This window comes from Psammomys obesus, unplaced genomic scaffold, assembly GCF_907164565.1.
Source record: "Psammomys obesus unplaced genomic scaffold, mPsaObe1.curated_primary_1811, whole genome shotgun sequence".
NCBI lineage: Eukaryota > Metazoa > Chordata > Mammalia > Rodentia > Muridae > Psammomys > Psammomys obesus.
The window spans coordinates 2,094,089-2,237,165 of NW_026591086.1; the positions used below are offsets into that span (position 1 = coordinate 2,094,089).

Below are 143,077 nucleotides of genomic sequence, written 5' to 3' on the forward strand. Positions count from 1 at the left end.
TAAATAAAAGCATGGTGCTTTCTCATGGACAGATTGTGTCACTGGAAATTGCAAGACTCTGCCCTTTCGCAAATGTACCCAAGTCACGTCACTCTGGGGCCAATTTCTCTTTCTGTGCCATGAGAATATTGCTTACCTACCTCACAGGGGTGTTGTGAGGATGAAGCAGTTTAAGGTCTGGTTAAAGCACTTTGAGGATAACAGTGTTATGATTATCAAGTTTGCTTTCTATTTAACGCCGTTTTTCAGCACTAATTGAGCACTGACCGGATACGAGGTGCCATGCTATCTGCAGGAGGAAGGATCACAGGCTAATTCCTTATCCTCTTTCATTTAAGAATATTTTAAAATGATGTGGAGAATCAAATTATGGAGTTGTCTCAATGTGGGGCTATAATATTGTCCTGCTCCCAGAAAGGCCACTCTCCTTTCAGAGGATCTGAAGATCAGGCCTTTCCATCCTGGCTTCTGTCAGAGAATGTGCTCCTGAGCTCTCTTCCCTTTGTGGGAGGATGAAGGCAGGTATGAACTCAGTGCATCCTGGGACCAGCATTAATTGCTTTGGTTCTGTTATTTCAATTATTCCTCCTAGGCTCAGTGTAGCACACACCCCCCCAAACCCCCCCCCCCCCCCCCCCCCCCCCCCCACACACACACACCGCCACACTCTTTAGATCTAAAGAGTGAGTCTCTTTGGCCGTCCTGGAATAGCTTGGTACTTTTTGGTTTGTTTGTTTCCTTGGAAAGTCTGGTACTCTGTTTGCTGGAAAGGGTTGGCTTCCAAAGTTGAGGATCTTTGCCAGAAAACAAAACGTGTGACTGTCTTGTTTTCTTTTGTAATTTGGTGGTGGGGGAGGGGAGGGAGGAGATTTTCAAATCTCACACAAAACAAAGCCTTGTTTAAATTTCTCACTTGCTTTTTCATGTGCATTGAGCTCTTCCTTTCCCAGCACATGTTCTGGGCCAACTGTGTCCTCTAACAAATAGCACATCTCAAGTTGTTCAGGGGGTAATGCGCCACAGCTTCACTCCTTTCTATAGAGAGCCAACTTCTGAGCTGAGCAAGTAGAGATTACAGCCACAAATCCAGGCTTCCTGGAAACACTCCCTGGCCTAACTTTGGAAGTGCCAGTGTCTGCATGGCTGTGTCCCAGAGTCCCTAAAAACTCTCCTGCCATGATAGAGCCTCCCCAGAACCCAGTGGGAACATCCTCTTTGTTTTTCGAACCTATTATTTTGAAATTCAAAGAATTGTTGGGTTTTCCTTAGAGAAAGAGAAAGGGAAGATTATTTGTCTTGCATAAGGACCAGAGAGGTCTGGAGTGGTTTTCCCTAGGCACTCACAGAGTACTAGAAGACATGTCTTGATGCTTACAGTCCTGAGTCCTTGGCAAGAGTGGTTTCCATGTTGAGCCTGCTGAAGTTCCAGCTGTTTCACTGTCCTTTCCCAGAGTGCAAGAGCACTTCCTACCCCATGCTACTGATTCTGAAAGACATTCCTCCTGTGCTGCCAGTCCTTATGTGTGCCTCCTTCCAGCCATCTCTCTTCCTTTCCTCACCCTTGTCTTCATAACCCCCGAGTCACATGGGACTTATTACATCCAAGTGTAGTCCATCTTTGGGCCCTGGAAACATTGGGAGGACTTTTGTTGCCAACTCCAACTTTGAGTAATATTTCCATTATCTTTTTGCATCCACACAGTATTTTCTGGAACAAGAAACTTTCAAGAAAACCTCTTTGCTATTAGTATCCTAGAAAAGCTGCTCCTTGGGGTGTGAGGACAGAAATTTGGAGGTGGGTCACAAAAGATGAGAGCTCAGCCCCAGAGAGGCAGCAGGAACTGCTCTTCCCACTCAAACTTGTACTTTGGCTGTCACAAATGTGATAGACTTGATACAGAAAATATTATATTAAGAAAAGGAAGGAAAGGAGGAAGAAAGAAAAGAGGGAGGGAGGGAAGGGGAAAGAGAGGGAAGGTAAGGGGAGAATGGGAAAGAAGAAAAGACAGAGGAAACCGAGGCAGGGAGAAACAGGAAATGACCACACGTGGGTCTCCCTGTTATCTCTTGGTGTCATCAGGTTGTTGCAGAGGTTTTTTTTTTCCTTCAAAGCAAATACTTATCTCACACTTGCCCCAAGTTCCAGCATTTCCTAGCTCAGTGACTTCCCTATAGCAAGCTCTGGTACGGGCTCCCAGCCTCTCTGACCCCCTCTGTTATGCTTTGGCTTTTCTTGAGCCATCTGAACTCAACCCCTCCACCAGAAGACTAGAGTCTAGTTTCCTCAGAATGATGGCAAGCTGGGGTCATTTTCTAATATTTGTGCAAGCTTTTGTTTTGGAGGCTTTTCGTTCAGCTGACCTCATTTCAACCCAATAGTGGTCGAGGTACTGCTAGCTGGTTCTTTACAGAGCTTAAAGAAGTCAGACGTCTCAGTTTGGAGACTTGAGTGTGTACCATTTGTAATTTTCGTGAAGGGCTAACCTCAATGAATCCTGCCACACTGACCTCACGTCCACTATGGGCACTAGTGGTTTGAGAAGTTGGTTATAGTCATGGTCTTGGGTTTCAACGAAACAAAGTTGTAATTAATCTTGAGATTCCACGGGGTTTACCCCACAGCCCAACGAGCAGGCATCTTCCATCCACAAAGGGTGAAGGCCCAGAACTTGGCGTTTCCAAGCTGATTATATGAGGCCAGAGGCTTCCCCCTAGGCATCAACACCCCATATGTCCGCAGGGATTCTCTCCTCTCCCCTGTTCTTCCCTATCCCTGGTCATGGTCAGTTCTTCCCTAAGAGAGGAGGAGAGTGAGTGGACTGTAGCACCTTGAGCCCAGTCTATTTTTCCCTTACCCTTGACCCTGCCTTCATTAACCACTATCTTCAGGGAGCAGAGACAGGCTGCTGAGCTTTTCAAACACTGAACTTCACAGCCACCTCCCGATGATGAAACCCTGCACCAGAGACGTATAGAGGAGCCAGTTTCTAGCTCCCAATTTCAATGAAGCGTGCCAGCATAGAAGTAGCTTGGCCTAAGCATCAGGAAGGGTTTCGCAGTAGTCCTGCCTTTGGTCACATGGTTCCTGCATACATGTTGCTCATGTGTACCTTGAGAGGGGCTGGGGAGAGGCACATCCAGTGACTTGCATTATGAAATTAATTACTTCCTTTGGAGGGAGACTAATGAAGCCATTATTTGTTGATGTTAGTGCCAAACACAGCCCTGGCATGTGGTTAAAGCAGAGGGAGAGGGAAGATATCAAATGATAGTCCAGGCCTAGAGTCTGGAAATGAATTGTCACCATAGGCCAGCATACAGACTCCCAGTGGGAAATCATTAAATGTGAGCTCTGTGACCTTGGGCCAATTACTTAGCCTTCTTACTCATCAATTTTCTTGCTTCCAAAGAGGCTTGTTTCAATTTTAAAATACTCAAGATGCCTGACTTGGACACTGAACGTCCTGTAGAGCAAGGTGGAATCTGGTAATCATACAGAAGCATGGGCAGACTCTGGCCAATTCTGCCAGAAAGAGCACGTGACCTTGGAAAGACTTAGGAGGCAGCTTCCCAGCTGAGCCTGCCACTGCTTCCCATCCCAGTACCCTGGCCTACAGCCCCTCAGAGCCATGGATTCTGCCTTCCACCTAGTGTCATTTGGGGACCGTAATGATAGCTAAATTGGATTCCTCTTTCTTGATGCCATTTCCAGTGGCCAGGAGCAGTAGCAACAGCAGAGACAGTGCAGATACAAGCCTTCAAACATCCACTGCCATAATCGGGAGCACCTGGTGTTGTAAAGCACTGGAGCAGCAAGGGGCTGTGCTTGAGGCCAGTGTCCACCCATAAGGAAGTTCTAGAAACTTAGGGAGGCGAAAGGGCCCAGAGATCAGGTTCCTACACTAGTGGCAGACAGGCAGATATCCAGACAGCCACGGCTCTAGGGGAGGAGGCAAAAGATGTCAGAGGAGGCCCAGATGAAGAGTGAGCAGGTGGCTTCTCCCCACCTCCCACCCCCACCCCCAGGAGGCTATTGAAGGTTTCTCTTGCAAATGGAGGACCTCAGCTGCAGAAGCTTTGTTCTCCTTTGCTGCTCCTGCCCCAAGGTAGGTTTGGATACACAGAGAAAGTGGTAGCAACCGTTTACTTAACACCTACAGGAAAGAAATTGCCACTTGAGGCTCAGCTAAGCATTAGCATTTGCTAAACTAGCATCCTGAGGAAGCAGAAAGGAAACCAAGAATCAATCACATTTACATCAGCGACAGAGACAGGCTGTCTTGTCACACTCCCACTATCCACACTCCCAGCCAGCTGAGAGGCCCCTCTGCCAAGAGCCAGCACAATTTTGGTCCCAGGTCTCTCTCCCTTGTCACCATGGGCTTAGATGCTAGAGAAAAGGGCTTGATGCCCGAAGGACCCGCCCGCACTGTTAGTGGACACTTCTGTTCTACCCTAGACTTAGAACCAGGCAAAGACAGTCATTACTGAAGGCCCTGCATTCTGTCCCCACATCCACTTTCCTGGTACAATGCATTCATGCCAACCAGGGGTGTTGCTTCCACCTGGGGTCAGAAACAGAAGGGATTTTCAGGGCCAGCAAATATATTGAGAGAAATTAAAAGGCCACCGTGTCCACTCAGCAACACCCTCCTGGTTTTCCAGTGGCCTATGGAATCCTTGGTGTTCCGGCTGGGCAGTGATTTTCATTTTCTTAGCCAAACTCCCAGGATGGAGTAATGTGGATTCTATGTCAACACACATGGCCCTTAGTTGTATGGACATGTGTGTACATCTGTCTTTCTTCAGTAATCTCCATTTGGTGCTATTTGTGGCTAGCTGGATGTGGATGTAATGGGTCCTCCCTTCCCCTTTGCTTCCTTCCTTCTTTTCTTTTTCTTTCTTAATTCATTAAAACCAAGTAACCATGACACAAAGATTTCCTTGCTCTCCCTTTAGGCAGGGCTTGGCTTCCAGTGTCTGAGAACTTCTCATTCTTAAAGTTTAGAATCAGAAATGTTTTTTCCTAGTCACCGAAAAGGACAATGTCAGGCTCCTAGCTCCTCACTCCCACTGAGCTGGGATTGGCAGATGTACATGGGATGAGCTCTTTTGACTCAAAGGCTTTAAGGTCCTCGGTAAATTTGAACGACCTGTCTGTGCCCCCACCACGTTAAGGTCAGAGCCGTAACAACACAAGATTTAAACTTCTTGAAACCTGTGGTGCCTTTTCTCGTGGTGCTTTTCCGTCATGTAACTCCACTCAAGGTGGCCACTTTCAGCAAACAACAGTGCCAGGACTTCTCCCAAGTTTTCGGTGCCAGTGCAGTCAGAGATGTACACAACGCAGTCAACGTGGGTACAGATGTACCAACTGTGGTTCTGTAATTACATAACAGGTTCTGATGCAGCTTTGGTTGGAGTTGATCATTCCTCTACAAAACTAGAGTGCTCCACGAGACCTACTGGCTCTCTGGAGACTAACAACCCTGAGAATGGACACCAGCAGGCAAGATGAGCTGCCTGTCTTCCAATCCTTGGGACGAGCTCTCTTCTTCATTTGTGAAAGTTGCAGTCTCCATAACATGGAATGCTTGGTAAAGGAGCATAAAGCAGCTTCTTTTAAACTTCTTTTGGTGCTGATATTAAAAAAATAAAAATAAAAATCTTTGCTTATTTTGCTTCCTTGCTCATGGCCAGAAGTTGCTTTTCCAAAAAAGAAAAAGAAAAATCTCAACTCACCAATCAAAGTTGACAAAGGATGATTTGGAAGTAAAAAGATGAGAGGCTGGACATTCTTGCTTTGTGTCCAAACTCAAGACAGTTTCCTCTGTAACCTACTTAGGTCTCTCGGACTCAGTTTCCCCATCTAAAATGGTTTCCATACTATGTCTGTATCTCATGGGGAAGGTTTCTCATAGGATTGGCTGTTCTGGGCATAGTCAATATTTTAATAGTTTGGAGACAGCTGCTTGACCTGATTTTGAGATTCTGTGGGTATGTCACTGAGACTTGCACCCTGAGGTTTGGTTTGCTCCCTCTCTGCCTTTGCCATCATTATCTCATTTCCTCCCTCAAGTAATACCTTTGGATGTTGGGCAACTGACAGAGATTCTTTAGGGCGTTAGGGAGTGCTAATTTCTCCCAAGGGAACATCGCTAATGCTGTTTAAGGTGCTAGAATCAAACCTCATTTTATACACTTTGGTTCTTAGAGAAAAAATGTGCAGAATTCTTTCTGTGAGGCCTTATAATAGATTGGTATAGATGGTTGTTATCTAAAAAGCGAGAGGGAACAGAAAACACAAAGAAGACACAGAGATTCTGCATAAACCTTAACTGAAAGACCTTTGTTATTTCCTATATTAATGTAAACTACCATATATGTATACACACATGTATGTGTATGTATATGTCTGTATATGCTGAAGGCATATGGCAGGAGTGGAAACATGTACAGAATTCTAAGCTCTATTTTCAGTTTTCTCTTGGTTTGTAACTTTTGGTACATGTGTGTGCAAGAGAGTCCGGTGACGGTTGAATGACAGGTACCGAATGTGAAACAGGAAATCCTTCATCTTTTGTTCTGATCCATACCTTTTTAGAAGGCAGGCTGAATGAGGGGTAAGACACGTAAAGCAAGATATAAATATGCTTTCTCATGTTCTGCACATGGATATTACACTTGGGCGTTGTTTCTTCCCTATTTGTATTGATGGCTGCCTAAGATGTTCACACGTAACATTTACCTCAAGAAAGCTTTAAAAAAAAAAAAGGCAGTTTTTCCTCTTGTTTCTTAAAAAGTAGTGACTCTCCCCTAACCATAATGTGAGGCATTGCCACAGAGAGATCAATAAGAGAATCAAACCATTTCTGGTGCTTTTCTTCATGCCTCGTCCCTCATCCCCTCTTTTAACTGCTACTGTAAGCAAAAATCTGAGATATTACTTGGGAAAAGAAGTGGTGTGGGGATTCAGGCACGGTGTACTGGTGAATCCAAACTTTGCTGGAACAGGCAGCAAGAGGGGGTCTTTCAAAGGTTGGCTTGTGTGGTTTTGGTCTTAGTGCTGGTGCGTGTGTATGTGCGTGTGCGTGTGTGTGCGCGCATGTGCGTGTATGTGTGTGTACTGTATATATGTTTCTGTGTATGATGTGTCTGATGGACAGAGAACAAAATACTGCAAACAGAAATGAACAGAAAATAAAATCAATCTATCAGATGCTATTTCTCAGATGATGTACTCGTTCACCTTGGTGAGAAGCCACTGTCTCACAGCTATGCAATCTTCCAGTTTCCCTCCACCCCTTCACCTCAGAGTCCAAGCTGTTTTCCATATCCCACACAGATTGTTTTTTCCTTTATCCAAGAACCACAATGACCAATCTCTGGTTCAAGGTGAGCATGCTACAGTGATTCTTTGCCTAAATTGAAGAGCTAACAACCACAAGAAAAGTTTTATTTGCTTCTATTTGAAATGATTCGATGTACTAATCCTGCTTGGTTCTGTAAGTGATCTGATGTGTATTTTGTGTTTTTGTGTTTACAGTTGTTTTCATCCTCTTTTTGGTTTGAAATGTTTGTTTTCTTTGATAGTCTATTTTTCATGGTATATGTTTCGGGGATATGTTGACTTACTGAAAAAATTTGGCTTAAGTGGAGCAATGAGCCTGTGATCTCTTGAGGCTGGGGGTAGGGTGGGGCTAGCATGCACCTGTAGCTGTTATTGTAGCCTTTCCAACCTGATCCTGAACCAGACTGCAGCTCTGTGCTGGTGTGTTCTGGGGAAGATCTGACCTGTTGGAGATTTTTCTCTCTTTACTTGTGGTCATCCATATGGAGTAACCTGTCCCCAGAGGACCAAGTTGAGCCTTCCACCTTAGCTTTTGGCCAGTTCCATTCTTCCCAGATGGCCCCCAGTCTACACTTCATACCCAGTGACAAGCTTCACTTTCTATCCTTTCCAATATGCCATCCCCTACCAACGAGGACGTCAACTTGGCTCTGTTTTCCCTTTGAAGCTAATGTAAGTACAAGGGATCTCTTCAAGGGCTCAGAAAGCCAGCCCTTGACCTGCAGGCTGTGTGCAGAGTGTGGTGTATGGTGGAGTGACATGAGTATGGCGGCTTCCAGCTCGTTGACAATGCCCCATGAGGTTAATTCAAGTGAACTGGCACAGCTTTGCAAGGTCTTGAGAAGTAGTTATGGGGAAGAAGAGAAGTCCTGGGGTTCTATAAAGCACAAACTAGGCAGGGAAAACCCTGCAGGCAGAAGGCAGCTCCTCCCCCTTTTAGGCTGAGAATGCACAAGTCTGAGTTTTGTTCGTGGTTTACAAATCTCGCACAAGGTGGCTGAGCCATCCAAGACAGTTTTTAACAAACAAATTCAGACACTGCCTAACTGCTGTAGCACAAGCTGCTCCCTCTCCCTGGCTGACGGGAGATGGAATTCCTCTGAGGTAAAGAAGATCATTGCCTCCATGAGAGCAGCGGAGTCTTTAGCACCTCCTCCACCCCCAGTCTCCCTCTTCTCTTAGCTATCTGGAGATGTTTGAGACCTGTACTAAAAAGGTCTTCCTCTTTCTTTCTCCTTAAAGCAGTCCCCCTTTAGAGGTTGTGTTCTGTAGACCTGGAGGCCTTCCTATATAAGCACCCCTCCCAGAAATCTTTACCAGAATCTAAGCCATCTACAAGGTTCAGAAAATCCCAGCAGCATCAGTTCAAAACATACAAAATTCCTCTAAGCTTTCTGTAAGAAGCAATTAAGGAGCTGGGGCTCTGTCTCCAGTTGCTGAGGTCCTGTCCTATGACCCCTTCCACTATGGACCTATCTATCTATGTTCAGGCCCAGATATGGCTGCTTAGATCCACTGGTCAGGGGACAGCCAAGTTCTCAACTTCCCTATGGGTCCAGGAATCACCTTAGGGTGGTGTTAGCCAATTGTAGCATGGCCCTTTAAGAAGAGCAAGGAACTCCCATCCATGGGGTGTTGACTTGACTAAGAGCAAGCAAAACAGGGGACTTTATGCTGCCCCTAACCCAGCTTAGTCCAACAAAAGTTTTCAAGGCTAGAAAACCCACTCTATTTTATAGAAACAGGGTCTCATAATACCTTGTGCAGAGGTCTGTGGTCAGTCAGAGGTAGAGCTGAGGGTCTAGATAGTTGGTTCTGGTCTGCCTCAGGGGTTCACTTCTTTTCAGGCTCTGTCCATATAACTTCTTTTTGCCAAAGCTCACAATGATCAGGTGGCTTATGGAGACTGGCAGAGATCCATCCAATAAACACAGCGGGAGGGACCCAGCCAAGAATCTGAGAAGTTGATAGCCAGAGGTTGAGGGTGGGCATAGGGCTGGGAACCATGTCTCCTCCTGTTCCTACATTTCTAGGCAGATTACTTGCCTCCTGTGAGCATCTGTTTTCTCATCTCTAGCATGCAGAGGTGGGGCTGCAGCCTTTTGTGAGCCACGCAACCAGAAAACACTAGGCAGCGAGATGGGTAAGTGCAGGGATGGAGAGTCTCACATAATGAACTGATATGTTCAGATCTGGGAAGGTCAACCATGCTTCAAACTTGAACCACGGAAGGGAAGGCACAAAAACAAGAAGGGAAGATGGAGTCACAGCTTCCAGCACTGGAGGCAGGAAGAACTCAGGGAGTGGAGAGGGAGCGAGAGAACTGGGCATATGGAGCAGATGAGAGAGGTTTACAAGTGGAGAAGATGAGGCAGATGCACTCTGCTAACCCTATCAGCCCCTTCCTTCGTATGTTTGTAACAGCAGCTCTCCCAGCTTATTGCCTACTAGTACTCCGACACAGTGCACTTGCATGGACACATCGTCCTAACTCTGCAGTGATCACAGAAGTCCATCATGAAAGGTCTTCCATCCCATGTGCAGAGCTGGGTATCATTGGACAGGGCACAACAGGATCTCGGGCTGTGAAGAAGACAGTGTCTCTCAGTTTTGCTCATTTCCTCTGTCACAGGTGTCAAAAGACGGGACGTCATATCTCCTTTGTTTCCCATAGATACCATGAAATCAGATGGGCTCCCTTCAGAATTGTCCTAATGTTGCCTACTAAAGTCCCAGCTGCTTTCCTTGCTTTGAGTCTCCCAAGGGACAGAGATTCAGTATTTGGGACCCTTGGAAGTACCCTTGCTCTTGCTGGTCCAGGAACTCCTGAAGACGGCAATGGGAATCCCAGACTCACCTGGCCATAATCTCTGAGAATCAAGTGATCTGACAGAAAGTCTCATACCCACAGCCAGGCTGGAAAATTTGTCTGACCTTATGGTGGCTTCTGCTTATGGATGAATTGATTTTAGTTCCTCTATTATCTATTCTGATGTTTGATGCTCAAAGTTGAAAGGTGAGTGTTCCCTGGTATGGGCCCAGAAAGGCAGGAGAAGCCCTGTGTGTCCCACCTAAATATAGATATTCATATCATCTCCAAAGCTTTGAGAACCTTGAGGTCTTCCCTTCTGCCTCAAACCAGTCCTCTTGTTGCACTTTCTCAACACCCAGCTCAACCTGCACTACACTGTCCAGGACCAAGGGTTGTACTTTGGAGAGACAAAAAGGGTTCCCTGGACTGCTTACAATCCCCGAGGCAATGAAGCACAAACACGAGGGCCAAACCAGTCAAACACTGGCCTCTCACCCTCACACTTCTTCGAAGTCCTCTCTGAACCTATCGGGTGGCCTTCAATCCCTCTTCCATTGTCATCCCCCTCCCCTAAAAAAAAAGTGGGTATTCTACAAGGTCCTCTCAGCTTTCTCTCTGGCCCAAGGCTGTCTGAGCCTGCAGCTGTCTCGTGTTTCTCAGTAGAGCAAACTCCATCCAAAGCAGGATATAGTCACAATTAGATCCTATAGAAACCATCTATTGAAGTCTGGCTCGATGTGAACCCTATAGACAGATTGGAGCTCCAGTTCCCTGGGCACCTTTTGTTCCAAGTCTGTAGAGCTTTCTGATCACATACACCAAGGACAACAGTGTCTTTGCTCTCTGCATAGGTCTGAGCTGGCCTTCCCTGTGAGCTGTTTTTATGATTCACCCAGGCGGGGGTCTTCCTCTCTTGCTCCTTCCTCCTTCCCATGCTCCTGTCATTCAGGACATGAGGACTCAGAGGAATTGGTCTCTGAAGAAGTCGCCACCACCCCAGACATGCATACTGTCAAGGTTGATACGACCTTCTGGGTAGCCCATTAGCCTTCCCATTGGAAGGATTATTAATGGAAACGATAAGGGGAAAGGGATGTCTTGGGATGCCAGCTGGCAGGCCCCTTTTGCCTTTGAGAGCCATAGGTTCACTACAGTTGCTGGATTAAGGGGCCCAAAGTCCAGCAGCCCCCTTATTATGAGCTACCAGAGCAAAGATGCTCTAGGGAATTAAAACCCCATGACACGCTCACCACTGACTCCTAACTGGTGAACTCCTCGGACCCCCAGGCCCCACTTGGCAAGACGACACAGAATAATGCTGCAGGACAGGTTACTCCTGGTTAGATAAGTTAAAACTCCTTCCAGGGTGAGGGTAGACAGTGTAAAAGCAAAATAACAACAACAAAAAGCAAACCTTTTCCCTTTAATTTTACCAGGGTTTGCAATTAAACACATCTGCTACCCTGATGTAAAAAAAAAAAAAAAAAAAGTTATTTTTTCATCTTGAAGCAGGTGTTTTTACTCGGACTTATTTTAGGGTCAGAGATCACTGGGCTTCTGCTGGCCTGGTGAAAAGGCAGACATTGGTGGCCACAGTATTAAGCCAAATTTAAAATCTTTAGTCGCCTCCATCTGTAAGTGTTCTGTATCTACCTCATTATGATTCTTTTGGTTTTCTGTGCTTTCGTGTTGTGTACAATGTCAGAGGTGAAATGTAGATAAAAATATATATATATAAAATATATATTTTTTGCTTTGCAATAAAGTTCAAAGCTATAACACAGAATATTCATGAAATGTCATAGCCTTTTCTTGTACTCTATCCTCTTGGTTGTGAACTGTCCTTGGGAGCCCTTTTGCCTATTCACTAGAGTCAATATTGTTATGTTGGCCATTTGATAAGTTATTCTACTTATTTTCATTGTACTTTTTTGACACATTGAATAAGACACTAGGATTCTTGAACAACTCTTGGTTTCAAAGGTGCTTTATTTCTGTGGATGCAAGTGACCAAATGGAAATGTCTCTACAGACTAAATCTTCTACATAACAGGATTGATCTTGATGCCATTGTTCTTTGGGCTTAGAACTAATGGTTTGTGCATAGGGGGGGGAAAGGAAACATTGGTTTGGCTTTGTTTTTTTGTTTGTTTGTTTGTTTTGTTTTGTTTTTTGAAGACGTTTCTGTTTATGTCCCACACAGTTTCCTTTTGTGATCTCAACTTTGTGGCCTGGAGGGCAGCATGCACCGACTTGCTGGCTGTGCTGTCTGACAAGGCTGCCCTCCTTGTTGGCTCTTATCTCTAGGTTGATATCATGTTGTACTCTCTGGAGGTGAACTACTGTACCCAGCCTCCACCTCTTCTCTAAACCTTCTGGAACTTTCTTCCGTACCAATGTGTTATGTGGAATGGTGCTTTGGAACCGTTCACAGTATACAAGCTGGTAGTACCTAAAAACTCACGTTTCCCAGGAGAGTCCAGGTGGATAACAGGACAGGTTCATGGGATCCTGCATAGAAGGTGGACTGCCTTCAATTTACCTGTTTATCTATGTGTTTGGACAAAATTACCTTCATCTCACTAAGCACATCTATGTTGCAAGCCCTGTATAATTTGTACGCTTCAATGATCCTTTTTTTTTTTTTTTCCTGTGTCTTGGGCTAAAAAAAAAAAAGTATGTTTTTTCTCAAAGTAATTCAATGTGAATTAAAATGGGATAAAGAAAGGTTTCAAAATTAGGTTAAAAATATCCTTATAAATGACACTTCTGTAGACTTGTCCTATTATCTTCCAGCTCTGAGGAGCTAGTCGATGGAAAAAGTAGTTTAATGGGTGTAAATGGTGGCTTCCTTATAAATACATATGATGCTATAAGGAAATGAAAACACCTATGATTCAATTTCATATTAGGTTGTGTTTCTATCTCTTTTTTCTTCTAATGATTATTAAGAATTGCTTGCTATGTATCAATGGTTGACATTTTTCAACTTGTATTTGATGGAAGTTTGTTTTATTCTAATCTGGGCTGGCATTGAAAACAACCATGGTTTGTCCCTGGCTGTTTCTCTTTTTACAGTATAATGGTCTGTCCATGAGTTGAAATGCAGATAAAGTGTACACTGAAGGTAGAACACACTGGTATTGATTTGGAGGGAAATCATAATGATAAATATATTTATATTTATATATGTGTGTGTGTGTGTGTAATTAGATAAGTGGAATATCGCACACACACAAACACATACATACGCATGAGTACAATAGCCATGCGCTTCTAAAGTTGGTTTTCAATTCTGAGGAATTTGCCACCTCACTGAGCTTTCTATAAGATTTCATTGTAAAATAATTAAATGATTGAAAAATGTATGCTTACAAAAATTCTCCCCTTCCTTTTTCCCTCCCTTCTTTTCTCCCTTCTTCTTTCCTTCCTTCCTTTAGCACTAGAAAGCACAATTCCTATTATTACTCATCCTTTTGGTTCCACAGCTACATTATAGTCCAAGGAGGAAAGTGGAATTTGTTCTTTGTTCTGCCACCTACCTTTCATTTCACCCCAAACCAAGAGAAAGCAGAGCTGCCTGCCCATGCCTATATCTGCATATGCCTCTGTTTCCCAAGTTTTTCCATGGGTAGGCCTCCATTCCTAGAGAATTTTCCAGACTTTGAATATCAGGCTCCCTTTTGTTTCCATGCAGGTTTGGGCCATGCCCACCCAGATGCTTCTACACATTGCACCAGGGCACAGACAGCAGGAAGTCAGGGCCACCAGAAGGGCTCTCCTGCATCAGATAGAGACAGCACATGTCTTAGTAGCAAAGAGCACAAGGTTCAGAACGCATTTTTTAGAGGAAGGTCCAATGGGCTTACATGACTCTAATGGTCAACCAAGGAGAGGACATGGGTGGGGCTCCTGAACAGATGAGCCAGCTTTGCCCATGCAGTGACCTCTCTGCCTCCTCGTGGGCATGCTTCTTGGAAAGAGAGATGAAGGCAAGTCATGGGAGGAAGAATGGCCAGCTTCAGCTCACTGGGAAAGGCCTCTGTAGTCTAGACAGCTCCCTTCTGCAGGATGGGCCAGTCCTCCTCTGCTCTCTGCACTGTTAGTTATGTTTGTGAGGGGTTGTTTCTGGTGATATTTTCTCATTATTTCTAATTTGGATGCTCATTGCTCCTTCGGAAGGGAGGAGACACTGTCCCAAAAAAGAAAGCATTCCAAAAAGAGAGGCTCTTCATCCTAGCTGTTAGTTGTTCTTGATAGCCCCCTCTATAACTCACTCCCAGTGCCCCCATACATTGCTGACTTCTGTGTGCCCTATTTCTGCATAAGAAAAATGTCTAGGCCTGAGGGACTTGTAGGTCACTGAACCATGAGCAGCAGGTACATCTCAATGGTAATGACAAACCATGCCAGTGTTTCTTTACCCCGAATTCAAGGTTCTGTACAGTCACAGTAGAACTTACTTAGGCCACTGTGTCTGCCATGCTCTGACCTTCCTGCGAAGGCAGGTTGTCAGAAAATAAATCTATTTTATACCTAAAAGGACTTTCCTGCAAAAATAATATTCCCATTGAAAATTCAGCCAATTGACTATCAAGAGCATTTTTTTTATACCATGCTCAGAGCTAAAACCATAGGGGAGCAAAATTTGAAACATATTTCAAGGCATTTAATAGGAGTAAGAACTACACATAAAACCCTACAACACCGTAGGAAACAGGGCACAAGAAAAGTGTAGGGTACAGTGGGCATCCGCAGAATGACACAGTATTTCCAAGCAGAAGTATAAGCAAAGGCTTTGAAAATGCTAGCATCTGGATCAGATTCTGAAGGGTTTATAGGATGCATGCAGATAATCCACTAGGGTTAGATATGACCTCAGTCATGTATCATTTGTTTACTTAGGATATTGTTTCCTTTCTGGTGAGAAAGAAAGATCATCTCTAGCATGCACAAGGTGTGCTCTCTTCCTGGAAATAGTATTGACAATTCCAAGGGTAGCCTTGAGGATAGACCTCAGCCTGAGTATAGCCTATGAGGTGCAGAGGGTGGCACTTCTAGCATGTGAACTGGAACAACAGTCATAGAATTTCCTCCATTTCCCTTAGTCTTGTTTCTAATTGCCAGCCTATCTTTAATCTTCCTACAATAACAACTGTCAGCAATCCACGATCCAGGTTTTGTTTTGTTTTGTTTTGTTTTGTTTTGTTTTGTTTTTTCAGCAGATAAGAATCCAGCCCTGTCAGCCTAGCATCTATCTAGAAAGGAAAGACTGCAACTTCATACATGCGTTTTGAGCCCGGAGATTTAGGATATTAAAGTTGAGCATCCCCTTCACTTTGCACCTGCTAAGTGAAATTAGACCCTTGCTTCCTCCCACAAACATCATACCTCATACACATGTCCTCTGTTCAGTGTGTGGCCCAAAGTGTCCCTCACTCAGTTCTCACTTGTGTTGATTGGGACTTTGCTTCCCTTTGGTTTGCTAAGTTTGCCTCTATTTTTTTTTCTTAGTGAACACAACTCTTTTCTTCAGATTAACCTTAGTACCTAATGGTATAAGCCACAGCTTTATTTCACAGAGGAAAATGAGGTGGGGTGGTGAAATAGCCATCCCTGCTTCCCTCACTTAGTAAGAGAGAAAACCATGCCATGGGTTAGATGTCTTGGGCAAAACCCCTCATATTTCCCACCTCACCTATGATCACACACCTTCTTGTTGATTGATGGAATCATCCAACTTTCTGTTTCCTTCTGTTGTCTAAATGAACTGTGAAAGTTAACCCCTACAGAGATATATTTTATCTGGATTTTCAGATAAATATGCCTGCAACAGCCTCAATGGTTTCACTGATAGAATATTGAGATGGCCAAGAGAAGAGGTCCTAAAACATTTGTTTGGGCCTGACAGATGGCAACAAACTTATTTCCCCCACCTCCAAGGATTTTTCTTCTGATAGTGCTTAACACAGATTCTATGAGAAACTACTTCATTGATCAGCTTCTTTTCAGACCTCTCCCAGGAGGCCAGTTTCGAAGGATCACTCCAAACAGCAGAGAAGGAAGGAATCAGAGCATTAAGTGACACCATTGCTTTGGGGGATCCAAACTGCTCAACAGAAACTGAGCAGCCTCTGCTGGGTGAAAGGCCAGGCTCTTGCTTTGCTTCAGGCACAGCTGCCTGTCACAATGCTTCTTGTCAGAACCTAGAGCAATTTCTTTTGAGGCTAAAGGAAGATTTCTTTTCCTGAGGATAAGGGCTCCACCAGATTCCTAAGTCCCTAAACAGTTAACTCATCCTATTTCCAACTCAGTCTCACCACTCTCTAACACCTGGCAGACATCCCAAGCACTTGACTAGATCTACCCCAAGTCATTCACAACTTGTGGGGGGCAGGGGGAAACCCAGTTCAAAAAGATTGATGGAGCAGTGCTCTCTGGGGTTCAGAGGACAGGAAGATATCGATATTGCTGAACTCAGAAACAGAGGTGGTGACGTTGCATTTCATGAGCTCTACGGTTCCCCTGTCTGATGATCATTCCTCCCGGGTTGTGGTATATCCTGGATTTAGGAATTATGGACGTTGATGAGGAAACAAACATGATGTGCCTCATCCTCTTCTCCCCCTCCAATCCCTGAAAGTCCCCTCTACTGAACACCAATGTTTGTCTCTGTAGACCGTTTGTAGAGGACTTGCAAGGGCTCTTTATGAGCCCTTCAACAAAGCAAGGCTCACCTAGAAAAAATGGGCTCAGCCAGGAAAAGACACAAAGAGAGTGGAGAGTGAGATAGCATGCTCCTCTTTCTCTGAACTAGATTCTCTGAGATAGAAGATGGTTGCTTGCACCCATATCATGCTAAGATTGATCTTGAGAGGGAAGGCTGAGCCTCTCTGTTGCCTTACCTCCAGAAGAAAGGAGACTGTCATTATGCCTTGTTAGCTATCATTCTTGACCATCATGTCTTCATGTCCACAGACTATAGGCTTCTATCCAAAGCAGGGGTCCTGTGAACCTATATTCTATAAACAGGTTTATGGGTTACTGAGAATAAGGGAGACGAACATTTTCTTAGGATTAGATAGAGAATGCAGCCTTGAACTACGCAGCCAACTTTCAAAAGCTTCCTGTGAGATCAGAAGCCACAGGCTAGTCCCCCAGCACTCTTTTGGGCCCACACTGATTGTCACTGATTCCTCCTAAAAGTTGTCTTTGCTTTGCCACTGTTCCACTCTATTGTCATGGCAAATTCTGAGATCTCTGCTGGAATACTTTATAAAAGTGTTCTGAAGTCAGTGTGTGCCATCATCGTTACATTTGTCATTTACCAGATGCCTCTTTCCGAAATAATATGTATTCATCTCCTACTGAGTCCATCACGTCAGCTGCAGGTGGTATTTTAAACGCCTTCACTGTTTAACAGTGATGAGACATAGCATTGTTCTTTCTTGAAACCTTCAAGAAACAGTTACTGTTTCCACCTAAACTTCCTGGTTTGACTTGGCAAACAGGAGCATACAAGCCAGTGGATTTTTTTTTTTTCTGAGTGGGTTGAGAATAACTTCTATAAAGAGAAATCTGGAATTAAGAAGTTATGCTGGGTCATCCTAGGCATAGCTCCTGTCAAAGCAGAATCCAGCCTCGCCACCATCCAGCCACGGCAGATGGAGCTCTAGGTTCAACATCAGCCTGGTGCGCTAGCCATGGCACAATTTCCTCTTCAGCAAATTCAGACAACACTCTTTAATGCCCCTTGCTGGCCCAGAATCCTGTTGTATGCACATCCACTCGCCTGACAAAGCAACAGAGCTCAGTTTCCCTTTCCTAACTCACCCTAATGTTTATAATTGTAAGAATCCCAGGCTATAGTAGTAGTGTACGCAGAGAGACCCTGTCTCAAAACTAAACAAAACAAAGATAAATCTCTTAACTCAATCTTATTTTTCTTGATTTAAGAGAAAAAAAATGAGGCCAACTGCTCATTGCTCTGATAAACATGACCAAAACATTTGTTTTGCTTACCTCCCCTCCTAAATGAGAAATAAACAAACAAACAAAACCCACCTTTGCCCTTCCCGATCCTCATTTTGTTGATGATGTCAAACATTTTAAGTGTGAAAGGAGGAAACCTGAGTGTCCTAAGCTGGGAGCTAGCCATATTAGATGTTCAGAAATTAATGAGCAAAGCAAGTAATGCCAAGCACAAAACAACCCCACAAATCCTATTGTCTTTTTAAAAGCCACTTGGAGCAGATGAAAATGTCCCTACACAAGTGCTTTGAATAAAGCCTTAAAGCTTCATTGAATGGGAGAGGAGATGTGTTTAAGAGAAACAAATGAGGCTGGTCATGGCATTTCCAGGATGCCTGCTGTGTGCTTTGCCTCCAGTACCTATGCATTAAGTGGTTTTACACCCAGCATGAGGAGGCTAGCGGTCAGAGAAGCTGACCCGCCTGAGATTGTGCAACTGCAATGAAGTAAGAAACCACCCTAGCCCCCAGTGTCAGTTTGGTGATATGGAAACCATGCCAAGAGTTAGAAATGCAGAAGCTACCTTGCCATGATGCCAGCGCCAACAGTGTCGATTCTTGGAGCATTGTTCATGGGAATATCTTTCAGACAAGGGCAGCTCCATAATGGTACCAAATAATCCAAGGTACCGAGAATGACCCATACGGACTTATCCTGGGGTATGATTTCTACCTTTTAGATTGCTTTCTCTGTCATCCCAGCCCCTAATTTCCTTCTGTCCCTTTCTTCCTGGGGACGCATCTGTGGTCATAAATTCTTAAGGGATGCATCATTTGGAGAGAGGAGGCCTAGCTATCTGTGCCCAACCCTGGGGATTTATCTGAAGATTATAGATAGCATCTGTAGAGGCTATTAAGGCAAACCAGCTTTTTAAAGTCCTCCATTGGCAGGAAGAGCCATGGTCAGCAAAGCCTGTTGACATCAGCTGTCTAGAAGGGGCCATCCACTTTAGAGATGCCTAGAGGAATGTGTGAAGACCGCACTGGGCTGCCCTGTGAGTCAGACTAGGCTGCAATCACAGAATATTTCCAAGATGGTTACTTTAGCAGAGAGGACTGTGTCCTGGTGACTAACTCTGGAGAAGCTTAGTCAGATGGGGTCTCTTCTGGCCAAAGGGGGAAACAGAAGCCCCTTTTTGCCAAAATCAAGGAGTGTACTACCTTTCAGAGGCAGCCCATGCTTCCCCCAATGGCCAAATTTTAGCCAAATCACGGAGTACTTCCTGGACTCACACCACCATTTCCCATTCAGTGTCAAAGGTAGGGAGACTTCCTGATGGTGCAGAGGAGTTGGCGTTCCTTTCGTTCCTTGGCTGTAGGTGTGAGTAGAGACTGCTCACTTACACAGGTCAGCCAGAGGAAGCCGACGGATCATGCTACCAGCCACAACTCAGAGACGGGACAGTACTTTCCACATCCTGCACAGGCCTAGCTAATCCTGCTCCCAAAGCAATTCTTGTGCTAAAATGGCCTCCTTTAGATTCAGCCCCAAGGTTCACCATCAAATAAGGCAGAGTGTGGCTTTCTGGGATTAGGACTCCAGAGGGCTACATGAAGAAGGCCAATGACCAATAGGCAGGGTTCATGTCTCCTGCAAGCTTCTAGCCTGCTGCTGTCTGTGCCCAGTGCCAAATGTCTGCCCCTCCTCTTGGGAACAGAGAGGGTGACCCAGTGACTCATGAACCTCCTAACACACCCCGTACACACACCTGGTACTGCAAATCTCAAGAGGCAAGTCTTCCACGGGCCTCATTTCTCCTCACGGTCCACCTGTGGGCCTGTTTTCTTTTGTTTTGTTTTTCCGGTTTTGTTTTGTTTTGTTTTTAGTCAGCTTCCTCTTCTCCAGCCTCTTGCCTCACGGTGAGGCTCAGGAGGTGGGCCACCCATTCTTAGATGTTCTTCTAGATTCTTGGTTTCCTTTTTTCCTTCCAGTACGCGAAACTCTGAGAGGCACGGTCACCTTGGCAATGGCCACCCATTGCAATGGCCACCTCCCTGCTTGCTTCTGTTGTTTTCTTTCTGCCCCGTAGGTGGCGCCACCTTCCCTCCCAACAACCTCAAACAGTGACTGAAGCACAATGCGTTGTGGCCAGGAGATTCAGGCATTGCTTTCCGAGTGTAATGGAGAAAGCTCAGTGACGCGGGGACTCCCTTAGATTCCTCCAATCTTCAGCCCCAGTTTTCTAGTTATTTTCCTGTTGAAATTGCTACCGGTTTTGAAGGAGTAGACACCTTGTGCTGACGAACTGTGCGAAACACCGCCCTCTTTCGTTCCTAGCGTCGGAAGGCTGGACTGCCTAAGCGCCCTGTGCGTTAAGACCGCCATCTGTTTTTCCGAGTTGATTTCGACTGGTGCATTCTCACTTATCAGGGACCTCTGATTCTAAAACAAAATCAGCTACTTATTCTAGTTACTGTAAGCAGACACATAACTTTTACTGTAATTTGAAAACCCTTGCACTGTAATGGTATTTAAACAACAAAAAGCAAATCCTATTGAAACTGGTTTTGTATTTTTGATTACATCTGGATTTTCACATTTTTGTATGTAACCATAACCACAGCAGAGCTTCCATAGCTTGTGTTCAAGGCCTTGTTTTCTTTCCAGGTTGAAGTCTTAAGATTGTGTTGTCGCCAACAGTTTAAGGGGGCAGGATTGGGGCCTGACTGGTGGCAATTGTCACGGAGGTGTCCCTGCTCTGGCGCCAGGGAGACCTTGCCTAGAAGAGCAAGCCGTGTCGCATACCATTGTGTGAGTTCCCACAACAGCTCACATCTCCAACAAATCCAAGGCCAACGGTTTGGGCCCAACCTTTGCCAGGGACTGTCTCGACTGAGCAGCCCCCACCCCTACACTGCCCAGAGGCCTGGGCAAGGGAGGACATTTTTTACGATAAGAAACTTTTGGAATTGATTTCTGATTATGATTTCTTTCCCTTCCCGCTGGAAACGTGCTGGGCAAAAGACAGCATGGTGTTATCGCCCCTCTGCTTCTCCAAACCGACACACCTGTTGTGCTCCCTCGTTTCTTAGAGAAGAACATTCTAGGCACAGATCTAAGTACGAACTCTTTGCCTCCTGGATCTCCGCTTAGCAGCTCTCCCTGTGTGTTTCTAACTGTTGATGCGTTTTCCTTCTTAGCATTGCTTTTCATATTTCACTTTATTTTTTTACTGAAACAGCAACAAATCCACAAAGGAACAAATTATCTCTTTTCCTCTCTCTCTCTCTCCTTCTCTCTCCTCTCTCTCTCTGATGTGTAATGTTGTGTTGTCCAGATTCTGTATAAAGATATGTATATGATGTATCTGATATCTGGCAGCCTCTGGCTGTTACTTTAACCAATATAATTAACAAAAATGCATAATGTTGGTGTTTGATTTTTTTTTTTTACAAAAAAAAACCAACCTAGTTAAGATGTTGTGTATTTTTGCATGGTTAAAATGTACTTAGTGCATTAAGCAGTGTCGTGGAGGTGCACCGTGAACAGGCCAGTTTACTTTTTATTCCCAATGGTGACTGGTTGTTAACCAGACTTAGTCCCAATGATGTCTGTCTGCTTTCCTTTAGCATAATTCTATTTATAACTTGTGTTTAGTACTCAAGGTTCAACATAGCATATCTATCTATCTCTATTGTATTTACTGTTCCTTAGAACCAGGTTGTGGAAGTCCACCCATCAGGTACAGGTGTCTCCATTGCTGATTTTCATTGAATTATGCTCCAATAAACAACTGAACAGTCCAGCTCTAAAGCACCAGGCCCTAGAGACAAGGGCGGGCATCTCTGCTTCCACTGATCTCTCCCTCTGAGCAGTACTGTGTTTTTCCCCTTGTCTTGGAACATTAGTTTTTCAGTCCTAGTTATATAAAGGAAAAGAAAGGATAAGAAGTGAAGTGGGAGTCTAAGAATTATTTATATTTTATACACAAGAGTACATATAATATATTGTAGATAGAGAGACAGACAGTAAATGTTGAGCTAGGCAGACAATGGGAGATGTTGAAGGAGTCAGAAAAAGAGATGAGGAGCTTTCCTGCCTGGAGTGACACCAGATCCACATGAAAGATTATGTAAAATTGGTGGCCTTATTGTGCCTCAGCTGTCTCAAATGTGAGATCAGGAAGGGTGGTGACAGAAAGGGAGACCGTTACCTTCTCCTGGGTCTTCAGTGCACTTAAAGCAAAAATGGATCCTGAGCTACCTGTGAGACTGAACTGCTGTTTGGAGACAGAGCTTGCAACCTCTCCCCTCCTCCCTAGGACACTAGACTTGCTAAGGGGAAGACATATGTTAAAGAGACTATTATGTGTCAGGATTTTCACAGGAAGTCTCTTCAGCAAGATGGTTCCTACACAGATCGGATGACGTGGAATAGCCTGCAGTATCTCTGATCAAGGGAGTTGGGTCCTTGCCCTAGAATATTTTCTCTTTGCCAAGTCTGCATCTGTGGGCTTGTTTGCTCCCTGGGGGTAAGCAGTTTGCCATTCCATCTTTCCCTACCCTAGACTCTGACGGACAACCCCTCCCCTTGCTGGGACCCAACACGTACAGTTGATATTAACAGCTTTGTGGTGTCTGTTTCCAGGATTGGTGTTCCTCGGACACTAACTTGTCTTGGAACATAATGCTTCACCCCTCTGCAAACAGGCTGCTTCCCCTTTCTGAAGCTGAGGTCAGAGTTAGGTTCCCAAGGTCCTGGTACAGAAAACCATCTGTCCAATGGCCAGCTGAATCAGAACAAGTTCTTGACTGTCTATCTTTCTCTTCAGAGTTAAGGACTAAACATACAATTCACAGACATCTTCCTCATGGGTACTCAGGTCCTTGGTTTTGTACCCAGTGGTCCTCAGTGGTGTGAGTGTTTGTCACATTCCTGTCAGCTGCTGGTGGGCATTTTCCAGAATGTATTGGGTACTCTTCCTCTTTTCCTTCAAAGTCAAGGCTGGCTACAGAGAAACAGGGTGGCACTGTTCTTCTGCAGGCTTTCTGTGGCCAGAGTTCAGGGACAGCAGAGCCAGTATGCTGATGTTGGTCTCCAGTCTCTTGGAGGCTGTGAGGACATGGACTTACTATTTCCCAGAAGCAAGCATACTCTATAGGTACAGGGCTGTAGAAATCAGCCCTTGCCCTCCTCTGTTTCAGCTGACAGCACCTGGAACCTCAGACCTGAATGCCAGAAAAGCCCCTGAGAGCCTGAGGACCTGGGTTCTCCTTTCACAGATGAGGCAAGTCACGTCCAGAAAGAAGAAATAGTGAGCAAGGGAACTTAGCAGAACTGATGGAGCTACTTTGTCCCTCTCTGATGTATAACCACCAGCTCACAGAGCTCCTTTAAGTTTATGAAATCTGGGTGGAATAGCCCCAACCACCATGCTCCACATTCCTAAATCTCTTCATGACCATGGGTGATAGGAACATACAGGTCATAGTCCACTTTTCCAGCCTGCATGAGGCAAGTTAGGTTAGTGTTAGGCAAGGAAGGTTAGTGTGTGGGAAAAGGACTGAGCCCATTTCCTACGTACCTGTGCTTTTGAGAGGCACTGAATAGCAATGAGAACAATGGTAGATTCTCCACTTCTGTTCTGCCCTTCCAGCTCTCCTACTGGATGGGTTTTGGGTTTTCCTTGATGATCACAGCAGTTTAACTATCCAAATATCTTCCCATCCCTGAGACCTGGCCCCTTTCCTCAATGTCTTCCTTCAAGGTTATCTCTATTCCAGAGGCCCCAGTCATTCCAGGAAGAACATTCTATAGCTTTTTAAACGATCTTTCTCAGAAAGCCATGATTTTTGGTTCAAGCATGTCTTCATGTTTACTTTAAAATTTCCCTGTTTCTTTATTGCAACTCTCTCCATCAGCTTTTATCTCCCCGGAGCCACCGGAAGCCATTAAGTATTTCCATCATGCAAAATGGAAGTTTCAAGGACTTCCATGGGTGTCATTTTACCTCCTTGCTTTCCTCTTTCAAGGAGCTTGGCAGCCCCATTCTTATGTGGCCATTTTTTATTTTTTATTTATTTTTTGCTCTGGGGACCCTTGAGATTTGTCCCTAAAGCTTACAAAGATCTCATCTAGAATGTGCTTTTGTGTGAATTTTTGGAACATAGTTCACTGCTGAGGCACCTTGATTTTTACTGTATCATCATGGATAAGGGCCATGCCTCTTTGGCCCCAGCCTCCAGGTCTTAAAAAAGTCTTTTTGTTTTGTTTTGTTTTGTTTTTGTTTGCTTTTTATACTGCATAGAGAAATGTTTTTGATTCCAGTTAGACTGGGGGCTGTTTCTTGAAAGAGATCAAATTCCTGAGTTGGAGATTTTTAAAGGGTTTTATACCTTCAAAGAACTGCTGCCTTAGCCCTTTAAAGCCTGCTTCCAAGAGGCCACTTCCTATCCCCGAGTCTTCCTCCCACCCCCAGTGAGCTGAATAGATGCCTGTGCCTTAGCCAGAGGCCCAGAAATGACCCCAGACATCTTTGGTACTTGTTCTCTGAGATGTGCCCCAAGCCCCTGCAAAGTGTGAGTCAAATGTTAAGGTTAAAGATTCTTCCTTGAATTCTATGGCCTCTTATGGCCCTGTGAGAGAAAGGTGAATCTATATGGCCAGTAAGCCACATATCCAACTTGTTCCATCGAGAAAAGGAGCTGCCACCACTCAAAATTAGGACCATAAGCCCTGAAATTAATATGATTGATATTGATATGACAATTACCATTATTTCTCTTAAAAAAAAAACTAGGAAACAATCAAATTTGTAAACATTCTTTCACAATCTCCCTATCCTAAAAATGACTCCTCCCTATATCCCATCAGGGTTATTGTAAGCTTTTGTCATCTTTGTGTATGTACACTCTCTGCATTCATAGAAAGCCTTCCATTCTGTCTGTTACAATTTGCTTTCTGAACTGTTAGAGTAGATCTTTTGTTCCTGTATTCTTAAACTCTTCCAAGAATAGGCAGGGCTGGTGAGCAAGCATACTGTGCACAGTAACACTCCAGCCCAGAGTTGCTGCCCCACCCCTACCCCCAAGATGGCTCCTCAGAAGGATGCCTGCAAGGCTAGCAAAGCAACAAGGGTCTTGCCATGAATACTATGTTCCTATGGCTCGCTGGCAGACGTTCTGAAGAGTGTTGCCTGCTTCTCAGTGTGGTAAGAGCAGAGCTGGAGAACAGGCACTGGTTAAAAACTATGACGGTGACTGCCCTGTCCTGGTGGCTGTAGAACAATGGCTGTATTCTAGTTTTTCCTCTATAGCCCCTTCCCAAGTGGCTTTGAAAGGAAAGAGGATTTGTTTTGTACTGTGTATCACTTAGAAGACAGGTTTAATCATGAGCTAAAGAAGGACTAGTCAAGGAAGTCATCCACCTGTCTTCTTTAGCTTGGTCACTAAACTTGCTGCCAATCTTGTTTTGTCCATATCCCCCACAGCATGCTTGCCACATGTTTTTGTCACTGGCTTATTACTAAAATTCTTGCAGTCCTGTTGCTCACTTTTCTTAGGGTCCAAATAAGACAGCATCCACCACAGAGGGACCAGACATGGATCTAGTCCCAAATAGCTGGTCATTACAGTATTTTTCTCCTGCAAGTGTCTCATCTCCACCAAGGTCCGTTAGGGGCTCCCAAATAATTTGAGTCTAGCATCTCCAAGCTGCTATACCTGCAGGCTCCAGGCATCCCATAAAGAGCCTTTTTCTGGCCTGCTGTCTCATGCTGGAGGATGGGAGAGTTCTATCTGCTTTATCCAGGTCATACTTGGTTAGTATGCAAGGGTAGGTAGTTGTACATTTTGTCAGAAACTGTCCCAGATCCCCTTTCCTACTACAGAGCCTTATCAGTCAGACCACCCAGCTTCTTACCAGAGGTTAGCCCAGAAAAACAGATAGCTCTTGGAGGTCACCCCTCCCATAGCATTGTAGGTTCATCTCCTTTGTCTGGAGCATAGAGAAAGAAAATAGTTCTGCTCTCCTTTATCTTCTGCATGTCCCTTTCTGAGTAGATTCAAGTCACGAGAGCTTTTGTCCGCTCCCCAGAGGCCATGTGGGACCCCATAGTTGCACAGCCCTTATAGATAGCCTTGCATCTGCTCAGGGGAGGGTGCCCACTCTCCAGCTGAGTGGAGGTCCTATGGTGCAGGCGAGCATCTAGCCTGGTTTTCCAGGATGCATGGCGTTCAAGACCACTGAGATAGACCAGCAAGGTGAGAGCTGGGGTCTTGACCTAACTTTGGCATAAACCTTGGTGCTTCCACCTGCCACTCACCAGAAAGTGACCACAGGAAGCAGTCTGGACAGTTGCCCCAAGTTTTGGATGAGCCTTCTTTCCGTGGAGCCTCCCAAAGGGCAAGCCCTCTGCTATTGTGTACTGTAAATCTGTGCTCCAGGAGCTGAAGCTTGCTGAGCTTGGGGAAAGTAGCTGAAGAGAAAGGGCCCCCTTCTCACCTTTTGTTTACCTTTGATCTGGCTAAATTTAGCTGCCCTTAACTTCTAGTTTGCTAAAATCCTTATTGCCTTAATGACCACCCACCAAACAGTCAGAACCAGGCGAGAAGTCCCTCCCATGGCATCCCTTGGAAGCCTGCCTGTCTCCCCCATGCTGCTGTGCCTGAAAGGAGATCACACTCCCTCTCCAAAGTCCAGGGCCCACATCTCACTGACAGAGCAGTGTTCCAGGCTGAGGACAAACCCAGGACTGCTTAGGCTGAGAGATCCCCATTGCCCACGGCGGCCACCGCCAACCCTATTCCATCTTTCGGTCTCCACTGCTTCAGAACTGGACTCCTCCCTGTCCTCCACCTCCACCTCTCACCCAGAGACCCTTCATCCCATCATGCTCAGTGCTGTTCCTGAAGACCATCTAGACTTTTCTGTTCTCTGGAACATTCTACTCACCTTCAGCTGCAGCGTATCCCTTCAGCCTCTCCACCAAGCTCTTTAAGTGTAAGGCAGCGGCTGTCTTCCCTTGGACAATAATGAATGTATCTACTGTAAGTGCAGACCGTGTAGAGAAGTGGCTGGGTTCAGAAAAAAAAAAAAAAAGAGGGTTTTTGTAAAGCCTGTTTATTTTTTTAAGTCAGTTTTGAGCATTTCTATTTTATCACCCTTCACGTGGTTTTGGGGAACCCAAATTGTATCAAGGTCTCATGCCAAAACAAGCCAACAATTGTTTTCTTTACTTTTTTCCTCCATGCACCATGATTTCAAAGATTGTTTTGGTGTCATTTTAAATGTTTTATTGTGACATGTACTGACGATAAAAGTCATCTTGACAAAAAAAAAAAAGATTTATACATGAATCAGAAAGTATTTATTTCAATTTTGTACCTTTCCATTTTAATACATTATAATGTATTGACTCAACTGAGATAATATAAACAGTTCATTTTAATAACATGTGTGTGTGCCTTTTCCTTTATGTATAGTTGGGGTGGGATAAGCATTCCTGGGGTGGAGAAAAATGAGTGTTCACTGGCCTCAGTGTGAGCAGAGGGAGACCTCCCCTGCACCAAAGGCTTCTGGGCTCTGCTTGGAAGCAGCCAACTGGTACGTCTGCGAGAAGAGACATGGTGAAGCAAGGAAAAGAAGAATGGAGGTAAGTGGTGGCCTGCTGGACAATGTTGATCCCTACTCTACATTGTATGTCCCTTCCCACTGGCAAGGCAAGCCAAGACCACAATGGCCCTCTCACTCCAGCCCCATTTGTGTGTGTGTGTATGTGTGTGTGTGTATGGGGGGGGGGTGTACGCATGCCCATATCTACTGACTCTGGGAGAATAACCTTGGCTGTTCCTCAGATGACAACCTCAGTGTGTTGTGCCTCTGGTGCTTTCTGCCTTTTGTTTGAGGGAGAGTCTATCACTGATACAGAACCTCACCAACTGTGCTAAGCGAGTGGCTAGAAAACTCTAGCGATCTGGCTGTCTCCACCTTCCATCTTGTTATGGATGGATTACAAGCATGAGCAACTACACCCACCTTTTTTATGTGGTTCTGGAGATCTGAACTCAGATCCTCAAACTTCCAAGGCAAATACTTTGCCCACAGAGCCATCTCCCAATCCCGAATCTCACATTTCATTCTGACGTTAGGGAAAACACAAAATGTAATAGGTGATTTGCTGAAAGGTGGACTGAAGATGGGTAGAATAAGCAAAGAGGCAGGACAGGGGTAAGAGGAGAGACATGTCCATAGGGTTGCAACAGTTTTTAAAGCATATGCAGCAAACAGGTGGCAACAGGAATTATGGACATAATCCTCTTCTCTCCCTTGCTTGTATGGACATAGTTCATTTTCAAACTGTGCAGTTTGCAGAGAAAGTGGGAAACATATGATTTCAGAGAAATCCACATCAATGTCCTCCTTGGTGCAAGGGACTCCATGGAGAAGAGTGAGAGTGAGCAAGTGACGGAAAGAGGTGCAGAAAGAGGCTTTGATCCGATTCAGGAGTCCAGGACTCTGAGGAAGGTACATAAGTCTCAACAATTGGTCCATGTCCCTTGATGTCCTATTTCCTCAGGCCCCCACAACTTCCCACATGTATAACCTTTAAAAAAAAAAAAACAACTTTATTTTTATTAAATTAAGGGGGCGGTACGTGAATTTGAGTGCAAATGCTTACAGAAGTCAGGAGAGGGTGCTGGAGTCTCTGAAGCCGGAGTTACAGGCAATTGTGAACAACCTTACATGAGCGCTGGGAATTGAACGTGGGTCCTGTGCAGGAGCAACAATTGTTCTTAACTACTGAGCCAGTTCTGGACCTGCCCTTATATCCTCCTGTGCTCCCCTTCCCTCATATCCTATCTTTCTTTTCCAGGAGCAACACTGAAAGAAAGAACCTGCCTTTGCTTTTGAATCTCCTACCCATCTTCAATCTTTTCTTCCAAAAACATGTGACCCTGGTACAGGGGGCTGATGACTAGATTGTTCCAAGGTTCCAAGTCAGTATTATAGAAATGAATCAGTTGCCAATAATATAAGTATCAGTCCTATAGAGGGGGGAAATTTGAAGACACGTGCACCAGGAAAAACACAGGAATTCCCTCTGATACACTCATCCCTAGATACCTTTTTTAAAATTCTTGTGAAGTGATGGAAATTTTGGTCTTATAAGTTTCCAGCTGTTTAAAGAAGGGCCGGGTTCTGAAAGAGATGTAGGAGGCTTGTGCTGGTGTTCTTCAACTAAAATTCTTCCTACAAGTATGAGTGTATTCGCCCGCCTAAATACTTGCATCAAAGGAATTATGGGAGACCCTTCCCTGGGTCTCCCATATGCTCTTTCAACATATGGGTCTGGAATTTAAGATTATTACTCCGTGCCAATGTGTAATTTTGTCTATTTGGGCCAATTGAGCTGCTGTAACAAAAAAACTTAAAGCAGCTTATAAATAAGCTGAGTCTAAAGTCAAATGGCTGGCAATTCTGGTTTCTGTGAGGGCTGATTCCTGGTTACCAGATGCTGTTGTGGTGTGCTATATTCTCAGAGCATGTGAGAGAGGAGGAAAGCTGGTTCTCTTTCCAAAAGGTGTTAATCCCATCAGGAGGCTCCTCCTTCATGATCCTAAACCCACCAAAGGTCCCACCTCCTCATGCCACTTCCTTGGAGTGGGGAGTGGGGGGGAGGGTTCAGCACATAAATTAATCTCATTATAGTGGGCCTGCTTTTCTCTCTGGTGTATAAGAGAAATTTGAACTTTTTTGACTTTGCCAGTTGAGGTTGTGGGAGGGACTATTGCCAGCAACTTCTGCACTTGCCAGGGTAAACTGCCTGCCCCTCACCCCTAGGAGGTCACAGAGCTTTCCCAGCCTCTGACCATCTTGCACAGTGAAGAGGCAAGTATGAGCATACTTTTCTGATGACAAGACAAGTAGCAACTGAGCCATTCCTATTTCTGCCCTCCCCTTCCATTCATCTTTCTTTTCCTGTTTTGAAGTGTGACATCTTTACTTTTTACCTCTGATGTCTGAAAAATCACCTTGATTTAGGAATTCCACTCAGCAAGGTCTTCCTCCCTGGGAACAGTACTCTAAGGCTAGTTAGAGGAAAGCATATAGCAACCCCTTGTTCAGGTCTAGTTCAAGCTACACATGGATGAGCTCTGATGCCCATCAACCAACATTAATAATGGAAGAGGAATGACTATGTAAGGCACAAATGAATCATGGCAACATGCTCTCTTCCTGGAGAATCGATCAGGATTTAGCTGAGAGCAGGAATTTTGCTCTTATAGCTACAGAATATTTTTATAATGCACGCTAAACTTCACACAGATAATCTCAGGAACTTTCCCAGTTGCCCCTTATTTCTACAGTGAAAATTTATCAGCTTACTTTTTTTTTTTTAATCAGTAAGACTATAGTTTCTGCTCTAGGCAAAATCATGACAGAAGCAAGTTCCCTGTGATGTCCTGATCAACTTGCTTAAGACTCCAGACCTGCATTAATTGCATACTTTCTTCTCTGTTCTCTCCAAACTTGCTCCTCAAATTTTTCAAAAACTGGAGTAAATGGCCAATAGAAGTTTACAGTGCTCCCTAAACATGTTTTCAAACAGAACACAAAGGCTTCCAAATGTAGCTGATGCTGTGATCCAAGAACTCTCACTGGAAATGCTCTTCATTGGCAAGTCCTCCGCTTCCTGTAAAGGCCCTAAAGAGAGGGGTGAGAAGCCATACATCAAAGCCTGTATCCTCTCTGTGTGAGGAAATGCTTCCGTGTGCCCTCCTGCTTTAAATCCCACCATTTACCTGGTTTTGGGCTTGGTGATACAGATCAGGAACCCTGGCCCAGGGAAAAGGCGAGCTGGAAAGAATTTGGGTCACAGCCCAAGGTGTTCTAAGGGGGGTGATTTGGTCATACCCAGCCTCACAGTCACACCATGATCGATATTTACTGCCTCTTCGTGTTTATAATTCATATTCAAGCACAAGATCCTTCTTGGCTCGGTACTATCACTCTCATCAAAGAAGTGACAGTCGCGCCTGATTCTCAGGTCTGTCGACTCCCAGTCCTGAGCTCTTCCCCAGCACAGCCATCAGATAACACCACTTTGTTTCATCAGCACAATGGATCTTAAAAGTGCTGCACTGACTGCAATGGGGTCTACATGGAACCTTGCTGGGTCTGATGAAAAGTGGATGTGACCTTCCTGAAAAGACAAAACAAGGAAGAAGAGCCCCTGAGAAGGACAGGGCACTGGCCCGTGCTGAAGGCATGCCCACAAAGAAGGTGTGAGAAAAGTTAAGGTCTAGACTGGAGGCTGAAGCCTTGACAAAAAAAAAAAAAAGGGGGGGGGGGGGGCGTGGAGGAAATCATAGGGAAAGCTTGGGGAATAGCTGAGGTCACACATCTGGAGGCGAAAGGGCAGCAAAAAGAGGGCGGGTCAGAATGTGACAGGATGCATTCAGCAAACGCCAGGTATGGCAAACTGAGCAATGGAATTGGGAAAGGGGGGATTTAAGTCTGTCACAAGCAAAGACCATGGAAGAGTTAACATTTCTCCGCCACTGAGCACAAAAACAGTGTTCCGTTTGACTTTGTCGGCTAGATGCCTCTGCCTTCTCTCCCTCCCTCCGTCCTCTCTTAGCATCCACACTGGGCAGAGGTACAGCGTGAGGAACGTGGGCCCCGTTCCATAATGCCAATACCTTACTCTTCAGCCGTCTCTCCAGCTCTTTAAGGGTCCGCATGGTTCACAGAACCACGAACAGCTCTAAGGTTGCTTGCATACCCCCTTCCAGAGTTAAACTGTAAAGTGCTTGAGTCCCACAAGCTCTGCCCTAGCCTACGGTAAATCTGCCAGTCCAGCAAGGCAGTCCCGCCCCTCGTCTTTACGCGGTCCGTAGCAAGTCGCACATGGTGACGTCAGTAGCCTGCGCCCCATTGCAGCCTTCCGCCCGGCGTGCTCGCCTAGCCGGCATCTACCTTAACCTCACTTCAGACTCCTCGTAATCACTGGGCACCGGGCTAGAAGCTGTGCTTGGCAGACTTGCGACAATGTCGATGCTGGCGGAGCGTGAGTGTCGGACGAGCCGAACGAGCGGGTGATGGGATGACGGGGGCGCGGGTGTCCGGAGCCGAGTGGGGGCGGCAGTAACTGCCGGGCCTGCGAAGGATAAAACAGCAAAGTCCCTCAGACTCTGTTCCTGGTACAAGAGGGTCGCGTCGCTTGCGCACGCGTAGGCGTGCATTCCGAGATTCAGGACACCGGAACTCAGACTGTCCCTTGCGCTGGCCGTCGTGGCCACCTGGGCGGATTCTTTTACTTCTACGGGCTCAAAACAAGTGTTTTGGGTTCCAAAAAGACAGGTCCCGTAACATCGCTTCAGGCCCTGAAATCCGACTTTCCAGGATGTATTGGACCCAGAGAAGAAAAGCAGAAGGATCACAAGTGTCAGACACTGATTAGCCCCTGGTGGGAGTGCAGGCTGATGAACCGTTCTAAACTGGGCGAGGTAGCCCTGGTTAGAGGCGACACTGCCTCTTTGCCTTTTAACACTTACCACTACTCTGAAGTCCGCTAATTCCCCTTCCCAGAGGCTTCTAAATGAGACATGTAGCTATGGATTCTTGCCACCAGTTGGCAGTCGTGCGATGGTCTTGAAGATGGGCTTTTTAACTTTTCCTGGAAGTTGTGTAGTTTTAAAAGGTGTCATTATGGCGTTTTAGAACGGAGCGTGTGTTAGTGGAGCACCCTGCACATCCTGCAGGCAGCTCAACAGTTTGGACTGGAGAGTGTCCTTGCTAGGTAGATCAGTTGCTTTGAGCCCCTTTCAGATAGGTCAGCTGGTCTCTACTTCTTCCATCAAATTGAACTAGTCTCTGCCTCATCCAGGCTTAAAAATTTTAGTGAGGTGACTGCATGAATATAGTTTGGAGTGTCAGTGGTATACGGGGAAGAACAATGGGGAAGAACAATTGGCCTGGCAGCCAGTTCCATATGTAGCATGGCAGCGCATCTTACGTAAGAATGTAACAGGGATGCATTTCTTGTTGGAAAGGTGGGCTCCTTACAAGTCTTAGTCAGTGGCCCCTGGCAGGCATTCTGCAGACATGGATCTGACATGCAGAATACTGGTTATCATGCTGTCATGGTCGTGTTCATGAGCAAGACAGTGTTGTGCTGAGTATATACCAGGTTGTTGAGCTAGGTGGAACAAGGTTTTGGGTCAGCTTTTTTCCCCCAGGCGTATATCACTGCGACTCAGGGTCCAGCTCAGTTTGTTTTGTGGTGGGTTTTGTTTTGCTCTGTTCCTGCCTGCATGCTTATAAAGGGTTTCTTGGTTTTTCTGAGGTCTGTATAGGTACGGATGCCCATTGTTTCACGTGCAGCACAGTGAGCCCCTCTGACTAGAGGCTGTGTTATTTTTCAGTTAGGAGGTGTTGATCATAGTGTGCTTAGATAAATGCGGTTTGGTGGAGCAGTACTGACATTCAGATTCCTTCCTTGGCCACAACTTTAGGGATTCAGACTCTTGTTCTGTTGACCTAATGGGTTCTTTTTCTGCCATAGTTTTCCCTCCAATTTGTAACAGTGAAACCATGTATGGTGGCTCATATCCATAATCTCCAGAGGATTGCCGTCAACTCTAGGCCACTCTAGGCTACACAGCTAGACTGTCTCAGACAAACAAACAATAAAACTGCATTGATAAACTTGAGTTCTTAGTGGTCGGTTATTTTTATTAATTTCAAACTTCTATGACACCCAATGCTGTTTCCTTCTTTCAGCTATTTATTTCTTTCTTTCTTCATTGCTTCTCCTTTCTCATTTCTTCATATATTCATACATTTTTATCAGGTGTCAGCTATAGACTAAGTGCTTTTTATCTTCCTCCTTGCAATGAAGCTAAGGATGAAGGATTGACTATGACACTTAAGGGATATAGAGTAACAGGATCCAGGAAAGATGGGTATAAATACCAGAGTGCAGTGGAATGTGAAATATCACAGATTATTCTGGAGGCTAAATGAATACATTATGGTACTTCATGAAAAGGGAGGTACCATTCTGTTAATCATGATGTACTGTTGTCTCTCTCTAAGATCATAATAACTTGTGTATTGTGAATTAAGACTGTAAGTTGATCTGGGCAGGATAGTACACACCCATAGTGCCAGTACTTGGGAGGCAGGGGCATTAGGATCAGAAGTTCAAGGTCATCCTCAGCTTCAAAACAAATTTAAGGCTAGGCTGGCTACTACATGAGTCTCTGTCTTACTAGTGCTTCAAATAGTAAGTTTTGAAATCTGTAGGACCTTGGTTTGTATAAAAGGTTTGTGTTTTACTTGGGGACATTAGGCATATTTTATTCTTCTAGATCCAGGTTTTTTTATTTGGAAGGTAAAAGATAATAGCTCCCTTCTTTGAGAGACTGTGAACATTGAATCTAATATGTGTGTAGTATTTGGCCTAAAACAGGCAGCAGTGAGCGCCATAGTGACTATACCTGCTGCTGTGAAGGTGTTGGCAAGAGGGGCCTTGGCTACTGCTGGTGACTGGACAGGGAATGCTCAAATAGTCTATCAGGCATTTATTTTGCTTTGTCTCTTGGAGAGAATAGTTTACTTTGAATTTTACAAGGCCAGTTTATATGTCAGAAATGTGTGGTTACTCGGAATACCAGGGGAAAGGTTCTGTCTGTTAGCCCCGTGGACACTCAGTGTGTCCTGTTGTATGAAGCATGTGCTGATTTGCATGTGCTCTTCCAGGTGAAGACGGGCCGCTGATGATACCTTTCCATTTGCAGGTCGGCGGAAGCAGAAATGGACTGTGGATCCCAGAAATACTGCGTGGAGTAATGATGACTCCAAGTTTGGCCAGAGGATGCTTGAGAAGATGGGGTGGTCTAAAGGAAAGGTATTGAGTCAAAAGTGTAAAGTGTCTCCACCATGCCAGGGGACGAGGAGTCAGAAGACATTCCTGTCAGAGTCCGGGAGAATGCTGTGTTTTAGATTAGTGATTGATTTTAGAGAAGTAAGTTGTGACCAGGTGGTAAAATTAGACTTGAACATAAATGCTAGGTCCTCTGATCTATCAGTTAAACTGCTGTGACTAGTATCTTTCTTAGTTATCTTTAATTCATTACACATGAAATCATTCTTAAGCTTCAGAGTTTTCCAAGAGTAGAATTTAATTTTCCTTTGTAGTAGACACAAGCTTTCTTGAATCTCTTCTGTTCTGCTCATTCCTACCTACAGTGGAGCTTCTGCTGTGAAACTATGCATCTGCTTCTGTCAGGGTTGCAGGGTTCTTGTGTTCGAATCCAGTGGACGTATGGTATCCTTAAATTACCTTACCCTTTAGCAGTGTTCTGATCAGTGGCTTTTGAACTCTGTTGTAGTAGCATTACTGCCTTTTTCCTTGCCTTATTCTTTATCTCATCAACCACCTCTAAATCACAACCATCATTTTGGTCTAGACCAGTGGTTCTCCACCTGTAGGTCGAAACCCCTTTGGGATCAAATGACCCTTTCACAGGGGTCATCTAAGATCAGTAAACACAAATATTTATATTATGATTCATAACAGTAGCAAAATTATAGTTATAAAGTAGCAACAAAATAATTTTGTGGTGGGGATCACCACAATCTGAGGAACTGTGGTAAAGGGTCACTGTGAAGCCACTTTACATACTCCGCTCAGGTCATCTGGGGCATTGGATTGCACCTCCTAGCTGTGACATTTGAGTGGCCATCTCAAGATTGTTTTTATTATAAACCTCTGGCCCCTCAGATCTTCTTCTTTCCAATTTTTCCTGATTTTCAAAACTGGTGCTGTCTGTTTCTGCTGTTAAACAGTGCTGCCTCCCATTTCCCTTTTTTTCCTACCTCTGTCCATTTCACAACAGCCAGAGGGGCCTTTCAAACTGAACTTCAGCTCATATTGCTCTCTTGCTGAAGAATGTTCCCAAGGATTAAAATTTACCTCTTTGCTCGAACTTTCAAGGTCCTGTGAGGGTTAGCCCCTGTTTTTTGGATTCTCTTCCCATTCACCTAGTTGAAGCCTCCCTAGAGGTCTTCAGGTCCTCTGGCCCATCAAGGTCTTTCTCACATTCTTTCAGCACTTACTGTTGGTATGACTTATGACCTTAGGAGTAAGAACTAAGTGAGGCCTGGGACCTGGAGTGCTCCTCCACCTTCTTTCTTCGTGTCATGGTGCAGTATTACGTAACAGAGACAGCCATGTGCTCCACATGCTCTATGGGCTTTTGCCACTGGCTGTGCCCTGCTCTCGAACGTGCACAAGATGTGTGCTCTACACAGTGTCTTCATGGACCCTGTTGGTTCATGGGTTCAAAAATCAGCATTCACGTTTAAGAGTACATTCTTGGTGCTGCAGACATTATCATCCAGAGCCCACTGGATCAGTGGTTCTCAACCTTCCTGCTGCTGTGACCCTTTAACACATACAGCCCCCACCACCACAACATTATTTTCATTGCTTATTCATAACTAATTTTGCTACTCTTATGAATCATGATGGAAATATCTGCTATGCAGTATATCCGATATGCAACCCTTGAAATGGTTATTTGACACCCCCCCCCCCCCGAGGGGTCACAACTCGCAGGTCAAGAACTGCTGCTCTTGTCTGTCCTTTGAAATAGATGGTGAGGAAAGACAATTTCTTTTTATAGCTGATAGATCTGCATTTCATTTCTTTCTGTTTAATCTCCACAGGGCTTGGGGGCTCAGGAACAAGGAGCCACAGAACATATTAAAGTTAAAGTTAAAAATAACCACCTTGGACTTGGAGCTACAAACAATAACGAAGTGAGCAGCTTCTTGGTGTCTTTTTTGCAGTATTGAGTGTGTCAACATAAATTTTGGAATTCGTACAAGTAGATGGGGTAGTTTTCAGTCAAGAGTATGGTACCTGCTTTGGGTGAAGAAAGACACAAGAGCACATGGCTTAGCTGGTCCTCTTCCTGTGACAAGCATCCACCACCTCACCTTGTCCTCCTGGCTCCTTTACTTAGTTATGGCCTAGAGAGACTTGGTCATTTCAGGACAGAACCAATTTTCTCTTTCCCTGCATCCGCATCCGCGTTTGTCTCATTAGTGTGGGCGACTTTGAGAGTGGGAGGTGGTGTAAGGAAGCTGTCTTGTCCCTGACACTTGGGGTTCCACACCTACTTACATGTCCTCTGCATTGAACAGACTGCGCTTGCGAGTCAGCGGCTGCCAGACGGTTCAGCACCAACTGTTTGTTTTCACTCAGAGTCAGCCCTTGAAGCTTTGCTCCTGAACTCCTGTAGCTAACAGAATCCCGTTAAAAACTGGGAGACATACTTTATGTATATTGAATTGCTTAGAGTAAGGCTGTCTTTTACTGGAACAGCTAAAGTCTTCTGGAATAACAGCTAAAATTTTAGCCACAAAAGAAAGAGCTTCCTTTCTGTTGACTGTGAATGCTGTTTTGAGAAACACAAAAGATGCTGTATTTATGTTCTTAGGAGAAGCATTGTGTTCTGTACACCTGTGTGTACACCTTAACTCTTAAGCTTTCTTAATAACAAATGCTTGTGTAAAGTATATGGGGCAAATTTGTGCTCAGAACCCTGCTGCCCACTGGATCATATTGTTTGGAAGTCTTTATTAGTGAACACCTTACAAATGAATCTTACCGACTCGAAGACTTAGGGTCTCCTTCCACAGAGTTCTGTAAAGTTGCTGCTGACGTAAGAAGTTAGAATTCAGCAGAATGGTCCAAGTTCTATTGAGCAAAGAGGACTATGCTGTCAGTGCTCTTGTCTTTAGTATGTGCATAGTGTGTGCCCCCACCTCCAAGGCTTAATTTATGTGTATGGGTATTTTACCTGTGCATATGTGTCAGTACCACATGCTTGCAGTACCCATAGGTGCCAGAAGAGGGTGTGGGATCACCTGGGACTGGAGTTGCAGACAGATGTGAGCCACGGTGCGGATGCTAGGGATTGAACCTGTGTCCTCTGTAAGAGCAGCCAGTGCTCTTATCTGCTGAGTCATATCTCCAGCCCCCAATAGTCTCTCTGTGTGAGAAAACACTAATTTTTATATTGCTCTAGTGTGAGACTTAGCAGATATTGCCCATTGCTTTGTTTTTGCTCTGACTTAGCTGTTGGTGAGTCATCTCCATTTGAAACACAGGTTTGAGCTACCAAGCAGCATCCTCTAAATATATATGTTTATTTTGTTGACTTCTTGGTGCTGGGAGTCAAACCTGGGCCTTACACATGCTCAACAGTGACTCCAATACTGAGCTTTGCCCAAGATGCTCCCCCTTTGATGTGGATCTACTTAAATCTCATTTCAAGTTTATACTATTTTGTGAATCCAGTTAAATTTATTAAATAAAATGTTAATGAAGCATGTACAATTTCCTATTTCTGTTATCTGTCTATATCAGCAGTATAGTAAGCTTCGGGTTTGCCTCTCATACTCTTTGGTGCTTCCAGGACAACTGGATTGCTCACCAGGATGACTTCAACCAGCTTTTGGCGGCACTCAACACTTGCCACGGTCAGGAAACAGCCGGTGAGGACACCAGCACTGCCGCTGCTCCCATCAGAATCTCACTTCTGCTGCAGGCCTTTCACCTGAGTCGGTGATGGAAGCGATACTCAGTTCTTTTTATGTTTAAATTAATGGTCCTGGCACTGAATGAGCTGTGGCTCCCTGATCCATCTTGCTGATTCTAGAGACATTTTCAATTGTCATAACTGTGGGCATGTTACTGGTATCTGGTAATGCTAGAACCGTGGCTAAATGTCTTGCAGCATAGACAGCTGTGTCCCACAGCAAAGAGTACTCACTTTCTGGAAGGAAACTGGGGTGTATTAAGGGACACATGGATGCTTCTAGATACTGGTAATGCTGGTGGTCTAACCCTGGATGAAGGAGCTCACTTTATAATTCTTCAACTGTGCAGGTTTTAAATATATCTATATGATACACACATGTTGTAATGAAAAGAATTATAAGCTTTACTTGAGTCTGGTAGACTTAAAGTAAATAAAATACAGCATATGCAAGTAATGCTATGTGAAGACTGAAATGAAAGTTAGCTAAAGAGTGACAGATACAGCCTTCCACCAGAAATTCCACCTTAGTAAGTACTTGTAACATCTAAGTGTCATGACTAGGACATGACTCAGGCATGAGATGCCTTTGCCACCAGTGTCCTCATGGACCTCTGAACCTGGGATCCTTTCTTCAGAGTTGCCCACACTTGATTAGTTCCTAATCAGGGAAAACTGTTTGTACTGAGCTTGGCATTGTTACTGTTAGTGCTTGGTCCCTCAGAGAGTGTTCCTGACTTTCAGGCCACAGAATTACCACAAAGATCCCACAAAGAAGGGAGACCTGGGATGGGTTGTGTGGCTAGAGAAGCAGTGGCCTGGTTTTGAGATTTGCAGTGGATATCTTGAAAGTTCCATTTTCCTCAGTCTGATGGTGTTGTGATCACTGTTTTCTAGGTGAGAGGTGCCATTTCAGTTTGGGACTCTCTCACTCAGGACAGGCCCTCCCTTGTCCCACACTGATGGCTAAGGCTGGCAGGGATACTGCAACAGCCCTTCCTGGAGTGTCTAGGCAAGGGCAGACAGTGGGTGTTCTGAAGGACCCATGGAACTGAACTGCTTGTCAGGAGGCCTCTGATTGACTTCACAAATAACAACTGGCTTTCTTCCTCCTCCTCCAGGGTTAGTCTGCATGGGTTTTGTTTTCTGTGGTGCCCAAACCAGGTAGTATTTTAAATGATGCCAAAGCTTCATGCAGCTACCAACCTGTAGATAATTCCTGTCCAGACCACTAGAGGGGGCCAGTAGCTCTGCAAGCTTGATCATGCATTTAGAGAAGTTTGTCTGTGGCTCCAGTGCTACCTGGACTGGAAGGTGGCCTTCAGAAAATTCGTTTTAGGGAAAGCCTGTTCCCAGCACAGACCTGGAGAGCTAACAGGTTGTCTTCCTGCTGTGCCATTTTTTTTTTTAATGCAGTGTCTTCATCCACACAAGTTTGTTTTTTTGTTTTTTATTACAATCATGTATTGCTTGTATTCAATGGTAGACAATATAGGAACCTAGCATTCTTGTCTGTTGTTAAGCTCCTTTAGTAAACTCAAACCATTTGCTTTCTCACTAAGCAGACCTTTTGTGTTGTCCTCTTGTTGAGCATAAGAATCAGAGTGCTCTCTTAAACTTTATTTTTAAAAGTTCTGTTGTTTCACACACTTGGGTGTGGTAGTGTGTTTTTCCTAGCACTTGGGAAGAAGAGGTAGGAGGATCAGGAGTTCAGCATTCGCCTCATGTCAGTCGTCAGTTCATAGCCAGCCCGTGTTACACAGACAGAAGAGGGCAGGGGCTAGAGAGGTGGCGGTCAGTGAAGTGTAGCAAGATGGAGAAAGACACCCAGCATCCACCCCTGGCCTCCCCACACATGTGCACACTTTCACACACATCCATGCAGACATCTGCGTGAGCAAGGTTGTAACCCCGCCTGCACCCACGGGTGCATGTACACACAGGAAAAGCTCTTCTGGCTTTTCTCACTTAAGCAAGCCCTGACAGCTTCACATTAGCATCTTAATGACACTTTCTCCAGCCGTAGTGACCTCCTATTAATCTTCTGATATTTTAACACTCGTTATTGTAAGTATTTTGGGATGGGAAGTGGGGTGCTGAGCCCGCTCTGCTTCATGCTCTGTTTTGAAATTACTAGGTACACTAGTCACATCTTAGGTGGCTCGGTGGCCATATTGTAATCCACCTATCACCCTTTACTGCAGGTGATTAAGTGATATTCCAGTATCAGGCTCTGTCAGAGTAAGCTCAGCCATTTTGAAAGACTTTTGGGTTACTTAAGTACTGTATTGCTGGCCATGAATATTCATGTGTAGATTTTGGTATGAAGACATACATTTTCATTTCCCTTCTTTAAGGGTGTTATAGGCTAGAGATCAGGCTTTCCCTCATCTACACTTATAAAAACAAAACAATCCTTTGGTAACAGTTCAATAATAAGTGATGACACCCCTATAAAAGCTTGTCTAAGTAACAGCTTCCATGAATAGAATGAGTTACATGATGCTTAATGTTTTTCTTCTTTTTAAAGATTCCTCAGATAACAAAGAAAAGAAATCTTTTAGCCTTGAAGAAAAATCCAGAATCTCCAAAAACCGGGTTCATTATATGAAATTCACAAAAGGTGAGAGTGGGTGTTCACTTGTTGGAGAGTGTATGTTGGCCCTGGGTCTCCTGAGGCACTGGGATCTTGTTGAGCACTGCAGCTCTGGCTGCTCGTTTGCAGTTCTGAATAGGGAGGTCTGGGCCACCACCCTGGGTGGCAAGGGCACAGTGTGGTAGAAAGTTCCCCATGCTGACTTGCCAGCGATCTTACTAAGGTGCCGATTGTGGTGTAGTGGTGCCAAGAGCAGTCCAGGGGAGGCGTCAGACTGGCTAGTTTCTGTGTGGGCTGAGAACGGAAGTCAGCGTTCTGTTTAGAGGAAATGGGAGTCCTACGTAGCTACATCAGAAAAATCATTTTAATTTGCTGTTCTTCATTTTTCCAGCTTTTACCCTTTTTTCAGGGCTTCATGGTCATAGAGGATAGTTCCTGATATTTGGCATTTGGAGCATTAATTATATCAAAATCTACACTATAATGACTCATAGACCCAAAGCGGCCCTTGTAATTGTTTCCACAAGCTCTCCATCTCATGGAGTATCACTATAGGCATCCCATGGCCGTGGCCAGGGTGGTGTTGATAAATGGCAGTGGTTGGAAATTGGGCAGCAAAAGCTGCAGTGCCATCACCACCGTTCTAGGCCACCTTCCACCTTCCCCATGTCATTCATTTGTAGGTGCAGCTATTCTCTGTAGCCATTAGGTGGCAGTCGTGTATAGATGAGAAGCCTTTGCCTGTTCTAAACAAATCTCAAATGTTTCTGTAGAATGGCCACAAACTCTCTGCCACATGCTGTACTTCATGTATGCTAGGTGTAATGGTTACAGTTGGTCACTGTTTGATTGTTCTTTGGGAAATTGGATGTCTGTCTCTGTCTTTGTACCAGGAAAACCTTATCTTTCTGCCTTGGTCTCGTCATGCTGGTGGTTGCTTAACTCCCACAACCTGTCTGAGTAGCAGTGGGGGACAAAGTCTGACTGAAAACTATTGATAGTAGCTCTCCCTCAGGGCCAGGACCCCAAAACGTAGAACTGGAAAAAGCGAAAGGCATGGCAGAGCCTGGGGTTTAGAAACAGAGTGAATTCCAAGTTCTGTGGGAGGAAGTAAGGTGTTTCCTTCCTTCCCCATGTGTTGTTTGAAGGGCTCCTGTATCCTATCCCTTTCTTTTTTACAGGCAAACCCTTTTTCTGGAAGCTCATAAGGTTTCTAACCAGGACTTATCTCCATCACACAATAACCTATTATTATCAGACAGAAAACTACTTTGCTTCTTCTAGACCTTTGGAGATGAGGAATGGTAACTTCTTAGTCCCCAGTCCCTTAAACAGCACTTCTTTCTTCCTTTCACACTATAGGAAGACTAGAAACACTGCAGAAGGGTATTGCAGAGCACACAAATGGAAGTCACATTTGGATGACATGCAGCCTTTCCCCTTCCCTCTGATATACGTAGTCTCGTGATGGTCCTTTAGTGCCTGACTGCATGCCTGATTTCATCTGAAGCATTTGCTAAACTTAGGATAAAGCTCTCTAAGCTGCTTTAATCTGTTGGATACTGGCCGTGTCTGCCTTCTCTTTCTATCTAGTTCAGCCACTCCCTTGCCGGGGACCCTGCCAAACTGCTTGATGTGTTCTATCTTCTTTCTCTCTCGCAGTGAGGTTTGCATACTTATCAGCCTTCCTCATGAAAAAAGTAGGCCTTGGTGTACAGAGAAGAAAGAGCTGGAGGTGTATTGTGCTAGAGGGAAAGGAGGTGTCAGGAAATAGAAGACCCAAAGGCTGGGAATAGGAAAGGAAGAGGAAAAAGAAGTGGAAATCCAGGTAGTACAGGAAACAGCAGACAACCACCATCTGCATCATCCAGTAAAACTTGGAGTTACAGTTTTGTTTTGTTTTTAATTTCCTAAAAGCTGTTTCTTTTTACTTGGTCTTATCTCTCAGTGTGAATGATATTCATGAACTGTGAGGTTGTCCTAAAGGAGCCTGTCTGGGTCAGAGGAAACTGGCTTCTGGCTGGTGCTTTCCCAGACACATTCTGAACCATTTTTCTTCCTTCAAACACCATTTCCTCTTCTGTAACAGAGGAGGTATTTGCAAGTTGTCATGAAGCTTAGCTAGGCTCTGTGGTTTATGAGACATGGACCTTCTTATGGAACTTATACATTCCCAGCCTTGTGGAAATAGGGACTTTAATGTTCACAATGAAAGTACCTAATTCCCTTTGCTAAGTGAGGATGAATCACATTGTAAGCCCCTATGTGGTCCAGAAAAATAAAATGTAGGTGGTATTCTATAGAGCCTTCTGAAGACCTTCCCAGAGCAAGGGCCAGCCATTGTGGTGTCAAGCACCTTTATTCCCAGCACTGGGGAGAGGCATGCAGATCTTTGCATCCAAGGCCAGCCTCATCTACATAGTGAGTTCCAGGCTAGCCAGGAACTGTAGGGTTATATAGTAAGATCCTGTCTCAAATAAAAATTACAGAACAACTAGCGGAGCAAATGATTCCATAATATCTGCTACTACCTAAATTCCAACTACATCACTTAAGTCCTGATGTATAATTTACTTCTTTTTATAGCTTCTACTTGATGGTTTTGATTTGAAATAATCAGTTATATAATTTTAAGCTACTGTCATCTATGTTTGTTTAAAATCAAGCTCCTCCCACAATATGACCCCTAAGGGGCATTGCTTTTATATTTAGTTTATTCTTCTTAACTTGAATCATGTACATGTATTTTGAAGGAAGCCAGATAAACCTTTTTTTTTTTCTTTTTTTTTTTAATTTTACAAATGTATTTACTAATTCAACACTTCTTTAGGGCTAGGGCTATAGCTATACCTCATTGATCTTATATCTGTGTTATAGTCCCTTTGCTTCCCAGATGCTAGACTGGAGGGTGCAGTTGGCATTTGTTGACTCTGGGAGTCACACTCTTCCTCTCAGTATCCGTGATTATCTGGAAAACCTGATCACCATGATTGATAGCCAGACAGGCAAGGCTGTCCTCAGTGCAGCATTCCTCAGTGAAATCCTATACCCAGCCTCGAATGGCTTTCCTTATGTCTGGTTAGCTCCTGGAAGCCTTTTTTCCTGATTCTCCAGATGCAGTTGTAGCTGAGCAAGAACAGCCACAATTAGATAGATGGTGTTTATTTTCTGCCTTCTTCAGTTTCTCTGTTTGCCATTTTGTCAGAGAGCTAAGTTTGTCAGCAGCCTTTGTTGTGATTTTACCATAGTTCAGAACTGAAGCTACTGTGTTTTTAAACTTAACTTGTATTATGTGTATTTTAGCCAGGGGTGACCATGATTTTATGGCATACATAAATTATTGAATCAAGACCATTAGTTGACTGCTAATTTCAAGATCACACCCATCTTTCCATTTAATTCACTTGTAGGTTTCTTCTCTAATGGACTCTGACTCTCATTTCTTTTCTGTGTTCTTGTTTTTCAGATTAAATCCAGAGCAAGTCCTGTACAGCCCTGGTTTCTACATTTATTTAAGTGAACTTTGCTAGAGGATAGAACTTTCTGACCCAAGAAACTCTAGAAATCCTAGCACCTCCATTGAACATTATTGGCTACTGGCTTGACAGCTTCCCTTTGAATCTGACACTTGTTTTGAATCTCAGTGTCTTTATTTTTTCACATACTAATTGTGAATTGTGGCCCCATAGTTTTTGTTTTTGTTTCTAATCTTTTGCTTTTAGTGAAATTGTTATAAAAGAGGTATGAATTTATGTTTCTTTTGGGATAGCTCCTCTTTTTAGGGTCTGGGTTAAGGGACAGTGTTCTTTGGTTTGAGGGTTCCTGTTTGTTTTTGAGTTGGGGTTCCTTTCACTGTCTGACACACTGGGTTAGAACAGCAGATCCTCTTGCCTCTGCTTATGGAGTGCTTGGATTACAGCGTGCATCATCATGCTTGGTTTCTGATGCTCATTCTGAACCAAGTTAAGCTGACTCTCTTTTCTGAGATACTTACCACAGTGAATGCACTTTGCATTAGGAAATGGGTTGCACTGGTGACAGCTGAGGATAGATCTCTACCTCCCATGAAGCTGTCCACTTCTCACTGCTGCAACCAGAGGTTGTCTGTGCTACCTCTCTGGTTGTATGTCCTGTGCTACTGTTTGTAATGAGCATCACTCAGTTCTCACATGTATTCTCCTTAGATTTATTGAATAGGGGTTCTTTTGAATCTGGGGTGCTAGCATTGGCCTCTGGTGGGAGGAAAACAACACTGGGAACCATCTCATCCCTCAGGAACAGGTTGTACCAACTGTACCATCTATTCCAGTACCACTGCCTCTGAAACTGGTTCTGGCACCTGGTTTTGCATCAAATTGAAGGGTGTTTTGTTTTTTCAATTTCATGGAGTCACTGAGCAGTGTTATATTTGAATGCCCCGGTGCTGATCAGTGAACCAGAACCTTCTGGGTCATGACATTACTTTGTCAAGTCAGTTTGCTGCAGAAAACCAAGACCATTGAGCTGGTGACTGTGGAACTTGGCTTCCAGCTCGAAACCCAGATTGCTGTGTGTGACTTGACCTCCCTTCCCCAGGTTAGCAGGCTTCACATGGAGAGTTAAGCTCTCAGGTGTACTTTCCTTGAAGTTGATGGATGGCAGTGGATTTGGCTGACTGCTCACAGGGTACTGTTCAATAGAAGTAGAAATTCCAGAGTGAATTTTAAATTAGCGGTTTGTGGGTTTGGAATTGAGTTAGTTTAGTTTTTAAAACAGGAATCACAGATTCTTTGGACACTGCTCTTACCAGAGCCATTTATTTCCCTGTAGTCACCATGTAGCCGTATATTTAACTGGTAAAGCTGTTACAAGTAAGAGCATTTTAAAAAGAAAAATTGACCTTTGATTTGCTTTTATTCTTTTAAAATTTCACATAGTTATTTTTGAGAACTTGTGTATCAAAACAAAAAAACATGTATTTAAAAGATTTGAGGTTGTGCGCCAATCTGAATTGTCAATTCTGTGTTTTGTAACCATCAGTAAATTACTGTGTCTCTGTGAAGGGAATGAGATTGTTTTGCAGATAGTGAACCGAGAGGCCGGTAAGTCCCACTTTGAAGCCATGGCAAGCAGGAGGGCCACTTGAAAATGGATCTTTCTGTGTAGTCTTTGTGCCAGTTTTTTTTTTTTTTTTTTTTGTTTTTGTTTTTTTTTGCAGTTTGGAGGAGACTGGACAGTTCTGATCCTAAGACAGTCCCTGAATCTTTGATTGTAGTCTGTGTTACTCTCAGAGCTGTAATGTGAGGTGGTCAGAGACAAGATGGACTCTCTGTTACCAGCCTTTTTTCTTTCAGGACTTATACATTTTACTTCTCATTTCAAAAGTAATGGTCTTACTGAAAAGCTCTGTGTTGTTTCTAGGGAAGGATCTGTCCTCTCGGAGCAAAACCGACCTGGATTGCATTTTTGGGAAAAGGAAGAGCAAGAAGCTTGCTCAGGTACCCAGCTATGGTGTGATGCTGTTGTGTGTTCTGTCTCTTCCCAGGGGTATAGAAACTTCACAGACAGCTACTCACCCTTCACTCCTACCCTAAACCGCTAGATCCTGGGGGCAGGGTGGACAGTGGGTACACTCTCCACTACACATGATGGCTTGTTTCAAAACTGGAGGATACAAATGAGCCTAGAATTCATAACCCTAATGATTCTATTGGGTTGTGTAGTGCACAGAACTTTTGCACTTTTTCCAAATGTAAAAGACAGCCCTGTAAGTCTTTCTGATGTGAAAACACTAGAGACTTTAGCTGAGCTTTTGGAGCTAATGAAAATGTATTTTATCTAAAAAAATCTAGAATATATACTTACTATAATTCTTCAATAAATCTGGTGTGTCATGTTTATGTTCCTTTGTTGGTTCCTGGCCAAGGTTTGTGGTGACTAGAACAAAAAGACAACTTTCATTATCTCTAGCATTTTTCCAGACTGACTGGTGTCTTTTTTTCCAGGGTACTAGATATTGTTACTCAATGTTATGTTTAGAAACTTGAGAATTATCTATGATGGGAGACTTTGTTGAGCAATTTCCTTTGCAAGTTAGAGCTGGATTCCTAGGTTGCCTAGCCCCTCTCTGCCCCACTCCTGAGCATGGAGAAAGCTGTTTCCTAGGGCTCCCAGTGGCTTGCTGAGACTGGTGGCTGCTGAGTCACACGGAAGGTGGCCTGTCCTCAGTGGTAATGTGTCATGATAGTGGAAGAAAATGATTAGTTTTTACTTATTTGTTTATTTTTAGCTCAGAGGAGATGACATAGTAGGTAAAGTAGAGTTAGGATCCCCAGAGCCCACATAAAAAGCCAGGTGGGTGTGATAGCCCTCCTGTAATTACAGCTAGAGGTTAGCATGGGGTGGGGAAGAGGATACATGCCACAGGGAATCTCTGGGGTGAGTTGGCTAGCCAGACTGGCTGAAATAGCAAACTGGATGAGAGACTATCTCAGTATATACATGGAGAGCAATAGAGGAAGACACCAAAGTCAACCTCAGGTTCTGTTTATCTGTACACACACACACACACATACAACATTCATATGAGAAAGAGCTTGTTTTAGTCTGGCTGATCCAGGTGAGGACTGTAGTGTGATACGGAACCTGGATTGAGAATGCCAGGGAACCCCTGAAACACAGCTGTACCAAGAGAGCTGCTCCACTGTCCCCCTGTAGCTGGGCTTCACAAACCTCCAGGTGCCACATAGTCGCCTGTAGAGCTTGCTGACCTGCAGATTCTCAACTGTGCCTGTCTGTGGTGTTCTTAGGCCGTGCCCACAATGAGAGGATTGCTTTATATGTACAGCCACATGCGTGCAGACTGCTTAAGACACCAAGCAAAGGTCTTCCTGTGCAAAGCCCTTCTGTCTTGGATTTCTATCATTGGGTTTGCTTTTGAGTTCCAGGTACAGCTGCACCTTACTTTAACAGTGTTGCTAAGAAACCTTACTGTGTTACTTACAACAGTCTGCACAGCCAACGGCAATAGGCTTTTGATTAGATTGGTTTGAAAATACTTCTTTTGGCTCCACTTCTCAGTTGGATTATTGTGTTTCCTTCTCTGAGCCCCCCATAGCAACATTGGCTTGAATTTATGTTTTTCATTGCCAAACATTGTGCCTAATGATTTCATTGTAACTAATGAAGAAATCCTTATGGACTTCTTTATCGGTCAAGTACCTGTAGGCAGGACAGTGAACAACTTAAAAAGAGAAAGGACTTGTTTATATTCTGTGCACCATCCACTATGCCACATGGGAGGGGGAGGGGTTCTGTAAATAAAAATTTCATCGTACTTCCTCTTAAAAATTAGACTTTAGGCTGGGCAGTGGTGGCGCACACCTTTGATCCCAGCACTCGAGAGGCAGAGGCAGGTGGATCTAGGTGAGTTTGAGGCCATCCTGGTCTACAAAGGGAGATCCAGGACAGCCAAGGCTATACAGAGAAACCCTGTCTCGGAAAAAAAATAAAATAAAATTGGACTTTAGTTGTTAAATATTTTTTAGATGATGCCTTGCATAACTTTGTGGCTGGATTTGAAATATCTTTTCTTCTAGGAAGTTTTTATCAACCTGCCTTCAATGCCAGGTACCATCTACTGGTGTCCATAGTAGATTCTTGAGAGGGGATTATGAGATGAATACTTGCTTGTGCTACTTTTAAGTTTTTAAAGATCAGTATAATGTGTCAGAAATTGATTTTCAAACATTGTCTCAGGCTTGAGTAGTTTCCAAGCTGTTGCTGTTTCTCTGCTGTGGAATTCAGAGCGTCTGTCACCAAAGGCCTCTGCTCTGACTTTCCTGCTGACTTTGTAGGTGCTCAGCATTTCTTCCAGCTGCAGAGGCTGTTGGGAGGAGCATAGTTCCTGTCTGTATCTGGCTATTCAGAAGGGCTTGTTTAGTGAGAAAAGGAACATCACAAACTGCCAGTTACCCAGAACTGTTAGTAAACAGCGCTGTGCAGAGATGGATGGCTGTACCTGCCTAGCTTTCAGGTTCTTCCTTTTCCCAACTTGGTGATATATTATTTGGAAAACGGTGAAGTGGAGTGCTCCCTAAATTGGACCTGCATCCTCTATGGAAATAAAGAAATGGTCTAGTATAGTGAATTGAAATTACTTGGGCCTTAGGAGCTTGTTACTTCTGGGAATTATGTATATGTTCTCAATAGGGGGGTAGGGAGGGAGGCATATTGGATGGTGTCATTTCTCCCTAGTGGAGTGTTTGTATGTGTGTGTGTGTCTCCCACAGTTTGCAGATTGAAATTGGAGGGAGACACTGAAAAACAAATTCCATTAGTTCCTATCTGGTTGAACTTCCTGATACTCCCTAGTTTGTTCCCCCTCTCATTTTTTTTCCTCCCCCACCTTTCCAGTTTCCTTCCTCCATCCAGCTTATTTCCTGATTCAGCCTTATCACTAGAGAAAATACTCCTAAACTATATCGAGGTTTAGAAATGTGTTACTAACAGTCTCACTTTGTTTCTTTAAACAACAGGCCTCTGGCATGGCTCTTGGCAAGCAAGTATTGGTATCTTCACCATAAGACCTGACTGAATTAGAACCTTGTATATTTTTTGTGTACACTTAAGATACCAAATTAATAATGGCTTTCTTTGCATGACTTCTTTAAATGTGCGCCTTTCTCATCTCATGTTAAACATCCCCTTTGTCATGTCTTGCTCATCATTTGATCTGAAAAACTGCTTCCATGCAGACCCCTTTTCAGTTGTTTGGTTGGATTCATGGAGTATTTAGACCATTCTTTTTTTTTTTTTTTTTCTGGTTGGATGCAGTACCTTAAATCTCTTATAAGAAAGCTGCTTACAAAAATAGTTATTTTCTTCAAAATGTTAAAATATTTTTTACTTAATATGGCTTTGAATTGGAAGTGTGTTTGTCCATTCATTCCAGATTTCCACGCTAATAATCTGTACTAGTGATCGAGGTTGAATTGCTAAGTAATTTACAGGATGTTTATGTCTACTCTGGTCATGCCCACCCTGTCCTTAGTGCAGAGCCAGGCACCAGAGAAGCAGGCATTCCTGATCTAAGCTAAGCACCTTCCAGTTAGAGTAAATCTGACCTAAGCCTATAAAACATGCAATACGATACACTTGAGTTGTATAGTTGATTCTTCTTCATCCATAACGATTTCCATAATAATTTGTCACCATCTGCCCAATGATAACAGAATCCCGATTCAAGTAGTCTAAGTTGGAACTTTTGCTTCAAACTCTTTTACCCCTTGAAGGTGAGTTAATGAGATTCATAAAGTCTCATTGAATCCTTGTTTTAGAGGGTAGGACATGTAACCTGATCCCAAATTAACTATGGGTGAGGCTTATCGCATGGCATTGGCATAGATATGGGCAGGTGCTTCTGTGGACAGGTTGTGCCTTTTGTTTGTTTGCTGCCAGCAGACTGACTTGTTGCCTGGGTGCTGTATTTTAAAGGAGTGTGTTCAGAGACATATTCATGGAAAAGGTTTGTGGGATGTGTGCTGTGCACCGGAACAGGTAGCAGAATTGGGTGTGAGGACAACCGCTCTGGGAGTGAAGCAACCCAGACCGACCACTGGCTAGCAGCTAAGGCCACAGCTGTGGCCCTTTTCTAGCAGGAAGTCTTGTATAGGTAAGAGTGATGGAAAGACCTGTGAGCCCTCAGCACTAAGCTTTGGTTCTGGAGGACACACACATGGAATCACCTGTGTGATTGGCTGCAGGTATCCAAGGTGTTTCATGTTTTCATGAGCTGCCAGCAATTATTACTTGATTTTTCTCCTAGTGGACAACTGGGCTTTGTCTACTTACATTCTTTCTCCAAGGGGTGGGTATGAAAAATCTTGAAATGGTTGTTCAAGATAATGAGTGTCAAAGGTAAGGTAGTTGCCTTGGATATTCCTAGTTCTTACCTGTGAAATAAGAGTGCTGAGTTACATGTTTTGGTAGCAGGTTCTGTTTGCCATCAACAGCTTCAGTAATACATCCCATTCCACATCCTCTTACACGTTCACCCTTGTCACCTCTTTATAGGAAATGGAGGCCAGCTCCTCTTCTCCAACCTTGGGTGGCTTTGATTTGCTTGTAGCAAATAGACTGGCTGTGGGGATGCTGTGGGGCTTTGGAGGCTGTATGAGCTGGAACATTTGCTTGGAGCCTTAAGTAAGTAGTCATCTGCCTTGAACAGCTGCACTGAAAAAACCCAACACCCACATGGAGAGACCCTGATCTTGCTAATGGTAGGAAAGGCTACAGGGAACTAGGAGTAAAGGCAGGCTTTGAGCAAGGTTTCTGTACTTGTAGCACTGAAAAGAATGCAAACTCCTGTGCCAGTGGGGTCCCTGCTTGCCAGTGTGGCTGAGTGAGAAGTCTGTGAGTCAGGGAATGAAGGAAACCGTGATGAAGAGTCTAAGGTGCATAAAATTGCACCTCCCATGCTGAGGTGATGACAGTAACTACACTCCAGATAGGCAAAGCATCTTTGTGTCTGCTCTGAAGGACTGCTAGTTGTGTCTTTGGCATTACTGGGAAGCCAGAAAGGCTTGTAGTTTCCATGCTTGTGCATGGAATTGCATAGCCTGCTGCTTCCTTCATCTATCAATGTACTATGCATGTTGTCCCCTGGATATGAACAACTATATCTGCTCTTCTTTGCATTTGAAGTTCTGCTTCCTTGGCCTTTAGTGCCTGCCCAAAGGCCTCAGGATGGAGGAGACACTTGGCCCTTGTGGGTTGGGGGAGCCTATATGGCAGGAGGGAGTGTGGAGGTAGAATTGGCCGTGGGGGTACTTGCTAGCTCTGGATTCCAGAGCACGGGAGAAATCATTGCAGTGAGTAAGAAGCATTGCAGAGCCACTTTTCCTATCGAGCCCAGCTTTTGATAAAAGAACGAAGAGTAAGCTATTGACTTTTAGGTGTCTGCTCTATCAGTGGTCTGTTAATCACAGAGGATAAATTATAGCTCCTCAGAAACAGGAAGGGCTACCTTGGCTTGAAGGGGGCCGTGCCTTTCTTTTATTTGTTCTTTTCTTTATTGGTAGGGGCTCACTTCTAGTCCATTTGCTCCTTGGGGGTTTTGTTAAGGACTGAAGGGAAACTGAAGGGCACTCTTTTGATTTATCTCCTATCCTTTCCTTTTGGTCACTCCACGGGGCTAAAATAGCCGAGTTGGCTTTAATACGTTGCCATTAGAGACCAAACATTAGCTGCAATAAACCATCATGCCTCAAAATGAAAAATGTCCCCTGATTGGCTAATTAATCAGTCAAAGGGGAATGACATGGCTCTTGGCTTGAGGGACTCTGCTAGAGAGAAACAGGCTGTTGATAAATGGTTTTCCAACAAATTCATATATCAAGGAAACTTAGTCATTTTTTAACTACAGTTTGTGTGACTGCAATTTTTTTCCCCAACTTTTTCTTTTCTGCTGTTCTTGCTGTTTAGGCAGCATTTTTGTGTTGTTGATAGAAAAGTATAGGATTTTAGATATGAGAAAATAAATGCTCTCTGTTTACTCATGTCTGTTAGACTGATTGGTTTTCACTGTCTGAGCTTATTCAGAGGTAAAGTCCAACAACTTTCCACATAATAATTTGTGAGCTTATTCTTGCCTGCCTGCCTTCCAAGTTAACTCTCCAAACTGTGTGGCTCACACTGCCTGAGGCTAAGCCCTGGCCAGAGTGGTTGTTGGCAGCCACCTAACCCGCACCAAGTTCCCATTTTCTCATCTTTAAATGGAGGCCAATAAGGGGCTCCCCTGCTTGGCTGTGAGGGTGATGGAGGTCGCCTGCATAGCATCTGCAGCAGTGGCCAGCACAGGATGGACTCTCTGAATGTCTGCTTTTTTGTGTTGTTGTTTTTTTTTTTTTTTTTTATCAAATTAATGTTACCCATAGGTATGGAAACGCTAAGGTACATGGAGTAGCTCCTAATGAAAAACAAACATTCATCCTATTCCTATACCCCTTGCTGCTTCAACTCTCCGGCCTGCTCCCTTCAGTGTCTTCAGTCTTTCACTTTGAATTTTAATATAAAAACTTATTTGATATTTCTTCCTTTTTTTTTTTTTTCCAAATTTGTCTCAAAAATTTCATTCTCCATGTGGGTCAATTTCTTTCATTTCCATAACTTCCAGGTATAGAAGGTGAGAAGAGACTTGGGAGGCTCTGCAATCCCAGCTTTCATGTCCTTGTCTCTCACCAGAGAGAGCATAGCTGCCCCTCACTATTACTCCACTCAGTTCCGTGATAAAGGCAAAAAAAAAAAAAAAAAAATCCATCCCTGTTTTAAAAACAAAATACTGAGGGCATGAGATTCTGTCCACCAGTGGAGACGGGAGGTAAAGGGAGCAGGTGCCATCATTGCCTAATCTGGGCCTGCTTCATTGCTGCGTCGACAGCCCCTGAGTATCCCCTCATTCACTGTACCTGCCCAGAGCTGATCACTGAGCCTCGGGGACAGTGGTGTTTCACCGACAGCATGTTTCTCAGGGACATGGTGCTAGTCTGAGCTCAGATACTGATCCACAGTACTGGGGTCATTCTGGGTTCCACAGCCATGTCATTGCTCACAAGGAAAAGGGAATGGAGGTGCATGGTGTGGTGCCGTGCACCGTGAGCTGAGTTGGGAAGGAAAGGTTGATTGTTGCTGGAAGGACTCTTTACAGGAGCCCGAGTGCAAGTCCACTCACTGACAGTTCTCGGTGGATTTCTCGTGCTAGATAAAGATTTAGACTTTTTATATCTGAAGTTATATGCTGTTGCTAGTTTGTTATTTGGTGCTTACATTCTACAACTATGTAAACTGTACTCCCTGCTGAGTCAAATACTGTTCTAGAGTATTTCTGCAATTTTGTTGTTTTCTGATGAGAAACAAGAGGCTACTGTGACTTGGGGTGCTGTTGGCCTGTGTTGCTCTTTGCAGGTTGTTCTGTCAGAACATCTGTCAGCTAGATGTGATTGCCCAGAGGACCTCCCCAACCCCTGTCTCACTGGTATTCCTTGCAGTTATGTGTACCTTGCTCCTTGTCCTTAGTTCATTTCTGTTGCTGTGACAAAATATCCTGATGAACAGCCACTTAGAGAGGAAAGGGCTTATTCAGCTTACAGTCCCAAATTACAGGCCTGGAATTATGTGTAAGTCAAGGCAGGAACTTGAAAAAAGTAATCACACCCATAGTCAAGAACAGATTGAAAACGAATGCCTGTGGGCCTCAGCTCAGACCCTTTCCACACCTACATAGTCCAGGACCCGAACCAAGGAGTGGTGCCATTCGCGTAGGTTGAGTGTGGGTACCTCAGTTAGTGTAATAAAGATGGTCTCTCACAGACATGCCCTCAGGCCATCCTGACACTGACACTCTTCCCAGTGACTCTGTATTGTCAAGCTGACAAAACTAACCTGCACACCTCTTAAGGCCTTTTGTCTCCACACTCAGCTTCCCGCGGAGCCCTGAGAAGAGTGCGGACCGCGGGGCAGGTGAAGGGTACAGTGCGGCTGGAATCAGCCTCTGAGGTTTGCAGGTTTACTATGGTTTTATAATACCAGCTAGCTCTCATTTCTCTCCTTTACAAAGACCTATTTTCTCTTTCTCCCACCCAGGAGGTTTTAGAATCTTCTTAACCTTCGAGTCTACAGTCTGTTAAATGGGACTTGGATGTTGATATTTCTTAGATATGTCATAGCTTCCTGGAAGTTCTGAAAATCATCTTCAATCATCCTTTTGTGCTTGTCCCTCCTTTTTTCTCTAGTTGCATACCTGCCCACATCACACACACACACACACGCACACTTCTTTGTAGTTGCGTGGGAATTCCCTCCTCTTCTCTGTAGTGGCATGGCATCTTTCCCTCTTCTCTGTGATTACGTGGGCATCTTCACCCTACTTCTACATATTCCAGTGGACACCCCCTTTTCTCTAATTGCATGGCATCATTGGTTAGTCTTTAGATTATTCTTTCGTCTTTGATTTTTCTGTGTCTTTGGAAGAGACCTTAGATTTATTTTTCAGCCCTACTGTTAATATCTTTAATTTAAGCACTTATCATTTTTAGCTTCTAAGAGCTATTCCTCTTTCTTATTTCCAAGTGTCATTTTGTCTTTTTTCATGGGTACAGTGTATTCCCTTGTCACCAAAGGTCTTAGGTGTTGAGATTCAGGATTTATGTCTTTTCTCTGACTGCCTCTGTTCTTTTGGCTTGGTTGGTTTCTCACACTGGAGGATTCCCACATAGTCCAGTTATCCTTTGCCATCAGCTCTTGGGGAAGAAAGGGCCTATTCAGCTTACAGTTCCAATGTTACGGGCCTGGAACTGTGTGGAAATCAAGGTAGGATCTTGAAGAAGCTAGTTACACCCACAGTCATGAACAGTACGGCTCAGGCTTCTTGTCCCCAGAGGTTAGGCCTTCTGTCACCTCTGCTTTCACTGAAGAGAAAAATGGCTGGCTGGTGATCCCCATTCAGTAGATTAAGTAGGATCTGTTCCTGGGGACTTTGAGCAAAGTTACTTCAGAGGAAAAAAAAAAGTTAGATGCACTAAAAAAGCCTTTTCAAATCAAAAGAAAAATTGTTCAAAGATCTGTTATTTTTTTTCTTTTCTATCATTTCCAAAATGTAAAACTATTTATCTCATATTATGTTGACAGTGTCTTAGTCACTGTTTTATTACTGTGAAAAGACACCATGTTAACTCTTACAGAAGAAAGCATTTATTGAGGGCTGGCTTAGTTTCAGAGGTTTAGTCCATTAGCATGGCAGGTATGGTGCTAGAAAAGTAGTTGAGAGACACACAGAAAGAGAGAGACCTTGAGCTTGGCATGGGCTTTTGAGTCCTCAAAGCTCACCCCCAATGATATACTTCCTCCAACAAGGCCACACCTCCTAGTCCTTTCAAATGGTGTCACTCTCTGGTGACTAAGCATTCAAATATAGGAGCGTCTGGGGGAAGTTCTTATTCAAACCATGACAGGGAGATAGAGATGGCTACCAGTGTTAAGTCCAGGTGTACCAGCTTGTTCTGCTGTGCCTGGATCCCGTAGGGTGGCTTCTTCCTAGGAGACCTGTTTGGGCAGGAGTGATTGCCTGAACACCTTTGAAGTGTTAAAAATACACAGTTCCTAGCTTCCTTCACAGAAGTATGGATACGCTGAGAAACATTCTCTGAGCCTCGGGAAATAGGTCTTTATTATATTTCAAACTAGAAGCCTTTTGTGTGGCCACTGTCACCAGCAAATTGCCCCTGCTCTGTGGGCTTATTCTGAGTCACACTGGGGGACATATCATTAAGTCAGACGCCTGTCCCTGCTCTCCTTAGTCCTCCTCATCCACAGAAAGAACTAAATTGCTCCACTGAGAGACAAGTCCCTGTTGTGCACACTTGCTCTTTTGGGATGATGAGTGGAAGCTGTCTAGCTGTCTGTTACCATGTGAAATGGGAGGAAGATTTTGCATGAATATTCCAGCAAGATCTTCAGTTCATGAAGGTCTTCCTCCAGGACTTTGAGGCACATCTTAACTTCTCTGGGACAGCTTTCCAATAGAGGTCTGAAGTGGTCTCTTCCCAGGAAGGTTGTGGTGGGGCACTGAACCCTTAGAGTTCAGGCAAGTGAAAGCACTGACATGCTCTGTCACTGTTTGTTAACAAAGGTGAGTGTGAGCTTCAGATTTCTCTTTTGACTCTGTTTCCTGTTAATGGTTTCCAGCCTGTTGGCCTTTTTATTTTTAACGCATCAGGTATTTAACTTACTTTTTGATTCCTACTGATAAAGCCATTCCTCATCCTCATTGCTCCTGAACTGTAGCCCTAAATGGCCTTTCTAACCCCAGTTCTTGCTCATTTTCAAAGCATCTGCTGTCACGTTTTCTCAAAGTGCTTCTTGTCTAGGTGCTGTTCAGTATCAGTAGTCCCTACATGAAACAAATGCAAAACATCAGGCCTCAGCCACCTCTGTGTTTCCCATGCCTTTGCCTCACTTTGGGGAACCTGGCCTTGCACAGTCTGTCTTAACAAGTGAGTCCTTCCTCAAGGTCAAGCCCTGCTTCCACAGACACTGAGAAAGGAAGAGTGTGCCTTTGCTCAGCCACACAGACACTGGTCGCAAAGTCCTGACTCACTTATGCATTTGGCAGATACTTATTAACTACTGCTGGGCTTGGCTCTGTTTTAGGCTCCAGAGATAGATATGGCAGGGAATAGAACAGATAAGAATCACCGCCCCCAGGGAGCTTTATACTGTGACATCTTTGATTCTTCTTTTCACCCACCTATGCATTCTGTTTGTTGATCATGGTGTGCTGCCTCAGCTTGTTGTCTCATCTGTCATCTGTTTAGTAGCCTCACTCTTCTACCAGTTCAATGGAGATCATCGGAGGTCTTGGTTCAGTGTCTTTACTGGGAACTTTTACGTAGTTATATAACTAAATTGGTCGATAGATTGAACTTTAACACTAAGCTTATCATTGGGTTTCTTTTCCCACTGCTAGCAGTAGCAACTTAAGGAAGGAGAGAGGGGTTCACTTCACCTTCTAGTTCCAGGGTTCTCATCTCTCAGGCAGCAGGGATGTGAAGCAGCTGATCACACTGCATCTACAGTCAGGAAGAGATGAAGACAACCAGATAGCTTGTGGGTCTCAGGGATTAGACTTCAGTTATCGGGCCTGGTGGCAAGTGCCCTTACTCACTGAGCCATCTCGCTGGCCCTGCCTTCCCCTTTTTATTCATTTTGGACTGTTGGCCGTTGGATGGTGCTGCCCACATTCATCTCTTCCCTCCTCAGTCACACCTTTCTGGAAGCACCTAGAGATGTACAGAGAAGTGTATCCACGGTGAGTCTAAATCAGTCAGGCTGACAATATAGACACAGTTAGCATCATACTAAGTAAGAGCTGCTCACAGTTAACTGGGGTAGCAAGTTGAGTTTCAACAAAAAGGAAGTGTTTTCTGATGCTAAGAAAGAGCCTCTGTCTCACAGATCAGTGTTGCTGTGCTCCTGCAGTGACACAGTCCAAGTCCCTGAAGTACCCCCGCTAGAAAATTGAACCTAAAACCAAAAAAAAAAGTGGTCTATAGTCATAGAAAATACAGAGAATAAAGGAGTTACAGGCTTCTTGTCCTCAAAGAAAAAACAAAAGTCTAAAATATAGAACATAGCTCCAGACAGCTAGCACAATTCCTACTATAAGCTCATGGTGCCAGGGGAAATGAGATAGCGGAAAAAACAGGGTGCTGTGTATAGAGAGACCCTGTGCAGTGTCATCACCAGATGTCCATGGAGTCTTGTGCTAGACTTCATTTGGCCACATATGACATGGCTAAAGTTCAGTTCATGATGTGTCTTAAATGCTAATACTCATTTTGTTTACTGTACTGTTGGTATAGTTACATAAGGAGGTTTTTCTGCTCCTTAGACATGTTTAGATGTTTGATTCTTTTTCATGGTGCTAGGCATCAAACCTAGGGCCTTGTGCATTCTGTATGAGTGATCTACCATGGAGCTGTATACACTCCACCCAGAATTCTGAATGGTGTTTTAAAACTTTGAAATTGGTGAAAGGAGTTTGGGAGTGCCTGAGGGTTTTTATTGCTGTGAAGAGACACCACGGTCATGGCAATTCTATGATAAAGGCAAACATTTAATTTGGACTGGCTTAGAGTTCAGAGATTTAGTCCATTATCACCATGGCCAGAAGCATGGAGGTGTGCAGGCAGACATGGTAGTCCAGAAGGAGGTGAGAGTTCTGCATCAGATTGGCAGGCATCAGGAAAAGAGTGTGGCACTAGACCTGGCTTGAGCATTTGAAACCTCAAAGGCTATGCCCAGTAACACACTTTCTCCAAGAAGGTACCACCTCCTAATAGTTCCACTTCCTATGAGCTTGCTGGGGGTCCATTTTCATTCAGACCACTATAGGGAACTTGTTTTTTTTGTTGTTGTTGTTGTTGTTTTTACCATATTTGGACATTTTGCAGACTAAATTTCTATACGTGTCTTTTTTTGGTTTTGCTTTTATTGTTTTGAGGGAGGGTTTCTTCGGCTGTCTTGGAACTAGTTCTCTAGACCAGTTTTTTTCTTGAACTCAAGTATCTACCTATCTGCATCTCTCAGAGTGCATGACCGACTTTTTTTCTTTTCCAGATTTTAATGATGTGTTCTGTTACATCTTTTTCTGCTCTACCAAAGACAGCTTCGTTATTTTGTGTGGTAAATTTTAAATGTTATGATCGTCATTAAGACAATTTTAGTCTTTCTGTTTATGTGTATTAATAATAATAACAGAAGTCAGGCTGCTATCAGAAAGTAAATGTTTTGGACCTCTCCTGGAGTATAATACCCAGAATCTCTCCTTTCAGTCATCATGTGATTACATAGGACAGAAGTGAAATGTGGAAGTTTTTTTTATTCCTCCTGGGCCTGCTGACAAATCTTCTCATTGCTGTGAGGTCAAAGCTGGGGAGGAGCAGGCAGTCTTAGAACTACTGGGTAACTAGAGCGTTTTGCTGTCATTTGGGATCAGGCAGAGGCAAAAGTCCCAAAATAGGAGCAATTTTTAAAAAATTTTCTCATGTCATGAAGGGTTGGCATACAAAGCTATTCTCTGCCTGGAAGAGTTAAGTTTGATTACTATCCCCATACAAGTAAAATTCCTGTTACCTGAGGTGACACACTGAGTGGCTTTGGTGTATGCATAGCACAATGTGTGTGACAGATGGAGTGTCCTCTGCCAGGGTACCAGCTGTGGTTAGCCTGGAAAGCTTTACCTTGAATTATCCATACATGCCCCGAGAGACAGATGCTTGAGATGTTCAACTGGCTTGTGACTTGCTGCAGAGGCTTCTGGATTCAGTGCCTTCCTCTGCCTGCCCCTTGCCTTATTTGCTCCTTTCTTTGCAGCTGTGGGTTCTCTCTACTAGGTATGTCTTCACCTTCCCTTCACACAAGAGGAACAATGCTCGTTTACCACATTTAGATGGTTCTAGTGTGTGAAGTCTTCTCTTTTTTGCCCTTTGGCCAACACAGCCATGGCCAGTGCTAAGGTGCTATCTTCTGGCAGATGTGTTTCTTTAGCAGGAGGAATCTTGCTCCTCTCAGAAGTACAGTTCCTAGCAGGTAGAATGGTACCAGAACTCTTTCTCACTATGGGGCAGCTCTCAAGATGCAAAACTGTCCAGGTGACCTTTGTCTAGACAGTGTCTTTTGAGTAGAGATTGTTTAAAGTCAGGGACTCTGGTTCAAGTCTCCATTGTGCCACTTGGCCTGAGGAGTGACTGACAGTTTTTTTATAACTGAACACGGCCTTCAGAAAAAGGAAGCTGTGGTCCAGAGAGACTAAACCATGAAGCAGGACTGAGACTTCCAGGCCGTGCTTCTGGGTGAAGACCAGGCTGTTTCCTGCTCTGGGCTCTTCTTCTTCACTTGGGGAGCCTAAGCTAAAGCAGGCGTGAAGAGTCACTGTCACCTTTAGCTAGTCAGCCAGTACCTGGGTCACCTTCAGTTGCCTCTGGTACAGGCAAGGGGGGTTGTAGTCTGGTTGGCAAGCCCTCGGGTGAACCATCTGATTTCTTTGCTTCTCTCTGCCCCGTTTTACTCTGCAGCATTAGCCATTGCTCCATAATGCTAGGAAAAAACTCACTGACTGCTATTCTTATTTTTGCTTTGGTGCTTTTTCTTTGGCTATTTAGTTTTTTGTGTAGTATCTTTTTGTTTTCTTTTTCCTGCCTGATGGAATTGTGTATGTTAGGGAGATGTTCTATCTCTGAGTTACATCCCAGCATAGCTTGGGCAGGTTTATTTGCCTATTTGTTTTAGAGACAGGATCTCTCTGTGTAGCTCATGCTTAAACTCATCATGTAGCCTAGACTGAGTACAGGCCTTGCCAAAACAGGCACCTGGCTCCATTGCCTTGGTTGTGGGAAGGCTGGGATGATAGTGGTACCCTTTGCTTGTGAGGCTAGCATAACATTAAGACTTCTTACGCATTCCCAGCCAGATCATGCATATTAACTCCATTCTGTTTCAGCTAGCTGTGACCAAAAAGGCCCAGTTTTCTAAACTACACTCAGTAAAGAACCATACAACAGTGCTCCCTGGCATTGGGTGATACCCTGTGGTGACACTGGATCACATTGGCACTCATCAGTTGCACAGTTTACTTCTGTCAGTCTAAAGTCACCAAAATTTAGGACTAGCACTAAACCCTGTGTTTTGGGATCTTATTAGGTTACAGTCCTGAGTAAGAGCTCTCTCTTTGTGGAAGTGACAGCAGAGGTAGAAGAATGTAAATCAAATCAAAACTAGGTAGGAGGTGGATGAGTCTGACAGACCAAAAATAACAACAACAAAGTGATACCGCATAGTAGCAAGGGCAGAGGTGTTATCATTTCACAGGCCTACACTGATATCCTCTTCCCTTCTAGTCACATGACCTGCAGCAGGAATTCAACCCCTCTGAGCTTCATTGGTCAGCCAAAAACACTATCCCAGCATGCTAGCATGGGCAGAAATCACCCTAACCAGAAAAACCTCCTTTCCCCAATAATGTTCCTGTGGCCCATGTTCCTATCCATAGTCTTTGAAAATAGTATCTTCCCTTGGCCTCCTGCCAAGTGACTTTTACCAAATGGCTCTCTGTGCTGTGACTGTAGATACCAGGCCTCTGTGCCCAGTCACATATAGGGGTCACACTTGTCTGATAGACTACACTTATAGAGGCAGGTAGGATGGCAGAGCTGTAAAGCTGTCTCTCCCCTGGATTTGGCCTCCTGATTCTTCCTGCTCTGGAGACTTTCTCCTGATATTGTTCCTATCAAAGCCAAGAGGGTGTTGTGGAAACTGCACTGGAATCTCTTATGGCAGAATAAGCTGTATGGTGGAGCCAACCTGGGAGAGAGAGGGAATGGACTGGCGCTCTTCACCTGCCTCTGAGGCCTCTGGGAAACCCTTTGCTCATTCCCTAAAGCCACAGCACTAACATACTTGTGCACACACGCCCTTTGGTGTCTTCAGTTTTACTAGTCATCATTATGTGAATTTCAAGTTACTAGCATAAAAGTGTAGGCTTGTAGTAAAATATTTAACTTAGTGACTTGCCCTGCCATTTCTGTGACTGTTTTTTCTGTCTAAACCTACCAGATTTTTTAAAAGGGCATTAGGAAACTTTTCTCCAACTGTATTTATTGAAATAGTTTAAATATGCTACAACTTACAGTTTTCAAGAAAGTGGAGAGGTCAAAATTTCTAATTCCTTTCTGTAAAAGTACAACTCAATTTTTAAAATTCATGTGATGGAAGGTCCATTTCTTACAAATAACAGAAAACGATATGTAAACAGAGTACATGTCTGAGCATCATTGATCATAACCACTAGGTAAGAGGTAAAATGTTCTTCCCCTGAAGGGCCTGCCAGGAAGACAGATGGCCCTTGGTCCTCTTGGGTGATGGCTGTGTTTCCTACACAACATTCATTCTTCCTTGTGCAGATTAGAAACTGAGGGTGTCTTCTGGAAAGCTGGTGCCAGGTGGAGCTACTGAGTAGTGACATTCACAGCTCTGAGGCTGAAGAATCCTCTGCTGGGCTGATAGATGCTTAAATATTCAGTTTCTGCCTTAAGTGAACAGGCTGGCATTTTCCTCTGCTTAAAAATAAAAGATGGTGTCCTTTTCCCATTTGAGAGCTGCAAAAGCAACAAATGATTGACAGGATATTAGCTTTGTCCAGGCTGTTACCAGTGTGCTGTTCCACACACTCATCCATGATGCAGCTTCAAAGTTGCCTGCTTGCCTGCACTCAGGAGTCCTATGATTAAAAGAACTTAGGTGTTTGTTTTTTTTCTTCATCATTAATCTCCACTGTGGAGCTGGAGATGTAGCTCAGTGATTAGAGTACTTACCTAGCATGCTGGAAGCCCTTGAGGTAATCCCCACTACCCATGAGGTAGAGGCAAGAGGGCTATGCTGTATTTGAACATGTGTTTGGGGCTAAGGAAGACTAGGACTAGGTCAACTTCAGTTGACGTTATGGCCAGTGCCTTTTGTTAGTTCTTTTTGTCAGCATTGCTATAGGACAGGGTCTCACCCCATCCACCCTGCAGTAAGCATGTGGTCAATTAACAAGCTATATTGAGCCTTCTTAGAACCTATATGTGTTAATGAACATGGCCCTCCTCCCAAATGTCAGTTACTTATCTGACTGCAGAACCATTTATTTATTTGTTTGTTTATTTATCTGCCTCTCTCTCTCTCTCTCTCTCTCTCTCTCTCTCTCTCTCTGTTTGTTTGTTTTTATGGCTCCTAGGATTAAATTGTAGAACAATGTTTTGGATGAATAAGGGAAGAAACCACTGATTAAAAAAAAAAAGAAAAAAGAAATGTAGGCAGAGCAACAGATTGTTGGAGACTATCTGGAGCAAGTTGATTTGTTTTGTAGCACTTCCCTTGTCCTTGCATGATCCATTAGTCCCCATATCTGAGGAGACTATATTCTAAGACACCAGTGGGTATTGGAGAAACCATGAATAGTATTGAGCCCTATAAAATGTATACTATGCCCTTCCTCTGTGAACTGTAGCATTGCTGCATAGTACTGGAGATAGCCTGTCCCAGGTTCCATGCCCTGGGGTAACTTTTGCAACCCCTGCCTATACTTAGGAGTGATTATTAAGTAAAATAAGGGTTCTTTAAATACAAGAGCTATGGTACTAGGCACTCAATCTGATAAGAGTGACAGATGGGTGAGGAGCACGTATACCATGAACACATTGAACAAAAAGACAGTCATGGCCCAGTCAAGATTCTATGAGATGTTATCACACATATTAGAACTGTGAATTATAAACTGATCTTTTCGGCAATTTTGCGTCTAATTTCAAACCATGGTTGAGCTTAGAAACCTAGCAAACTGAAACCATAGGAAAGAGGGTTATTGTAGATGATTTGGGGAAATATAGAACTAAACAAATAGTAATCTGGAAAGCATGCCTCCTCAGCTGGGTTGTCCATATAATGGAGAATTGTCATGGTTTTTGTGAGTCTGTCCTCCAGAAAGCAGACTGATGCTAAGTAAATATTAAAGGCTGAAATATAAGAGAATCCGTCAGTACAATGCCCATGTCAGAGTTTTGCACATTACTCTTCACCCTGATTAAAATTCCTCTGTGCTTCATGTGGTCCCGGGGACCCCTATAACCCTTCAGTCCTTTGTTCTTTGACTTCACAGGCAAGCTTTTCTTCCCAGACTGCCCGTTGTTTAGGTTTTTTTCCAGAAGCCTCTCACCCAAGTGAATGAGTGCATCACTGCATGCTTGTGTAACCATCAGTTTCAGCTGTCCATCTTCATCACATTCTCACCTGATCCTGCCGGTACTCCAACACTCCAGCTTTGCTACCACAGGCCTCCCAGCATCCCTAGCTACTTCCCTTTACAAAAGCACCTGTGACTCTCTTCTGGGACTGAAAGAGTTAGTCTGAAACCCCCTTGAGGCACTTAAAGCAATTGCTCTGTTTTTATTTTACTGTACAGATTCTTTGTTCAGATGAATGGGGTGGAAACTTGGACAGCATGAGGGACATGTGATATTCATGAATGAGACCCTTTTTGTGGTTGTTGGTTCTTAGTGACAGTCATATTTGGTACACTCTAGAATAGACTTACATGTTAAAAGTGAGGTCACTTTGATTTTAATGGTGACCAACATCTATGACACAGTGTGCTTTGAATATCTGGGAGATTCACCTTGTTTTCCTATAAGCCATGAGTATGGTGTAAGTCATGAAGTGCCGAGGTAAAGGCTTAGTTTTTCATAAGGTGATGTTCGTTAATTGCTGGAGATTTTGGTCAATAGCTTCCAAAGGCTACTTTTTGCTTCTTTGATTATAGGAGTGTTGGGGTGGGAGCTGAGCTAAGCCTTTGTGGCTAAGCTAGAGAAATTTCTGTGCACTTACTTGTCTGAGATGGAGGTTCAATATCCTTTTGCCCTGGAGAGTTAAGATTTAAGAAACAACAACCAAGTCTACTATGTAGCTCTGGATGGCCTGGAACTCCCAAAAATCCACCTTTCCTCTGCCTCCTGAGGATACTACCATGCCTGGCTTGAGGTGTGGTTGTTGTGGTTGTTGTTGTGGTTGTGTTTGCCTTGTTCATCAGCGTTCATTTTGATATTTACATTTTGATATTCACCTAGCCCCAATGACCTCTAAAGCACATTAATCTTAGATCTTTATATTTAGAAAGTCAAGACTCTCTTGAATTTACCTTTCTGATTTAATGGTTATTAGTTTTCCCAGTGAATTATCTGGAAACATGTTCATTTTCCTCCTTTGTCGCATCTCTCTTCAGTAGTGTGGAAGTCCTCAGTCTGATTCGGACAGGAAGCGTCTTGGTAAATACAGTAGACAACAGTCTCTCTGTTGCTGGAAGAATTCCGAGCACCTTTTATGTGGTGTTATTAAAAACTAAGCACCATCTTTACAGAGTTTTTGCACTAAGATTGGAGCTTATAATCCCAAGTCTAATTTGAAGGCTCTGTGCCACTAATTTAGAGTTATACCAACCAAAGGTGTTCTTTGTATGTTCTGATGCTGTTTTAGCCCCAAGTCCACATAGAATAATGTTAACTTTGTGAATAACACAGCTTTTCTTTGTAAGAGAGCTATATATGTGACTATTTATAGGATCTATATTTTACCACATTTATGTGTTTATGTATATATTTATCTGTATTCGTGGGAAGGGCACATGTCCATGATGTAATGTAGAGCTCAGGGACAATTTGAAGGAATTGTTTTTTCCTTCCAGCATGTGGATCCTGGGAACTATACTTGGGTCCTCAAGTTTAGCAGCAAAGTGCCCTTAGCCACAGAACGTTGCACCAGCCCAGAATCTGAGATTTTGTTATATTTGCAACTAAAGTTTAAATTATTAGAAAAGGAAATAGCAAGAAATCAGTGAATTGAACATTAACAGTTCTTGGGAGCCCGCTCCAAAAAATATTTCATATTCCACTCTATTACTTTCTCATTTTGTTTGTGGATGTAGTATATAGTGAATTCAAATGTCTGTGTGCTTGGATGTGTAGAGGCCAGAGGCTGACAATATATGTTTTTCTTGGTTACTTTCCACCATTTGAGATCCAAACTCAGCTTCTTCTGCCTATATAGCAGGCATTTTACTGACTGGGCCATCTCCCCAGCCCAACTTTCTCATTCTCAAAAAGAACAATCAATAAAGAATTATTTTGCTGATAAAAATAATTGCTAAGCAACTATCAAGTCCAATAAGTTAGTTTATTTATTTACTCAAATTTAAAACCGTTTCTAAATCTTTGACTATAGTCATCATCTTTGTGTCAAGCAGCATTACTTTACACACCCCAAGTGAATTATTTGCCTCTTGTTTGAATCTGTTACAGGAACTTACTGCAACAATGTTTGTTTAAAGATTATCTGAAGCTACATCTGTACAAGTAATAAAGAATATAGGGAAAGTGCCCATATGTGACTCATGTTATCATGATTTGTAACAGCATTGACTGTGTTCATGACAGTGCTTTGAGGGCAATGCCCAAGGCTGAATAACTCATGCCCTACTCTTCCTTTCCTTTCCCCCTTAAAAGTTGATCACTTTTGGTATAGCTAACGTTAATGATCTTTCATAATTCAAATGAAAATAAACATCTTTATTCCAAAGGATGTCTTGCCTCAGCTTGTTAGAAGTTTTGGGTAGAAAAGGTAATGATATGGACAAAACTTCTTTGCAGACTGAGCTTAGAGCCCCAGCTTTTGGCTCTTGACATGATAGTAATTCATTTGAAAGTCTCTTGTAGACCAGCTAACAGAGGGTTGTGTAGATAATGTGCTCATTAAAACAGTGCAGGCAGAGACTCTGAGATACAGGTTTGAGGTCAGAAACTACTAAAGCTTGTACTTCTAGGAGGCTTCTGAAGGGCCAGGGCCTTGCTATCATTATCCTCACTTTTATCTTACCCTCCAGCAAACTGCCAGCATGCAGTGGGTACTCAGCAGATGCCGGTGAGGGTGGGGGCACACATGATAACTGTATGGGGTGGAGCTGCCTGGTTGGTCCATGCTGAGCTATGCTTCCTATAGGAATGCGAGATGCCCTGTAGGAAGAGGTGGATGGAAGTCATGGTGCTGCCAAATGGAGACAGTAGCCCATCCTTATGCTGCCAGAGCACTGTGCTCCAGTGTGTGCCTAGAGTGTGGGTGCCTTCCTCGCAGAGACCTGCCTTCCTTCAGCAGGCATTGTCCTCAGCAATCTACACAGGACAAAGGCCAGGGAGGGCTTTCTATCAGGGAGTATGAAGTTCTTTGAGGAGGCTGCTGCAGCCAGGTATGCCCAGCGGAAGTGCAGAACACTAGGGAAGGGCATAGAGGATCAGTGCTTTGCCAAGTCTAATTGTCTAGGTATACAAGTTAGTTACCCTTAATCCAGAAGCTCAACCTGCAGGAGAAAGATATTAGCCAATGTTTGTGCTCTCTTTGATGTCCCGAGTGAAGGACAAGTATTGTAGGGTGCCTGGTTTCTCCTCACAACAGTGTTTACAGGGTCCTTTGTGGTAGAGACTGAGGAAAGGGTGAATGTCCATGAAAGCCATAGGATCAGCCTAAAAGACTTGAACAGGTTCTGGGCAGAGATGTCAGCAGCAGAGCTGGCCAGGTGTTACCTGGGCAGTACCAGAGAGAGGTGGCTACCACCACTCTCTTCATTCTGGAACCTAGACTTGAGTTGTATGGGGCCAGTAGGTCCTAAGTCCAGCAGGGGAAGTCACAAGAGTGGAGGTTAAGACCTCTTGAGCAGAAAGAGCTCACCAATCTTTTTAAGAGTTTCCAGGACCAGTTTCAAGACTGGATCCTAACTGTAATTTAACTGATACTAGTCACTGATTCTTGGGTCTAGTTTACCAGCTGGCAGCCCCAAGAATGGCTGGCTAGAGCCTGGGGCATCTGGTGTCCCTGCCTGGTCATCTGTAACCACCACCAGACCCCGCTGGACACAGCCATCCAGGAGGTTGATATACTTGCATACACTATGAGAAGGGCTAGGATCCAATATATGATTTGGGACCTGGAGAGAAAAGTTGGTACCAAAAGAAAGGAGAATCCTGTCATAAATAGCTTTTGTCTGTAGGGGTGAGTGTTACAAACTGAGTGTAGGAGGAGGGTGGTGCTTCAGAGGCCTGCAAGACATATGCTAAGGAGCTTAGAGCATCTTTTTTGCCTGCAGGTAAAGGAACTATGGAGGGGTTTGAGCATCAAGATGGTATGGGTGCTTTTGCACTAAGGAAGGTGTTGTTGTCTGCAGGCGTAGGAGGAGGAAATGTAAAGGTAGTCAGTCTGCTTTAGAAGCAGAAGATCCCAGAAAGGTGTTAGAATGCTGAGTCAGGCTGAGCTGGAGAAAGAACAAATTAGGGAATTCTGCGGGGACTTCGGGCTCTGGAAAAACAGCAAGCACTCTTAACTGCTGAGCCAGTTCTCCAGCCCTGTGTACATTATCTTTGATTAGTTTGTGTGTGGGAGTGTGTGGATATGCAGGGTGGTGCGCAATCCATGCCGTAAGCATGGCAGTCAGAGGACAACCTGCAGAAGCTAGTTCTGTCCTACTCCGTGGATCCTAGGAGTTGAACTCAGGTGGTCAGGCTTGGCATCACGTTTTTCATTACTTGCTGAGCCTTCTCTTATGCTTTAATATCCAGTGCTCTGGTATTATTAAAGCAGTAAATGTTCACTCTAAAAAAGTCACAAGCTGTACCAGTTTGTGAGAAAGAAAAAAAAAAAAAATCACGTGATGCACATAGCCAGAGACAATGGTGAGAAGCGTGCGCAGCAGTGATGACAAGTAGCTGTCTGTTCAGAAGTAGCGGCAACATTGGCAAGCTGTTGAACATGTCTCTAGGCACTTGAAGTTTTAGCCCTGTCACTGAGCTGAGTGAGACAGGTTTCTTGTGATCTCCGTGCTCTTTCCCTCCATCCCTAACGTGTTCCTTGCTTGCCCACCACAGCGTGTGCAGCATGGGCAAAGTTATGAGATGAGTAGGTTCTAGAAGCCTCTGTTCATCAGGTGCCCTTCATCACTATAAAGTTTTGCAGTGAGAATTTGCCAAGGAGCTCTTCCATGCCCTCACCACTCACAAAGACCACTGCTGTGTGGGGCTGCTACCTAACTGGGTGGTGGCATTGTTTCGGCATACCCATAGAGCTAAAGGGTCCAGTTCACCCTAAGTCTGTATGTTTTTGTCAAATCACACCTCAGTGGATCTGGAGGGAAGAGCTCATATGGTGTAGCAGGAGGGTACACCTACCCCTGTGTCAGCTCTTTCTTCCCTGGTTCAGATCCTTGCAGTCCCTCTCTCAGTTGTGGAGATGATGCACTTGCTCACTTCCCCTTCATGTTTTGACTGCCTGAAGGACACCTGGTCATCCTTGGAAGACTCATGACCTAGAAGGGGTTGGGTAGGTACTAGGCCTGCCTCCTACCACCAAGGCTGCTCTGAGCGGCTGTGCTTTTCCACCCCACCTCTGCCTTCATCCTGTGGTGCTTCTCCCCCAATCCTGCTTTTCCCGATCTCCTGGTTCGATGCATTACATAATATTCCTGTTGGGATCAGTTCCTGTTTTGCGGGGAGAGGAATTGTGACTCTTTCAGGGAAAACCCCTGGGTTGGCTTCAGTAGAGGCTGCTGTGGCCAGCGCATGATCTCATAAGGGAAATGCGGCCTCACTGTTCCTGTCTGAGTCAGCGCACAGATGGGGCCACCTTTGTGACCAGTGGCTGCCAAGGTCTTTCTTCTATGAATCTACTAGTCTGTACTCTTCAAAGGGTCATGGACCCACCACACCATAACAGCTCCAACAGCCAGAGACAACTTCAACTTGGGCTCCAGGGTACTGTCTTCCCCTGGGCTGTCCCACCAGACTCTGGTCACTGCTACAGAGGGGAGGGTAAGACTCCACTTGCACATTTCCCTGCTTAGACAGTCTCCTTCCAGCTAGTCCTATACTCTTCCTCGTCATTTGAAGTTATAGCCACATACCATAGCACCTGGGGGATGTCTGTTAAGGTGCAGACTCTTGAGCAGCGAGATTGTTCAGTGGTTAAAGTGCTTGTACAAGTGTGAAGACTGGAATTTCCATTCCCAGGTGGTCATGGTCTGCCTGTAATTCCAGCCTCAAAAGGAGACCCAGGAATAAGCTGGTTACCAAGGGTGATTTTGTGATTTCTTTGCCTTCAGTAATTTTCCTCTTTCTGGATTTTGTTGAGTTTGTCTTCATAGGGTCCTTTGCCGTTACTTTTTTAAGAAACTCTATGCTGAACTCTGTATTACAAGTTAACATCTCTACCATATCCATTTATTATTATTTAATTTCTTTCATGTGGCTCCTGGCCATCTATTAATTGAAAGAGTAATTAGAGATGGCAATTTTTAATAACTGGTATGATTTATTCTGGGGTAATGATGTCAGATAGTGTAAATAGGGCCAGATGGTTAAATGGTAAAGGCACTTGCTGCCAAGGCTAATGACCTGAGTTTGGTCCCTGGGACCCACATGATGGAAAAAGAAAACCAGTTCCCTTTTTCTGACCTCTACACACACACACCCATACACACAAATAATGATAAATATTTAAATGTTTAAAAAACAGAATTTCTTATGATTTAGGTAAGTGTTGATTAAAATCCATACACTTTGTCACCAATATATACATGTGTTGCCTCCTTCATCTGCAAAAACACCTGAAAAATAATTATTGCCTTGAGAGGTAATTCTCTCCACCATGGTCTTAAAAATGATCACGCAGTAGAAAGGGCCTGCTGAGGCCTGGTGCCAAGCTACCAGGGGTAGGAACTGGGACCCTGAGCCAGTGAGGCTGGCATTAGTAGGCTCTGGAGTGTAGGCTCTACATCTAGCTGCGAGCCCTGGTGAACAGTTTGTTGCAGCTGGCTCTTGTTGGCCTCCAAATGCTCACAGATGGTACAGTGCAAACTATAACGGGTGGAGGGTGGAGGCCTGATTGGGCCGGTTTAGGGAGTGACCGCAGTGGAGACAAGTCCTCTGCTGGCTCCACAGGAAGCTCTTCAGAAGTTGGCAGATATCTGGATTAGTCTGTCCCTTGGGTCCCTGCAGTGGTCATCTACTTCATCTGTCCCCAGAAATAGAAGATGGCCTGTATCAGGGGTCTATTCCCAGAAAGATCTACCAGCTGAACAACATGAGCTCTGCCGAGTAAACCACCAATGAAACAGCTGCCGGGTTTGCCCATGCAGCAGGCAAGCCAAGAGATTTGGGAAGACTAGGAATCTTTTCTGAGGGCCACCTTGCTCCTACTTTCTTGGCCCCTCTTGCCTAGAAAAAAAGCACATAGGAACTGTGCTGTTTCCCACCTTTGTGATACAAGTCCTGTGTTTATGGAGCAGGCTGAGAGGTATTTGGTAGGAGAAAGTGTCAAAAACCAGCCATGAGAGAGGAGAGTTGGGTCCCACATTGCAGATAGGGCCTTTACATTCAATTGTCAGGTTTAATTCCCCCAGGAAGTCCACCTAAGACTCTTCCTAGCACACATTAAACAACTCATGGACCACAGCAAGTGATAGTCACTTCAAAAAGATTATCAAAACTCCCAGGTTGCCTTTAATGATTAGGGAATCATTAATCATTGACAGAGGTGCTAACAAATGTTTACAGATAATTCTGCAGGATTATGAGGCTTTTTGGATCAATGAAAATGTAAAAATAAAAGACTGAACCAGACTACATATGTGTGATATGTAATAAAAGGGACTGCCTCATCCTGCTAGTCACAGGGACTCCCCTAATGTCATAATGGTACAGCCTCAAACTTCCGGTAGCCAATCCTGACAAAATGAACTTTGTTTGATGTTCATGGCAACAAACCTAAATACTAAAGAGGAAAAAACATCCTCCATTCACCACCGCACAGAGTGCTGGATGCCTTCCTTACAGGGAGAGTGCAAACTGTGCACGCTCACAGGCACACCGCCCACCCACAGTGGGCTGCACACACTCATACCAGGTACTCCAGATGGTCTTTCAACACCGTTCCACACTGCTGGGAAAAGCCTTTGTGTTCAGACTTTTCTTTTAACCTGAGTTTGGGGTTTAAGAACCTTTGCTCTAGAGGAAAAAACAGCTTCAACCCCAGCTTATTGTTTAAACTGTCCCAATGGGATTGCTATTCTAAGACCAGATTGTAATTAGTACAGCAAATGCTTGTACATAAGCAGGCATCATTACATTGCTCACAGCTATCTGAAAGGCTTTAAGTGGTGTAAATAAACATTTCCCTCTGCCTTAGGAGGGAATGCCTAAGTCATTTAGCTGATTTATTACCTGGACAGTTAGGTGGAGTCTAAGCATCTTCTATAGGTTTGGATTCTAAAGAAAGGAATTTCAATGAGAGACTTATTGTTATTTTTCCTTCTACAGAATAGTTTAGGAGCAGCTTAAATTAGTAGGACCTCCCTGAGTTTGGCTTTGTGGTTCTTGGTTCATATCCATCTTTAAGCTGTAATCTTATACAGTTTCATTGGAACCAATTTATAAAAATGAAGACTGTTTGAAACTGGTCTTTAACCTAAAACTTCTTGTTCCAAATGTTAAGTTTTAGGTCAGAGGAAGCACATATAACTTGCTTCCTTTGAAAGATTTAAGTCCTGTTTTATTAGGAGCCAAAGAGTGGGTGGATCTTCCGTTAGTGGCGCTTCTGCTCCTTCCCATCTAGGCAGACTAAGAGTCTGGGGTGTTCACCCTGAGTCAGTCTCTTGAAGCAGTAGCAGGGCTAAAGTGGCTTGGACTGCTTCAGCTTCGCTTTTTGACCACTCGTCTTTGCTACCTCAGAACATTTTTCTGTATAAAGTAGCAGCAGTGGCATCCAGCTGTGATCTCTGAGTTGTCCAGACTTTCTTTTGGGGTTCTGGTCCTGCCAGCATCATAAGGTTGGGCTTTGGAGCAGTATGTGAACCTGAACTCCAAATCACTTTCTGGTGTTTGTTGACGGGATCTTACTCTATAGTCTGGAATTTCTCCTGCCTCAGCCTTCCAAGTGCAAGTGCTGGTGTTATGGACTTGAGCTCTGACCCTACCCCTTTAAGTTTGTAACAAGTACATGAGCTTAGATCATAGAGGGTTCAATGCAGTAGGTGCTGTGGGATTGCTGTCCACCATCAGAAAAGCTGATACCATCAGTCTGGGTGCTAATATCAGCAAGTTTTCACAGGGAGGCTTGACAGGAAGTGGCTGAGTGATACAGGGAAGCAGTAAGTTAGCTTTCCTTTATGTCCATGCGTTGCTGAAACTTATAAACAGAGTGTGTACTTTAGACCTGTGTAGACTCATTCCTAAACTGTTTAAAAGTTTCTGCGTAAAAACTGTGTGCCTGCTTGCCTTATGTTACTTCCTTGTGATCTTTTAAAAATGAATAGTTTCTAAAGTTCAAGAGATACTAGTCATTGAGTTTCATCACTGCTTTAAGTTTATATGAGCACCTCACTCCCAGGGTTAGGAGAGCCAGATGTTAGTATGGCGCAGAAGCACAGCCCCCTACAGTTGGGTTATGTGTGGACTTGAATTACTTGGAATAGGATTAAGCATAGTGTGTGACTGACATCTTATTGTCATCAGTCACCAGTTATTTCAGACTTACATTTTAGCAGTTCTTATGTAGGTTTAAAACTACTGGGGTGATATTTGGGGTACTTTCTTCAAATTAATGAATAAAAGCAGTTCTATGTGTTGGTGTTACAAGAGAGCCAAAACTGGACATACTTCTAGTCATGTGCATTTCAAACCACAATGACAGGCCTTGGCTGTGAGCAGCTTTATGACGTTTTTATGGTTTTGGCATAATCTCGCTTTATTTATTCATTCATTATTTTTGCTTTAGTCATTTTTCTTCTGCTAGTTTTCTCCCTCCATCCAGTTCTTTCTTCAACATGACTCAAATGTTTTTCTCTGTCGCACACTAACCCTGTTGATGACAGATTGTTAAATGAGTGAGACATAGTCCCCACTTACAGTCTGGGCAGGAAGTCCAAGGCTGACACTGTCAGCTGCAACAAAAGCCTGGAGTATGATGTTGGAGGGCTTTGGCAGGTGTGTTTCAGTGGTGGACTTGGCTCACAGAGGCTAAGGAAGGCAGCAATAATATAGTCTTTTTTTTTTTTTAAGATTTATTTACTGATTATATATACAATGTTTCATCTGCATGTATACCTGCAAGCCAGAAGAGGGCACCAGATGTCATTATAGACGGTTGGGAGCCACCATGTGGTTGCTGGAAACCAAGCTCAGGACCTCTGGAAGAGTAGCCAGTGCTCTTAACTTCTGAGCCATCTCTCTGTCCCAAAATATGGAGTCTTTACAGTAGCTGACCATCTAGAAAACCCTATAAAGGAAAAGAATACCATAACATGGAATAGATCCTGAGAAAGCAGAGCCTTGAGGAAACCCATTTAGGTATGGCTGGGCCATGGCCAGAGAGGGGCAAGTACTGTGACACTTCTCCCATATGATGCTTTGAAACAGCCATCTGAGAAGCCAGTGTTATGCCCATAAGTATTATAGTACTTAAATAATTATTCTTAATGGCTCACTGGGATGATGGCTCAGTTGATAAAATATTTGTTTCATATGTATGAGGACCTGAAGCCATGGGTGGATGCAGTAGTGCATGACTGGGTGCAGTGGGAAGAGGCAGGAGGATCCTTGGGTGTTACTGGACAACTAGCCTGGTTTCTTGTCAAGTCCCAAGGCCAGGAAGAGACCCTGTCTCAAGAAAAAAAAAAAAAGGTGGACAGTTTTCCTCTGGCCTGCATGCACACAGCCATGCATACAAATGCCTGAGTTGTAAAGAAAGAAGATCCCAACTGTTCAGTTTTACCAGTGAAGACTTGGGAACCAGATGCTGGGATGAAAAACCTTCCTACTCGGCCAACGTCCCAGAAAGAGAAAGGCCTCTTCACTCAGCTCACATCCCAGAAGGAAAAAGTCAAAAGCCCTCCTTCTTCACACTGTTTTAAATACCCTTCTTTCAATGTCTCTCCTTTCTGTTTAATCTCTGTCAGGCTCCACCTCTTGACCTAGGGTTAACTTTCTTAAATCCTGTGTACAGAAAGCTCTTGGATTAAAGGTGTGTGCTAGGGCTGAGCCGTACCGTAATCTAATCACCTGTTTACAATAAACAGAAAGTCCTTGGATTAAAGGTGTGTGTAAAGGTTGAGCCACACCAAACAAGAAATGGGTTTTTACAGTTCACAGTGGGATCAAGCGCCCTGCACACTGACAAACACATCAAAAGATAAGGGACTTAAATCTCAAAGTCTGTTAGCATTATTACACTGCAAGTTAATAATAGTTGTATAACAGCATCAGTCTCCAGTCTGACTCCATCTCTTTCTGTTTCTCCTTCATGCTTAGTATTAACATGTCTCTCTTCTCTACTGTCAGCATGGCTGAGGCCTGGTGCCTAGTTTCTATAGGAAAATCATGTGGATCTTTTGCTCAGCTTCTTGATTTAGCAGTTTTCAAAATGATGATGAGGTTCTCCCGTGTTCCTCAAAGCTAACTGGCAAACTTTCCATTTCTGGATCACTCCCATTGGAATACATTTGTCTGTACCAGCACATCTTCTCCCATCTTTGCTAATAAGCAAACTTTCTGTCTTTGCCTAATGAGAATCTTCCAGGTCAGTTCCCATGTACTTCTTGTATTATAAACAAGTTTTGTTGGAGGTATGTGAGTACAGCTGTGGTGTTATGTAATGCATATATGGAGCAAACTGTTTATGATGGTGAGGCAAATGAGTGTATCATCATTGCCCAGAGCTATGCACCTCCTTCATGGCAAGAATAGCTTGAGTCACTTAGCAGAAGTCTGACTGCATAATTCCTAACCTCCTGGTCCTCACAGTTATCTTTAACATCTCATAGTCTGCTACTTTGTGCCTTCGGACCTTCATTTCTCTTACTGCATCCCAGGTAGCCCATACTTTCATTCTCTGTTTCTGCTTATTACTTTTTAAGAGTTTTATTTCTTTTTTTTTGCTTTTATTTTTATGTGTGAATATTTGTTTGCATGTATGTATGTATGTGCACCACATGAATGCCTGGTGTCTATGGAGACCAGAAAATGGCATCTTAGAGATGGTAAGAGCTGCCGTGTGGGTTCTGGGTACTGAACCTAGGTCCCCTGCAAGAGAACCTAGTGTGCTTACCTGCCAAGCTATCTCTTCAGCTCCATATGAGCTATTCTTTTATCTACATGTAAGTGAGGATATGCTATGTCTTTATTTTTGTGTCTATCCTATAGTACATTGTCCCTTTTGCATGCTCATTGGAAGACTTAGTAATGTTTCCCTGTGTGTGCACATGTGTATGTGTGTGTCCATTTCTTGGTCCACTCAACTGGAGCTGTGGCTCGTTTTCTGTCACAGTCAGTGTAACTAATGTTGCAGGTAACATTGGAATGCAGGTACCCTGAAAGGAGAACTTTTCCTTCATGGAAAAATTGCTGGGTGACGTGGTAGTGATTTTTACTTTCTAGCATCCTCCAAAATGGCCATATTATTTCTTTCTTTTTTTTTTTTTTTTACTTTTTTTCTTCCATTTATAAAAACCTTTATTTTACTTGTGGCCATTTTCCATTTCTGGTATTATGTCTTTTTTTTTTCTCTTTTTATTAATTTTTATTTTTTATATTAATCACAGGTTATTTACTTTGTATCCCAGCTGTAGTCCCCTCCATTCCCTCCCAATCCCACCCACCCTCCCTCCAATTCCTCCTTGCCCCTTTCCAAGTCTACTGCTAGAGGAGGTCCTCCTCCCCTTCCATCTGATCCTAGCTTATCAGGTATCTTCAGCACTGGCTGCCATGTCCTCCTTTGTGGTCTAGCAAGGCTGATCCTCCCTCGGGGTGGGGCAGGGGAGGTAAAGGAGCCAGTCATTGAGTTCATGTCAGAAATAGTTCCTGTTCCCCTTATTAGGGTACCCACTGGATACTCAGCTGCCGTGGGCTACATCCAAGCAGGGGTTCTACGTTATATCCTTACATGGTCCTTGGTTGGAGAAACAGTCTCATAGAAGACCCCCGTGCCCTGATATATTTTGTCCCTGTGGAACTCCTGTCCTCTCCCGGTCATATTTGATCTCCTCTTTGATGTTTTTTCCTACGTTTTTAGAATTCACTCTCCTGATACGTGTGTGGTTTTACAGCAGACTTGGGAGTTCAGCTCCCTGATGATGTGAGTGATGCTTTTTGTGTGGCTGTTGGTCTTCAGAGAAGTACCTGTTCATTGCTTATTGTGCTAAGGTGGTGTTTTCTTTCCACCGAGTGGTACGGACTTTACATCACTACTGGCTTCTTAACACAAACTATTGGCAGTGTTTTTTCCCTCTTTGGAAGTTGTCTTTTCCTGTGCAAAAGCCTTTTAGTTTGCTATGGTCCCATTTGTTTAGTTTTGCCTTTATAACTTGAGTTTGGAATATGATGGCCAAGAAATCTCTGTCAAGGCCAGAATTAAGGCACTTTTCTTGTGTGTCTTCTTCTACATTTTATGGTTTCTGGTTTTCCACTTAGATTTTTTTTTTTTTTTTTTTTTTTTTTTACCTACCTTGAGTTGATGCTTATGTGTTATAGAAGATAAGGGTCTAGTTTCTCTTATTTGCATATGGGAAGCTAGCTTTTTTTTTTTTCTGTTTTTATGTGTAGTGTATTATTCTTTGATAAGAACTGCCCCTGTGAACAGAACAGGGAAATTTAAGATTTATCAACAATAGTCAGTCAAGAGAACCACTCAGTTTGTGCTTATTTTCTGCTTAGTCTAGATTCTTCTTCATCAGCTATGGTTGCCCCGTGGTCTCTCCTCAGAGAAACCTAGGTCCCAGGAGTGTAATCCTTGGTGTCACAGGTGTGACACGTTACAGATCAGCAGCAACAGTATCCCATGGCCTTACTTGTTCCTTTTCAGCATGGGGCTGGAGTTGTCAGTGCTGTCTAAGTGTGTGCTGGCCTAAGAAAGCAAGGCTTGAGGTGGGGAAGCCCATATAAATGGGAAAGGCATTGGCTCCGCAGCCAGGACTACAGGCACCAGCCTGAGGACCCCCACTGGACTGGCCCTGTGCTACGTGCCCGGGAGCTGGTAGCATAAGGCTGTGGGCAGGGCTCTAAACAAGGCAAGCAATGCTTCATTCCACCCTGAAAGGAAGTTATGAAAATCTATGTCTATTGCTGTACTTTAACAAGCAGATGCAATATCTATGTGTCTAAACAGAGAAAGGGGCAATTTCTTTTGAGCCAAACTATTTTAAGATAAAGGAAAAACTTTCTCTTAGCTCATTGCACACCCCTCCCTACCTTGATCCTCATCACAAGCTCTGGGAGCCCAGGCCTTCCGAGCTCACTCAGCCTGGTGCCTGTCATATTGCTGTCTGCTCTGGAAAGTCGCAGGAAGGGCTGATAAGGGGCTGAGGACAGAAATCTCAGCTCTTATCTTTCCCTCGCACACGGCCCAGTCCTTTTCCTGTCCTCAGAGAGAGGACATAAACGGCCATCTCCTGGCAGCCAGAACTTCAAACAGGATTGGGCTGGCCTCAGTCCGGAGGAGCCAAGGAGGAGAAAGTGGGTTGCAGCCCTCTGCAGAGTTGTTCAGCACCACTGAGGAATGAGGTGCCTTCCGTGTAGGCACATGTAGCTTTTTCACAGCATGACCCTCTAGAAAGGCAAGCAGAAGTAGCAAGAGTGAGGAGGGTCTGCCAGGCACCCGGGCCTTAGGTCAAGGGCTGCTTTGTTTGTTTGGAGCTTTGGCAGGACACAGGTTGGGCCTGAAAGGATTAGATTTGAGTTTGGGTTTGTTGACAAGTCAAACAGCTGTTTTTAAGGTCTTTTGTGATAATAAGGAATTGACACCCAGAAGACCTGGTTGGGGGAGCAGAAGAGTGAAATACCAGCTCATAGCCTTCTGTCCTCACCTCCTGCTGGGAACATGGCAGGGACATTCTTTCCTAGGTTTTCAGCCCAAAAATAGGGTAACAAGGAATCTTACTGTGACTTAGAGCATGGGAAAGGCCAGCAGAGGGGATATGCTTCTTGCATGGCCATCTGACAGGAGTAGGGATAACTTGGCCGTCACTGTCCTCCTGCAGGCCAGCCTTGAGTTTCTCTTTCCTTACTGGTCTCAGTGGTAACTCAGAAGACGGGATTGCAACTTCAGACAGAAGATGGGATTGCAACTTCAGACTTGCGTGTTGAGAAGTCAGGGGTTGATGTGTGTTACTGTCTTTGGGAGAAGTGATTGTTTATATAGTTTGACAGACAACTACATAACATTCAAAAGTTCAAACTGTATAAGCTTCGAAGTTGCATATATTACATAATATTAAAGCTCCAGATTCATTCTTGAAAGCTTCTTAGATACTTGTTGCTAAAGGCTATGAAATAGTCTAGGCTGTCGAGCTGCTGTTCTCCAGTTGTGTTCCATGGTGCCCTAGGAGCCCCAGGAGCCTCCAAGAACGGAGGGGAACTAGGATGGCTTAGTGTGAACCCATCTCAGAGACCAACTCGGAGTCACTGCAGTCAAGTTTTCTAATTCATTTTTAGTAACTTTTAAATGATTTTTCCTTGCCACATTTACTCCTAAGAATGTATTTTTAAGTGATTCTCTAGACTGGCTTCTACTGAGTTAAAAAGAGTCTATGAAGGTAGTAGTCTTATGGTATATAAGAAATGAAAAGGAGCTTGTGTCTTTTCACTTTTATTATTTTAATAATAATATTTATTTATTTTAAATTATTTTACTTCTCTTGCATAGAATCCTGACCAATTATGTCCAATAAATAAACGTGTCATACTCTACAAAGATCTTTTCTATCAAGGTCCTGCTCATTAAGGACCCACTTAATTAGACCTGATACATTATGTGCTGATTTTAAAACAGTCTAAAGTCTTTTTAAACTACTTTGCTTTTTTTAGGGGAAAAAAAGGTACCCAAACTTGAGTTGTTAAGACTGCTGAGTCCTGAGTGATTTTTTTTTTTTTTCCGTCTCCTGCAGACGAGAAATGGCAAAGCCAGAAGTCCCTGGAAGGCTGTGCTTTGGAGATGGGAGCCCCACACAGCTGTTAGTGGAAGCTGTGTGTCCTGCTTCTGGAGAGCAGGGGGAGAACCAGTTGACCTAGAATTATAAACAACAGTCAATTTGGATTATTTTTAGACTTCATTCAAAGCGTTTGGTGCCTATGTCACATTGATCACTTCTGCTCTGGAGGAGCCTCGTTTATCTTGTGGCCAGTGTGATGAGATGGTGCCCTGCGAGTCACTGCAGCTTCCAAGCCTGAGGACCTTCCAGGGAGGCCGGAAGCTGCTCTATTCCTTCCTCTCTTTTCCCCTGAAGTGGCATGACTTGTCAGGGATTCTGATGTCATGACTTGAAAAGTTGTTGTCATGGAGAATGGTCCTTCTAAAACATGTTTATGTTGGTTTTTCCTAATGAGAGGCAGCTTAAGCAGCTGACAGGCAAATGGAAAAAGAAGAAAGGAATGCACAGCTTTGTTAACATTGGCATCCATGTGAGGAGCTTGGGCTACAGAAAGTGAGTTTCTGTGTGCTTCCTACTCACTCACAGAGGGTCATTTGTCTGTGTAAGGAAAAACCCAGTGTCTAACTCAGAAGTCACCTTTGCGTGTGCCCAGGATTATCCAGAGTTCTCTTTCAAGGCAGATCTCTTTGAAAGCCCACAACAGCACCTCTCATTCTTTCTCTCTCCCTTCCCCTCTCTCTCTCCCCCTAGGTTAACCTTTGTCATTAGCAAAAGACTGGGCCCAAGCTAAAGCCCTCCAGTTCCATGTGTATCCACCCTGTTGTTCAGGGTGGATTTATTCTGTGACCTTGGAAGTGCCTGCAGCCTGGGATGGAAGCAGTCATTCCTACTGCCCGAAATGCAACAGAAAACTACCAAGAAGTTTTTTCTCCAATTTCAGTAGAAGATTCATCTTCTGACTATAATCCTTAGCAACCCCAACAAATGATCCATCTTCCTCCCCTAAGAACTTCTGCCTTTCACCTAAAGGATATCTTAACAATTTTGGCATATTCAAGATGCCAGCCTTGCTATTCTTATGCTTTAGACTTTAAAGTTCAGAGAGTTATTAAGAGAAAGAAGGGGCTTGAAAATGTAGCTCAGTTGCTAGAGCACTTATCTAACATGTATAATGCCCGAGTTCCATCCCCACCACCACATACACCAGACGTTATAGTGTGCACGTGCAATCCCAGCATTCAGAAGGTGGAAGCAGGAGGATCAGAAGTTCAAGGTTATCTATCCTGTTGCACAGGGAGGGAGACCAATGTTGCACAGGGAGGGAGACCAAGCTAGACTCCATGAGATCTTATCCAAAAAGAAAATACGAAGTGGAAAGGGAGGAGGAAGAAAGGAAACGGGGATGCTTGAACACAGTACTACAATATCACAATGTCTGATTCAATAGGCAGCTATTAAAATGACTAAAGTACAGGTAGCATATATGGTACAGATTCACTGGACAAGGGTGATTCATGTTCTAGGCAGATGGACAAGGTTTCATTGCTCTGACTCAGAATGGCAAGCAATTTACTAGAATTTTCCACTTCGTTTATATTCTGCCATCTTAACAATTTATAAAGAACAAAGACTTATCTCTCAGAGCCCTAGAGGCTGGAGGTTTTGATTGCAAGGTACCAGTATCTAATGAGGGCCTTCCTCCTGTCTCTGGGAGGCATCACACATTAACAAACCTATGAACCCATATGTCTCTTACTCTTCTTGGAATGTCACTCACCCCAGCCTGTGGCCCCTCTTTACCTCCAAAGGCTCTGCCTTCAAGTATTGTTAACCTGTGAGTTGTAGGGTTTAGTTTTCAACGCGTGAACTTTTGGAGAACATGTTCAACCTTAATACCAAAAAGAAACCAAGGATAAAGGGGAGCACGTGTGTATATGTGTGTGTGTGTGTGTTATTGAAAAACATCTTGTGTTCCCAAAAGCTGTCAGTACAGTGGTTACAAAAGCATATTGTAATTTTAAAGTGTATCCATTAGGCAGAGATTCAGTTAGCACCTGTAACAAGTGCTCGTGTAACTAAATAGAAAACATTTCCACAGACATTTTACTGAGGAAATTCAAGCTTTATGGTCATTTGAAATTTGTGTAGTTTCACATACTATGAAATATTCTTTGTTTGATTCTCTTGCCCCACTTCTTAAAAAGGTGAGAATAAATCTACTAGGAAGTGAATGTGTAGGTCCACGGCAGTAATTTCCCAGTCCCTGTTTTAGGAAGCCCCTTCTTGAAATCTCTGCTTTGCAGGCAGCCCACATATAACTGGGTCTATACTTCTTTACACACATGCACACACATCATGCCTGTTGACTTATGGTACAATTTCCATTCTATTAATGGTAGCCCTGAGTTTTCATTGGTTCACATCAAAACTTATCTTCATCAGAGAGGCTTTCAGGTCATTTTGATTCCCTTATGTACTTGCTAATGTTGAAAGTGATGGAGTATCCTGGGCAAATTCCTTAGGCTAGTTACTACTGAGGCTTCATGTGTTTAGCCTAATTCCAAGTGTATGTGATGGGTGTCACCCATAAAAGTATAGGATTTTATGCTTGAACAAGTACAAAGTAACTCTTTGTCTGTAAGTCATTGTACTGTTTCAATTACATGGAAACCACAAAGGGGAAGGATAAAGCCACAGTGGTGCCCCAGAAGCTCAGTGCCTACTTCTAGCTGAGGCTTTCCCTGACCCTTTGGTTTCAGGCCAGGGGCTGTGAGAGAACTTCATTTGCTGTTCAGCCTCTCCGAAGGGCTGTCCTCCTTGTAGCTTTCTTGGGCTTTAGACTCTCTTGTTGTCCACTCCATCAAGAACAGTTCAGTCCAGCCTGGCCATTGATAGGTACAGCTAATCCCATAGAAAGTCTTAACAGTTCCCATACCACTGTGCTTTTTCTTAGTTGACTTTTCCCTGGAAAGTGACAGTGGCAACAGACCATTGAGAGAAATACTCAGGTCATTTAACTGAGGTCTGTGTGTTGTTAAGGTTCATAATAATTGGTAGACTGCACCAGACAGAGTTTTTGTTCCTCACAAGCACTGCCTAGATGAGAAGGCAGGGCTCTGCAAGTGCTGGTACCTTTTGCTTCCTGCCCTCCCATGCCCCTTGGTGACACCAGCCTGCCCAACAGGTGGGTGGTCGGTGATGAGAACTCTTCCCCACCTCAATGCAGTTTTTGTCTGATGCTTTTATTGGACACTCTCCATGTCTTTCTCATTAGAGTATGCGAATACAAATAGAATAAAAATGGTCCCTGCCCTCAAGAAACCTGGATTTCCTTAAGATGTTTGCAAAGCAAGTAATCAAAAAACCAAAAATAAAAGCAGCTGGTTGCTGATAGGGATAGTGACCAGGGGATAGATTGTAACAAGGGAACAGATAGTTCTGCAAGGTCTGGCTTGGTGAAGACTTGCACAGGTTCTTCAGGGAGGTTGTAGTTACTTTGTCTCATTGCTTGGATAAAATACTAGGGAAAAAAGGCTGCTTAAGGGAAGGTTTATTCTATAGAGGATACAGTTCATAGAGCAAGGAAGATGCATGGTAGAACAGTAAGTGGCTGGTCTCACAGCCTCCACAGTCAGAAAGCAGAGTGATGGATGTTTGCATGTGGCTCATTTCCTCCTTATTAAGTCTGGGACCCCAGCCCAAAGAACAGCACCACCTACAGTAGAATGGACCCTCCCACCTTAGTTAACCTAATCTAGACAGTCCTTCAGAGATATCTGTGGATATTTGTTTCTGTGGTGATTCTGGGTCCCATCACTGGAGTGATACACATAGCTGTGAAGACTTCAGAAGGAAGTTCTAAGTTTAGTAAGGGCAGAGAGCTTCTCTAGGTTCTGGAGCAGGTGACTGAATCAGTTCATTCTGCCCGGTCTGCTGGAAGGTGTGAAGCCTATATGACACACAGTGGGTCTCAGCATTGCCTTTATCCTGACCAGTCACAGCCACTTCATGTCTGCTTTATCTCTGTCTACAATGAGCAGGTGCAGTCCTGCCTCCCAGTGAGCCACTACAACCTCATTTGGGTTTGTCAAAACTGTTGTGTTGAAGAGTCTGGAAACATACAGAATGTTCTGATTCTGCAGACTCTCCCTTGCCAAACTTCAACTTTGCACAGACTAATCCAGCACATGCTGGTGACAGACAGGCTGTTGTGGAAACAAGAGTTGGTTCATCATGATCAATAGCAGTGAAGCTATTAGCCCAGTTGCTAAGTCTCTTACCCTTGAGCTTAGGGTGTCTACGTCTTCCTCAGAGTGAGAAGCTCACTGTTGCACCTGACCTCTGTATCTTAACCTACAAGTCTGAAAGCTTCCAGCCTCCTGTCACTGAGATGAGCAGTAATGTGTAAAAAGGGTTGGTGAGCTGAAAGGTTTGCCTCTGATACCCATCCCTGCACAGTAGTTTCTGACATTTGTCCAAGGCATCACCTCCCAACATCTCCCTAAGTCCCCTCTCAACTGCTTGTTTTCCTTGCCCCCAAACAAGATAACTGTTCTTAGAGTGCTGAGAAGAAACTTCTCTGGGGCATTTTTCTGGCAGTCCATCTCAGTGTGCATGTTTAAGTGGTGTGTGAGCAGAGTTCTTCATAGCCCACTTCAACAGAGGCTCCTAAGCCACCAGGCCTCCAGGCAGGGTACCTGTCCTAGGAATGACACAGCAAACTGATGCACAAACTTCTCAGGTCCAGGCTGGAGAGGATCCATTCTACATGCAGCCCCCTCCATAGGAGATGGGGTTAAGGTCATCTTCCCTTTGCATCACTGTCCTTTCTTTGTTGTCATTGAGGTCCTCCTGCTGTATTTGTGGCACACTGTGCACCCTCCAAGCACTTGACCTGGCTCATTGGTGGTAAGGAGACCAAGTCAAAGAGCAGAAGTGTGCTAACACAGAGTAGGAACACTGCAAGTGCCCAAGTGAGGATCAGACTTCTAAGACAGTCAGACTTCAGCCCAACACGGTGTGGCAGACTTGTAACTTTAGCGCCTCAGGAGACTGAGGTGGGAGGATTGTAAGTTAAAGGCCAGCCAAGGCTACATAGCAAGTTTGAGGCCAGCCTGAGCAAAACCCAGTCTAAAGGGGAAAAAAAAATATAAAAGCCTTCTATAAGGAACATTTACGTGCTAATTTGACAAATTACAAAACTCTTAAGCCTGGTGTTAGGGCATTTTTAAAAATTATTATTTATGTGACCTCTAAGTTGTATTAGCAGGTTTTTGTATTTTCTTTAAAAATGAGTGATTTGGTTTGTTTTGTTTGTTTTTCTACGTTAAGCTGCTCCCGCAGTTAATCTGCCCTCAGAACTGAGTTTGGACCTTGTCTGTATGTAGTAAATAAAATGGGTGTTGTGCTATATAATGCTTATTATTAGCCTTATAATTATTGTGGTGGTATTATTTAACCTGCTTTCACAATTAAACAGACACCTGTTAGATTTTATAATTGCCTTAAAACACTTTGGGCTGGGCAGAAAATTCCATCTATGCTATCTCAATAACCTCACCATCTACTTCCCAGCCCCCATCCAATGCCATCCTCCTTAACCATCCTCATCTGGGCTATCTTCCATCCATTAGCTTATAAATACTTACTTTTATTCTTCATCTGGGCCTTTCCACGCCATCACTGGAGTCCTTCCTCCCAGCCCATGTGGTTCTTTCTCCACACTAACCCATTGTGGTGTCCTCCTTCCTCTCTTACCCATTGTGGTGTCCTCCTTCCTCTCTTCATGTCTGTATGTCTTCCATGATTCTCCTGTTCTCAAAATCCTAGGAACCTTAGCCACACCTACCCCATTCTGCCCTGCCCAGGTATAGGCCATTTAATTAGCCAATCAGGTATACACAAGAATAGGTGTAACCAGGCAGTAACCATATCTTGAGGGCCAGTAAGTAGCATCAAAATATAAGCACCAGACCAACCCCCCCCCCAACATCTATAGGTTGTACAACAGTAGATATACTTTAGTGTTGGGATCTTCTGAAGAAACAAGGTGGCACAGCATGTGAGTCTATAATGCAGGTTAGAAGCCAGGGTGCCACATTAGAGAACAAGGGCACTGCACCCCATAGCATGGCATCAGATCCCATTCCTTCCATAGTTATAGATGAGGTGCCTGTACCCCAAGTCTCACCTTGGGGCCCTGTAACAGAGAGAGTTTATTCTTGTCACTCCACGAGCCACTCATGGAGCCACATGCCAAGTGCCTGGCACACTGATGGTGGCTGCCCTCTTCAGTCCAGCTGGGTGTGGGCACTTTGATTAGTTTCCTCATGTGACTCTGTAACAATCCCACAGAGCTCTTTTGTCCTTAAATTCTCAACTCAGTAACATGGGGAGCTATGCCCCTGAGTTGTTGGCTCTGACCCACAGCACATTATTGGTTAGGTAGAAGTGAAACTCTAGTTATCCTTGGGGAAACCTGTCTTTAGGGTTTCTAAACACACTGTATACTCAGCACCTGTAACCGAAGGGAGAAGACCAGAGGCTTTCTGAGTAGCTGGGTTACCCAGGAACCTGCTTCACGTAGTGTCTCAAAAGCAAGAGCCGCTTCAGAAACACAGAAAGCGTCAGGCTTCTGCTCTGACCGCTGCAAGCATTTCTTCTTAGAGTGGGCGAAACAGAAGGTGGGGTAATGTAGAGACAATGTTAATTCTTTGCCATCCCCTCTCCCTGAGCCCTTTCTTTAGAAAGTTCCCATTTAACTGCTGCTCGTGTGCTCACATGTGACATGGTCCTGCCAGAAGCACAGCCACAGCCTCATGAGGGAGACCTGTGGCCCTGCAGGAAAGCCTGTATGTCTTCCTGCATTTGCATTAGCTGGTAAAACTCAGGGTGTTAGTGGGACCATGGACTCTCCCACTCCAGTCAGAGCGCTCATCGCTAGTTCCAGAAGCCACATTGGGTCTCCACCACGTGCCCTTCAAGAACAAACCTTCAAAGCATTGGTACAGATTTCCAAGCTGTGATTCCTCAAAGGAAACCTCAGAAGTAACTAGAAGATTCTGTGGCCCCAGCTCTTCCCTCCTCACAGAAGGCAAAGCCTTGGGACTGTTTTCCACCAACTTAAAAAGATATTTGTGAGTGCCTGCATAGTACCATTGTCTTCAGGGCATTCTTGCCTTCTCAGTAGTAAATGGCATCTGGCTCCTGCAGTCCTCTGAGGACAGTACTTCATGAGGAGCGCATCTCCGAGGTGGTGGGCCAGTTTGTTTTGTTCTATGGATGCACTAAATGGCCTTTCCTGTTGCTTGATCTGGTGGCGAGAACGAGTTTGCTGTGAACTCCCTGGTTCTGATAGTGCCTTCGGCAGACCCCAGCGCTCTGCATAGACGGACCTTGGAATTCACCTTTACCTGCCTATAGGGACCCAACAGGTCTTTTAAAGAACGATTTCCTGAACCCTCAAGCTGGAATCAAATGTTTGGAAAAATCATTCCCCCCATTGTATTTTATACAGAACCCGGAGGCGTCAGGTTACTTTACTAGTCTCTAAAACACTACTGTGAGACTAGGACATCCTCAGCGCTTGCAAGGCAGAGAAGCCCCATTGAAGGATGATGGATTTTCTTTGAGGTTGTATCATGTACTCAAAGGAAATGTAAAGACACAAATTGTTTCTAAATGTTTTTTCAAAAGTTAACTGTTTGCTGTGAAATGAGAACAGATTTGAAAACATTCATTTTCTTATAAAGGTATATATGGTTCTATGTTTTACAGAACCAGGGTTATATTCTGTAGTGAAACTGGTTTCCAGGTGCCGGTGTGTAGAATGGAAGTTCTGATTCTCAGGAATCAGATTGCCAGCCTGTTAACAATGAAAGCTTTACTAACAGATTTCCAGTGGTGAGGGAAGGGGCTCTTCTGCTGGCTTTCCCACAGGCGCTGAACCCACTCTGCATGCTGAGGAGGGTGAGTGCTGGCACCCAGTCCTGTCTTCTGCCGTGCTGAGCAGAGTGGTGAGCCTGAGTCCTCAATTCCGCCCCACCGTAGGAATTGCTTGAGACCATGCTTCCTGGGAATTAGAGACCCAGCAGATGGAGTAGGTGACTCAGAAGTGCTCTGTGTTTCCTAATAACTAAGGGTGATTAATACCAGCAGCCAATTCCTGCTCTTAACTATTGAAAATGGGACTTCTGGAGGTAATAAGTAAGGAACAAGGAGCCATAGGCTATACAACCTGAACACGAGTCTCAGTCTCACACAGGCTCAAAGAAGAGTGGCTCACACCCGGCAGACAGCTGTCAATGAGACCTCTGTTACTTTAGTGGGCCAGCTTCCCAGTGCCCGTGTCCATGCATGGCTATGGGTGTGTGCCCTCACATGGGAGGCAAGATCTTTCTTGTCCACCAGCCTGGCACTGGCAAGTACTGAGAGCCTGAAGAAGGTGTTTCATTCTGTCATGCAGGATGCCAGTCCTCACTCAACATTTGAGGAACAAAAAGACTAAGTGACCTGGTTTTGGAGTCCTGAGGCAGCTAATTTCTATTTCTTTCAGAATGACCTGATGAGATACCAGTAAAATTTGCTCTGGTATCCTTCAGTATGAGTCTATGGCAGTAGTCCTCTACCTGTGGGTCACAGTCCCTTTGGAGGTCTAATTACCTTTCACAGGGGATGCCTACGACCATCAGAAAGCACAGATAGTTTCATTATAGTTCCTAAGAGTAGCAAAATGATAAAGTAGCAATGAAAGTAATTTTATGGTTGGGGTCACCACAACATGAGGAACTGTATCAAAGGGTTGCTACATTAGGGAGGTTGAGTACTGCTGGTCTGTAGGGAGTGTCTTCCTCAGTAGCTCTGTACAATACTTTTTGAAGCAGGATCTCTCATTGACCTGGAGTTCACTGATGCAGTGATCTGCCTGTTTTGACCTTCCCATCTGGAATTACATGTCCTCTCCGTTGGACTGGGCCTGGCTCTTTACATTGCTTCTAGGGACTGCGCTGGGGTCCTCATGCTTGTGCAGTAAGCACATAGCAGCTGAGCTGTTTTCCCAGCTACCCTTGACAGTATATAAACTTCTTCCCCACTTACCTCACCATTCTGCATTTTATTTTTTAAATTTCAAAATTGACTGCATGATTTTGCTTTTGATCCAAGGGCTGGAAAACATGCAGCCAGTGTTGCTTTGATATGTCCTGGAGTCGATGCCCTTTGATGAGAACTATTAAGCCGTAGTGGCCACTCAAGGCCTAGGTTGTGATTCAATAGAATGTTGATTCTGATGGAATTTCAGGGAAGTAATTTTACTTCCACTGAGGTTTTTGAAGGCTACTGTTTCAAGAAAATCCAGAGTCTCATACGTGCCACTTTGTAACTAAGAGAGCTGCATCAGCAGAGCATGGCCAGCCACATACAGTGTCCGAGGAGGACCTGCAGCATCACAAAGCCCTGCGGTGTGCATGTCCCCGCTGTCTGCAGAAGACCCTGGGCATAACCCTCGTTTACAGTGTTGCCTCTAAGGGAATGTGTACCGGAAAGCCATGGGTGGTGCTCTTGTTTAAAACTCAGCTTCATTTGGGGTATTTAGGCCTCTACCTCCCTTCCACCAACCCCCCAAACTTAAGTAGGAGAGAGAAAAGGTTAGTGGGGATAGGGCGCCCAGACCCCTTTACTTCTCCTGGATGGTTTAGTGTCAAGGGGTTCTGGTAGGGCTCTATACCAGTCTCTGTCAACTGCAGGCAGAAAAGACTCCTCCACAATGCTGCGCCCTGAAGTGTTTCTCTCTGTCTGTCTGCTCCATCTCTCGTCTCTGGTCTCTTGGGTCTCTCCTAACTACTACACGCTACACACCACACACCAATACCAAACTACACTGAACGCCTCCAAACCTCCCTATCTCTTTCTAGGCCTCATATTTATACTCTCAGAGTCATAGACCACGCCCCTCTAGTGTTGCACGTGAAAGGCCTTTACCAGCTGGCAAAGATCACACCCCGAACATGACAATTAATGGGTCTGGACAAACTATAGCCCAACTAAAATCCCACACTTGGGATTAAAACAAAAGCATTTTACATAACATACAAAGAAACCAAAATTTCCATTACAGGAATGTTTTCTGGGAAGTCAGGGAGGCCACTTGCCAGATGAGGTCTGTCTGACCTTCTCCCTACATGGTTCTCTGTCAGTGTCACCCTCTTGCTCTGGGCTCTACAACTCAGGTCCAGCGTGAGTAGATCCTCATGGATGCTTTGTGGGATGAATGAGTGATGCCCAATCACCTTTCTCTCTTTTTCCCCAGGATGGCTGCAGCAACTCTACTGTGGATGAGATAGATACCTCCATGACCACGACCACAACCAGTGCCTTCACCATCCAGGAGTATTTTGCCAAAAGGATGGCCCAATTAAAGAGTAAGCCACAGGCCTCAGCTCCAGGGCCTGACCTTTCAGAGACCCCTGTTGAATGGAAAAGGGAGAAGAAAAAAATCAAAGAGGCAGTAGGCACAGATATAGAGAACTCTCCCCAACACAGGGCCAAGCGGCATAAAAAGAAAAAGTGTGCGGAAACAGAGAGGGATCCAGTGGCCAAAAAGAGAGATGGAGCTGAGCTGCAACCTGCAGGCCCCAGTGAGGACGAGTGCTCCAGTGCCTCTGTCGAAGCTGCAGAAGATTGTGTTTGTACCCATGATGATGCCCCAAAGCCCAAGAAGAGGAAAACAAAGAAAAAGCCGCAAAGGCCAGGAGAGGTAGCAGTAGACGCCACACTAGACAAAGCACCTGTGAAAAAGAAGAAGAAAGCTTCCAGATGACCTCTCGCTAGCCAGGGCCTCCGACCGCTCAGCTGTCAGCACACTGCAGGGCAAATGCTCTGGCCTGAAGTCAGAGCACAGTGAACCCCAGGCAGCTCAGCATCTTTTAACGTGCCCACAGGTTGCTGGCTCTGGCTGTTGTCTGATCACCACATTTCCCACAAGTCCTCTTCCTGAGAGAACTGATTTAAATGATCCAGATCATGGCTTTCAATAAATAAAATAAATTTCAATAAACAAATAGATTCTTTTTTAAACACTGAGTCCTTCACATGAGTATTTATTCATATCCATACATATACAGGGTGTGTCTTTCTGTGTGCGCGCACGCGTGCACTCTGGTTTCCTCCAGTAACTGCTGCTTCCTTCTAAAAGACTTAGTCTAATTAAGGGATTAAGAGGCAGTGGCTTGGATACAGATGGTTCCTTTTGTTCTGCAGCCAGCCATACATTTCTGCCAAGTGGGAATTACATGATTGCATTCCCAAGTGAGGGTTTTGCTGTGCTGTGCTGTGCTTCAGTGCTGGTGGGCGGCTGTTTCTCTGTCCTACTGAGTGCTGGCCACCAGGGATCCCAAACCCTCCTCAATGACAGCATCAACTGGGGACAGTGAGTCGCTAGCTTTCATAGGTCTCCAGGGGTTCCTGAGTATAGAGTCAGACTCATTTCTGTCTCATATTCCTTGAAAGAGTCCCCTGTGCTGGCCTTGTTTGTGTATAATGATCATGAGGCCCGCAGAAAGTGGATGGAGAAGCTAAGGCTCCGTGACATTCTCTTAAAGGCAGGCTCTGCATTAGGCCTGTGTTAGGGGAGCTCTTACAAGGAGAGGTATTTACGAGTAGCCCAAGACATGGTCTAGCTCTGCCCAGGCCAGGTGCCCTTGGCCACACTCCCTCCCCTTGCCACACTTCCACATGCCTTCCAAGTGCAGCAGCCAGCCTGCCGACCCTGCCGAGTGCGGTGCTGCCTGCCTGACCCCGTGCCCTCTCTGCCGCTTTGCCCGCTCCTTTGCCCGCTCCCTTCATTTCTTCTTTTGAACTCCCCTTGTATTTTCGGTTTCTGGTTTTCCTGCTCGCACCTCAGACCCTGCCTCCCATCCTTCTTGTGCAAGCGGCCTGACTTTTCATAGAACTTTTGAGGGAGTAGTGGGAATCACGTATGCTCACACTGTGGTGTTTTGCTCTTGATTTTAATTCCTGGGGTCACATATTTTGTGGGAAACTTGGTCCAGAAAGTCTTGAATTAGAAAATCTGTGGGGTAGACCTAGTCTCTCAGAACGCTGAACAGTGTCAGTGGCTTCAAAAGACAGCCCACCACCCCAGAGAGGATCCTAGCGGACTTGGAGTCTGAAGTAATCTCTCCAATTTCATCAGGTTCCCTGGAGTTTAGAATCCCAAGCCAATAAAGCCTCAAAGGTTTTTAAAGTAGCTTTTCTTCACAGCTTCTTTGCTTGCCCTATCTTGTTTGTAAAAATAAGAGAGTCAGAACAGAGAACAGCTGTATGAAAGCTAAAGGGCACATATCTTACCAGGGCATGTAGGCTGGCTTCTTTTGCCTTTTGTTAATATAGAGTTTAAAGATTTGTTTACTGGTTTATTTATGTTTGTGCATATGAGTGTTTTGCCTGCGCGTGTGTATGTACACTATATGCGTGCCTGTTGCTCAAGGAAGTCGGAAGAGGGCATTGGATCCCCTAGAACTGGAGTTATGGATGGGCATGGTCGTGAGCTGCTGGGAACCCAAAAGGGGTTCTCTGCAGGAGTAATAAGTGTTCTTAACAGCTGAGCCATCTCTCCAGCCCCAGTCAGAGTAAATTTAATTTCCTAGATTAGTAGAGATATAAGAGCCAAGGGCTGGAGCTCAGTGATAGAGAGCTGGTTGGGCTCCATTTCTAATGCAGAGAAGGGAAGGGGGGAGCGACAGAAGAGAGTAGAGTAGCATGATCAGGAACATGTGGGATCCATTTAGATTGGCTTGGGGAGATGAGTCCCCAGCAGCCACATGCAAGAGGCTTCAAGTCACCTGTTTTATAGGAATGTGGTTGCAGTTTTAATGGGCTCTTGTGTATTTTGCAGTGCCAGGGATCAAGCAAGTTAACTATGTATAGCAACTACCACTCAGTGGTCTTAAGTAGGTGAATGAGAACAAAAGCAAGTGCTTACTTAACTGTATGCCACCATTGGCTTTGAAGGAGACAACGCTCTCTCCAGAAGCCTCAGCCTTCGTGTTTTCCCACTGATCCCACTCTGAGACTGTTCCTTGGGCAGGAGGGGAGGTTGGAGTAATAAGCTAAGCACACGGGGCACTGCATGTGATAGTCTGGGTAAGTATAAAATCATCAGCACCCAGGTCCTGCCTTTGCCTGGAGTTACTACATTAGGTAAAAAATGCAGCAATTCTACATCCTTTGTTGCTTTCCTCAGCAGCCTCAGTAGAGGAAATCTAAGCTCCCAGAAAAAAAGAGAAGCCCTCTGAAGAGCCGTCCCTATGTTGTCTTGCAGTAACCTTCTCTATGGATTTTAATAGACAATTATCATTAAGCAGAGTCTTATGTGCTGGGCCCTATTCCAAGCACTTTAAGTAAATCAACTTGTTAAATTGCCATTCAGCCTTGTGAGGTAACCTCATTCCTTTCCCCCTTACAGAAAAGCCTTTTGTGATGGCTGGAGATTTATGCTGGCCTGAAGCCCCATGGTGCCCCAGCACCCTCTCCACACCATCAATGCGCCCCTTGGCTCTCAATCCCAGCCTCACCTGCCTTATAAGCCCTTGTGTTGCATAGCTCCCATAGTTGGGTTACTTAGCTGCACGTGGGAAGCAGCTGGCAAACTCCAGAGGTTTCCACAGCTAGCCCACATTAGCTTTACCTGTACGTGAGAACGCGATCTTGGGAGCATTTGAAATCCCAAAAGGGGCCTCCTTTCCACCTTGGCCCTGCAGTTGTTGGGAACCTGACTAAGTCGGCGTCTTACAACCTGTGTTGACGACTGTGGTTAAAAGAATCTTCCACTTGGTAGGAAATATTGATGCTTTTGGAAGATAAAATCCAAACCAGCATTTGTTTTCTTGCGTAGGCCATGCCTCTGTTTCTCTCCTTACCTGTCCCTGGAGTGACAGGAGCAGGCCAAGACCTGTTTGCTCAAAAGAATCAGCACCAGAAAAGTTTCCTTGCAATCTCTCCCAGTGATCTCAGCTCTTGGATCAGCAAGCAGCGGCTGTATTTAGATTTGAGTAAGAACTTCCTCCCCACCCGCCACCCTGTTTATCTCTCTCAGCTTCTGCAGCCGCTGCACTTTAGAGCCTGTTGTGCTGGCACGGAGCAGGAGAGGTCAGGTCGGGTGCCTGGTGTGTGCTCTTATGCTGTACCATTATTCATGAGCAAATTAGTACTATGTCCTAATAAAGGAGGTGATTAACCTTGCATACAAGCATGGTTTATTTAGGAAATATTGAATATATTAAAACGACACACACAATCCCTCCTGGATACAGCAAGAAGAGAAAAAGGCAGAAGGGGCATTGTGTAAAGAAAGGGAGCAGAGAAAGCCAGCTGCACCAGTGTTCTTCAGGTGGTGGTTCCTGCAGTCAGGGACCAGCTAATGAATGGACTGAGGGCCTGAGTTGAATTTTCATGTAAAGCTACGAGAAATCATGTAAGGAAGCCTGCAGTAAACTCTTTAACTGAGGGAAAGACTTTGTAACTAATTACATCTGGAATTTTCCACCGTGGATTTCCTTGGAAAAGTGAACATAGATGCCAAAAAGCAGTTATTGTAAAAATATTTCTTGATCACCAGCTTCAGGCTTCAGGCTGCTCACGGTGGAAGAGCTGACCCGTGAAAATCTGCCCACATCCCTGTCTTCCCAATTTGTCCTTTAGAGCAGACTAGTAGATCCTGAGATAATCCCATCGCACACACCCAGGCTCAAGCTCCTCTCCCCAGCCAAACTGTGTTTCATCCTGAGAACATCCAAGTCAGTGTTCCAGTTGGGCCGGAAGTTTCAGGAAATTCTTTGCCATTCCATCATTTAACCTCAACCTAAGGGTGAATTTGTATGAAAATCTCCCTATCAACAGCATTTCTGGCTGATTAACTGACCATCATTCTCTATGTGTTCCTTCATACTGCATACTCCTTTATATTTATTGCAATAGATATGAGTTTTGCCCATCCTGGAGTCCATGTGAATGCCAGAGCCCAGCTACCTCCAGGGTCCATGCCATAACAGGTTCGCTGAGGGGACAAAGATGGAAAGAACATGGGAGACAGCCCACTCCACCCACTGCCAGAGATAACCCTTTAGCTTGCAAGGGACCAAGCCAAGCACTAATGTGTCTGTTAAAATGTCCAACTCAGCTTTAAAATGTGAAGAGGTTATATAGTGAGCAGTCTAGGACATCATGGCCAAAGAGTAACAAATGTGTCCAGTCTCCCTCACCTCCTCTCCTTCAGTCATTCTATAATGTCTTCTCCAGTCTCCTCTCTGATCCTTGGCTCTTCCTGCCCTCCACCTGGGCTCCACACATCTTCAGTGTGTGTGTGGTTCTGGGCTGTTCTTCCTGCTCCCTCTGTAGAGATGCTCCTGGCCTATGTTTCTGCTGCCTCCTGGACAAGTCCTAGGTCTCTGCACCTCAGTGAGCTCAACCTTTTAACCTACCTCTCCACAGGGCTTTTTTCCAGCCAGCACCCTCAAATTCTAGGTGTCATTAGGTGTCATCTAGCTTATCTTTTCTGGCTGCTCTCTGGACCTGCTGTTGTCATGGAAACCACATGCACCCCCAGACAGCAACTCTGGAGTTGAGAGTTTTTAGCTGTTCTCCCCTGAGCTGGACCAGCGTGCAGGAAGCAGGCCTGACCTCCTGGAGCTTACAGCTTCACACTCCTACCAGACCCCTCTGCCTATGGGCACTGCCCTGCATGCATCTAGCCTTATTTTCGGCTCTCAGATCTCTGGGACATTCCCCACTGTGCTATGGTTCCCTAGCTCTGGCTGGAGTCGCTTTTTGGAGGCCCTTAGAGACCATTGCATGAAGCTGTGAAAGTGAAGCCTGAGTTTCTGAGGAGACCCCAAGATATTGGAGATGCCAGAGCTGCCAGACATCTGCCAAAGAGAGATGTAGACAGGAAGTAGAAGCAGCCCAAGAGAAATGAATGTTACAAGCAGCAAAGTGGAGGGGTGAAGTCGTGTAAGCCCTTTAAAATTAAAATCCCAGATGATAGACAAGGGGCTGCAGGATTTGGTGTCTGCCTTGATGGATTCCTCTCTTGTTTGGGTGCAGTGTTTCCTCACGATGCCTTCCTTCCTCCCCTTTGGGACGAGAAGATGTAGTCTGTGCCATTTTACGTTGGAAATATGTCATTTGTTTTTATTTTACAGGGGGGTCAAAGTTAAGAGATTGCCTTGAGTTCCAAAAGAGACTCTGGACTTTTACGATGTTGAGACCGTGGAAGATGATGGGGATTGAAGTTGGATTAAACACATTTCATTTTGCATTGATTTGGCCATGGGCCTATGGGGGCCAGGGAGTTGTCTGCGATGATTTTAATGAGAAGTGTTCCTCACAGGTTCATGTGTTCGAACACAGTCGCTAGTGATGTTTGGGGAGATTATGAAACCTTTAGGATGTGGAGCCTTGCTGGAAGAGGCGCGTCCCTGGGCATGGACACTGAGAGTTCATAGCCTCCCCCCCACACACACACACACCTCCAGCTTGCTCTCTCTGCTTCCGGTATGCAGTTCAGATGTGCTCTCTTGGCTTCCTACCCTTGCGGTCATGCCCTCCCCCCGACCAGGATGAGCTGTTATCCCTTTACAACCATAAGTCAAAAATAAAGGGCTTCATGTATAAGCTGCTTTGGGTCATGGTGTTTTTATCACCGCAACAGAAAAGACATAATTGACAGACAGATAGCCTGTTCATGTGAGGCCCACCCCTCCCTTGTGGCTTGCCCGACCACTAGAACCTCATAGGACTCCTCACATGTCCTTTTCCTCCAGGTCTCCTTTCTTCAGGGGGGTGGCAGAGGGATCAAATGAAAGAGGGACCCGGCAAAACACCCATCAGTATCACCCATGATACTTGACGCATTCTCTCTCTCTGCCTCCAACTGGCCAAAGGAGAAAATGCAAAACAAGTGCTTACCATGACGAGGACACAGTACACAGTGTCCAAAGCAAGAGCGAGTGATTTCCTGAGTGGACCCACATCCACTGTAGACTCTGGGAGATGCCAGCATAGGTTCACTTACCATAACCAGCACCCCACTCGGGTGTGGGAAGTGGATACTGGGGGCAGCAGGGTGAGTAGAGGGCAGGGGCACATGGGAAACTCATACCTTACCTTTAAACTTGCTGCGAACCTAAACCTACTCTAAGAAAACCATCTTCAGAAGTAGAAACTCCTCATGTGACGATGGGAGCCCGGTCATACGTCAAGCAGCAAGCCATGCTCTCGGCATGCACAGGTGGCCAAGGCCTGGAATGGGACTTGGGCTGGTAGGGTAATGCCAGGGTTCTCAAATGCACGCAGGGCTGACAAGCTCAGGATGAGACACTGCAAGGCGCAGTCAGGTCATCCTGAAGCCAACCGAGTCCCAGGAAGGCTTAGGGCTGGCCACTGGAGGTGGTAACCTGTGAGCAGGCCCTGGGGCAGGGCTGGGAAGGGCTTACATTGACTCAGACGGCTCAGGTGACAGGCTTTGGGATCCTTCCCTTGCCAGGGACTCCAAGGCAGCCCCAGGTCGAGCAAGCTGTTGCAATTTAGCTGGGAGAGATTGCAAAACCCTGCCGTGCTGAGGCAAGGCACTGCCCATCTGAGGGGAACAGATGATGCTAAGTGAGCTGGAGGAGGGAGGGACACAGCTGGGGATCTTCCAAATCAGGAGCGGTCCACAGCCCCAGCCCTGAAATGAGAACTGTTCACACCTAGCTGCCAGAAGCTAAAGTGGTAGAGAGGAAAGTCTACTACAACAACCGTCTCCCCAGGGGCTCGCCCCTTTCTGACCACGTGAAAGCTTAAGATACTATGTCTCATTTTCATGCTTAATTCATTCTCTGTGTGGTCATGCGCATGTGAGTGTCTGCAATCACTTTCCATTTTATTTTAAAGCTTTATTTATTTGTATGTGGGGTGGGGGGCATTTTCAGGCTCTAAACTCTGATCCCTGTGTTTTGCAGGGTTAGCGCTCTCAAATGCCGGACCGTCTGTCCAGCTCTCCACCTAACGTTTTGACACGGGGTCTCTTTATTGAACCCGGCGCTAACCAGTTCTGCTGGACTAGCTGGCCCGTGAGCCCCAAGGATCCTTCTGCCTCCTCCTCGCCAGCAATGGGGTTACAGACACTTGTTATGTGAGTGCTGGGAATCCAAACTCGGGGCCTCGTGCTTAGGACTGAAACCCCTCCCCCGCCCCCGGCCCCTTGCTTTTATTGTCCAAGGCTGACTTTAGTCCTGTGTGGACAAAGTGCTTCCGTACCAGTACAGATCAGTTCACAAGGAAGGGGAGAGGTGCTGAATGCTGTGTGGGAAGATGCCAGCATAGGTGCTCACTTAACCGTTCCGCTAGCCTTCAGGCTACTACATTGCCGGGGACCAGGAACGCAGCTGACAGAGACCTGGCCCCAGCCCTCAGACGCTCACAGTTCAGTTAAATGGATCACCGGAGTTGAGCGCTCGTGATTTCATGCATCCAAATTCAAGAGGAAGCTGTCAGCCTTTAAAGATTTTGCAAACCAAGGAGTGTTCCTGTGACCTTGGGCAGTAACGCCTGTGTGGGTGAAGAAGTAGGAGTCGTCCATCGGTGACAGCACACCCCATGCTCCTCTAGAGGAAGGTCAGGAAGGAGGCCTCGAACTCCTTCCCTGGAACCAGGATTGGTGTGAACTTCCTTTCTGGGTCCTGGATTTTAGAAGTGGAAGAAACCAGAAGAGAAATAGAAATTCACCAGAGAAAGTGCAAGTCATTGCAGCAGTTCATTGCAAGACCACTGCAGACAGGAGAGGAACCGAATGGCTTCTTATGACCCCTCCTGGACTGCGCTGGGCTCTTCCGACTCTGCCCCCTACACCCCACCCTGCTCTCTCTCTCTCTCTCTCTCTCTCTCTCTCTCTCTCTCTCTCTCTGTGTGTGTGTGTGTGTGTGTGTGTGTGTGCATAACCATCCATGCACATGTAGGCCAGAGAAGGAAGTCACATTCCTCTGTTTCCCTCTACCTTATTTCTTCAAGACCTGGTCTCTCACTGAACAGAGCTTTCCAGCTAAACTCACTATCCAGAGAACTTCCAGACTCCATCTGTCTCCACCCCATCCTCCCAGGGCTGTGGTTGCAAGCATGTGCCACCATGCCCAGATTTTTTTTTTTTTTTTTTTTTGTAGGTGCTGGGGATTTGATTCTCACACTTGCGTGAAAAACACTCAGACCCACTGAGCCAGCTCCCCAGCTCCTCTGCATCGCTTACAGTGGTCACAATACTATGAAGTGTGCATTGAGAGTCTCAAGGACTTCAGTTCTGCCTCCGCACCACAGTTAGGGAAGGACCACTGACCTGTCTCATCACCACCCTTTATTGACTCGATGCTTTGTAAGGATGTTCTAATTGATCCTCATGGCACCCAGAGGTGGCTGTGGTCACTCTGATTCTGCTTGATTGACAGTTTCTCAAGATCATTCAGCTAGCAAGTATTTAGTCCAGGACGGGAGCCCATGTATATATGGTTCCAAAGTTGTCACCATGCCTTCTATGTTCTAGAGCCTCCCAACTGCTCCCTAGGTCATGAAATGTAGGCAAAGGGAGCTGGAAAGCAAGTTTAATGGTTAAGAGATCTTGCTCCTTTTGCAGAGAACAGGTTCTCAGCACCCCAGTACCTACATGTTAGCGAACAACCAATTGCAACTCCAGTTCCAGAGGAGGGGAGGGTGCAACTATCTGTCCTTCCCTCCAGGGACACTGTGGTACACGTGTACACATGCACACAAGCAGGCAAGCACCCATACACATTACATAAGTTTTTAGAAAGCATGACCGTAGCTTTCTTTGCAGCCCCACTTTTTAAATTTTATATGAGATTTGAAAGACAGCTCTATTAAGGGAACTATTGGGTGTTCTGTATACATCTTGTGCACCAATGGGCCTCTTTCCCCTAGACTTGTGAAATTTTCTGTGATTCTATTGAAAATATTTTCTATGTCTCTGGCCTAGAATGTATCATTAGGCTTCGGCTTTTTAGTCCATATTGACAGCCTCTAGTTCAACGACTACTGAAAACACTGACCTTGGACACATTCATTGTATAGCTGAGTTATGTATGCCTGCTGTGCCTGATACCATTTCTCTCATTCTCTTTCTTTCTTTGTTTCCATTCTTTTTCTACCATAAAGTTTCACTGAGCATTCTTTTTAAATTCCATTTTCCTCTTTTCTTAGCAGACTATTAGCATATCAGTTCTTTTCTTGTTTTTCTAGTTGTCACCCTAGGATTTACGATATATGTTTTACAACTAATTCAAGCCTGCTTTCAAATAACCCTGTACAACACAGTAGATGGTGCAACCGTGCCCCGATTCCTCGCTCGCGTCTCTTACCTCACTGCCCCTCGTTTTACTTACCTGTTAGTTATAATGACTGAATGCATTGCTGTTTACCTTTTAAAAAAAAATACTGAAAAACAATGAATCATTTTTGGCTAGAGCCTTAGCTCCGTGGTACCGTATTTAGCGCACTTGCCTAATACACACAAATCCCTGGGTTTACTTACTCCAGGTTATACACAAAAATTATTTTGTCTTTTCCCCCCTAGTCGCTGACCTACGGAATTTTTCTTCTCTTTGACCAACATTTTTAAATAAAGATTTGTGTGTGTGTGTGTGTGTGTGTGTGTGTGTGCGCATGCGTGCGTGCATGTGCATTCACATGCCTGTTTATTTTCACACACATGCACGTGTGTGCTGGTGCCCCGGGACGTCAGAAGAGGGCAAGTCTGCATGAGCAGCAATCACTCTTGACCACTGAGTCTGGGTCTCTCCAGACCCTGCTCGAAACAGAAGTGTGGGTTTTGTTGTTGTTTGGTTAGATTTTGGATTGGAGGTGCTCATTTGATTTTAGTTTTGTGTGTGTGTGTTTTCTTTCAACTTCTGCTGTCTCTTTGCTATCGTAGATTCTAGAGAAACTGTGGGTACCCACTCTGTTCCTTCTCAGTGAATAATTGTTCCTCCGCTTCTTCCATGATATGTGACTTGTGTTTGGTTTTCTGCAGTTGGCTGCTGTCTTACTCTGTTTAGCCGATCTGTTCTGGGTTTGGCTTGGAAAGTCATCACACATCATTGCTTTCAACATTCCCCCCCTCCTTTCCTCTGCTGTTCCCCTACGTGTGTCTCACCTTTCGCTTTCCCCGGGTTATGTGTGCCTCACCTTTTGTTGTCTCCACAGTCCCGGATATTCTGATCCATTTCCCTTTTTCTATAGTTTAGGAAATGTCTATGACACACTTACGAGATGACTGACTCTTGGCTTAACCATATCCAGTCTTCTGTTGTTGAATATTCATCTATGTTTTTAATTTCTAACTTTTTTTCTTAGAAATACCATTTTCTGCTAACATTATTATCTGATATTAAATGGTGTATTTTCTTAGCATTATAATGATAGTCATTTTAATTCTCTGCTCTTACAATTCCAGTGCCTTTGCCCTACCGGTTTGACTCTGCTGCCTTCTCTATCTCTTTAAGCGTTTCCTTGTTTTACTGCAGGCCAGCCTGAGCCAGAACTCCCATTCTTTTTTTGTTTTTATTTTTTCTTTCTTTTTCTTTTTTAATTAATTTTTTTATTAATTAAAATTTACTTACTTTGTATCCCAGCTGTGGCCCCCTCCCTAGTCCCCTTCCACTCCTATCCTCCCTCTCTCTTCTTCTCCCTTGCCTTTCCCCCAGTCCACTGATAGGGGAGGTCCTCCTCCCCTTCCATCTGTGACCCTTGCCTATCAGGTCTCATCAGGACTGACTGCATTGTCTTCCTCTGTGGACTTCACGGTTTCTCTGTATAGCCTTTGCTGTCCTGGTCTTGGTTTGTAAACCAGGCTGGCCTTGAACTCACAGAGATCCGCCTGCCTCTGCTTCCCTGAGTTCTGGGATTACAGAGAACTCCCATACTTTTCATTTAATCCAAGGCTTTTCTTTTAAGACATTTTCTATGAGACTATTCTAGTTAGATATGTTAATCTAACATCTTACTGTTTTTGACTTATGCAACCTGCTCTGGTCTTTAAATTAAGAGTATGTCTGTCTGTCTCTCTCTCTTTCTCAGTGCTATATGTGTATGAAAGTACAGGCACATGCATGCCACAGAGTATATGTGGTGTTCACAGGGTATCTTTGAAGAGTCAGTGACTCTCCTTCCACATGGGTTCTGGGGACTGAATTCAGGTAGTCAGGCTTTCATGGCAGATGCTTTTTATCTGCTGAGCCCTCTCACCAGCACTTTTGGTTTTCTGTTGTTTGCTTGCTTACATGTTTCTCGTTTTATTTTCCTGTGTTGGATAAATTAGAATCACTACTTTTTATTATTCAGTTTTGTATACATTAATTGCCTCTTTTTTTTTAAGTAGTTGCTATAGAGTTTGCAGTCTGCTTCTCTGATCATGGTTTCCCATGAAATAAAGTTCTACGTTACATATATAAGAACTTTATTATATATAGAACTATATATACATATATATATATATATGTGTATGTGTGTGTGTGTGTATATATATATATATATATATATATATATATATATATATATATATATATATATATATATATGTATGTATGTAGACACATATTCAAGAGCCTTGCGATAGCGTGCTTTCCTTTCCCTCTTTTTGGTCTTTGTGCTAACAATAGTTATATATCACTATATATTAGAGTTATATTGTAACAACATAACCATTTTACTTATATGTTTTCGGTTCCATAGGAAGTTGGGTTTATTTCAAACAATTATCTTTCAATGCTCTTTTATGTTTGCCTATAGATTACATTACCGTTCTTTCATGTTGACCCAGATGTCTGTGTGGCACCGCAGTCCTTTTGCTGAAAGACTGACCTCCTTCAATATTTAACGCAGTGCTTGCCTGCTCAGAGAAGGCCACTCAGCGTTCATATGTTGAAAAGTCTTCTGCTTTCCTTCATTTTAAAAGACGGTTTTTCTGGGTACTGTGGATTGGCTATGTCATGTTTCCCAAAAATTAATATACTAGAAGCTCGGCCTTTAGTAAAGGCGTGGAGAAGTGGTAGGAAACAATTAGATCATGGGATGAGGGACTGATTGATACTTCTCTCATGGAAGGGGGTTAGGTCTCAGGGGCCTGGCTTAGTTACTAGAAGAAAGAGCTGGTGGGAGAAGAGGCCACCCCACATGTCTGGCCTCCTCTGAATCTGCCACTCACCACTGTACATGCAGCTTTGCTGTGGGACATCCTCTGCCATGGGACATCCTATGCCATGGGGCTTCTAGGTGCTTCTTAAGATTTTCAGATACTGACAGCCAAGGAGAATGTTCGGCAGTTAAGAAAGAGCCTCTGCATGCATAAGGACAAGCATGAGGACCTGAGTTCAAATTCTCAGCAACCACTTAAAGAGTGAAGAATAACAACACACCTGAGCCTGTAACCCCAGCACTGTGGGGGTTGGAGACAGGAGGACAGCTGGGGCTTACTAGTCAACGGCCTTACTCCAGGTTTAACGAGAGACCCTGCCTCAAGGGAATAAGATGAAGAGTAATAGAGCAGGACACCCAATGTCCTCCTCAGGCCTCCACACATGCACAAGCAACGCGCATTGCCTACCCCTACCTGCACACACACACACAAAACAGAATTAATTAACATTGAAAAATATTATTATCAGAAACCTGGCTAGATATGCCCAATGTGGTTTCTTTGCATTTCCCCTGGTTGGGGATCCTGGCCATTTGAAACTGTGCGCTTACAGCTACTGTTAAATTTGGAAAGTCTCCGGCCATTATTCCTCCAAGCCTGTTTTCTAGCGCCTCTTTCTTCTGGGGCTCTGGCTACTTTTAAGTGGTGTGGCCTCACGGGTCACCGCTCTTGTTTGCATCTCGTTTTCTCTCTGCTTCTCCCTAAGGAGCGTTCAGGTTGGCGCACGCCCTGTTTGCTATCACGTCTTCCTGTGGTGTCCAGCCAACCGCTGTTCCCGTACCGTGTATTTTGCATCTCGCACGCCGTCTTTTGCAGTTTCCAGGCTTTGGTTTGGGTCTTTAGAAAAGATTTTCTCTTCTCTCGTCACTTTCTCACTTTCCTCCTGGAGCGCGTTTTAAAGGGCTCCAGTAGTGTTATCAGTCTCATCAGGCCTGTCATATCTGGTTGTTTCTGTTGATTGATGTTTTTTCCTGACTATAGGTTGTATGTTCCTGTCTTTATCCCTCAGGCTACTTGCATGTCTTAGGAGGCCTTTCTAGTCTGGCTGGTGAGAACAGAATCTTTCTGTCTCTGTGACAGTTCAGGAGACCAACGACTATCTCCTCCTGCCTTCTCCAGTGTTCTCTCCACAGGATCAGCATTCATGCAGACACACACACACACACACACACACACACACACACGTGTGCATTGGTGTTCAGCCAGTACTCCAGAAGAACTTCAGACACACACACACCCGCCTCTGGTCAGCCTCCTTTGCTGACTTTGTCCTCCCGAAGCTGGAGCCGTTCCCTCAGCTCACTGAGGCCCCTGTTCCCTTTGGGTTTCCAGGCCCCGATAGCTGCAGCTGAGAACGTCGGTAGCACACAGGGCTCCCCCACAGGTGTGTCCTTTTCAGCATCCTGTGCTCTGTTGCACAATTCTCTGAACACTTTCGTTCCATCATTTCTTCCCCGGCCTTACAGGCATGTGAGGCAGGAGGATACCTATGATGCTCAAGTCTCCATCGTGGGCAGAAGAGGGATTCTGGTATTAGAGTGGATGTTGTTTGAGTAGATCCAGCCTCACTGCATTCAGCCCTGCGTTCTGTGGGGAGCTGGACCGTGACCAGACACTTGGGAGAGGGCCTTAGACTGAGCCTCATCCCCATTTGGCCATTTGCTGTCCCTTCTTTCCAGCAGCCTCGTCATCAGCTACCGAATCTGTGGTAATAGCAGACCTTCCCTGCTTACTTCGAAAGGTGTTTGGAGGTGGGCTGGGATCGATGCACCTTAAAAGTGAATTCACACGCAGAAATAAAACTGTGGCCTGTGCTTAAACCTTCTACTTAGTGGATCCCAGGTCAGATGAGCAGGGTGACCCCAGTCCAGAGACAGCTGAAGAAGGGCCGAGGAGCCATTTTTTTTTAAAGTTTTCTTTCTTTAAATTTTTAATAATTAAAGTTTATTCACTTTGTATCACCCCTGTAGCTCCCTCTCTCCTCCCCTCCCAATCCCACCCTCCCTCCTCCTTTTCCACCCATGCCCCTCCCCCAGTCCACTGATGGGAGGGGTCCTCCTCCCCTTCCTTCTGATCCTAGTCTATCAGGTCTCATCAGGAGTGGCTGCATTGTCTTCCTGAGGAGGCATTTTTAATTCCTGCCTTTAAGTTCTTCTCAAATTGCACCCAAGAGCCCCCTCAAAGGAAACCTTGTAAAATTTGGTTCCAAATACAGACCTATGGCTCTTTAAGCTCATTTGCAAATGCGGCTTTGCTTTAATGCCCACCCTGCCCCTTCTGATTGCTTTCTGGCTCTGAGCACGTGTTATACCTCATATCCTCTACCTCACTGGAATCACTGTTCTCCTTTGAAGCCCCTTTAAAGGTGCAGCGCTGAGAAGCATTGCTGTTAAATGGGTGTGGAAAGCAGATGTTGGTTGGCAGGCCCTCTCCTCTGCTATCACACTGGGGTCAGGTGTCACTCCACTGACTCACGGCCTGTCGATCTTCAGAGTTCTTACTTCTGCCACTGAACAGTCATAGTATCTATAATCTTTGGTCACATTGTTCTTGCCTTATGTGTGGCTCACTCCAGGTGCGGAGCAGATATGCAGCAGGTCCCGTCTACTCTGAAGCCATGCTGAAAGGAAAGTGACAGCACGAGGAGAATCTACACACAGACACCCCAGTCAGCAGTTGCAGCCTGGCAGGCCCCAGAGCAAACACTGGGTGCCAGACATGTGGGCAAAGACGCTTCCACAGGCGCCATTGCTGCACTGTTCCACTGTGCTCAGATGTCAACAGTGGGAGTGCGGCCCTTCCAAAGCCCCTGCTGGACCCACTTAGGCAGGCGTTCTAGGCAGACGCGTTGGATGAGGGACACATTCCCATGGTGTGGTCTGTAAAGCATCGTCAAAGACTACCAAGAAGCCAGCTTTCTGAATATAGACCCAAGAGCTACAGCGCAATCCTGCACCCAGGTAAGTATGGCAGAAACAGCGTTCCAGAAACGCCTTCATTTGCTCTGGGCAGGTGAACAGCGGTGAGAAGCAAGGCCACTGAGGGAACCCTCTTGTTACCCACTTGGCCCTCCATTGTTCCCTGTTTCCTCCCACCCTCCTTCCACAGTGCCCACTGTATGCAAATTGTGCTTTTAGGCCCTAAAGCCTGCAAGCTGGGTGCATCTTAATCACACTCCCCTTCTTCTGTATACAGATGCTTTGAGTTTTAGGCCTTTCCAGATCCAGGAGCAATGACCCTCCTCCGCATGTAGGTCATTTCCAGAGATAACAGACATCCCGCCTGGAACATACCTCTCATAGGCAAACCATTTCCAAGCTCCACCTCAATCACCTCCTCTGTGAGCACTCCAGGTCACTCTCCACTTACCTCAGGTGCCACAGAGTGAGGGACTGCTTCTCATTCCCAGTCTGCTAACACCTTTTCTCTTAGCCAGCCCTAGAGCCTACTTCCCCCAACCTGTTCCCTCCTTCGCTGGTGGTGGAGTCTCTTGCTCATAGCTAGCTCATTCTGACTTTGCCTCTTGTATAACCAAAGGCCTCCCTTGGGCTCTTCCTGGCATAATGTCCCCCTCGCCCTGGGGACTAAGAGTAACAAGATGACTTCTCCACTGCAGTGTGCTCTGGATCTGCTGGCTTTACTCTACCAAAAATGTTTTATTAAGCACTGTATTTTTAATGAATTGTAGACATTCATTTATTATTTGTGTGCGCCTGTGTGTCTCTCTGTGTGTACGTGTGGGTACGAGTGTGGGTGTTTGTGTGTGAATGTGTATGCGTGTATATGTTTGCCTGTGTGTATGTATGTGTATACATGTGTGTGTTTGTGTGTCATAGTGTATGTGTGTGTTTGTGTGTGTGTCTATGTATTTGTATGTGGTATACATGTATATGTGTGTATGTGTGTGCCTGTGTGTGTGCGCCTGTGTGTATGTCTTAATGTGTGTATATGTGTATGCCTGTGTGTCTATGTGTGTCATAGTGTATGTGTGTGTTTGTGTGTCTGTGTGTATATGTATTTGTGTGTATATAGTGTGTACATGTGCGTATGCCTGTGTGTATGTATGTGCCTGTGTGTGTATTTGTGTGTGTGTGTGTATGTCTTAATGTGTGTATTTGTATATGTATGTGTGTGTGTGTGTGTGTACCTCTGTGTGTTTGCATGTGTGTGTGCACAAACCACTGGAGTCGGTTCTCTTCTTCCACCACATGGGCTCCAGAAACCAAGCCCAGGTTGTCAGGCTTGCTTGCTGGCAACAGAATGAAAAGCCCCTCATTTTTTGTGAAAACTTGCAATTTTACAATGAGGAGCTTGGCAGGCAACTAAAAACAGCAGGATTGGGAATTTCCTAATCTGAGCGCTATGAGGTGTGATCATCGTGTGAAACAACCAGTATTCACCCTACTTTTCTGCAGATGTGATATACCACAATAAGAAACAGAACAGAAAATGATGGCAATTTTTAATCTTCCCACTAAGGCAAGCCCGTATGCTAAACAAACAAGAAGCGTCCTCGGCCCACTCACACTGGAATTGCTGGCTGGTGACAAAGTTCTGAGATTAGATCTCTATCAGGCTGTCTCGCCACCACTGTCATCATCAGCCTGACACTCCTCACCCAGAACTCAGATGTGTGTACCTAAGCAAATACGTACTTTCCATGTGTTATTACTACAGCTTTTACTCACTTTCACTCTTTCTAGGCATTTTGAACAGAATAAAGAGAAAGAAATGTATTTCCTCGATCCAGCCATTCTTACAGGATGTTGAATGCTCTCTCGCTCTCTCCCTCCCTACATACCTCCTCCCTCCCTCTCTCCCATTTTTCTCCCTTCCCCCTCTCTCTTGCTCTCTCACTCTCTCTCTGTCTCTCTCTGTCTCTGTCTCTCTCTCTCTCTCTCTCTCTCTCTCTGCCTCTCTGGCACACTCATGCTCTCCATCTCCCCACAGTTTCATGTAACCACGCTAATCTTGAACTCACTATGTTGCTGAATTCTTGACCCTCCTGCCCCTGCCTTTGGAATGCTAGAATTAAAGAACGCTACACCACACCTGGCTGAATTGTTAATTCCTTTATCAGAACTGAAGAATTTAGGTGTAACCAATTAAGCGCAGCGTTTCCAAGCAGCACTGTGGCAGCATGCTCCTTCAGACAGAACTAACACCTGTTCAGAGAGGAGGAAAGCAAGTGAGATAGAAAACATGTTCCTGTCTGGGCCTCTCCTGATCCTCTCCCAGCCACTGGTACAGAAGAGTCTGCAGTCATCAAGGTTCCAGGTTAGCCACACCCAGGAACACTTCATTTCCATAGAGAGGACTTTTGAATCTGTCTCCTGAGAGATGCTGTAAAGTAACCTTGGGCTCTGCTTGCTCCAGCCTCCAGGGACATCTCAGATCCTGTTAGTTTTCATCTCAAAAGTTATTCTGAATTAGGATTCTTAATGGGTTTATCACTAGCCACTTTGAAAAGATTTTTGTGTGTTGAAAAGAGGAACTCATTAGAGCAGTGAATCACAGAGAAATGGAGGCTAACTCCGGACCAGTTACTGGTGAGGAATCCATTGAGGGGGATGGGGAAAAGTTTGGGGGAGGAGGAAAGAGGCAGGGGGGGGGAGAGAAAAGAAAGGAGGAAGGCAGAAGGATAAAGGGGAAAGAAAATAATAGAAATCTCCAGAGATGGTCTGTGAGTACTGTGAGTAGGTAGGGCTGCTCTTGGCCATTTGATTTCAGTGTTCAGGACAACTTTTGATCTTTAGGTGTGATTGTGAGAAAAGTTCTGCTGAAACTTCCTGAAGTTGGCAGAGCTAAGGGAAAGTGGCAAGGAGAGTGAGTCTGATAGGTTGGTGAAATGCCCTTCTCTTGACCATTTGAGAACCACACAAAGGTGTGACAGCAAGAGATGCCAGATGGGGGTCTCTGCCCCATCACTTGTAAGCACAGCCTGGCCTCCCTCATCTGGAAATGGCCCTGTGCTAAGCTTACTGTGGACATCACAGAAGTGGTATGGAAGCAGACTGGAGCAAGCCAGTAGCAACCAACTTGTGAACTGTCAATCAAAAACGGATCAGTGGGAATGAAGATGGTGAGGATTAATTTGCACCTTCAACCCAGACCAAGGGACAAACAGCAACAAAAACCATTTGCTCTAAGTGACAGCAGGTGCAGCTGCCAGCATCCGAAGGAGACCTGTCTGTCCCTGCTGAAGGCTGAGGCAACTACTCTGCTTGGTCAGCATCTGCTGCTGGGACTGCTGCCTTGGTTACAGTGGGAACCTGCAAGCCAGCTCCAATCCTTCTCCTTGTCTATCTCTCCTTCTCCTCGGCACAACCTCTACCCACCCCCGCCTTGGAAAAACCTCCTTGAGGGGAGCATTTTGAAGTCCTGACCTCTTAAACCTTCTAGATTTTCACTGGTCACTTTCCTATTGTTTCACAGTTCGCTGATGTGTACAAGCAAACCCGTTCTGGTTCCGTCTTCATTTCACAGATGGAGAAATCCAGGCTGGAATCTTGGATTTGAGGGTTTCTGTTTCAGGTTCTGTGCCATGTCTTCTTGAAAACCCGGGTTTAGAGAACTACAGAACTAAAAAGGAAGAGGGATAGAGGGAAAAGGAAAGACGGGGAAAGAGGGGAGCTACAGAAGGAAGGAGGGGGAAAGTGAAAACTAGAAGTCACTTAAGAGGTGAGCAGAGACGGGGGTTATTACGGGTAGCCTGGGTGAGTTGGCCCTGGTTTTGATTAGATGAAATTGCGGCATGATCCACACCCCTGTCCAGCCTGACAGGTCACCTCTCAGGTACCTATGCGACTTTGCTATCCTGTGAGCCCGGGATCCCTTGCCACTTTTGGTTTATGCATCCACATGACCAGCTGCAACCCCCGTGCCTGACTCCGCTGCACTGCCTTCGGAAGAGTACTTGCAGCAGCTTTTGCAGGAGTCTGGAGTGACCAGTCCCGGAAACAACACAGGACACAGCCCTGGGCCAGCACTGGCGAAAGCGGGCATCCGGATGCCTGGGGCAGGATGGGACTCCGGGACGCTGTAGCTGCTGTAGCTCAGCGGCCTTTAGACTCTGCAGGACTGACCCGGAACTTTGCGAGGTCTGACTTTTCTTTCGCAGAGACCCACGGGGTCACCGCAGCGACTCTGTGTCCTTTGGCGCCGCCCCCCCCCCCCCCCCCCCCCCCCCCCCCCCCCCCCCCGCTGCCAACACACACGGGTCGCAGAGCTTGCTCCCAGGTGGAAAAGAAGCATCCGTGCAAAGATGAAGCAAGTGAGCCCGGATCCCAGCCTGCAGATGACTCCCAAGCTGCGGGTCCGGAGCTGGCCGGCGACGGCAGCGCCATCGCTTGGCTCAGGACTCAAAACTACGTGTAAAACTAAGCGCTGGGAAGCCACGTTCCCAGCCTGTGTTCTCCGAGCCCAGCCCCGGCTCTTTGTCCCGGGTTTGCCAAGCATCTTCAGCTTTCCCTGAAAGCTCTGCCTGCGCCGTGCGAACCCAGAATGCTCACAGCCTGGCACCTCGTGCGGACCCTGGGTGCGCTCTGCGCGGGGACCGACCGCTTAGGGAAAGCTCAAGCACTTGGGCCTTTAAGCACGAGGTTCCCCACGCCGCCGAGAAGAGCGTGTACGTGTACACTGCGCTCGCCCCTCTCAAGCCCCGACCCTAGAGCTGAGGCAGGGTCGGAAATAGCGGGCCTGAGTGATCCTCTGTCGTTCTGTCCCCTTTCCTCAAAATAACCCTTCCTCTCGGGGAAAAGCGCTCTGACCCTTAGGCGAGCGCTCCTGCCAGAGAGATGCAACGCTGCGCATGGCCTGGCTCCCCCATCCCCACGGGGACTCCCGCGTCCACGGTGGATACACTCGGGGCAAACCTTCCAGTTTGGTGCCTGGTTTCCCGCACCCCAGGACGCCCCCTCCCAGGCCAGCGCCCGCTGCACCACCCTTGGCCGGTAGCTGTGCTAGCTTTGCCCGGTAGCGAGCGAGCGAGCGAGTGCAACTTTAAGGGCCACCAGCCTTAGGGCGGTGCTGCTGGACCCTGGCCGGGGTAGATCGGAAACGCCAGTCTACTTTATGCCAAAAGCACGGGCCCTGGTGAGTGCTATCTGGGGCTCCCGGAGGGTCACACCGGGTCTTGAACTCGGAGAGGGAATCCGGCGCGCACGTTGCCAGCGAGGCCGGCTGTGAACTCAGTCGCCGCGGGCTGGGACCTCAGACTAGAGCGATCCCTCCCTCCGAGATTCCGCAGCCGGAGCTCACGGTATTGGCCTTCTCGCCGCCTGTGAGGTCAGCCTTATCAGCCCGGCCCGAGGATTAGGAAAGGTCCTGGGAGATGCGGGGCCGGCTGCGGCGCACTCAGTAACTCAAGGCAGCCTCCATCACCCGACCCCGCCCCACCCCCACCCCGTGGTGCGCCCAGACTTTGCCTCTTTCGAAGCCTCCACGTGGGGTGGTGTGCCATAAATATTTGTGGGTCGAGTGAATTCCTGGATCTAGTCCCGCCTGCTGTGGCTCCTGCGGCGGGGTGTGTCTAAGCAGTATTGGCTCGCTCGCTCATTCACTCACTCACTCACTCACTCACTCACTCGTTCATTCGTCCTGCAGTTCTTGAGCGCCTATTGGGTGAGGGCGCTGGTGTAACAGCCAAAGCGGCCGCGGTGCGCATCATGGTCTCAAGTTCCCAGACCACGGCCCCGGGCCTGTTGAGCCTGGAGTATTAGGATGCGGGGAAAGTGAGGAGGCGCCATTGCAAGGAAGTCCTCGGGGGTGTGGGGGGAGGTAGGGGACATAGAACCGTAAAAGTGGCTCCCCTGAAAAGAATTCCACGAAAGAGCCACCCACCGGCAAGGGCGTTACAGAGTCGGACCGCAGGGAGGCAGCGGCCAACGGAGCCGGAGGGGGCGAAGGCAAGGAGGGGAAAGCTGGCAGAAAACCTCTCCAGAGCCCCAGGGGAGAGCCTGCGCAGGGCCCGAAGTCCTGGTGGCTCCCCGGACCACCCCTGGGGGCTGCCCACGTTGGTTGGGACGAGATGACCCAAGCCTAGGTGTGTCCTGTCCTATTGGCCTATCTGGGGACAATTGTGGTTAGTGTCTCTCCTCCCCGAGCATCCCAGCGAAAGCTGTTTGACTTCAGTTGTTCCTTTTTCCTTTCCGGGAGCTTTGGTGGAGTCTTTTCCCAGGGTAGAAGGGGGGGTCCCCCCAACAGTAGGACGGGGTGGGGGGCTGGACCCGACCCCCGCGCCATGGGCGCGCTCCTCCCGGCCCTGCAGCACCTGCGCCGGGGCGCGGATCCAGGACAGGCTCGGGAGGCGGAGGGGCGGACGGGGGCGGGCACGGGGACAGGCCCGGCCCCTCCCTCCCCTGCCGGCAGGTCGCAGCGGGGACGCCACGGCGGGGCAGCCGGGAGGGGCCGCGCCGCCCCTGAGAGTCATTGGAGGACCCGGTGGCCCGAAGCTGATAAATAAGGGCCCCCGGCCCGAGGCTCCCGGCCAAGTTGGACGTCGCGACCTGAGCGAGGGCCAGGTCAGCGCCGGGCCCCACGAGGCGAAGCCAAGCGACCCGCGTTCGGCCATGGCCTCGCTGCTGGGAGCCTACCCGTGGACCGAGGGACTGGAGTGTCCCGCCCTGGAAGCCGAGCTGTCGGATGGGCTGTCGCCGCCCGCCGTCCCCCGGCCTTCGGGGGACAAGGGCTCGGAAAGCCGGATCCGGCGGCCCATGAATGCCTTCATGGTGTGGGCCAAAGATGAAAGAAAACGCCTGGCGGTGCAGAACCCGGACTTGCACAACGCGGAGCTCAGCAAGATGCTGGGTGAGTGTGCGGGGCTCGAAGCTGGTGTGGGGACCGCGCGGGTGACGGCGCCGTTTGGGTGGGTGTGGGAGGGAGGGGTGAGCGCGGACACCACAGGGCCAGCGTGGGGTTCCGAACTGGCCTCTTCTCGGGGACGCGGAACAGAGACCCGGGCTCCAGGGGCGGGTGCATCCCGGTCCTGAGGAATTCTGGCTGGCTCAGGGACTCAGACCGGCAGATACGGGTCAGCCTTGGTGGAACCGCAGTTTGCTGGAAAACTGAGGAGAGAGACACCGGCATTCCCCCACGTTGTAAGACTGGGGGATGATCAGAGAGAGAGATTGTCACGGATAAGACGAAAACGAATATACGTCAATCGAGGCCTCACCGGGAAGAATCCCTGTTTTTAATTATTCAACAGACAAAAAAACCAAAACCAAACAAACAAACAGAAAATCTAAATCAGCACCCGAACAGACCCGATTCGCTTACCTACTTATCGCAGAAATGTAGATAGCTTGAAAAGATCCTTCGCGCAGCCAGAGAGGGTCTGTGTGTTTTACTTTCTATGGTGCCGTCGTCCTCGGCAGATAATCCAGTCTGAGACCAGACAGGCCAGAGAAACAGAGGTGAAAACGCTAGACCGGTCCTAGGAAACCCGAGTTTGGGTTGTATTTTCTTTTCTCTGCAGTACCCGGAGCAGGGTGGGTGGGGTAGGTGGGCTGAGCAAGTATACATGAGTGTATATACATATATACATATATATTAAATATGTCTGTGTTAGTGTCTGTATGTATGTGCCTGCTTGCCATGGTGAGTGTGCCCGGTTCAGAACACAGCTTGCAGGTGGGGAGTAGGTTCTCTCTTTTCACCATGTGGGTTCCAGGGACCGAATATTCACGTCTTCAGGCTTGGTGGCAAATGCCTTTACCTGCTTCACCGCCTCACTGGTCTTAAAGCCAGACAAACTTCAACCTCACCTTACTTCAAAACTCTTTACCCTTCAACGTGGTGGTTTTGATTTATTTTAACCATTGAAATCCCTTCAAAGCATTTTGTGTTTGTAGAGGGCACCAGGCCTGCCAGGAGAGTCCTGCAGGCTTCTGGACCCCACCCCGCTGTGGTGGAAGCCCATCCCTTTTCCGTAGGAGCCTGGGCTCTTTCCTCTTTCAGAGTCCCAGAGCAAGGGCTGACTTTCTGCTGCCAATAGGCCTGGGCCTAAAGAGTGGGCCCAGCCCTCTGCTTTTCTGCGGGTCCCAAAAGCAGTTGGTGAGAGTTGTGAGGTTCCAAGCACTTTTTGTCCAGCCTTGTGACCAGCTGTGCCCAGCATGTATATGGTGAGCATGGACTTCGGGGCTCCTTCCTCTGAACAAAATAATAAACCTGTCTATTTTGTACTGTATTAGCATAATAAGAATTAGACTAATACCTGCAACAGTACCTATTCTTTGACCTGAAAGCTTATTATATTGTTTTCTTGAGCCTTTAAGTTTTTCCTCTTTAAAGAAATGCAAACTCTTTTTTTGTGAATACCTGCCCCCCCCCCATCACTCTCTTGTTCAGGCACAGCAGCTGAGGACAGAATTCCTACTTTGACCAGGTTTCTGTTGCAGGCCCCGGTGGGGAGAAAGAAGGACAGGGAGCCTGCAGGAGAATCCCACTTGCCTGTTTTGGGGGTTAGGATAGGGACAGAGATGTGGGAAACAAACCTTCATGTGGGCAAATTCTATCTGGAACACAGCCCTGGGCTCTAAGAGTGTGTCATTCATCCTGCAGAGAAGATGGTCTTTCTCCTGGCAGCACAGAGACCACTGTGCCTGATAAACGGGTGCGGGGGGTAGCAGCCACCCTGGGGTCTCTCTTCTGGCCTGCTTTCTTCCCTCTCTGTCCTATGAGAGCGGAGGCCTGGATGCGGGACTCCAAGCTTTTTCCACTGCAAGCTTCCCAAACTTTAATCATAAAACCCTGATGGAGGATTTTTAGCACAGGTGAAAGTGAAATGTTTTAGTATATCTCGGACACATTAAGTGAATTCCGTCTAGTTCATTATGAATGAGAAAATATCACACATTAGACAATTGTTAGGATTTAAAACAGAAACCATGTTTTATTAACACTATGGTGTCTGGGTACATTCGGAAACTAGAGCCACACTGTACATTTCGGACCATGGATACTAAGTACACGGGGTATATCTGGATCCTGGACCTCTTGCAAGAGATTTGTGGCCTCAGCCAGAGGCTGAGAACCAGTGTCGTCTCTGTATCGGGTGCTGCGGACACTCTTCGAGCCATACTTCCAAATGACAGCTAACTACAGCATTTGCAAATAGTGGTCAGTTCTGCCTTTAAGACCTCAGGGTCTCTTATCTGACCCACGGAGCCAGCCAGTGTGGGCTAGGACAGAGACAGAGGACAGCGGGGACAAGAGCAGGGCGTACATGACCCTGTGCTTAGCCACATGTGGGCTGTGCCCAGTGGGAAGATACAGCCTTTTTCCTTACAGGGCTTGCATGGCCAGATGCCTTGTCCTCTTGACTAGAGGGTGTGAAACTTCAGGGTACATTGGAGAGCGAGCTAAATTTATAGGTGATCATTGGATATCTCTGGAGCAGGGCTGCAAAAACGCTCATTCAGAGATGGAAGAGGGATAGCAAGGTAGCTTGCACTTACCAAGGAACATTCTAGGTGGGGGATTAGGAATATGGAAACTCAAGTAGAAGCAGCATTCTAGCAGCAGTGGGATTCACAGAAAGGATGCTTCTAAAGGAGAGAACCCCGAGCTGGACACAGCACACGTTAGAGAGAGAAAGACAGAGACCCTTGGGAAGTTGAGGAGTTTGCCTCCTTGGAAAGCTGTGGCAGAGCAAATATCCTGCTCTAGAGAAAGGATCCTAATTCCAAGTGAGAAGGTGGTAGAGTATGCACGTTCCAAGCGAGAAGGTGGTAGAGTATGCACGGGTGTATGGGTGTGTGTGTGCACGGGTGTGAACTTCAGGCCATACCTATATGGTTGCATAGCAGAATCTTTTGGTCCTTCAGAGGTGAGGAATAGTAACTTGTGAGCCTTACTGAGATCCTTTAATCTACTTCTTGATGACTGAGCCTGGGTTACCTCACGTAAGAGCTGTGAGGTTTATGCATTACTAAACAGCACGGTATCGCTTCCTACTCGGCAAGGAACTTTCATTAGAATGCACAAAAGGATCTGAAAAACCCCAGTCAGTATTAGTCTTTAGGTTTTTTGTTTGTTTGTTTGGTTGGTTGGTTGGTTTTTTTTCCTGTTGCTGACCACTGGGTTGCGTGAGACTTTCCTGGGTCGGGCCATCTTTTGATTTTGGGTGAGATGATGATTTCTAAGCACTTTCTCCATGAAGCTAACCACACCAGATGAAAAGAAGGGTTGGTTTGGCCCCTTCAGTGTGTGGGGAACCTGGGATGAAAAGAGGTGGTGTCCTTTTTGGCCATAAGCAGGGTCTGGTGGGTGGAGAGGAGGGACAGAGGTGTGTTGCACAGGGGATGCTAAGAAGCATGAGGCTGAAGCAGGGGCAAAGGCTGAACCAACCAGCAGTTTGGGGTCTGAGCGTGCCTTTTTTTTTTTCCTTTCTGGTTTGTGTGGTCAGGAAAGTCATGGAAGGCGCTGACGCTGTCCCAGAAGAGGCCCTATGTGGACGAGGCGGAGCGGCTGCGCCTACAGCACATGCAGGACTACCCCAACTACAAGTACCGGCCCCGCAGGAAGAAACAAGGCAAGCGCCTCTGCAAGCGTGTGGACCCTGGCTTCCTCCTGACCTCCCTCTCCCGCGATCAGAACGTGCTGCCTGAGAAAAACGGCGGCGTTGGCAGGGGGGCCCTGGGGGAGAAGGAGGACAGGGGTGAGTACTCCCCGGGTGCTGCCCTGCCTGGACTGCACAGCTGCTACCGCGAAGGTGTGGCTGGTGCCCCCGGCAGCGCGGACACATATCCCTACGGGCTGCCCACACCCCCAGAGATGTCGCCTCTGGACGCGCTGGAGCCTGAGCAGACCTTCTTCTCGTCCTCCTGTCAGGAGGAGCATGGCCACCCTCAGCGCCTCCCCCATCTACCAGGGCCCCCTTACTCACCAGAGTTCACGCCTAGTCCCCTTCACTGCAGCCATCCTCTAGGCTCTTTGGCCCTTGGCCAATCCCCAGGGGTCTCTATGATGTCCTCTGTTCCTGGCTGTCCCCCGTCTCCGGCCTACTACTCCCCTGCCACCTACCACCCTCTCCACCCCAACCTCCAGGCCCACTTGGGCCAGCTGTCCCCACCTCCCGAGCACCCTGGCTTTGACACCCTGGATCAGCTAAGCCAGGTGGAACTTCTGGGGGACATGGATCGTAATGAATTTGACCAGTATTTGAACACTCCTGGCCACCCTGACTCTGCTGCAGGGGCTGGTACCCTCAGTGGCCATGCCCCACTCTCCCAGGGGACTCCAACGGGCCCCACAGAGACCAGCCTCATCTCTGTCCTGGCTGATGCCACGGCCACATACTACAACAGCTACAGTGTGTCGTAGAGCCAGAGGCATGGAGCCTGGCCAGATCCCGCGCCGTCCTCTCCTTTCCCTGAAGCACCGAGCAGAGCAGAAACTGTAATGCTACAGCTCCTTGGTGGCAGGAGGTCAGAACTGCTATCCCAGAGCCTTCAGTCAAACACCAGGATCAGGCGCTCCTTCTGTCCCTTCAAATGTGTTCCGCTGGCTTCACGCTGGAAGCACAGCCTTGAGGGGCTGTATGCGGGAGGACTGAGTCCAATGCACTGGAGCTCCTGCTTTTGATGTAGTCACTTCTGGTCCCTGGTGCTCCCCATGAGAGGGACCCTGGGCCTGGGGTCCATCCTAGCTCAGTCTGTAACTGGCAAAACTCCATTCTGGCTTGCCTAGCCCTAACTGTTCTGTCCTGTAAAGCGAGGATTGGCTTGACAGCCAAGCGCCTGCTCTATGGATGCCTGAGTAACAGCCCTCACAAGGCCAAGCAAAATATGACCCCCGGTAACGGGCAGCCTCACAGAGACTTCATGTGCCCTGCCCAAGGTCCCAGGTTTTCTGCTTTCCTATACTCCCATCCACATTCCAAAGGAACTTCTCCAGTTAAGAAAAACATTCACCCTTTGAGCCAGCAAAATGATGCAGGATGGCTCAGTGGGTAAGGGTGCCTGCTGCCAAGCCCGATGACCTGAGTTCTATCCCCGGAACCTCCATGGTGGAAGAAGAGAGCCGACTCCTGCAAGTTGTATTCTGACCTCTGTCCATGCCGTAACACACGTGCCCCGCATTGTGTGTGTGCTTGGGCATACTCACGTGTACACGTACACGTACTAAATGTAATCTTTACGAACCCTGGTTCAGGAAATTCATGAGTATATTCAACTGCATCAGTGAAAGCAAAACTGGATTTGAAGTTGTTGCATTTGTTTTTGGTTTTATTTTGTTTTGTTTCATTTTCTGAGACAGGGTTTCTCTGTGTAGCCCTAGCTGTCCTGGAATTCACTTTGTAGACCAGGTTGGTCTTGAACTCAAAGGGAAGCCTGTCTCTGCCTCCTGAGTGCTGGGATTAAAGGTGAGTGCCACTATACCCAGCCTTAAATTTTATTTAAATACATACCTTAGATATACTATATAGATTTTGTTGTTGTTGTTGTTACGTACATCTCAGGAGACTACAGTGTGAGAGAAATGCCCTCATGCAGGCACACCTCCCCCCTCCCCAAGGGGTGGAGCCTGATTTAAATTCCTCTTAACTGTAGCAAAGTCTCACCACCTACCTGCTGAATGAACCAAAGAGCAAGGAAATCTAAAAAGTCTGTCCACAAAGCAGCAGCATTGGGGTCTGCTGATGTTTCCAGCAAAGCTGTAGCAGAGCCCTATTGGCAGATGTGGAGATTGACTTACTCTCTTCTCCCTTACTCTCCCTCCACTTCAAACTGGCCTCTAACTCAAAGGGCCCCTCGCTTGAAATCCCAGGCTTTATTCCCCTGGCCATGAGGGGAGCTTGGTTCTTCTTCCTCAAGTGGATACATCAGAACAGATCCCCTGTGTCACCGTCCTTTGGCTGTCCCGAACAAACACACTGTGACATCCAAAGAGGTTCCACCCCAGACACTTCCATCCCCTAAGCCTCTTTTGAAGGAACATACCAAACACTGAGCTCACAGACGCTTGCATGTCCGTGGACATGTGTGTATTATTGCCTCTATGAAATGTGTTTTTATATCCTGCTGTTATCTCCACCTTATATTTTGTATTGTTGACAGACCTCCCCAGAAGTCCTATTATAAAATCACTTACATGATATGCTTAATTTTTATGTTATTGCTATATATGCCATTTGGTGGTAAATAGTGAATGGTTGATGATATGACTGACTGGTGCCCAGTCCCAGATGTGTATTAATAATCTTGTAAAACAGTATCTCAGATGTTAAGCTACTCTGTTCCATTTTTTTAAAGTAAACGACATATGCATGGGACAGTTATGAATATTGATTTGTCAAAAATGTTTAATTTAAATAAATGTTTTTTTTGTACCTTGACCATTCTATCCTTTGAAATAGTTTTGGGGGTAAATATAACCAGTTTCCATATTAGGTGTCCATGCTATGTGCTAGCTGTAATATTGTTCAAATTGTTTTCTCCATCAACTTTTTTATTTTAAGGAGTTTTTGTTGTACAGGGTTTAAAATTTTTTTTTTTTTACGACTCATGCCAAAAAACATAAACTTCAGTTCTACCCGTTGAGAATGATGCTGCTTTTGTTGACACTGGAAGAAGAAAAAAAAGAGCCATCGCTGCCCACGTGAGCAGTTTTTCCACACCTGTGCAGTGGAATGGAAGCGACCACACGCTGCCCGAGCTTAGGCAAGGGCCCGCCTTGCCATCTCCCCTACTGGAGTAATGTAGCAGTATTCAGTGGCCCTCTGGACCGGACCACTGTGGGAGAGGCAGGTGCACAGCTAGAATCAAAGGCTGAGGCAGCTGGAGCATTCCAGGATGCACCCCCCCCCCTGGGCCACGAAGTGGGTAGTGGGAGGGACCTCCTGGTCCACTCTGCATGTCCTTTCTGTGTTGATTATAAGCTACAGACATTCTTTTAGTAGCACGTCATCATTGAAGGGAGCGTTACAGAAGGTTTCTGGTCTGTTTCTCATCCACAGCCCCAGGTGGGACTCACCATTCCCACCCCGTTACACAGCCAGGAACACTAAGCTACAGAGTGGGAGATGGCCCGGGGCTCACCATCCTAGGGTGTTGGCTTCAGCACCCATGAGACACATTTGTTGGCAGCATTTGTGGCCGAGGGCTTAGTACTACTGCTCTCTTTCGGTTTGGGTTTTGGTTTTTGTTTTTTGGGTTTTTTTTGTTTGTTTGTTTGTTTGTTTGTTTTGTTTTGGTTTTTTTGAGATGTGGCCTTACATTGAGGCTCAAACTGACTTGGAACTCACTATGTAGCCCAGACTAGCCTTGAACTTGTGGAAATCTTTCTTCTTTGTCCTCCTCGGTGGTTTTCTGTGCTTCACTGGGGCATGGAATCAAGTGCTCCTCAATCCATGACCGTCTCAGGCCAGAGGAGAAGAAAAACAGTTGTGGGGCCTGGCTGAGATGACACAGAGCTGTGCTGTTCTGGCCTGTCATTGTGCCTGGTCAGTGGTGACAGCATGTAGGGATACACTGGTATGTCATTGGCTATGCTGAGCTCTGAATTAGCAGTATCTGGTCAAGGTGTGCCCCTTGGCACTGCCAAATGGGCATGCATAGCTGTAGCCACAAAGTGGGTACGCTGTCCCTGCCCTTGCGATGGCATGAAGCAGCCAGGAGGGTGCTCAGCTCTGGAGGGTGTAACAGTGTGGAAACTGAGGTCTCTGTGGGGCCCAGATGCCTGTACCTCTTGCCCGTGGTCCTCACGTGTGACTGCTACCATATCTCATGGGATGACAATGATGACAAGGTATTTTTCTAAAATGCTGATGTTCCCAGGCTACTCTTTGGCTTAAGATCTCTGTTCCTGTTTCTTAAACACTGAGCACTAAAGAAGACTCATCTTGTGGCTGAGGAACTCCATATTCTAACTTTACTTACGTCTGTTCAGGGCAATCTTTATTTTCACAAATTGTTTTCATAAACGTTGTAGATAGAGAAATACTTTTGTGTTCTTTTCTTTCAGAGACACCCCCTACCACTGCATCTCCTGATGACTACACAAACCTCAGGCCTGTAATATCTGCCCAGCCCCAATGTTAGTTCCCTGATAGCCGATGCTCTTCTTTCCAAAAGTTTCTCAGCTTCTCCCAACCTCTGGTGCACCTTGCTGCAAGCATATCTGCTGGTCTCTAGAAACACTCAGAAACACTCTCTTTTCCCACGTATCCATGCTTTGCCAGCACAGTTTCTAGACTTCCTCACACTATAGCCCATCTCATGATACCTCAAACAGTGTTTAACTGACAGGTTTTTATTCTCCCATGGATTCTGGTGGCTATAATGACTGGTCAGCAATAGATTCAACCAGATTGTGTCGTCCAATGCCAGACCCAGAGTAGGTTCAAGAAACCTAGTTGGGTTGTGTAGTGGTGAAAGAGTCCTATCTTTCTAGGACCATTCTCCTTGAAACCATAATCCTAAGGCCTTTGGATATGTACCCTTAGGTTTATGTGGCTGAGTGGTTTGGCATGCACCTGTTGCAGTATAGACAGGTTGGCGATGGGACATGAGCCTTCTTTTTTGAATAGTGTTTCTGCTTTCTTTCCGGTAAAAGGGGAGGGAGAAAGGAAAAAGGAGACACCCATCCTGTCCCATTTGCTTCTGTGTTGCTAGGATAAAACAATAAAACAGCCTGGGGAGGAAAGGGTGTATTTGGCTTACACTTCCACATCACAGTCCATCACATCAGGGACCTTGAGGCAAGCACTGAAGCAGAAGACATGGAGGAGCGCTACTTATTGGCTTGTACCCCATGGCTTGCTTGGTTTGCTTTCTTATATACCTCAGGACCGCCTACTCAGGGGTGGTACCACCCACAAGGAGCTGAGCTCTCCCATATCAATCATTAATCAGGAAAACACCCACAGGCGATTCTTCAATTGAAGCTTCCTCGCCCAGGTGACTCTAGTTTGTGTCTAGCTGACAAAAAGTAACAAACACTTATTTATCAAACATTCTCCATCTATCTATCTATCTATTTATCTATCTATCTATCTATCTATCTATCTATCTATCTATCTATCTATCTATCTCTCTATCTATCATCTATCATTTATCTATCCATTTATCACCTATCTATCTATTCTCTATCTCCTGTCTATATATATCACCTATCATCTCTCTATCATCTATATATCTATCATCAATCTATACCTATCTATCTATCTATCTATCTATCTATCTATCTATCTATCTATCTATCATACTTTCTGCCTTTCTTTTTTCTATTTTTCTCTCCCTCTTTCTCTCTTACTTATTGCACACTTATCTGGGCATACACACACTTATTCATCCACCCTCCTGTCTCTCTGTCATCTATCTTTTAATTATAAATATAGACTTAGTTTTTGTAGAAAAATTTAAGAAAATAATATCGTGAGGAAAAGAAAAAGTTATCTGTCATCCAAAACTTAGAGCTACATTTAGTTATTTTTTGACACATACCTATCTTCCTTTTTAAACTTTTGGTCTAGATATATATTTTCATGTGTCTTTTATGACAAAGATTGTACTCTCTAATGGCAAACTTTTCCTATGTCATTAAACTTAGTTTTTCTGAAAAAAAGATACTTTCTTCGTGCTTGACAAAACAAACAAACAAAAAAACAAAACAACAACAATATGAACAGCAACAGCCTAAGACAGGGTTCATCCTTCACCCATCCCATTGGGTAGTAAGGGATATTTGACGCTGAGGCAGCAGGACAGAGGGTTACAATTTTGATGCCACTCTGGGCTACCTGGTGAGACTGTGTAAAAGAAGAAAGAAGGGAGGAGAGGGAAGTAAAAAAAAAAAACCAGCAGGAGAAAGAAAAAGGAGAGTGGAAAGCCAAAGGAAAATGGAGAAAGAAATCACTCACTTGCTGTAACTACTTTCCTTATGGTTGTGGCGTGTGGCTATCTCCTGTCCCATTTCCCAGCTTACACAGTAGTATGTACTATGACTGTGATCGTCTGGACACACAACCCACCGGTAATAGCTTGTCTTCATGTTGATTATCTCTGTGGCTACATAGAACTTCGGTGAACTGACGCCACAGCTTACATTTTTTACTTGGCCACCCCATCACTCTCCCATAATTAGATTGTTCAACCCATTGACATTGTAGCAGGGTGTCACAGAGGTAATACCTAAGAATCTTAAAAACTTACAAAAAGAATTTATGATATTTAAAGTACTACACTCACGAGCAGGCAGCCTAAGTTGGACATCACCTTTAGTTCTCGGTACAAAGAAGCTGAGACACTCCTGTGGACCCCACAAAAAAGAGCAGATTCAGCTGGGCGTGGTGGTGCATGCCTGTAATCCCAGCACTCAGGGAGGCCGAGGCAGGTGAAGCTCTGTGAGTTCAAGGTTAGCCTGGTCTACAAAGCAAGTACAGGAAAGCCAAGGCCACACAGAGAAACCCTGTCTCAAAAAACAAACAAACAAACAAACAAACAAACAAAAACAGATTCTATGGGAAGATGGAAACCCCTGATGACCTTTTGTCACTGACTGCATATGACCAAGCTCTTGTTGCCTCCCTTTTCAGGCACCATGGGCATTCTAAAGGCCCCGAGGAGGCTAGTTATTGTATCTTAGAGGTGATGAGATCTGCAAGATACAGCAGTGACTTCAAGTCACCAGGTTGTATGGAGGGAAAGTAGCTAAAAGAGTCTGCTTGCCCGTGTCTCCTTACCTTGTTGGTTCTTATCACAGAAACTGGGAGAATCTCACAGCTCCTCCATCAGATCTCAAGAAGCCAGAGGACTTTTGCTCCATTTATTTATTCTTTTTTTTTTTTTTTTTTTTTTTTTGAAAGACAGGAATACCAGCCCTGCCACCCACTTGTCTCAGGGTGCTGGGATGGCTGGCCAGAGAACGGGTATAACATCCTGAACTGTGCTGGAGAGAACAGAGGAGAGGCGACCCATCCCCACTGTCACCTCCTCAGCCATTTTGATTTAGAGCAAAGATGTCTCTTGGTGTGCACAGGACCCCTGTGTGTACTCAAACTCCCCGTGCTCAGGCCCCATGCGTAAAATGGCACAGTCTGCAGTTAGCCTGACTACACCTTCCTGTGGACTTTCCATCAGATGACTATGACACCTGACAGAGAGCTCTACCGTGCAGCCTCCCTTTACGCCACAGTCTTTGTGGAAATGATGAATAATGTGAGGGAACAAAACCTGCCCAGGCTCCATGCTGACAGACTGTCCTGGGTAGAGCTGCCTGGTCCAGGACTCCTTTCAGTCTGAGTAACCAAGTCAGCGATATGGGCCACGTGAATGCCAAAACCTGACTGTGCCTGTGTTTTTAATAAAAGAAATATGGGGCTAGGAACCAGGAAACCTCCCCTCCAGCTCTGGACCCTTTAGGGGAAAGCATCTCCTGGCTGAGCGGGAGGCATCATTGTCCCTCACGCCAGGTTTGATGATGGGATCCGGTGAGGTACAGAGTCACCTGAGGGTAAGTAGCTGAGGCGCAGGGGTTCAGAAGAGGGCAAGGCGGTGGGTGGGGGGAGGGTCCATCCCTAGGCCTTCCAGCACAGGTCCCCAGGGCACGCTCTCTTCAAGAGCCCCTGCCTCAGGAGCGGCAGCAGGTAGCAGTGGCTGTAGCTCAGATGGACTACTAGGAAAAGGACCCAAGGCAGGTGAGAGGGGGTGGGGCCATGGCCGGGGAGTCTTCAGGAGGTCTTTCTGTACTACTTGATGCCCACACCTGGGCTGGGGTGAGGCTCAGGGGAGGTAAACAGAACATAGGGAGCTCGCAGCAATCAGAGCATGTGTGCAGCAGGCAGCAAGCAGCACAGTACACACACCAAATGTATGTGTGCACGCACACGCACAGCATGCAATACATACATGCACAACATATGCACACACAGCGCATAGGCATGCATTGTACATGCACATAGCATGCATCCATAGTGTACATATAGCAGGTAGCGCCAATGCATATAGCATGTGTATAGAACACTCGAGAGCACACACACACACACACACACACACACACACACACAGCACCTAGGCAAGCCTCTCATATGCTGGAGAACAGCTCAGAGGGCTAGGCAGGCAGGAGAAGCCAATGAGCAGTGACTGCTGAGCTCTTCCTGCCTTGAGAGCTGCTGTGACCAGGAGTTAGAGGAAGTGACCAGAGCCCAGTGTTTCCTGTCTGATAAGGCAGCCTCTCCCGGTAGAGCCTGGCCACCACCTTCAGGCCAGCCGCCACAGCCGCCACCAAGAGAGCCCTGCCCAAGGAAGGGCCTCCGAGGAGGAAAATCTCTTCTCCAGATTAGCCACAGAGGTCTGTGCCTTCCTCTCTGTCCGACAGAGTGTCCCCAGCAGCCACAGGAAATGCAGAGTTCTGCACACCCAGGGGTCCCACCTCGGAGCCCCGCCTGTCTCAAGGCCGCACCCTCTACATCCCCAGAGGGCAGAAAGCTTGCCCCCCTTCCCCCAGCCAACTGTCTTCAGGACGGCAGGGCTTCCACTACCATCCAGACCCCACTTCTGGAACTCGGGCTGTGGAAACCTCTCAAATTACTCAGTTATCCAGGAATCTGCCTCCTCCCAACTTCCTAGTCTCCAAGGGACACTCCAGGAGAGGGGCCCGTGGGCTCTGGGTGCAGGCTTGTACCTCCACTTTCTCTGACAGCTCTGTGGAGCTAGTCTTTGTTGAGCTGCCTTTTACTCTTAGAAAGCAAAGCCATGGGAACCGAGGAGCTAACCCCCCTTTATATTTGGGAGCTGGGCGCCTTCAGGAGCAGCAGTCATGTTAGTTCAGTGTCCCTTATACCCTGGGGAAAAGCAGGCAGCTGAGTGGCCAGAGGAGGTGTCTCTTGTTTCCAGGGTTCTGTCTCTCTGTCCCCAGCTCCTCTTCTTACAGGAAAAAATCTCTGGTTCCTGCTTCTGCTAACCTGCCATAGCGTCAGACTCTGCCATATGGAGTAGGGCATGGAGGGGTACAGTAGCCTGGCATAGGCTGCAGAGAAATGGCTCGCTGCTCAAAGCTCGGCTGAGAGTGAATGGAGGAGGCCCTGGTCCTGGGAGAGCTGTGGCCATTGTTTTCACAAACCCTAGCGCCCAGGTGATCTTCCTGCCACATCTCTCTTCTTCAGGCCACCCCTGGTTAGGGCACCCTTCCCAAAGTGGGTGGGTCTCTCCTCCTTATATTCTGGCCAGCCCTCTCCTGGTTTAGAACTGACCACTTGTAACAAAGGTTTGCAAAGGAACTGGGGAGACGGCCGAGTTGGCAAAACAGGGGGACCTGAGTACGGTTCCCAGAAGCCATGTGAAAAGCTGTGCAGCGGTGAGATAGGCTTGTAATCTTAGTCCCAGGCAAGCAGAGAAAGGAAGGATTCCCGGAGCTCACCAGCCAGCTAGCCTAGCCTATGTGTGGAGTTCCAGGCCAGCCCCAGGCCAGATCTAAAAACAAAAGGTGGCTGGGTGTAGTGACAGACACCTTCAATCCCAGAATTCTATAGGCAGAGGCAGGCAGATCTCTGTGAGTTCCAGGCCAGCCGGGAGTCCACAGCAACATTGTTTAAAAAATAAAAACAAAACAAAACATAAAAGTGGGTGGTACCCGAAGAATGACATCTTGGGTACGCACAAGCATATACACGAATGCGCCCATACACACATACACACACACACACACACACACACACACACACACACACACACACCATCTATAAGGCACTGCCCTGAGCAGGTGTGCTCAGGTTTAATGGGCATGCATTTGCATCCATTGGACAAATGGTCTTGGGCACGTGTCATGAGGTGAGTGTGTGCTGACACTGCCTATTGTAAGGGCTGGGTCTTGTCACACTTTCTCGTTCCCATCCCATATTCAACCCAGCCATCGTAATGCAAGCAAATGTGTACCTTGCCCAGATGGGTCAGCTGATGCTAATGATTGTGAAAATCACCCAGATGGATAGCAGGGGGACACATCCATAAAGCCGGCCACAGACTGGCCTTGGGCAGCGGAGGCCAGACCCTCACGTCTCTCCCCCAGTCTCTGCTCCATTGGCTCTAGGTCTACTCTGATCCTAGAACGAGTCTCTGACCAAGTGGGCAAAACCTCAGGCTCTCAAGCAGCTGGTGGGCTACAGGAGGAAGGAGGGAAATCCCCTGGGAAGCAAGACTGTGGCAGCCTCCTCGGGAGGCACAGGGCCAATGCACAGCCCAAGTTCTCCAGTGTGGGAGGGCAGATCGGAGTTCAAGGCCTTTTCCTCTAGTGCTCTGCTAGACCAGCTCAGCCATCCAGTTGCTGTGTGACTTTTTGGCCAGGTTGCATACCTTTTCTGGGCCTCTGTGAATTAGGAGGCAGAGTTCATGGTGTCCTAGGGCTAAAACACCTGAGTTTTCTGAGTTGCGGAAAGGTCTTTCTAGTACCTCCCCCACCCCAACCTCCCCTGGCATTTGTGTTAGGGTGGTATGTAGGAAGGGGGTGGTGGGGTCTCTGGGCAAGAGCCCAACCAGGTGAGGCTTGGAGCTGCAAACAGCTGGTCTGGTACCAGAGCTGCAGTATCCAGGCACTGAGCGCAGCTCAGTCAGCGTCCTGGCTGCCTCCACTGCCCTGGCTGCCACCCAGCCTTCTGTCACCGGGCCGCAGCATGAGGCCCCCAGACACCTGGCCTGGCTTCATTCCCATGCATCATCAGCCTGGCCCCTATCTCCTGAAAGCATTGCTCCACCTTGCCCACATCTGATCCTCCATCTCTCCACCCAGCCCAGCCTGGGTCAGCCGAACAGGATGGGACAAGAGGCCTCCATCATCTGAACCCTGTCCACAGGTCCTCCTGCTGGGTGGGGCCTGGGGTTTCTGCTGCTAAGAACAAGGTCTCTGAAGCCCTGCCCTCCTGGATTCTGTCCAGCCTATTCCTATTGCCCTGAGCCTTTCCCTCTCTCAGTCAGCTAGAAGGCTCTACACCATCTAAAGAGGCGATTGCCCACTTTAAAAACACCTGCCAGCTCAGTTCTGCAAAGGGAAGCCTGACCTTCTCGGAGGGAGCCCCAGGCCTCATTTCCATGCAGCTTCACCTATGCTCTTGGCCTGAGCTGGAGCCCACAGCAAATTTCCAAAAAGGATATTTGTTGCTTCACAGCCCAGGGCCTTGGTGTATTCGGCTCTCTCCAGCTGAGACGTCCTCCTCCACATCTTCACGAAAAGATCCCCAGTATGTGTCAGGACACTGACTCAGATGTTTCCATCTCTGAAAGCCTCATTAGCATGGCCTCCACTCCCCAGGGTCTGCTCTCTCAGTCCCCACCGGAGCTGACTGGCCTCATTTCTGTATGTTCCACAGTTTCTGCACACGGCACCGTACTGTGTTGATGCCAGCTCTGTTTGTGAATGTTTCTTCCCACCAATCTGGGAATGTGTTTATCTGGGAGGGGCATCACACTGGTCTCTGTGGCAAGTACAGAGAAGGTGTTCTGCGGCAGTTGCAGAATGAATGAACAGCTGTTCATGCCGGAGATTCCCACTGCTCTGCCTTGGTCCTGGACCCCACCCGAGCCCAGAGCTCTACTCCAGCCCAGGGCTCCACCCCAGCCCAGGTGTCTACCCCAGCCCAGTGGCTTTGCTTCTCTGCACCTGTGTTTCTGTCTGTAGAGTGGTATTTCTGGACGTCAGAGGCTCCACAGAATCAGTTGGAACAGCTGGGGATGGTCCGTGGTGAGAAATAGCTTTCCAGTAGCGTCGCTGCCTAATGATCCTGGAACAATCAACTTCTATTCTGAATCCTGCCACTTTCTAGGCTGAAACCATGCTCCACCGTGACATCATTCATGAGCAAAAGTGCTCTAGAATGCTGTTTTCACCATTGCCAGGCAGGAAGTCTGTGCTACATGGAACACCTACACATGCATGTACACGCACATACACACGAAGATACACACATGTATATATATGCCTGTGTATGTGCATCTACGTAAATATACAGATGCACACATTACGCATATACACACACGCATATGAACACAGACACACAGATTATGTAGAAACACACATTTCCATACATCTACATACAATATACACACTTGCATACATGTATTCCTTACACATATGTATACATGAACACACAAACATATATAAGCCATGAATACACACATGTATACACCTGTATACAGATACACAACACACATATATGTCATATATACGCACACACACATATACATATACCTATACACATACACACGTGGATACAGGTACATATAGCCATATAAACACGCACACACGTATACGCATGCTCAGGTCACCAAATCTTGTTCTCCCATTGACCCCTTTGGAACAAGGGAGAGCCCTGTTAAGAGGCATATGAAGTGCTACTGTGTGTGTTCCTTCCGGATGTCTTTACAGTCAAAGGGTATGCTTACCCCAAGTCTGTTTAGAATACTGGGATTATAATGGCTTGGAAACATGCTGTTTTACTTCTGAATGGTTCAGGGGATTGAACTCAGAGACGTGCACAGGTTGGGGAGGGGGTCCTTTACCACTAAGCTACATCCTACCTCTTGGAAACTGGCTTTTTTTTTTTTTTTTTAACGTGTAGCACAGGTTGGTCTGGAATCTGTGCTCCTCCTGCCTCATCCTCTTCAGCTCGTTGATTCCCCAGTGTCCCCAGAGCAAGCGGAAACTTGCTTTCTGAATGAGTAAACATGAGTCTGAATATCTTCCTCGTGGCTGCCTATCCTTCTGTGGTGGCTGGGCACCTTGCAGTGGTCCTTCTATAAGATTCATTTCCGTTTCCATGACACTGTATCTCATGGATGCCCTGGGTTTGCTGAAGGAACTGGAACTGGGCCCTGTTTTGTCTCCTGGAGAGCCCCCACCAGCACAGCACCCCAACCTCCATTCCCAGCCTCTGGGTGAGCCTTCCCACTGGCACAGATGCTTCCAGGATACTTCCTGAGTGGTTCCCACCACCAAGAGCTTCTGGAGTTTTCCTGCCGGGACACAAGACAATTGCCAGCAGCAAGTCAGCCTTGCTCAGAAACCCTGCAAAGGCCTGTCTGGGCTTTAGTGGCCAGGGATGCAGGGATGCCCACTTTTAAGTCTGGACCACTGCCCTGAAGGGAAGTGACTGTATGGAGGGTTACAGAGTGAGTCAGTAACTTGGCCCCAATGCCCCACAGTGCTGGGAATCAACTCGGGCCAGGATGGCCAGGCTCAGCCTCTGACTTGTACTATCTTGCTCAACATGGAAACCTTTCTTCCTGGGAGGAGGGGCAAAGGCCCTGTGGTTCCTGGGCCTGGAGGTGCCTCTGCTTTCAGTAAACCACATGGGATACTTGTCCTGTGAGTGTCTCTGCCAGCTGGACTGTGACTTTGTACAATGTGATTTTTCTTTCTCATAGACACCCGAAGGTAGTCTTGGTGGAGGGGACAGAGCAACCCAAGAAATGTGTAAATTAGAAAACAGCAGGTCTTCTGCACAGGTCCCATGGACCACCTTTTTGAACTTGGAGTACAGAGTTCCCCAGACACGAGGCAGATGGTAGTAATCCCAGAACTCAAGAGGCAGAGGCAGGGCAGTTGGATCTCTGTGAATTTAAGGCCAGCCTCGGCTACAGAGTCAGTCCCAGGACAGTCAAAACTACACAGAGAAACCCTGTCTTGAAAAACAAAACAAGACAAGAAAAAAAAAATCTCTGGTCACAAATTCTGTTTCCCCTAGATTCCATCACCCAGCTTTCACGGACCAGTCCACCATCTCTAATCCATCTAATGTAGCAGCAAGCCTGTGTTGTGTAGCTGCTCCCCTAGATTTCAAACATTCCTTCCTGGGGGACAGAAAGTTTATAAAACTCTCAAGAAAGGTCTAACAATTATGATATCCCTGTGGAGCTTACATAGACAGCACACAGTTGCCAAGGGAGAGGAGATACTTCAGAGGTGTAGCTACCCACATGTTGTATAGGAGGCCCCAATGACATCTCTTACTAGGGTCGTCACTCATGCTAGAGAGGGCTTTCCAGTGATGAAAGCTAATTTGAGTCATCCATGCCCATATAAGTAAATCTTTGCCCATATGCCTGTATATGATTCCAAGAAGATTACTGGTTTGCCTAACTTGGGCAGAACCATTTCTTGGTCATTCATTGCTGTTTCTATCTGGATTGACTAGACTGTCTCTCCAGAAATCCATGCAACAACATGTGGCTCTCTCAGCATGTGGCTGCATATACTTCAGGTATATGCTTGCTTGCCCTACCAACTTGCCCTCAGGCCTCTCACCTCCCAGACATTTCCATCCCTGCCCAGTAAGTCTCTTGTTTGGAGTCCTGCTTCTGTGACCAGCATTCCCTCTGCTCTGCCTCCTCATGGATTAAATGAAAAGCACCAGAGTGCCCTGAGATTTCCCATTAGAGCAGGCTGTGACATCCATGTTGGCTGATTGAGGGAAAGGAGTAGGCGGCCTGGTTTTATCCCAGCAGATGAAGTATTGACGAAGAAGACAGAGCCAGGATTACTCAACATCTCTGGATCTGGCTTTCTCATCCATAAACTGAGAATACTAAATCAAAGCTTGGCCTAGTAGGCACTCAATGTAAGCCAGAACTTATTTTTATTATATGATTTTTTCCCATGATGCTCATGGGCCTAAACGTACAAATGCCCCTGGATTGTGGAATGTGGAAAAACAGAGTGCCTGGGTGGTCACCATAGGTATGGCTACGTGATTGGTAGTGAGTGAGCCACCATTGGAACAAATGTGGAGCACTGCAAATGGAGGGATTTTGTGAGTTCTGGTCTGAGCTCTTTCCATGACAGCCTAGGCTCCTCCTGTGTTTGGTTTCTAAAGATGTTTAAATAGCCATTCCCAATAGGGCACTGAGGGGAAGTTCTCGAGTTGAATATTTATAAGATACTGATAAGGTGGATTCCCATGCTGCTGTGGACAGCACACCCCTGGGGAGATCCCAGTCATGGGCCAATGGCCACCATGGATGCCACAGAGAAGTCCTTATTTCCCCTCTTCCTTTTACTCAGCTAGGAGATGGCTAAAGTAGATTTCTGCAACCTGAAGATTCCCTTCAGCTTTGAAATGTCATAACTCTGAGGCTGAAAAGAGAAACCACACTGTCTTAAGCAAATTAGTGTTAGCATCTTATTCTAAGAGTCCAGCATCCGTGCTGGAGCTGAGCAAGGAGGTCATGTTTGGAATCTGCTGGTGGCTCCCATTCACAGATTTGCTTGCTCAATTGACTGCGAATTTGCTTCCTCACTTATCCAGTGTCTGTGCTAGCCTGGCAGATTACAGATGGCTCAAGATGACTGCTACGCCCTGTACTGAGGGCTTTGTCTATTTGCCTGCACCCTTGAGTCTTGGCTGGCCTGAAACTACTTCAGGATTGGTGATGGTTAATCTGGACTGTCATCTTGATGAGATTTGTATAAAAAAAAATGAAATAAAATAAAATAAACCTCTGGGCATGTCTGGGAAGGAGCTTCAAGATTAGGTTAATTAAGCTGGGAAGATCCACCTGAAACGTGCATGGTACCATTGCAAGGGCTGGGCTCCTAAAGTGAATAAAAGAGATGGAGCAAGCTGAGTACCAGCATGCACTGCTCTCTGCAATGGGACCGGCTGCCACACACGACCCCTATTGCTGTTGTGATTTCCCTGCCATGATGAACTGTACCCTCACACGGGGTGCCAAAATAGACCCTTGCTCAAGTTGCTTTTGTGTCAGTGTTTTGGCACAGCAACGGGAAAAGCAGCTAACAGGAATGAATCACCGTAGAAGCTGGGTTTTGCTTTTGACCCAGGGGAAGAGTCTGCTAACTTCTTGCTCCCACTGGAACCCAGCTTCCTGTTGTGAGGAAGCCCTAGGGATGAGAATACAAGCTGCCAGTTAACAGTCTCGCCTGGCAAGACCCACCTTGCCAGCTACGGAGACCAGCCACAGTGAGTGCTTTGGCCCCTGTGGACCTGTCCCTGCTCTGGGGAGCAGAGACAAGCTGTGCACATTAACTCCTACTGCACCGTGTAGCCACGACGCTTTTTGGAAACCTGTGAGGTCTGGCATCATTGGTCAGGCGGCAGTGACAGCGCTGCACTGCCTTAAGGTGGGAACGCGACGGTGGAATTACGAGGTTCAGCCAACATTCCCTTGTGAGAGCTGAATACATGGCACCAGTGCTTGCAGTGTAACATTTCTCTGCAGAGCAAGCTCAGAGAGCAGAGGTGAGGCCCAAAGACAGAAAGACAAGTCAATATGAAATATATCCCTGTGCATCTACAGATGTTAATCATCTACAGACATTACCTAGAATCAACTGGGAAGAGACTCTCAACATGGGGTTGTCTAGATGAGGTGACGTGAGGAGACTCCGTTCACACTGAGCAGCACCATTCTCTAGGCAAGGGATCCTGAACAGAGAGGAGAAGCGGCCTGAGTAGCCTGTGTTTGTTCTCTTTCTGCTCTTGGATGTGATGTGACTAGCTGCCTCGATTTCCCCACAATGATGGGCTGTAGCCTAGAATTAGAAATCAAATATACTTTTTCTCTCCAAATATTTGGTGTGTGTGGGGGAGAGGGAGAAGAGGGGCAGGGTCAGTAACAGAAACAAAACCAAGACAGCTCTCAAACTGGCCACCACTGAGGGTGACTGGTGCTTGATTCTCTGGGGCCTCCTGAGGATCCGTAAGTATATCTCAAATTGTCCACCTTAGGGACAAAAGGGAGGTATTTTTTTTTTTTTTCTGTCCATGGTTGGCTATGGCATTCCTTTTCCTGTGAGTTGAAATGTCCCATGGGATGCTGAGCTCCTGTACCCCTAGCCTGCAAGTGTAGATGCCATGCTGGCTTCTCCTGGTACCCATGCTGTAACATCAGAGAAGGCCCAGGATAGGAAGCAGCGGACGCCTGGTAGAGCTTGAGTTGGGGTGTCTCCTGCCAACGCTAAGGAGGTTGGATACTCATAGTTCTCCGTAGCCTTGTCTGGAATCAGAGTAGAGAACTCAAGAGTCGTATGGGCTTGTCTGTCCCTTCACAGTGCCTGCTCCACAAAGCCACCCAACTCTAATAGGCTATGAGTCTACACTTGCAGCAAGCTCTCCACACGTAGCTATGACATTGGTGAGGACTGTCCTCAGGGACACATTGTAAGACTGCTGTCCTGTAAGTTTTCCATAGAGTCTCCGGTGGTGTCGCTCTATTGTCACCCACAGCCCCATGCTTATGCTAAAACACTCCAAAGCATTGCTAACCAGGCTGGTGGAGACCTGCCCTCCCCCCTCTTTCATGCACACACACACAATCATTCATGCATGAGGCGCTGGGCAATCTCAGTTGTGCCACGTCTGTATTTTGAGGGCTCGGCTTGAAATCAAGCCACAGGAAGGATGACCCCTGAGAGCCTGCTCTGAAATGGTGGGGCATGAGTACTACAGTCTCATCATATCCAAAGCCTGGGTCAGGTTTAGAAACCCTGTTTTTGTAGAGCCATGGCTGTGAACCATGTTCTTAAAATGTCAGAGCAGAAGGCTCCTCAGGAGAGACATGGGTCTCCAACTCCTTAATTCCAGGCTGGGCACTGTCACTGGGTGCCCTGTGCTTCACCCTTGGGATAAAAAAGAACTTTTCAGACAGTATCAGGTATTTCTTAGATGTTTTACAGGGGCTCTGTGAGGAACATCAGTGGTCCACACAAGCTTGGATTTTCATGCTTGATAATGACTGGGCTCTGTTATTGGGGTAGACAAGCTCTGTTCCATTTGTTCTGACCTTTCCTTTGACTTTGTGTGCACGAGTTCCAGAGGAGATGAGCTGCAGCTGAGCCTGGAGAGAGTTTTCTACTTCCTTGGAGGCTATCTATGGTCTCTGCAACGGGGCCTATGTTGAGAGAATGGTGGTCCTGGTTACGGGTCCATCTGAGAGGCTGTTAGGAGCTCAGGAGCTGTCATCCAGGCAAGTGGGAGGTTTGGCTGCTCCTCGCAGAGCTTCACCCTCTATTAGCCAAGTGAGTTTGAGCAATCATTCCACCTGTGAGCCTCAGTTTCCTTATCTGTCCGGGTTGCATCCTTCCCTGCCCTGCCCACTGACCTCAGTCAGATAATGGGTGTGTCTGCCTTGGCTCACACAGCCAAACCACTGAGCAACAGGGTGGAGCTCCCCCCAGCGTGGGGGATTAAAGATGTAATCTCTCAGTCGGAGCTCTCCCCCACTCCCCCCTTGCTCATCTTGGCTTCTTTTTTTCCCCCCTCTCTCCAGCATGAGTCAAAAGCCTGCCTTGGCCCCCTAAAATTCTCCTGGTCACACAACCAAGATGACATCAACCCTGCCAGTTTTAAACAGCAAAATCTCACTCATCATGTCTAGGGGTGTGGTAGAAGGGTGAGGATGAGGTATGTTAATTGGTTCAGTTTGGGTCATGTTCCCCTGGCTTTTCCAATCACTGTGGACTATTTTGACTGGTCCACTTGGGACCAGTCTGCAGGAGGGGGAACCTTGGTGAAGAGCCCCCGTGAGTTCTACAGTAAATGTGCCCCCCTAGGGCATTCATGCCATTTTTCTATGTATCAGACCCAACCTAGTGTCTGTTAAATGTGAACATCGTTGGCAATGAACACAATGACACCCAGGATTACAGTGATATGTGTATCTGTTTATGGCCTCTGAGAAGCAGGGCTTGGCTAGCTGACATTGGCTACTAGTAGTTGGACTTTGAAGATGACGCCTGGCCCCTTGGTCCTGCTTTCTCTCTTGATCTGCCACAGTTTGAACAGCCGCAGGCACCTCTAGGAATCTTATTTAATCATTGGTCAATTTCCTGCTTTAGAATTCAAGCTCTTCAAAAGTGGGAAACTTTGTCTGCTTGTTTACCGTTGAGTCCCCAATACCTACGTGCCTGGCATTAATAACTGGTCAGCTAACACTGGTGAAAAGAATGAGTGACCGCTGATAGCTATCTGGCACAGTGTCACTGGTAGAGTCCTGTTTGTTTCCAGTTTCCTGTTTCCGGTCCCTCTTCTATCTTAATTCTGCTTCCTGTTCCTGTGGATACAACTGATAAGTACACCTCCGAGCAGGTACTCTTATCATTAGTGAATGTTAAACTTCATGTGTGTCGGGGGGCGGGGGGGTCAGTTTGTGTATGTGGAAGAAGATGTATGTAGCCGTGGAGGCCAGAGTTCAACTTCAGCTATTGCTCCTCAGGTGCCTTCTGTTTTTCGTTTGTTTGGTTTGGGTTTTTGTGTTGTACTTTAGGGGATTTGGGGGTGGGTATTTTTGGTTTGCTTGTTTGGTTGTTTGGTTGGTTGGTTGGCTGGTTGGTTGGAGACAGGATGCCTACTGTCCTAAAGCTTGCCAAGTAGACTAGGCCTGCTGGCCAGGGAACCCCAGGGATGCCCCTGTGCGTGACTTCTCGGTGTTGAGATTACAAGCCATACCTACTTCACAGCATGCTTGTACAAGCAAGCACTTTGCTGAGACACCCTCCCTCCCCCCAGCCCCGGACATAGGACATTGGTTGAGTTTCTGATACTATTCACAGTATTGAAGGATTCCCCATGCGGTAAAATTAATTTCCCTGGGGCTCCACTCTGCCTCAGTTGTATGGAAGTGCAAAGTGATCTTGGAATTAGCTACTCTTTCTGCTGTTGAACCTGCTGTGGACACAGAAAACTGTCTTTTGTGCCAGTGCTACCCGTCTAGCAGTTTGTATAAGAAATCTTAGGAGTCCACATAGAGCAAGTCACCTCAGAACGGCCTCGTGGTCATTTGGTCCTTGTGTGTCAACTTCCAGGTTCCAGATGGCCTTACAATCCTGCTGACCTCGTGAAAAGCCTGAGTGTTTTTCAACAGTTTGGAGTCCCTCACCCCTGTTCTGTGCCCATGGATATTGCTGCGGCTTTCATGTACCCGATACCCAGTTTGTTCATATTGTGGAGTTGCTGTTAGCTTTCCAGAAAGAAGCAAAGCAAGAGATTGTCACGTTTGGGCTAGGTAGGGTGGAGAATGCCTCTAATTACAGAATTCAAGAGACTGAGGCAGGAGGATTGTTAGAAGTTTGAGACCAGCCTAGTCTCACGATAGGTAGGGCTACGTAGACATTCTGTCTCAAAGCCAATCAGATTTTATCAGCCAGGCTTTTTTTTTTTTTTTTTTTTTTTTTTTTTTTTTTTTAATCTAAGTTGTTGCTGCCAAAGGCCCTGCTGAAAAGTACAGCGCAATAGCGAGTAGTGAGGTAAGGAGGAGGCTGTGGGTTTATCATACCACCCCAAGCCTGGCCTAGGGCCAAGCCCTTCCTTCCATGTCTGCTCCTTCTACATAAGCACCTGGCTCATCTCTCCACCCTCCCCACAGGCTCTGGAGCCTGCTGGCTGGTGGCTTCCCACACCTACAGTGCACAGTGGCTTGGGGACTAAGCAGCTATCAGGAGCAGCCCCTGAGCCTTTGCTGGGCTCCACTCTAAGGGGAGGAGTTGCCTGTCTCTGGTTGCTTGTGTTGGCCTGCACTCGATAGCCCGTGGAGGCCTCAGGTGCTATCCAGAGAGTGTTCCACTGAGTGATGGAAGGCTTAGGAAGGAGAATCGTGTCACTCCAGCGTCTCCACGGGTACCCCTGAGTCCAGGTGAGAGCTCTCTCACCGCACACCGTCAGTGCGCTCACATCTGTTAGTGCCTTTTTGCAACTGCGGCCAAAACACACCTGCACAGCACTTAAGGGTTGAAAGGTTTATTAAGCGTTTGGGTCCCTCGTGGCAGGGAAAGCATGGCTGAACAGCTCAGCTCATGATTGCAGAAACATGCAAGAGGCTGTTGACACTGTGGCAGAGGAAGAGGAGCCAAATCAACAGCCAGGGACCATTTTAAAGCCTACCTCTAGGGACATACTTCTGTCACCAAGGCCCTGCGACCCAAAGGTTCCACGGCCTCTCTAAAAGAGTGGCACTGCCTGGGCAACAAGGGTCAAGTCAGGGGCCTGTGGGGACCATGTTAAACTCAGATCATAACAATGTCCCCACCGCAGGTGTGGTGGCTGCATCTGGGGCAAACGGAGGATTCCCAACCCAGCCTGTCTTCTTTTAAAGCAAGTCTATTGGCCTGCATTACCTTGGGAATACACAGCGAGCCAGGCCCAGCAGGTGTCACCCAGGACTGCCCAACAAAGCAGAAGCGGTTACACTCCATCCTCAGACCCTGACACCGCCCAGGTTCATACCCGCCTGAGTGTGGGGCTCAGGAAGGCAGCTCTCAGTCTATGGTCAGCTTTGAGTCCAGCCACCATGCTGGAAAATCCTGCTTGGTGCTGCGCCCACGGGCAGCTCAGAGCCCATTGCCGGAATCTAACACTTCAGCCCTCTGTTTGCTCTGATCACAGGTTCAGAAAGGCCTTGAGAGGCGGTAGTCTCTCCTCCCCTGAAACCCATCTCACAGGTGCCAACCCTGGTGCCTTGTCTGTGGAAGTCAGTCAGGGGTGGACATGTCAGTTTCCCCCCTGAACGTGAAACTCCTCAGGGCAGAAGCTTCCAGAGCAGACAATCCAGCTTTCCCCCATGTGATGAAGACATTGGCACAATGGAGGCCACAGTGAAGAGCGCGCGCCCTGGAGATAGTTGATGTGCTGCTCAGTCTCTAGGGACAGAGGAACAAGATTCTTACTCATTCCTTCTTCCATCCATCTATCCGTCCATCTATCTATCCATCCATTCATCCATCCATCCATCTATCCATCCATCCATCCATCCATCCATCCAATCATTTCTCTATTTTTTCCTTCCTTCCTTTCTTTCTTTCTTTCTTTCTTTCTTTCTTTCTTTCTTTCTTTCTTTCTTTCTTTTTCTTTCTTTCTTCTCTTTCTTTTCTTTTTTCTCTTTCTTCTTTTTCTTTCTTTCTCTGTACTTTTTTCTTTCTTCTTTCTTTCCTTTCTTTCTTTTTTGCTTTCTTTCTTTTTTGCTTTCTTTCTTCTTCCTTTCTTTCTCTCTTTCTTCCTTCCTTTCTTTCTCTTTCTTTCTTCCTTTCTTTCTCTCTCTTCTTTCTTCTTTCTTTCCTTCTTTCTTTCCTTCCTTCCTTCCTTCTTTCTTTCTTTCTTTCTTTCTTCTTTCTTTCTTTCTTTTCTTCTTTCTTTCTTTCTTTCTTTCTTTCTTTCCTTCTTTCTTTCTTTCTTTCTTTCTTTCTTTCTTTCTTTTTCTTCCTGAGACAGGATTTCATGTATTCAATGCTGACTTCAAACTTTCTATGTAGGGGGCTGGAGAGATGGCTCAGTGGTTAAGAGCACCATCTTAACCACTCTTCCAAAGGACCTGGGCTCTATTCCCAGCACCCACATGGCAGCTCACAACTGTCTGTAACTCCAGTTCCAAGTGATCTGACACCTTCACATTAATGCACATAAAGTAAAATTAAATAAATTATTTAAAAACCCCTTTCTATGTAGCCAAGGTTCACCTTGAACTTCTGATCCTTCTGCCTTTATCTTTCAAATGCTAGGATTGCAGGTGTGCATTACAATGTCCAGTTTATACAGTGCTGAGGATCAAACCAGGACCTCATACATGCCAAGGCAGGCATTCTGCCAACAGAATGATAGCCCCATCTCTCCACGCTATTTTCTAACATTTTACCTACAGTGTGGCTGAAACTCTAGTGGGACCCCACTCTTCCTGGGTGAGAGAAGGGAGCCCCAGAGGGTGGATGGATTCTGACACTGCTTTGTAAACACAAGAACTACCCTTTCCTCCCTCCTCTGCAGCATCTGCCCTTTCCAGACTGGCTTGGCTGGTGCTGAGTTGGATGAACCTGGCTGAGATGGTGGTCTGCTTATGCAGGCGGGTAACTGAACCATTATCCCCTGTCAAAGCAGTAGCTAGCTGCATGCTTGTGTAGCTGTATGCATGAAAGCACAGTGACCCAGGGAAAGAGTCCAGACACAGAGCCCCGAGCCTTGGTACCAGACCCCCTTCTTCAGCTATGTCTCTGGAGGTGGGGAAGCTATGAGCATGCCACTGACTTTGCCTAGACTATCTCCTAGTATGTTTTGTAAGACCTACCTTGCTGTACATCCACAGAAGGAGAACCTCAGGGTGTGTTCTGCTCAAGGGACTGCTGTGGTCCCACTGAAAGAAAGGCCTGGCCTAGCCAAGCAGCTACCCTCTCCAATCACACATTGGTTTCCAAGACAGAGACAGCCATGAGAGTAGCTTTGTTCTTTTAATTACTAGGAGCCTCTGGTCTATGCAAAGCATGCTTCATGTTGCTTCTCTTGTGTCCTCAGGCAGTAGTCACCAACCTCCTACTTCTTAGCTTTGGCTTTCTTTCCTTTACTGGCCTTACTAGCCTTAGGAAAGTCCTCTGAGGCTGCCTGGCCAGCAGTGATACAGGGAAGTGGGGGTGGAGGAGCACAGAGGCTGAGTGTCTTCTTCTGCAGTCTCAGGTCTAGGATGTCAAAGGCCGCCTGGATCTCATACTGTAGAAGCTCCTGCAGGCATGTGATCTGGATGTTGATGGCCTCCCTGACAAGACGTTCCAGAGCCTGCAGGACACAGAGCAGTGAGGCATGTGTGGAGGACAGCCAAGACCCATCCTCCTCCTGCCAGCTGTGGCTCTTCATGGTGGTGGCTATCTTCTATGGACATACCTCCTGTCCACCAGCTCTCTCCCTTACTACAGTTCATTGCTTCCTCCCTTCCCACTGTCAAGTTCAGGACAACAATCTCTTTGTGTGTGTCATATGTTCCTCACAGGGTTCTGGAACTATAAACTAGTGACGAGTCATGTTCCACTTGGCCATAGTGGGCTCCTCCTGCCTCCTGACTGTTCTGACATCTCACAGACCTAGTGACTACATTGGAAGAGACAGGTAGAGCTTTAGAGAGTGGGGTTATCTCCTGACCAGCCAGATACAAGAATATGAGCTCAGCTATTCTCACAGAACTGTTCTAACAGAACACACGCCGATCCCCTTCATACTCCTGACTTCACAGTGTCCTGCAGACATGACAGAGAAGAAGTTGTTCATGATATCTGAGGGTGATGAAAGATATATTTTGGGGAATACTGTTGTTTGTAATATATACTTAAAATCTGGTATACAGTTTGCCCCAAAGTATTCCTTGGATTTTATTTCAATATAAAAATAATGTTCTTCCCCAGAATTAAGAGAGGCTTGGACTCCACAAGATGATGGTGGTGATGGGTGTTGAATGCCTCCCTCTGGCTTACTGCCAGGGATGCCAAGCTCTGCTGAAGAAACTCATGGAAGATCAAAGGGAGCTGAAAGGCATGGCAGAGCAGCAGGGGGCATATTGGGAGCAGGCCTCCCTGGCCTGGCCTACAGACTCCAAGGTGTCATAGAACAAGGTCCCTTAAGGACCTGGAGATGGGCTGTCTCTGAGCTTCCTAGACCCTCACTAGATGTCTGTTGTTGTTTTATGACTGAGTCAGGGTTGGCCTTGAACTCCTGATTCTCCTGCCTTCACCTCCTGAGTGGTAGGATCATAGGTGTGCACCTCCATGCCCAGCTGCCTGCCTTCCACACCTTCATGTGCTTAGATAGCACTGTCTTGTCCCATTCCTGTGTATCAGGAGCCTTGACCCTGGATGGGTATCATCCAGCCTGCTTGGTTATTATTATTTTAGCAACTCCCCAAACATGCTTTTGAACTTTAAAGGAATACTTTCTTCTTTGGCTGGCAAATCAGAAGCCAAAACAAAACAAACAACAAACAACAGAACCCTTCAAAACTCTCCTGCTGTGCCTGTGCATGTACACACACACACACACACACACACACACACACACACACACATACACACACACACACACTTTCACTCCTCTCTGGGCCATCTGCTCACACACTGTCCCTGAGCTGTCTGAACCCTGGCTCTCCACGAGGATGTCTCTGAGAAGAGACAAAGGGCACTTAGGCATTCCCCTAGGAGCTCAGGGATCCGTGTCACTTTCATGACTCTCTCAGTGGAATCTGTTACCGTCAACGACAATAAGAAAAACTCAGACTTCGGTGTCATCAGGCCTCAACCGACTGTGAACTCTACTCCACAGTAGCTTGGTGGTGTTGGGCAAATGATGTTCTCTAATCCCATATGTCATCACAAAAATGGAGACACTGGTTTCTACTTCGCAAAGATGTTGTGCAATGATGTGCATGCAAAGTCTGTGGGAGATAGTAGATGCCCACGTGGCCCTCTGTCGCCATTACAGTGCAGACCTGTGAGTGAGCCCAGCCCACTCACAGAGATCTCTGTGTCTCAGGGATCCTGGGGCTGTCAGGCAGAGACTCACCTCTCTCCTCAGGGTCGGCTGGGACTGCAGCTGCTCTGGTGCCTCCTGGACCCCAAAGGCTTTCTGCAGCATGTGTGCCTGCTCCAGCAGCAGCGTCTCCTTCAGCAGGAGCACGTTTGTGCGCTTCTGCACCTCAGCTGTGCTCAGCTCAGCCATCTGCTGCTCGTGCC

General features: G+C 46.0%; 3 protein-coding genes and 1 long non-coding RNA gene across 4 annotated transcripts in view; 2 read left to right on the forward strand and 2 right to left on the reverse strand.

Moving 5' to 3' along the window:
• Window positions 1-24,398: 24,398 nt before the first annotated feature.
• On the reverse strand, window positions 24,399-31,986 carry LOC129679014 (uncharacterized). The gene is made up of 3 exons (XR_008720462.1): window positions 31,838-31,986; window positions 28,813-30,839; window positions 24,399-28,737 (listed from the first exon to the last, which is right to left on the reverse strand). It is a non-coding gene; the product is annotated as an uncharacterized LOC129679014 (long non-coding RNA).
• A 98-nt stretch (window positions 31,987-32,084) lies between these two features.
• On the forward strand, window positions 32,085-91,481 carry Pinx1 (PIN2 (TERF1) interacting telomerase inhibitor 1). The gene is made up of 7 exons (XM_055610012.1): window positions 32,085-32,205; window positions 34,940-35,049; window positions 36,873-36,965; window positions 38,630-38,708; window positions 41,283-41,375; window positions 46,749-46,825; window positions 90,731-91,481. Exons 1-7 carry the CDS (start codon window positions 32,187-32,189, stop codon window positions 91,238-91,240), a joined length of 981 nt encoding a protein of 326 aa, XP_055465987.1. The 5' UTR covers window positions 32,085-32,186; the 3' UTR covers window positions 91,241-91,481.
• Window positions 91,482-113,115: 21,634 nt separating this feature from the next.
• Window positions 113,116-119,980, forward strand: Sox7 (SRY-box transcription factor 7). The gene is made up of 2 exons (XM_055609772.1): window positions 113,116-113,464; window positions 117,066-119,980. The coding sequence occupies exons 1-2, from the start codon at window positions 113,227-113,229 to the stop codon at window positions 117,980-117,982; spliced, it is 1,155 nt and encodes a 384-aa protein (XP_055465747.1). The 5' UTR covers window positions 113,116-113,226; the 3' UTR covers window positions 117,983-119,980.
• A 20,917-nt stretch (window positions 119,981-140,897) lies between these two features.
• Window positions 140,898-143,077, reverse strand: part of CUNH8orf74 (chromosome unknown C8orf74 homolog) — a 15,713-nt gene continuing 13,533 nt past the window's right edge. The window contains exons 3-4 of the mRNA XM_055609553.1: window positions 142,908-143,077; window positions 140,898-141,137 (exon numbers count right to left, since the gene is read on the reverse strand). The exon at window positions 142,908-143,077 is cut by the window's right edge and continues 246 nt beyond it. Coding sequence (XP_055465528.1) covers window positions 140,898-141,137; window positions 142,908-143,077 — 410 coding nt within the window. The remainder of the gene's footprint in view (window positions 141,138-142,907) is intronic.

Bases quoted from the DNA above. Each gene is read 5' to 3' on its own strand.
- Pinx1 (XM_055610012.1), top strand. The intron at 38,709-41,282 runs GTGAGGACACCA...TTCTTTTTAAAG, and splicing joins CCACGGTCAGGAAACAGCCG to ATTCCTCAGATAACAAAGAA. The intron at 46,826-90,730 runs GTACCCAGCTAT...CTTTTTCCCCAG, and splicing joins AGAGCAAGAAGCTTGCTCAG to GATGGCTGCAGCAACTCTAC.
- Sox7 (XM_055609772.1), top strand. From the start codon at position 113,227: ATGGCCTCGCTGCTGGGAGCCTACCCGTGGACCGAGGGACTGGAGTGT. The intron at 113,465-117,065 runs GTGAGTGTGCGG...TTGTGTGGTCAG, and splicing joins GGAGCTCAGCAAGATGCTGG to GAAAGTCATGGAAGGCGCTG.